Source organism: Camelina sativa, chromosome 18 (genome assembly GCF_030686135.1).
Source record: "Camelina sativa cultivar CO46 ecotype springtype chromosome 18, ASM3068613v1".
NCBI lineage: Eukaryota > Viridiplantae > Streptophyta > Magnoliopsida > Brassicales > Brassicaceae > Camelina > Camelina sativa.
Window position 1 is genome coordinate 13,527,680 of NC_141897.1, and position 114,547 is coordinate 13,642,226.

At 34.9% G+C, this 114,547-nt stretch overlaps 12 protein-coding genes, 2 long non-coding RNA genes, 1 other non-coding gene and 5 pseudogenes across 23 annotated transcripts; 15 read left to right on the forward strand and 5 right to left on the reverse strand.

Moving 5' to 3' along the window:
- Window positions 1-3,169: 3,169 nt before the first annotated feature.
- Window positions 3,170-7,953, reverse strand: LOC104760989 (nucleobase-ascorbate transporter 5). 2 transcript variants are annotated; one of them, XM_010484000.3, is made up of 14 exons: window positions 7,590-7,953; window positions 6,816-6,921; window positions 6,253-6,350; window positions 5,994-6,170; window positions 5,765-5,865; window positions 5,608-5,683; window positions 5,461-5,520; window positions 5,131-5,315; window positions 4,877-4,973; window positions 4,527-4,613; window positions 4,353-4,411; window positions 4,178-4,269; window positions 4,004-4,081; window positions 3,170-3,790 (listed from the first exon to the last, which is right to left on the reverse strand). In XM_010484000.3, exons 2-14 carry the CDS (start codon window positions 6,910-6,912, stop codon window positions 3,411-3,413), a joined length of 1,587 nt encoding a protein of 528 aa, XP_010482302.2. In that variant the 5' UTR covers window positions 6,913-6,921; window positions 7,590-7,953; the 3' UTR covers window positions 3,170-3,410. The 2 variants fall into 2 exon arrangements, with proteins under 2 accessions (XP_010482302.2, XP_019096081.1); XM_019240536.2 differs by having other exon boundaries at window positions 7,544-7,700.
- Window positions 7,954-8,756: 803 nt separating this feature from the next.
- On the reverse strand, window positions 8,757-11,411 carry LOC104760990 (serine/threonine-protein kinase 52). Its single transcript, XM_010484001.3, has 6 exons — window positions 10,786-11,411; window positions 10,044-10,165; window positions 9,751-9,947; window positions 9,503-9,677; window positions 9,291-9,425; window positions 8,757-9,202 (listed from the first exon to the last, which is right to left on the reverse strand). The coding sequence occupies exons 1-6, from the start codon at window positions 11,111-11,113 to the stop codon at window positions 8,996-8,998; spliced, it is 1,164 nt and encodes a 387-aa protein (XP_010482303.1). The 5' UTR covers window positions 11,114-11,411; the 3' UTR covers window positions 8,757-8,995.
- Window positions 11,412-15,203: 3,792 nt separating this feature from the next.
- LOC104760991 (transcription factor bHLH145 pseudogene) lies at window positions 15,204-17,205 on the forward strand (annotated as a pseudogene). Its single transcript, XR_015588168.1, has 3 exons — window positions 15,204-15,598; window positions 15,709-15,854; window positions 15,936-17,205. The product of XR_015588168.1 is annotated as a transcription factor bHLH145 pseudogene (transcript).
- A 601-nt stretch (window positions 17,206-17,806) lies between these two features.
- LOC104760992 (putative protein S-acyltransferase 9) lies at window positions 17,807-20,387 on the forward strand. Its single transcript, XM_010484004.3, has 5 exons — window positions 17,807-18,176; window positions 18,557-18,742; window positions 18,842-19,141; window positions 19,254-19,487; window positions 19,575-20,387. Exons 1-5 carry the CDS (start codon window positions 18,138-18,140, stop codon window positions 20,061-20,063), a joined length of 1,248 nt encoding a protein of 415 aa, XP_010482306.2. The 5' UTR covers window positions 17,807-18,137; the 3' UTR covers window positions 20,064-20,387.
- Window positions 20,388-21,129: 742 nt separating this feature from the next.
- Window positions 21,130-22,674, reverse strand: LOC147922879 (uncharacterized). Of its 2 annotated transcripts, none has more exons than XR_015588941.1 (6): window positions 22,641-22,674; window positions 22,519-22,536; window positions 22,298-22,385; window positions 21,981-22,091; window positions 21,638-21,708; window positions 21,130-21,540 (listed from the first exon to the last, which is right to left on the reverse strand). It is a non-coding gene; the product is annotated as an uncharacterized LOC147922879 (long non-coding RNA). The 2 variants fall into 2 exon arrangements; XR_015588942.1 differs by having other exon boundaries at window positions 21,981-22,082; window positions 22,641-22,673.
- A 3,462-nt stretch (window positions 22,675-26,136) lies between these two features.
- Window positions 26,137-27,453, forward strand: LOC147922880 (uncharacterized). The gene is made up of 2 exons (XM_087500254.1): window positions 26,137-26,409; window positions 26,881-27,453. The coding sequence occupies exons 1-2, from the start codon at window positions 26,224-26,226 to the stop codon at window positions 27,256-27,258; spliced, it is 564 nt and encodes a 187-aa protein (XP_087356380.1). The 5' UTR covers window positions 26,137-26,223; the 3' UTR covers window positions 27,259-27,453.
- A 1,246-nt stretch (window positions 27,454-28,699) lies between these two features.
- On the forward strand, window positions 28,700-29,813 carry LOC104760994 (uncharacterized). Its single transcript, XM_010484006.3, has 2 exons — window positions 28,700-29,087; window positions 29,211-29,813. Exons 1-2 carry the CDS (start codon window positions 28,908-28,910, stop codon window positions 29,559-29,561), a joined length of 531 nt encoding a protein of 176 aa, XP_010482308.1. The 5' UTR covers window positions 28,700-28,907; the 3' UTR covers window positions 29,562-29,813.
- A 971-nt stretch (window positions 29,814-30,784) lies between these two features.
- Window positions 30,785-31,862, forward strand: LOC104760993 (uncharacterized). The gene is made up of 2 exons (XM_010484005.2): window positions 30,785-31,000; window positions 31,298-31,862. Exons 1-2 carry the CDS (start codon window positions 30,818-30,820, stop codon window positions 31,634-31,636), a joined length of 522 nt encoding a protein of 173 aa, XP_010482307.1. The 5' UTR covers window positions 30,785-30,817; the 3' UTR covers window positions 31,637-31,862.
- Window positions 31,863-35,018: 3,156 nt separating this feature from the next.
- On the forward strand, window positions 35,019-35,974 carry LOC104760995 (uncharacterized). The gene is made up of 2 exons (XM_010484008.3): window positions 35,019-35,230; window positions 35,491-35,974. Exons 1-2 carry the CDS (start codon window positions 35,051-35,053, stop codon window positions 35,827-35,829), a joined length of 519 nt encoding a protein of 172 aa, XP_010482310.1. The 5' UTR covers window positions 35,019-35,050; the 3' UTR covers window positions 35,830-35,974.
- A 1,708-nt stretch (window positions 35,975-37,682) lies between these two features.
- Window positions 37,683-38,697, forward strand: LOC104760996 (uncharacterized; annotated as a pseudogene). The gene is made up of 2 exons (XR_015588246.1): window positions 37,683-37,931; window positions 38,303-38,697. The product of XR_015588246.1 is annotated as an uncharacterized LOC104760996 (transcript).
- Window positions 38,698-40,602: 1,905 nt separating this feature from the next.
- Window positions 40,603-41,468, forward strand: LOC147922881 (uncharacterized). Its single transcript, XR_015588454.1, has 2 exons — window positions 40,603-40,870; window positions 40,954-41,468. It is a non-coding gene; the product is annotated as an uncharacterized LOC147922881 (long non-coding RNA).
- Window positions 41,469-45,219: 3,751 nt separating this feature from the next.
- On the forward strand, window positions 45,220-46,223 carry LOC104763316 (uncharacterized). The gene is made up of 2 exons (XM_010486703.3): window positions 45,220-45,438; window positions 45,714-46,223. The coding sequence occupies exons 1-2, from the start codon at window positions 45,253-45,255 to the stop codon at window positions 46,062-46,064; spliced, it is 537 nt and encodes a 178-aa protein (XP_010485005.1). The 5' UTR covers window positions 45,220-45,252; the 3' UTR covers window positions 46,065-46,223.
- A 601-nt stretch (window positions 46,224-46,824) lies between these two features.
- LOC104760997 (ethylene-responsive transcription factor ERF110-like) lies at window positions 46,825-48,081 on the forward strand. 2 transcript variants are annotated; one of them, XM_010484009.2, is made up of 2 exons: window positions 46,825-47,338; window positions 47,466-48,081. In XM_010484009.2, the coding sequence occupies exons 1-2, from the start codon at window positions 47,167-47,169 to the stop codon at window positions 47,960-47,962; spliced, it is 669 nt and encodes a 222-aa protein (XP_010482311.1). In that variant the 5' UTR covers window positions 46,825-47,166; the 3' UTR covers window positions 47,963-48,081. The 2 variants fall into 2 exon arrangements, with proteins under 2 accessions (XP_010482311.1, XP_010482313.1); XM_010484011.2 differs by having other exon boundaries at window positions 46,926-47,338; window positions 47,469-48,081.
- Window positions 48,082-50,345: 2,264 nt separating this feature from the next.
- Window positions 50,346-52,014, forward strand: LOC104760998 (uncharacterized). The gene is made up of 3 exons (XM_010484012.3): window positions 50,346-50,876; window positions 51,324-51,448; window positions 51,538-52,014. Exons 1-3 carry the CDS (start codon window positions 50,612-50,614, stop codon window positions 51,625-51,627), a joined length of 480 nt encoding a protein of 159 aa, XP_010482314.2. The 5' UTR covers window positions 50,346-50,611; the 3' UTR covers window positions 51,628-52,014.
- Window positions 52,015-58,605: 6,591 nt separating this feature from the next.
- On the forward strand, window positions 58,606-60,239 carry LOC104761000 (uncharacterized protein At5g50100, chloroplastic). The gene is made up of 8 exons (XM_010484014.3): window positions 58,606-58,775; window positions 58,895-59,046; window positions 59,162-59,269; window positions 59,359-59,415; window positions 59,502-59,567; window positions 59,670-59,730; window positions 59,809-59,855; window positions 59,949-60,239. The coding sequence occupies exons 1-8, from the start codon at window positions 58,652-58,654 to the stop codon at window positions 59,985-59,987; spliced, it is 654 nt and encodes a 217-aa protein (XP_010482316.1). The 5' UTR covers window positions 58,606-58,651; the 3' UTR covers window positions 59,988-60,239.
- LOC104760999 (uncharacterized) lies at window positions 60,218-62,783 on the forward strand. 2 transcript variants are annotated; one of them, XM_010484013.3, is made up of 7 exons: window positions 60,218-60,619; window positions 60,833-61,025; window positions 61,106-61,215; window positions 61,716-61,794; window positions 61,872-61,939; window positions 62,052-62,118; window positions 62,579-62,783. In XM_010484013.3, exons 1-7 carry the CDS (start codon window positions 60,410-60,412, stop codon window positions 62,689-62,691), a joined length of 840 nt encoding a protein of 279 aa, XP_010482315.2. In that variant the 5' UTR covers window positions 60,218-60,409; the 3' UTR covers window positions 62,692-62,783. The 2 variants fall into 2 exon arrangements, 1 of the variants encoding a protein (XP_010482315.2); XR_015589096.1 differs by having other exon boundaries at window positions 60,257-60,619; window positions 61,711-61,794.
- A 1,263-nt stretch (window positions 62,784-64,046) lies between these two features.
- Window positions 64,047-65,606, reverse strand: LOC104761001 (protein JINGUBANG pseudogene; annotated as a pseudogene). The gene has a single exon (XR_015589097.1). The product of XR_015589097.1 is annotated as a protein JINGUBANG pseudogene (transcript).
- Window positions 65,607-74,306: 8,700 nt separating this feature from the next.
- Window positions 74,307-79,196, forward strand: LOC104775555 (short-chain dehydrogenase TIC 32 B, chloroplastic-like; annotated as a pseudogene). The gene is made up of 8 exons (XR_015589190.1): window positions 74,307-74,538; window positions 75,649-75,882; window positions 76,015-76,094; window positions 76,176-76,330; window positions 78,135-78,213; window positions 78,311-78,398; window positions 78,506-78,552; window positions 78,817-79,196. The product of XR_015589190.1 is annotated as a short-chain dehydrogenase TIC 32 B, chloroplastic-like (transcript).
- On the forward strand, window positions 76,583-77,453 carry LOC147922882 (uncharacterized; annotated as a pseudogene).
- An 11,242-nt stretch (window positions 79,197-90,438) lies between the features above and the next one.
- On the reverse strand, window positions 90,439-90,545 carry LOC147922883 (small nucleolar RNA R71). The gene has a single exon (XR_015589942.1). It is a non-coding gene; the product is annotated as a small nucleolar RNA R71 (small nucleolar RNA).
- Window positions 90,546-114,547: the final 24,002 nt, after the last annotated feature.

Sequence of the window (114,547 nt, forward strand, 5' to 3'; positions counted from 1 at the left end):
ACCGACAAATTTTTCTTTCAACGGTTTTTTCACCAAATTAGTTATATCAAACTAAAATTAGTTTTTATTTACTATCTCTATTTACTCTATTCTTTTAATTAATCAAATCATATTATGTTAATGTTTAAGAACTAATATTTTGTTTCAGTTTGTCTCTTTATTTATTTTTTTTATTTAAACAGAGACAATTTATTTTTGTTCGCTATTTATAATTATTGACCTTCGCACGGCTCTGACTGCGTATTGTTTTTTTTGTTTGTTTTTGCTATGTAACTATTTTTTTTGATAATTGTTGTTTGTAATTTGAATTCTGTTTTGTTCTTTATTTTGTTAATGTTTTTTAGAAAATATTTTAGAAAAAACAAAAATTTAAAGTTTAAAATTATATATTATGAAATTATTTTAATATAATAGAATAGTTTGAATACATAAACTGTTACTAAAAACACAACCATCAAAATGAAAACTTATAACAAAAAATATTATGTAGAATAGACGCAACTTTGCAAAACATATTATTTAAAGTATAATAAATCATTATGGTATTTTTATGAAGAACTATGGTAAAAAGTTATAATTAAAAAAATCATTATAACAAAGTGATCCGAGAATATTGAACTAATGGTTGTAATGAGTAAATGTAATTTTATTTTAAATAACTATAATTAAAAATCTAAAAAACACAACTTAATTTGGATTTTTAACGAAAAGTTATGAGACCAAATACACAACTTAATTTGGATTAGAAACCTAGTATAATAGCAATCCAAATAAAATCATTGAAAATCATTTTTTTTTGTCAGAAATAATAGGTAAATGTCACTCACTTGGCAAAAATAATATTCTGGAGGGTACGTATGTGTACGCGGGTTGGATCGCAAGACGAGAGGTCCTAAGCCTCTGATTGCTAGACTCCACTTCCCAACAACCAACCTAATGTATGTGTAAAAACACTAATGTATGTGTAATATAAAAACATTGAGTTATATTAAGTAATGAATTAATTGCCTAAACCAATCATCGCTATACTAAGGATAAAACAAGCTATTGAAAATGTAAACAATTTTGGGATTTGATTTAGTAGGTAATTCATTGAGAAAACTAAGAAAAGTACCACTTCATAAAACAATTCTTTTCTCTTATACCACATTTCAATACTCTTTCTCATTCTACCACATATTTGTTTCAAATAACTATAATACTCTCCAACTAAACTCACATGTATCTTTTAAAAACAGAAATAAATAAGAATATAAAATATATCTCTTTTTCTTCAATTTTATTTCTCTCTCTCACTCACACTCTCTCTCTTGTTTCTTTCTTTCTCTTTTGTTTTTTTTTAAATGTTTACAATCACTCTATTAAACAAAATCTAAGAAAAAAAAGAAATACTAGTTTTAAATTTTAACAAATCAACTAAGTAAAACGTTAGAAAAAGAAGAAACTCGGTTTGATGTGAATGAGTTGTTGTAGATCTTTTCTAATTAAATTTTTTTCCCTAAGTCTTTGGGTGTTGCTCCTGCTTTTAAATTCTAAGTGAAGAAGATGAGTATGAGAAAGAGAAAAAAAACTTTCTCTATTATATTTGTCTTCAGATTTTATATTCTATTAGATTCGATTGTGGACAAGTCGAAACTTATCTTTTGAATTATTTTTTTGTCCACAATATTATGTTTTTGGTCCACCGTATTTGTTGTCCACCGTTATAATGTTGTCCACCATTTGGAATCTTGTCCACGAAAATATATATATTGTCTACAATAACAATATTTTTCAACATTTAGCTTTTTGTTAATTAAATATATTACAAATGTATAATGATATTTTATAGACAACTTATGAGTAAAAGATATTATTTATTGGTCAACAACAATTTCTCTTAATTTGAAATGTTTCTTTTATAATTTGTCTACTACTCAACATGCTTACCAAATGGACAAGTTCCAGCTAATAGACATGATTTAATCACACGAATCTTGTCTATTATGGGTCTCACTTGTCTCTATAGTACAAATAATTAATGTTTATTTCTATTGTAAAAAATCAAATATATATTAAATGTCAATGTTGTCAGTAGCAGATGTATTGTCATTCTATGTGGATGATGTGTTAGAAAAAGACTATAATTAATTCTAAATTCTTATACATAAGTTCAAGGGTATTTTCGACTTTTCAATAGTCCTTGTGATATCACAGAAAATATGTTTTTCAATGTGGTAGAATTGAAAAATTGTTAAGAAAATGTGGTACTTTACGTTAAATTCCCTAATTCATTCTTCTCTAAACTCAGAATATTAATTCACAACATAATATAAATAGTTATATGAAAACAATTTGCAAGAACATATATATTTATATTTTATTAACATACTTCATTATTTCTATATACTACGTAGTAGGTACTATCCCACACCGCTTGATAAAAAATGTGTATTAATTGGACATTTAAAACTTCTATTTTATTTCATATTTTTGTGTTTTATTAAAGAGTGTTGTTAAATGCATTTTTTCCTGGTTTTTTTTAGTGTTCAGAAGAAGCTGAACGTGCAATTACTGCCAAGAAAAAAACATCTACACAATCAGAATTATTGAAATTTGCTTACGATTTGTTAAATTGTAATACGACAATATACAAATATTTTACTATTTTAAGAGTTCTACGTAGTTCTTAAGCAATTTTCTGTTTCAAGAAACTCAAGTTTTTTTTCTAAATTTTATATATGTTTTCTGTGTAAGAAAACTAATCTAAATTATATTTTGATAATACCAACTTGGTTAATATAGTTTGTATAGATTTAGGCTAATAACATATATCATATTAATCTTTTTTTCTGGAATAATATAATTTTTGTTGTTGATTCAGAAAAAAGATTGAAGTATTGTGTCAACGAAATTGTGGCATAGTTTGAAACGAGAATTTAATTTAGATGGTCTAAAAATAAAAATTATATCATCTTCACTTCAAATAATGCTCTAAAAAAATCAAGAATAGACTCCCCGTTACATAAATCACCAATAACCTTTGACTTCCTCCTATAACCAAAGATATTTCTTACCATTCCTATAACCAAAGATATTTCAACAAATGGTAAGAGCGACGGAACTAATCTAGCAGTCTAGCACTACAACTTTAGAAAGGAAATGTGTTAAATAATGAGAATAGAACTAATTATGGAAATCATTTGCACTAAAACTCAGCTTACATACTCGAGTTCTACATTTGGCAAAACGAGAATCATCTTTAATAATGCAAAACATCTAAACATAGAAAAAAACATTGAATGTTTCTACAACTTTATGTTTCTAGTCTCCCTCACCGAGTATGCACATAAACCTAGCTAGATAAGCTGTGTCTACCTAAGTGACACAAAACTAGCAAATAGCATTACATAGAGTTCGGAAGGAACTTTTCAGTCAGAAGGGAAGTATTTGTTGAGGTTGAAAGGAAGAGCATAAAACTCTTCGGTTCTCGGGTCGTTCTTGAAAGTCCAGAATCTGTCCCACCAGTGTTTACCTCTGTCTTTCCTGATCGAGCCATCTTTCTTGTGAAGCGTCGTGTCCAACAAGTAAGCAACACATCCTCCCACAAAGGCCTTGGACGAGAAGGGCACATTGACCATGTCGTTGAACCATCTTGCTCCAGTATGAACTGGACCATAACCTTTGATGGCTGTGTGCTCATTGAAATACTGTGGAATCGATAGGCCTAGGAAGATTGAGAAGCCCAAGATGAACAATGTTCTGAAGCTATTCAGGTTGCAGAATTGCAGCAAACTCAGTCCTCCAGCACCTAAACAACAGTATTTGTTATTAAACCAATCTGAACCGAAATGCTTAAACTGAAACCAAACAGAAATCGATTTTACTGTAACCAAACCAACTGTTTAATAAAACTTCAATCATCATTATATCTAAATCCGAAAACACTGGACCAAAACAAAACTGTAAACCAGATTTGCATACCCTACTATTTTGTTTACTTCTGCTAAGAGACTTTAATTACCTACATACGCAAAGAAGAGACAATACAAGGCAGCTACGATAGGAGAAGGTATTGATGCAAACACTGCCCCGAACTTCCCTGCATTAGATTTATATAAGAAGATCAATTAATGTGTTCTATTTCAGTTCATAATTGGTTTTTATGGAAGAGTATGGAAGAGACAGACAAGCTTACCAAGAACTGAGAAGAATATCATAAAGCCTGCAGATATTTGGACAACTCTCCGGCTACCAACTTTTGTAAGTGCTAGCAGACCCGCATTCTCCCTGCATTCATGTGAAAACAAACTCACCACACCGTTCAAAATCAACTCATGTCCTAGGTTTGGAAAAAGGATATGGGGTCTTACACAGAAACTGAAGACCCTATGCCAGTTCCGAAGAACCCTGAGATTAAAATTGCAACTCCCTAAACCAGAAATCAACATAGTTGAGGCACAACATTAGATAAATGAGCACTTGCTCGCCCTGAGAAAACTTAATTTATGATATTTGTAAATGAAGCTTATGAAGTGAGTTTTTACCTGCCAACCAACACCGCGGCTGATAACAGAAGGTGGCGGCATTGTGGCACTAGCAAATCTTGAGACAGCAATAAAAGCGCCTGTCGACTGTTTTTCATTGATTAGCAAATTAAAATAGTGAGATGAGATTAAAGCAAAGAGCAAGAAATATTGAAGAAATGAAGAAACGAGTCTCATTGGCTTTAAAACTCAACGAGTATGCAAGCTATGCAGTTTAAACATGGAAGAAACAGACTTTATATATACATAGATATTAATGCCTTAACCTACTGATCTAAGTTCCCTTATCTAGCACATCAGTAATATTTATGCAATCTAATTTACACACGGTGAAGATGAGTGAAACAAACCTCAACAAGAGCAACAAAAGAAGCCATCATCATGGCAAAGGCTTCACCAGCATCAAACGATGGTGCTCCCCACTGGAATGGCCACGGAACTCTTATCCTGCACAATGAGTAAACCCATAATGGTAACTGGTAAGCCACACTTGAGCATTACATTTGATTTTGTAATCACTGAGAACTCATTTTAAAAGATGACTTTCTTGCTAGATATAACTCAGCGAGACATAAAATGTCCAAACCATGTGCTGTAATCTTACCATGGAGCAGCACTTATGAGCCCAGAACGATCAGTCCGACAGCTTCTTTGAGTATTTGTCCCAACACCATTATAGGCACCACCGATTGTAAGAAAGAAAGCAAGAAGCCATACTATCGCCACAGAAAATATGACAGCAAACCGAGCAAAGACATGTTTTCCTCCCTTTATAATATGGGGCATGTACTGCAATACCAACAAAGAGTATGACCAGACAATAAGAAACATCAAACATTACTGGAAAAAACATATTGGATAAGTAACTTATGCAGTGGGAACAGAAGAGCTGGCAGCAAATTACTACCAGTTATGAATCTGTAGCTACAATTACCTGTGATATAAGTATAAGAATAATAAGCCCCGGAAGTCCAATCTCGATGCACTTAGCAACCTGGCCGAAATAACAAAGAATCAAGATTCCAATACTTTAAATATAATTTCGTTTTGGTCTTCCTATTTACAGAACAAGATGACTTACACCAGGAAAACCTAACTCGTACAGGCCATAACCAACTAATCCAACCAGAGGAGCAGCAGAGAGAGGACTTAAGAACCTGAAATAACAGAAACTCATTGACATATTCTTGACCACGCAATGGAACAAGAATTGAGTCTAATGTAGCTCAAAGACTGACCTTACAACAGTACGCCAAAGGCCACTGAAGCCAATAATTATTTGAAGAGTTGACGCAACTATTAGAGCACCTTGGGTTGCCCGAATGATCCTCTTAAATCGCTGATAAGGCATTAAAAATGGTATTATAAAGTAAACTAATGATCAAGGTAAAGAGAAGCTATTGATAATAACAGTATACCAAAGAGATAAAGCAGAAATGAATACGAAAATAAGTGTAAGTTACGAACTTCAACTGGATCTGCAACGTCGTTAAATCTCCCAGAAAGCATGATTGAGATTGTAACTGGGACAAATGTATACGATGCTCCAATCACAGCAGGTAGTCTAGTTCCAAACACTGTTTGGAGTAACGTGTTCAATCCAGCTACAAAGAGTATTGTCTGAATCAGCTTCGCCTTCTCTTCCTGCCAGAAATCATAAATTCAGCAGCAATAAAAGACTGAAAGGTATCATTTGAACAACTATTATACTAAGAAAGAGCCTTACATTTCCACCTCCCATTTGCGGAACAAGAGCAGATGGAATCAAAACTGTTGTTCCAAGCATCACTAGGTAGTGCTGAAACCCAAGCAGAACAGCCTCGGCTGAAAGTTAAAGCATAAACTCTAAGTCTCACATTTACTAGATAAGAAGCTCAAAACCTAATATTCAAACAAGAATTACTCAATTAAATACAATTAGTTCCTCAAACAGATCACTTCCTAATTTTAAAGAAGTGAGTCCAGAAGATGCTACATAGTAAACAAAGAAACGTTTTAAATAAAAAAAGCAAGGGTGGTTAAGTAACAGAGAATAATCCACCAAAACACCTAGGAGAAGATTCTTAAGGCAAAAAAGGAATAATCATTAAAGAGAAAAGTGAGAATCTAATCCTCACGTTGCAACAAAAAGGAAAAAAGTAATGATACCCAAATAAGAGCCACTTTCAGAAAAGGTAACAATCGAACAATCTAATCAGTCACAACAAGGTTCCAAAGGTAGGGATATGCTAAGAACAATAACTAGAAGTCAAACGTTTTAGGTATAGAAGCAAAGAAGAGACAACTAACGCCATGGAGGAGGACTTGTGATGCAGTAAGAGATATCCGGAAGCTGCTCTTTCGGCGGATGTGGCGCTGGATCACCACCCGATTTCGGCGCTGACATCTTCAACCTCTGCAACAAATAAAAACCAAAACTTTACAACCAAAAACTTCACAAAACGAGAAACTGATTGAAACCCAAATCACAGAAGATGCAAAAAGTTACGAAATTTGAAGCTCATAAGCAAAAAAATAAGAACCCACAGTTGCAACAAAAAGCTAAAGACTAAAACTTTACACCAAAGACTTCACAAACCGAGAAAGTGACTGAAACCTAAACCACAGAAGAAGCAAAAGTCACGAAATTTGAAGCTTAAGAAGCAGAAAACAAGAACCCAGTCGTCTTGAGCTAAACCCACAGTTGCAGCAAAAGATTAAAAATCAAAACTTTACACCAAAAACATCATAAACCGAGAAAGTGACTGAAACCCAAACTTCAAGAAGAAAAAGTCACGAAATTTGAGGCTCAACAAGCAAAAAAAAACAAGAAACCCAGGTAAAAGACATCGTTTTGAGCTAAACCCACAGATGCAACAAAAGATAAAGACCAAAACTTTACACCCAAAAACTACACTAACCCGAAAGGTGAATGAAACCCAAATCACAAAATAAGTAAAAGCTACGAAATTTTGAGCTCAAGAAGCTTATAAATGGTAGAAAAGGCGAAACATAGAACAAAACCCCAAGAAACAGACCTCACTTTTGAAGCTAAAACGAGTATATAGAGAGAGAAGAAGAAACCTTGTGAAGAAGAAGAAGCAGAGGAAACTTGGAGGAGTAAAAGTGTAAAACTAGAGGAAGAAGAAGAAAGGAGTGAAGAGACTCTTGAGGAGGAAGGAGCAGAGAGAGGACAGTTGTCTACGTTTGGTTATATCAGCGTTACTTGTGCACCGACTGACGTCACCACGAAAACAACCTCTTACCTGTCCTTACTCTTAATATTAATTTGATTAGTTACCCAACGCATTTCTTATTCATTTCAAAACTTTTGACAAAATGAATGAAGCCAATACTTGGGCTCATTTTTATTGGCAATGAATCAATGAATGATATACATGTTTCATTGTGGTGTCGCCAACTGCTATTATAACAGGTCTTCTAAATCACACCACATTTAATCAATCACTAGACTTCTAAAATAGTCTCAAGTCCCTACCTATATTAAATGTTATGGGACGTTTCTTGTCTTTAATCTAAATAGATCTACTTGTTGAGGGTTGAATATTTCATAGAAAAGGTGTCATTTTCTTTTGTTTGTAATTAGATTTACAGGGACTGCTATGAACATAAGAGAAGGTTTGTTTTTCTTCTCGTATTAACGTTTTAAGATAGTGACAAAACCACCAAGAGCACATTTCTAGAAAACACAACAATCTAGTGAAGAATTATCACTTGCGATTCTTCTTCAACTATCTAAGGATGGTTGGGAAGCATGGCTCCAAATAAGTCTACATATTTGGAACCAGCAAAGCGTACATACATGCCCCTCTTCTGCTCTATATACATTAATAATATGTATATATAATGAGTCTAACCAACTTATTTTTAATGGGTTTGAAAGGGAAGTTGTTTCCGACCTAATGGTCCTATGGGGGAATGAGATGTTTATCATTAAGGAAGTAGGAGCACAGTTGGACTTGTGTTTGAGATTGACTACGTGGATTCTAATCAAAATGACTAACGATGACCATGTGTGGTCGGCTTTTGAGACATACATTATACACCAAACCTCTAAAGGTTTATGTAACATTTTTATGACCATTTTAGTAGGAACTCATGTCTTTCTCTTCTTTGATGTATGTGCCACCATTTCAGACTGGATCATTGATTCTCGCACGAGGATGTTCCTTTGTCCAGTGTAGTTGAGTTGCCCGTTAAGACAAAAAAAAAACTATGTAAAATATATGATTAGTTGATAATGATATACTTGACCATTAATAATTAATACGAAACTCTCACAAATAGAGCAAAAGAAGAAATGTTGAAGAATATGGAAACCAAGTCATACTTTTTCTGTAAATTTTAGCAACCATTAAAAAGCCCTAACAAGCCTTTTCCATTTTTTCTTCTTCTGGATTTAGAAAAAGAAAAATAAGAAAAAACAAAGACACAAATCTTGAGTTTTGAATGTATCTTAGATTTGGTCTCTAAGGACCACGTTTCCTTCGGAAGCATAGGCAACCCTGCTGCTGGTCGTTAGGGATCATCCCTCCTCCCTTGGTTGTGTCAATACTCTCCAACATCGGTACAACCTCGTCCATCTCTGGTCTCTTGTCTGGATTTGCATCCCAACAACGTTTCATCACAGCTGCAAGTGCGCTCGGGCAACACCTCGGTATATCGGGTCTCAGGTTCTGCATTGATCATAACAACATATTTCATACAGATATGTGCTAATAGTTAAATGGTGAAATGATGAAATGGTTCCGCTTATAACTTTACCTGGCGGACGACGGCTGAAGTGACCTCAGAGAAAGTTAGGTCAGGGTAAGGCATGTCACAGCAATATATCTCCCATAAGCAGATCCCGAAACTGTATACATCGCATTTTCGATTATACGGGTTTCCATTGAGAACCTGCAAGCAAAGTTGATTAGTAATAAAAATGGGGTTTTGGTTTCCCAAACTTTGATGATGCATTGTGTCATTAGTACCTCAGGGGCCATGTAGCCAAGTGTACCAGTCTCTCCTGTCATGTCATTAGGGTTAGAAGCTTCAACTCTCGCAACTCCAAAATCCGCGATTTTGACAGTCCGAGTTTTATCTAACAACATGTTCTCAGTCTTTACATCTCGGTGAACAATCTTCTGCGAATGAAGATAACTCAACCTAAAAGCAACATAACAACAATAAGTGTAAAGACAAGCTTCTTCTTTTAAATGAGAAAGAGCATATAATGTACCCTCTAGCGAGATCAAGAGCGAGCTGAACGACAACTTTAAACGTTAGTTTTCTTCTTCTGTTCTTGATCAGGTAAGACTTTAAAGCACCACCTGGAAGATATTCAACAACAACACAACATATATTGTTTGGCATTGCTAATGGACCACTCTCTGTTTGCAACTGTAAGCCTGATGCACCCATTGTAGCTCCTATAAACTGCAAAATTTCATTCATTCATTGTTGACCCAAATCTTATTTTATTTCCCTCAATATCTCTAACAATGGTAAAATAAAATAAGTAAAATATGAAACCTTAGTAACATTAGGATGATCCAATTTATGCCAAACAGCAACCTCCTGAGCAAAATCTGATCTCAAAGACACAATCTCAGCTTCTGACCTGTGACCTTCTTCACCCCAATCAAGCAGCTTCACTGCTCAATTTTTCACCACAATCCACAATGATTAGCATAGTCTTTCACTTTTACAAATTCAATTACAGTAATAAGCTTTTTAATTTACTACTACCCATTCAAATTATTCTCTCATATATATCTTTTTTTTTGTCTTTAAAATTAAATGTGAAGAGAAAAAGAGATTGAGACAACAACAGCTGGAATCACATGAAAGATCCACAAAGCAAAGAATCATAAATTATCCAAGTAAGCCTTTCAACCAGCTCTGAAACACTATGATGACAAAACCCGTGTCGGCTTCACGGAGATCACAAGAAATTGCTTCTACCCACTAAAGAAAAAAACTAAAAACTAAAACAACACTCTTCATCTCTCAACAATTTCAATCATAAAAATCCAAACTTTTAAGTTTCATGGTAAAAAAAAAAAAAAAAAAGACACGAACATAGAACTACAACTGTTCGGATCCGACAATTGAAGTACAAATGTAGTAATAGAATCAGTCTGATCAACCGTAAGAATCTAGCAATCGAAGAATCTAATGCTAAAGTTGGAGACTTTACACTAAAAAAATTGATAGACAGTGAAAAGGTTAATTAAAGAGAAGCTAAAACGACGGGTAGGTGAAAGTGACTAACCGGCAACATCTTGACCATCGTAGATACCACGATGAACGGTACCAAATGTGCCACGTGCAAGAACAGTCTTGATGATGAGTTTAGTAGGATCGATCTCCCACTCAAGTCTCTGTTTCCTCTTCCCAACAAATCCACCGCCGTTAAGAGCAGCAACAGGGGAAGAAGAAGCGGAGCCACCACTTATGGCTACGGCGGTTGAGTCTTCTTCATCTCTCTTCTTGTTCTTCTCTAAAGTCAAAGCTCTGCTCAAGTGTCTCTCTAGTTGCTCGTCTAAGCTTTTCAGATCAATCTGATCTGCTCGAACAAACCCATCTTTGCCTTCCTTCATGTTTTCTTCTTGTTAAAAAAGATCCTTTGAATCTTTTTTTTTGTTGGTTCTTGTTTGTTCCGATTTCGTCTTTTCTCAGATATAATCAAACGCAGAGGAAAATAAAATTAAAGAAAAAAAAAAAAAAAAAAAAAAGGAAAGGGAAGAAGAGAAATAGAAGAGAAGAGAAGAAGACCGCATGTGATTGAGCACATGGTCTTGCCTCGACGCAAATGTATCTGTATTTACATTTATTTATTTCCTCTTTTATTTTCGTCAAATATAATAGTATTTTGTTGTGTATATCCAAATAAAATATAAAGAGAAAAAAATCTACTTATTATTAATTTAAAGTGTACCAAACCATTATTTGTTTGACTAGGATATTATTAAGTTTGAATGTTCAGCCCATTTCTATGAATGTTCGGCCCATCAAAGCTTTACATTGGTCATTTTGATTTCTAGTGGGATTCTTCGTTCATAACGAAGAAGAGATTTGTGTGTGTCGATTCTCTCTATATGTTGGTGCCATATGTACATCATTTGTGAAAGCAAACACAAACTATCTACATCGGTTTGAAATGTCGTAATATCTATATTATTTCTAATAATCGATATAGTAGCATCATTTAGTATATAATTGATGGATATATTTATATCGGTTTCTATAATCGACTCATTAATATATGTATAGACACTTTTAGAATCAGTTAGATAGATGATGGGTTACTCATTTTTATTGACACTTTTATAATTGATGGATATATTTATGACAGTTTATATATAATCGATGCATTAATTTGTATCGACACTTTAAGAATCAATTAGATAAGGTTACTCATTTGTATTGACACTTTGTTATTTGATGAAATTTTTTTATTCATTTCTATAATGAGTCATTTGTATCATTTGATAGCCTATGTAAATATAGAAATAAGTTATGTTATCCATGTAGTACACGATAGGAAGATCCATAAGCCTATCGTTCTTATCTTGATTTGATCAACATGAAGTTACCGGTAGTGGCATGTTTAAACGATTAGGCATGCTAGTAAAAACTCAGTTTGTGTTCCATGATGCTATGAAGTAGACCAAGTCCCGAAATCCACTATGTATTGTTCTATTTGAAGTAAAATGAAAAATGGATCCAACCATGTCTATATTTTCTTATTTTTGATACGTATAGAACCATATATATCTATAATTATACATATACGTAGAGGATACATTATAAAAAAGAATTGACTTGAGTACTGACTACTGAGGAATGGAATTTTAGAGTGGTGGTTAAGTGTATATATTGGTTGCTTTAAATTGCTTGAAGCGTGGATGATTTTGTTGGAGAATCCACGTACCAAATGGCTCCAATCCATTGTCTGTTGTCCCCACCAAAACCTTCACTATTCTTCTTGATCGTTCAATATTATATACGTATTCTCCTCTTCAAATAAAGCATCACATATATAACTCATGGTGCTCTTCTTCTTTTCTCATCTTTTATGTATTTTAGTATCTCATGTTCCTTGTTACCAAAACCATAACAAAATTAAAAGGTCCAAACAACACAAAAGGTCGAAGATATGGGTTATAATACATTTTATTTTTATTTTGCTTTTTAAGTTATATAATTTCAATTATTTTAATAATTGAACAGTACGTCTCCTCAACTACAACTCTAGAATCGTATACTTAATTATATAAACCCACTTAATTGCTTTATCTAGAAATTATAAAATTTCAGCTCAGCTCCCATGCGTGTCTTCCTTTACTTAGAAGGAAATTAAATTTAAATATATTCTAAAAACCATTACAAAAAAAAGGTCATGACTCATGCTTGAAGACTTGAAGTCATGTTATTGTTATGTAACATTTATTTTTTAATAGAGATTTGTGGATATAAGTATATACATGACCATGTAGCCTTTAGGTAGAAGATGGTGTAAGCACGACCGTGCTGGCTGACCATGAAACTAGATAGATGCCTAGCTAGATGGTGTATAAGTATAACTTGTACGCACTCAGTCCAACATGTGATTACATGATCTTGATATTAAGTCAGTTCTGTGTTTTCTAATATGTTTGTAATGTGTATGTGTTTTGACCTTAATTACTATACAAGTTAAAATACGTGCGTATGTGACTATGTGAGTATTTTTTTTAACCACGCAAAATAAGCAAAGATAAAAATGGTGGACCTGCGATATGATTGCTTAAAGACATATAGAAACGGTGGAGGGTTTGTTTTGGGCCCCTGCACACCATTAAAGTCAGTAAGGGATTAAGTGTATCTACTTTTAATTTTAATCCTAATTTATACTATACGGATTACTTATATTATCCTAATGGTTTCTGTATAATCTTATAATACAATAGCGTGGTCAATATTAAATGGCACTATGATTGTGGGCAACAGGATCTCACTTATCTGTACATTAGAGATTTGGTTCAGGTTACTAAATCATGGGTCGTCTACACCTATCAATGTAATTTAAGATTTATTTTCTTATCAAATAAAAACAAATTCGGGTATAATTATTACTAGCAAGTGCCAATTTTCTGACAAGAAGAACATGTCTTTCTTTTGAGGATTAATAAGTTTTAGCTAATTTTGACACCAACTTTTTATATGATAAATAATCTACCATGCATTATGTCATTGACTTAGCTTATAGTATGGCTAATACTGAATTCACATCTACCTATTTTTATCAAAATAAAAATATATTGTGAATTGGTAATATGTAAATACACATCGAGTTGATGATCTCAATAGTAAATTATTCAGTACTCCTAATACTCACATCATTACAAAATCCATCGTATTTTACTAAGTACAATAGCTATATTGATCCCCTTTGGTAGACTTTTGGAGATCCATATGAAAATAGACCAACCAAAACGTGAAGACAGAACATATTGTGAAACCCAAAGAAGATGGAAATGGAGGGTGCAAAAAGGCACTAAAAAAAGTGAAAGGACAAATGATTTGGGGGTTTGAACGGTCAAGCCATTGCAAACGAGTATTGAGGAACGAATGATTGGATCTTCCTCTTCTTTCACATTGGATACTGTCTTTCACCACCGTTTCTTTCTTACCGTGGACGGAACCAACAAAGCAACAAAGACAAAAGTGAGTCTATTATATAAATTCAAACATGCTTTGACCACAAATGGCTAGAAAACTCGTGCTTTGAATTCAAACGTTACATATGCTAGTTAATTAGTTAGTCTTCAAAATACAATAAATTGAACGATTAAAACATGCAATCCAGTGATTTGTATTAAAGATATCGTTGCGTCGTCACTTGAAAAAAAGAAAAAACATTTAGTGGAGTTATTGGTTTGAAATTTGAATAAAGTTTTAAAGATTTTAAATGTTATGTAGAATCTGTTGTTATTAGATCAATATTTTGTTAAATTTTGTTGAAGTTTAGTGTTATTAGTTTGTGATTTGTAAAAAGTCATTTAAAATCTTAACAAATCTGGTTATTGGATTCAGACTTTTATAAAGTCATCAAAAGTTTTGTGTTATTTAATTAAAACAAAAGAATCTTAGATTGTTAATGAATTAAATTATTATGTTATGAAAAATTCTTGGGTTCACCCCTAGGGGTGAACCACTCTTATTCATTACCACTTAATTAACCAATCAAAATACAACAAAATGCCATATCATATTATATTTATAAAATAAATCAAAATTAAAATAAAAAGACAAAACAAGTTAATTTGTTTAGAATTAATAATTTTAAAATTAATTGATATACAAAAATTATTTCCTTAATCAATAATTTGTTTTCTTAACAAAAAAGGGTGAATAGAAAGAGTTCACTCATAGGGGTGAGTGAACCCAAGAATTGTCTTTATGTTATTGGTTCATGATTTTTTCTTTACCTAATAAAGTCAGTATTACTAGAGATTGTTTGGATTACTTTACAAGACTTTAGAAAACTAATCAACAAAACTTTCTAGCAATCTTTAACAATTTTTCAGTTATTCACTTTTAATGATTTTGTAAAAAAAAGAAAAAACTGAAAAAGAATAAAAATTTACAAAGCTTATTGGATTTGGTAAACACTGTGGCATCACTACACCTACACTTTAAACCCACGCACGCACGCATCCGTGTTATTATGATCCAAGGTCAGATTCGTCATTTACTTTCTTTATTATATAATCTTCTTCGTCGCTCACTTCTCTTTCGCCATTACTGAGATCTTACAGACACAGATTTTTTTTGAGCAATGGGGTCTTCTGTCTTCTTCACATTGCCTTGCTTCATCCGCCAAATTATTTGAGTTTTTCGCTTGTCTATTTCCTTTCTTTGTGCTTTTGGATACTCTGTTTTTGGGAGACTAACTGAAGGAACCAGTTGGTGTGAAAGTAGTTATGGTTTGTCAATCAGCCGGACAGACAAGATTTCGGACACTCAAACACGAACACGGTATCGCAGGAAACATCGTAGTTAGAGTCATTGCATGCTTTCAACCTCTCCAAGATTGCCAGGTTTCTTTCTTGAATGAGTTTCTTGTTTTAGTTAACTATTACAAACAGTCTTTGAATGTAATACACAAATTCTTTTTATTGATTCTGTTTTGGCTTTGGTGTTGTCGCAGGCTGAATATTTTCGTCAGTTGTTGAAGCCCGTCACGTAGAGTAGCTTCTATCTATTTTTGGTAGATTGTTATTCTAAGCCTTAGTGTCTTCTCTATCCGTGTTGTGTTCTCGAGTGAAGGGGAAATAAGCGTATTCGTTTTAATTGGTAAGTTGAAGACTTGGCACACATAATCTTTAAGTTTCTTTCTTTTGGCTTGAGTTAATGTCCTCTGTTTTTTTTGGACAGTTGATTTGTTTAGTGTTGGATGGGACAAGAACGTGGTTTGTGGTTTCCTACTCAGCGTTTGAGTTCATTGTCTTCCATAGCTTTGTCTCAACTTGGGAAGCAAGACTTGAACTTAATATCTAATACCTGCGGCGACACCACCGACATGTTTTCTACTCGCGGATCCTATTTTGACGGGTTCTATGGTTGGGTTAATGGGTCATCTCACCTGCAGCAGCAGTTCTTGCCTCTTCAAAATCAATGTATGATGAAGCAGATGCCTCTTAAATTAGATGGTGTTATACCTAAAGCTGAGGGTCAATGTAGTCAGAAGAGGTTCCTAGTGTTTGATCAGTCAGGGGGCCAAACAACTCTGCTGCTAACTTCCGATATCCGGAAATCTTTTGAGGCCCTGAAACAACCTGCCTGTCCTGATATGAAGGAAGAACTCAAAATAACCAACAAAGATTTGTTTGTTTGTCAAGGAATGCAAGGAAACAGCGAACCGGATTTGAAGGAGGACACGGAAGAACTAAATGCATTGCTTTATTCCGAAGACGAGAGTGACTATTGTTCTGAAGAAGATGAGGTTACAAGCCCAAGTACTGTAGTATCATCTGCCCATAGGGACCAAGAAGAAACATTCAATGTTGAAAGCTATGGACAAACATTCCAAGCTAAAAAGAGGAAGATGCTCAAGAGCTCAGCGCCTTTTCTTGAAACCTCGAGTGAGAAAACGCTTGACAATGAATCGAGCTGCGGTAGTTGTGACAACAAAGGGATTAGCTTTCTGAAACGTTCCAAGCCGTCTATCAAGAAGATAGGAGAAGAGAAGATATTTGAGACGGTAAGCCTTTTGCGCAGTATAGTCCCCGGGGAGGAAATGGTAGACCCGATCTTAGTCATCGATAGAGCCATTGATTTTCTCAAGTCATTGAAGATGGAAGCCGAGAATCGAGGACATGAGACTCTTTGTTTGCAGGATATATAAGAAAACAGCAAGTGGGCAAGTAGTCTTTGTTTATCTAAACAAAGTAGTAGACATATTGAATAAGTGGTACTCTTGTCAAGGTACAAAGGGATCAGCTTGCTGCTCGTTGGAAGATAAACCAAACACTGTCGTGGTGTTGCAAGAACGAAAATTGAATATTGTGTTGATGATTAAGCTTGGATTCTCGTTTAGTTGTTTGTTGTATTATGTAATATTAATTGCTTCTTCTCTTTTCTATAGTATTTTGTTGATATGGATTTATTATTGTTCAATGAATGAGAGTGGTGGAGAGTCTAGAAAGTTTATACTCTATCCGTTTTAATATAGTTGTCGTTCCATGCCTAATTTTTAGTTTTAGTCAAGTTTTCGTTTTTGTTTCGGAAGAGTTGTCGTTTCTAGACTAAAATATTTTGTGTATTTTAGTACACCAATCCGTAAAAAACTATATAATCATATTTATATTTATGTAAATTCTAACCCCTCTTATAACATGATTCACAAGAATTTAATTTTTTTTTAACAATTTAAAATTATTTCGAATATTTAAAATTTGGATTTTTTTTTTAAATTAATTAAAGTATGTTTTTTGGATACTAGTTTAAAGTATGATTATATTACAAATAATAACATAAATTTTTGAAATTTATTTAAATGATAAGAGTTTAATTATGTAAATCTACAAAAGGTTATTTTGCAAAATGTAGTTTCGAATTAACAAGAGAGGATGTTGAGTAACCATTTTCATTGTTTACAAATTACAAATTAATCTGGTTTTCCACCTAGCCAAACCAGACCAAACACCGGTTCAACGCGAATTCGGCGGCGATTCTTGGTCCGGAGCGGTCTGACTAAACTGGTGCGGATCAGTTTAATAAAAACATGGGGGGGGGGGGATAAAGACAATTTTAAGTTAAGTTAAAACAATACTAATGTAATGACGACGTAATTAAAAAAAAAAAGAATTAGAGAAAGGGAACAAAACCGTAATGTTCGTCTTGGGAGACACAACAATCATCCAGAAACACGAAACGCCTTTTGTTTGTCTGTGTGTGAGAGAAAGAGAGATAGAGAGAGAAGAGATCACACCACACACAGAAAACTACACACACATAACGTTCTGCTGCAAATTAGGTTTTGGTTCCCTCTAATTCCGAAATGAAATGAATCGGCGCAGCAGGATCCTCCAATTCGTGTAGCGAGGAGTCTCTTCTGATCCCGTTCGCTGATTTCTCATGGCCAGACGGGTCTTCGAAGCCTGGAAGGGAAGCAATGTAAGGTTCTTCTTGATTTTACTCTTTTTTTTTTTTTTTTTCTTTCAAGAAATCTATTTAGGTTTTTTCTTAAAGGCCACATTTTTACGAGTTCACTAAGGCATGCTAAGTTTTCTCAATTAGATTACGTTAGAGAGCTTATGAGAGATCCTGGTGGCTTTAATGTTTTGATTGCGTTTTCTTTAATGTTTTGGTAGCATAATAATGTAACTCATTTGCTATATCATTGCCTCTAGTGAGATTTAATGTCTTATTTCGTTAGATTCTCTTTGGTTTTAATTATGGCTAATGTTATCCCACATTTTTACGACATTGATGATTGATAAGCTTTCTCTTCTCAATGATCAACCTACATTATCCATTTATTTCTCTTTTTGCAGAAGTTTTTATTTGGTGGGAGATTGATATTTGGGCCAGATGTTTGGTCTCTTCCTTTTACCATACTGCTCATTGTTACTCCAGTTTGTTTTTTCTCTGTATTTGTTGCAACACATCTTCGCCAAGAGCTCTTACCAAACAACGCTGGACATGCCTTCTTAGTGGCAGGAGTTCTCCTTACTGTCTTTGTAAGTCTTCCTCCAATGCCCATTTGATATTTGATTACTTGGGCTGGTTTAGTGTTCTTCCTTCATTTATGCTATAAATCATATAACTGTTTTTGATAGGTACTGATCCTTCTCTTCATCACTTCTGCGCGGGATCCTGGAATCGTTCCAAGAAATATGCATCCGCCAGAGGAAGAGTTATGCTATGATACAACTATATCAAGTGATGGAAGACAAACACCCACTGTTCAAATTCCTAGGACCAAGGAAGTCATGGTTTATGGTGTTCCTGTTAGAGTTAAATATTGCGATACCTGCATGCTTTACCGGCCTCCTCGTTGCTCTCATTGTTCCATTTGCAACAACTGCGTTGAGCGTTTTGATCATCATTGCCCTTGGGTTGGCCAATGCATTGGAGTGGTAAGCTTATTCAAAATCATATTAAACTAGGAACATATGCAGAGTTCATTACTTTTTATATTGTGTAGGATACATATTTACATTTTTTTGTGTGTGTGTGTTTTGTGGGCAGAGAAACTATAGGTACTTCTTCATGTTTGTTTCCTCTGCAACTCTTCTCTGCATCTATCTTTTTTCGATGTCTGCTTTATACGTCAAAGTTATGATGGATAACCATCAAGGCACTGTGTGGAGGGCAATGAGAGAATCACCCTGGGCGGTATTGCTGATGATATATTGCTTTATATCTCTGTGGTTTGTTGGAGGGCTTACTGGATTTCACTTGTACCTCATTACCACAAACCAGGTTAGTTTTGTTCTGCTCCGAGTATTCATTCATTTAGTAATAAGTTGTGTCTCATCTGATATACCTTCACATTGCAATTTTTAACAGACGACCTATGAGAATTTCCGGTACAGATCAGACAATAGAATAAATGTTTATAACCGTGGCTGTTCAAACAACTTTTTTGAGATATTTTGCTCAAAAGGTAAACCGTCGAGGAATGACTTCAGAGCGTTCATCAAAGAAGAATCTCCTAGGAATATTACATTGGCTACCACATGGGAACGAGCAGAAGAAGCAGATGTAGGGAATAGGGAGGAACGGCGTCAGAAGGTGGAAGATGAGCTAGACATCGATGAAGATATTATGAACTTACAGCAACGTTCTAATGTAGAAGATGGAAGTGATTCGGGGCATCAGAAAATCGATATTGACATTATGAGAGTCGAGTCTAGTGAGAGAGCACCGACGATTCGACCAGAAGCTAGGCATGGTAATTGGGGAACAAGAAGCAGCAACGCACAGGAAGATATAGTTGATGTGTCTTCTTCAGTCAGGGAAAGTAGAAGCTATGCAGCTGCAGAGGAGGGACGGTAAAGTGGTGTGGACTATGGTAGTAAAAAGTAAACAGGGTAATTCTTTTGAAGCTTTCTTACTCTTTCTTACTAAGTTTTATTGTTTTCATTATTTTATTGGTTTGGTTTGATTTGGGAGTTGTGGACAACACACTATGGTGGGGGTATCTGTGAATAAGCTTAGTGTAAGTTTGGGTAGAGGTCAAAATTAATGTTTTGCAGTGATGCTTTCTAATGACTTTTTAGGTTACTCTTATCTGTTGCCTTCAAATAGACAGAACTTGACATTCTTCATTTCAAAAATCTCTCTCTTTCTCTCTTAATAACATCACTCTTTTCGAACCAATTTGGCCTTTGGCATGTTTTATGAAAGATTCTCAAAAATGCTAATTACAAAATTCTGATCCCTTTCTTGATCTCTGTGTTCGAATCATGAAAATAAGAGCTGGAGAGATGATCGTATAAAATTAGTGTTATTGATAACAAGACTTGTGCTTATGATTGTGGTACAACCAAAACCCATCATTGGCGTTGGCGGTTGTAAGGTTAGAAGACTCCATGAACCTTAATTTTACTCCGATTTGGGGGAAATCGTCTGATTTGCCTAACGGATTGAAAATCTGGGTTTCATTGATTTGGATTTAACCGGCTTTAAATCCAAATTTAATCAAAACAAACCGGTTTTCTGATAACGATAACTAGAAAACCGTTTGTTCGCTCGCTTCTTTACATATTAATCTGTTTTTTTTTTCATGTTTTCCGCTTCTTGACCATTTTGTTTGCAATCTTGCTCTGCTCAATTGCAAAAGTTCTTTGCCTCTTTCACTTCTCAGTTGAGGTTTCTAGGGTTTCGTTAACTGCTTTTGGAGAGGTCGAAGAACCCAAGCTTCGTCGTGACACGATGATCTCCAATTGCTGATGATATATTGCTTCTAGTATATTGTTGAATCGATTCTGTTGGAATTCACACTTTGATTAATATCTAAATTAGTAAGAAAGGTGAAGAAGAGTAAGAAAGAAGTCACACAGCTTGAGAAGGAACGAAGGAAGAGTCAAGATCGAGAAGATGAAGAAGAAGACGTATGTTGTTTTTGTGTGTTTAACTGAGAAAGGCTTTGTGCCATTAATTATGTTTAGGCCCATAATTGTTGATGGGTTCGTTAAGACAAAACTATAGGTTAAGTCTAAGAGTATATATATGTGATGTATGGTGTACAAATGAATCTTATCCAAGAGAGATTAAGCTAAGACAAAAGTTCTAAAGTGGCTAAACCTAATAGTTGAACATGGTATCAGAGCTCGGTCAATCCTAGTGACGTGAACTTGCATAAAGTTAACGGAGAGAATGTCGAGATCAATGAACGACGTGAGAAGATAGTGCAAGATCTGTAAGAAGAGCAACCACAATGAAGGTGAGTGCTACTTTTTACAAAGTTATGAATCTCAGTTCTCTAGTAAGCAATTCAGATCACGGGAAGGTTGTTTTGCTTGTGGAAGTCCTGAACACATTTTAAAAGAATGTCAGAAAAGGCAATCACAACAACATTTAGAAGGGGAAACTAGTTTGTTTAATACAGCACATGTAGTGGAACATACTGATAATGATGAAATCTGGTTAGTCGACAGTGGTGCCACCAACCACATGACTAAGGAGGAAAGGTTTTTTACTACAATAGACAGATCGTTTAAAGTTCCTATCAGGGTTGGAAATGGGGACAAAATAATGACTGCGGGGAAGGGAAACATCGAAGTATCAACTAAGAAGGGAAGTAGGGTCATCAAGGATGTGTTTCTAGTGCCAGGGATATACAAAAATTTATTGAGTATACCTTAGATGGTAAGAAATGGATATCGAGTATTCTTTGTGGGAAACAAATGTATAATACACAATCGAAGTGGAGACAAGATTGCTGAAGTGGAGATGGTGAGGAACGCTTACTTGTTACAAATGCAAGTGGTTGAAGAAAGTGCAAGAATGGCCAAGGTGGAGAACCTATCAGAATTATGGCAAAAGAGGCTTGGACATTCATGCTTTCATAACCTGCAGAACCTACAAACAAGTCAGATGGTGAAAGGACTTCCCAAGTTCAAAGTAAATCATGATGTCTGTGAAGCTTGTGTAAAGGGAAAACAATGTAGAGAAGAATTTCCAAGGGCCTCAGAAACCAAAAGTAAAGACATTCTTGAATTAATTCATACTGATGTCTGTGGACCCATGCAAACACCATCATGCAGTGGGAATGTGTATATTCTTACCTTCACCGATGACTACTCGCATATGTTGTGGGTGTACTTTCTGAGAATAAAGTCAGACACTTTTGCCACATTCAAGAAATTCAAAAACCTGGTTGAAACACAAACAGGAAAAAAGATTAAGAGAATTAGGTCAGACACAGGAGGTGAGTTTAAGTCTGAACAGTTTTCAAGGTTTTTGGAGGAAAACAGAATAAAAAGACAATTTACAGTAGCATACTCACCTCAGCAAAATGGAGTTGCTGAACGTTGGAATAGAACATTGTTAGACATGGCAAGAAGCATGTTAAAAGACAAGAGAATGCCAGACAAATTTTGGGCTGAAGCAATATATACTGCTACCTACCTTCAAAATAGGCTCCCCACCAAAGCTCTCAATCAAAGGACACCCCTTGAGGTCTGGAGTGGTCACAAGCCGTCAGTTGCTCATCTAAAAGTGTTTGGGAGCATATGTCACATCTGGATTCCTGCAGCAAGAAGAAAGAAATTGGATGATAGGTCTGAAAAAGCAGTCTTCATGGGCTATAGCAGTGTAAGCAAAGGCTATATAGTCAATGTTCTAAGCACAAATAAGATAGAGGTATCAAGAGATGTTGTCTTTGAAGAAAGTAAAAGATGGAACTGGGAGACCCAAGAAGAGGTTAAAAACCAAACTGGTTTCTCACCAAGTAACATTAGTTCACCGCTGAAGACCAGTGATGAAACACAAGCGAAAAATGAGACAAGACTAGAACCTAGAGATGGTAGACAACTGATTAGTCCCATACCTTTTAGTTGAATGAAAATGCGTCAGGTGCTAGTAGCTCATCTAGAGTTGTTCACAAAGTCAGAATACTAAGTGACATATACAATGATGAAGAAAGAGAAGATGGTGAAGGAAACAGAGTAGAAGGAGCTTGTTATCTCACTTGGGAGGAACCTACAACATTTGAGGAAGCTGTCAATAGCAAGGAATGGAGAGTGGCGATGGATGATGAAATCTTCATCATAAACAAAAATGAGACGTGGGAACTTGTGGAGCTACCTACAAACAAAAAGGTGATCTCAGTTAAATGGATATATAAAGTAAAAACTGATGAGCTTGGTCAGGTTCAAAAGTTAAAAGCTAGATTAGTGGCTAGGGGATTTACTCAAACTCATGGAGAGGATTATGGAGAAACCTTTGCTCCAGTTTCCAGACATGATACAATTCGCACCCTCATCGCCTTAGCTGCACAAAACAAGTGGAATTTACATCAGATGGATGTTAAATCAGCCTTTCTAAATGGAGAAATTACTGAAGAAGTGTATGTTGAGCAACCACCATGCTTTGAAATAGAGGGAGCAGAAAACAAAGTTTACAAACTAAAGAGGGCATTGTACGGCCTAAAACAAGCCCCAAGGGCATGGTACAACAAAATTGACTCATACTTCATGTCACAAGGATGCAAGAGAAGTGACTGTGATGCAGCGTTATATACACAAGAAAGTGAAGGTGGAGTCATAGTGATCAGTCTATATGTGGATGATCTCATTATTACAGGGAATAATGAAGACATGATAAAGAAGTTTAAAGAAAATCTAAAGAGAACCTTTGAGATGACTGACTTGGGAAAACTCAAATATTTTCTTGGGTTTGAAATCACTTACACAGAAGGAGGAGTTTTTCTGAGTCAAAGGAAGTATGCACAGCAATTATTGGAAAAATTTGGAATGGAAAATAGCAAGTCTGTGAACACACCAATCATGCCACAAGATAAGAAAGTTGAAGAAGTAGCTGACCTTGAGGATCCGAGACAGTATAGAAGTATGATTGCTGGACTTTACCTTACAGCGACTAGACCAGATCTTGCTTTCGCTGCATCCTATTTGTCCAGGAGTTTAGCGAGGCCAAAAGATATTAAGCTACAAGAAGCAAAGAGGGTACTTAGATATGTAAAAGGAACCATAGACTACGGTCTACACTTCTATGAAACATGTCAAGTAGAGTTGATGGGATTCTCTGATTCAGATTGGGCAGGCTGTAAAGAAGACATGCGAAGCACAACAGGACTGTGTTTCAATCTAGGGAGTGCGAGGTTCACCTGGCAAACTCAAAAACAAGATACCATTGCTCAATCCACGACAGAAGCAGAGTATATGGCGTTAAGCTCTGCAAAAAATCACGCAGTGTGGCTGAAGCGCCTTTTAGGGGAGTTGAAAGTTGACTCTAAGAAGAGTGTTCCGATTTATTGTGACAACACATCAGCGATCGCCATTGGAAAAAACCATGTTCAACATAGAAGAACCAAACACATTCAGATCCGTTATCATGTTGTTCGTGAAGCAGAAAAAGAAGGTGTGATTACCTTGAGATATTGCAGTGGAGAGGAGCAAATTGCTGACATTCTCACGAAACCGTTGGGAGCAAAGCGTTTCGAAGAACTCCGATTCAAACTGGGCGTGATACAAAACCCAAATCAGATCAGAAGAGACTCCACTCAAACGTCACACGCAGGAATATACCAAGATGCAAGAAACCAAGACAAATCAATGGAGAAAGGAGCAAAACAAAGAGGAGAATTTTTTGAATCTGGTGGGAGAGTGAGTCATGTTGACTTGCAAGATAAGAAAAGGAATGAGGCGATGAGGGAGAAGAGAAATATACCATTGAGTTATGCTGATGTTGTGAAGAAAGGTTCTCAACTTGAGAAGCAAATCGATGGCACAAATCACAGGAAGATGAATGGCAAATCCCTAACTTCGAATTTGGATATTAATCAAAAGATGTGAGAGGGAGTGTTGGAATTCACACTTTGATTAATATCTAAATTAGTAAGAAAGGTGAAGAAGAGTAAGAAAGAAGAGAAAGAAGTCACACAGCTTGACAAGGAACGAAGAAAGAGTCAAGATCGAGAAGATGAAGAAGAAGACGTGTGTTGTTTTTGTGTGTTTAATTGAGAAAGGCTTTGGGCCATTAATTATGTTAGGCCTATAATTGTTGATGGGTTCATTAAGACAAAACTATAAATTAAGTCTAAACTAAACTAAGAGTATATATATGTGATGTATGGTGTACAATGAATCTTATCCAAGAGAGATTAAGCTAAGACAAAAGTTCTAAAGTGGCTAAACCTAATAGTTGAACAGATTCTTCAGGTGGAGCGTCTCCCTCTTCTCGTACCGTTGATGCTCTGTTTCTGGGAAGGTGCCTTGTTTGTCTTCTTCTGCTGAGTGCGCTTCATTGTTAGTTAGGCCTGTATCATTATTTGAGTCCAGCAACACATTTGAGTCTAATGAATATTTGTTTCTTACACCTGCAAAACCACGAAAGCAATGAAATCTACGAGAAGGCTTTGAAGATTCTAGAGACATACCGGGGTGTATAGGATAATGAGAAGACACAACAAAATCCAAGGTGATGGATCTGGTTTTTTTCTTTGGCGACATTTTGGTCTCTAGTACATCACTGGTTCCGTCGATTTAAAGGAACAGAGTCGATAGAAGAGCTTTGGCTCACTCTCTTCTCTAATAAAACCCTAAGCTGAGAGATTGATTTTTACTAGGACATTTCGAACAATTTAGTTTTAATTTTTCAAAATTTTGAATGTCTTGCAGTGATGATTTCTAATGACTTGTAGGTTACTCTTACTTATTTGCCTTAAATTAGACGGAACCACAGTTTTTCATTCTAAATAAAGAAAGACGACAAGACTCAATTTGTTAAGTCTCTTGACCAAAGTTTTCGAAACCATCCACACCGACCTATTTATAGAGATCGTCCAAAGTGAAACCAAAATAAAGCTAAAAATTGAGTAAAAATTGACACATCCTTAAAATAGACGACAATGTTATTATATATATGACACAAAAGTGATAAAATCACAACCCAACAAAAGCTAAAACCAAAAATCTGATTCCCAATACTTAGAGGTCGAGAGAAATAAAACCTTTTTCCGGTGACTGACGAAATGGCTTCTTATTCCGGTTGTTTATTCGTCGTTACTTTGGTAGTTCATTCACAATTTCTCTTAGCCCCAGCTTCAGCCTTGCTCAACAGAGAATACATCGATGCAAATTGCGAACGAGTCAAAAACAAATCATTCTGCATCCAAACATTAACCACCTATCCTCCTGCTTCTTCTGCCACCGGCCTGGTACTAACCATCTAACCTTTTTCTAATAAAACTCAAACACTTTCTATAAGGTTTTGATGGTTTATTTGCTTATGCGTCTATGGTAACGCCATTTCAAAGAAATTACACGAAACTTCCATTAGAAAAAATGTGAAGAACCAAATCCAAACTTTTAAGTTATCATTATTAGATCATATAAAATTTATTTTATAACAATATAAAATCTATCTCTTGTTTATTCATTTCAACTCTTTTAAATTCAATCCCCTTGAACATCTTTTAAAATATCATTATTTGTTCATAGCAATTAGCAAACTCAATGAAGAAATTGTGTTAACACTTTACAATATCCTTTAAAACAAAAACAAAACAAAAAATATATATATATATATATATATATATATATTGATACAACTTTTGTTTTAAATAAATTTTCTAGGTGTTCAAAAATCTCACTACAACTAACAATTACTTATGTTTTTAAAATTATAGTTGCCACTGGCGGAGGCCGTAATCGGTCTTGCAATAACCCATTGCGAGAAGACAGCTGTTTTCGCAGCTGAGGCGGCCAAAATGGATGCTACGTTAAAGACGCAGTTCAACGAGTCCCACGACGCGTATGTTGGTATTTTGGCGTCTCTAAAGAGTGCAAAACTAGAACTCACTGATTCACCAGACACAGCCAACTACGACGTCATGGTTTCTGGCGATGAAATAACGCGTGTGAAGGGTTTGGTCGAAAAAAACACCGACCCGTCTTCAAAGACGCTCATGGAGATGACATTGCAGATGGAGAAGCTTCTTGATCTCGCTGCTGGAGCCACCGATGCTGTTGACGATGACGATGAGAACTTACATCGTCGTACTTGAAGTTTGAACTAAGTTACGTTGGGTTTTTATTTTTCGGTTTTTTTGATTGACTTTTGTTAAAAAATTAAAGCATGCACGGAATCAAAGGACGTATGAAAACTATTATGTCCCTGATAATTGAATCTTAGGATAATCTCAAACTGATGTGATAATGTCTAAGCAATTAAATTTATACATGCAAGCGTTAATACCGTAGTTGGCCTATTTTTATACATGCATTCGTTTCCTTTTTGCGTATTTCGTACGTATAGCGCTTTACAATGTTTATTATTTGTGTCCTATTTTTTTTTTTTTTTTTTTTTATGTGTCCTCATTTTATTTCGTTGCCTTCAAATTCAATGATTAATCGAGGATACATTATAGATAAAAATGTTTTATCAATACATAAATGATCTACCAACACTATTAAAATTAGATTATATAGCCACGGGAAATTATTACGAATGTACTTGTAGCAAAATATAGCCACATTCTGATACTAATTAGTGACAAATATTGAGTTAAGGTAAATTGCAGCTAAATTGCAACTAAACATAAGTATATAGTGACGGCAAGAGACGATTGAGTATTGTTGGAAATTTGTAACAGATTTAGTGGGGGAAATTGTTGTAGCAAGTTCAACACAACATTACTCGTCACTAATTTGTAGCCAACGAATGTGTAACCACTACAAAAAAATTGTAATAAATTTGCTAGGTGTACGTGTAGCAAACATAACCACAAAATGATCAACATTACTTGTCACTAATTTTTTTACTAATGATGCAAGTCATTTAAAACAGTATAAAAACATATATAACTACAGGATATAGCTAAACCAATATCATTTAAACAGAGGGTAATATACATATCATACATATAACTATATAAGAACGTTGCCAAGTTATTTTTTTCTATATTATATTATATATATACAAAAGGCAAAATGTTCTTTATTATATATAGTAAAATATCAAAATATAATATTGTAGGCAGGAGATAAAGTTGAAACGATAAAATTTTTAGCTAAATAAAATAGAAAAATAAAGTAACTATTAAAAAACAGAACACTAATTTTTGGTTGATAAAATAAACTTTCTAAGCAATTAATAATGATGAACTCTAAGAAAATGATGAACTCATGAAAATAATTGAGGGGGTTGCACACAAAACCGTTTGGGGAAATAAATACGTTTAGGCCAGAATTTTGTCAAAATTTACTGTAACTTTCTCTATAGAACAATTTGCATGCATCCATAGTTATAAAAATAAACTAATAAAGTGGCCAGTGTTTTTTTATGTCATGTGTAGTGTTTGTCAATAATTCTTTTCAAAAAGGGTATAATCGTCCATCTCCACCTTACATATGCCATTGATCTAATATTAGGTCATTTTATGGTCATGCACCAAATTCTCCGAAAAAGGAGATAATAATAAGAAGATTAACCAATTATTGTGATCCATCTGTATTTTGAAGTTCTATATAGAGAATGAAAGAAAACCAGAAAGTCTAAGAGAAAGTGAATGTGAACTAAATCTTAAACATTGACCAATCTTGAAGCAAATGGGCAAAAGGTGTAATGTATCTATTATGCGTGCAAGTATTATATAAACCAGACAACAATTGTTGATACATTAGTCATTACCACAATCTAGATATTAACGAAGGGATGGCTTCTTCTTCTTCCTACTGTTTTGGCCTCCGTTCTCTTGCAGTTGTGTTATCATTTCTTTTAGTCTCTGCTTCGGCCACAAAATACATCGACGCCATATGCCGACGTACCACCAACAAAGCCTTTTGCGTCAAAACGTTGAACGCATATCCTCCGGCGGCTTCTGCCACCAGCACGGTACGTACTATTATATCATTTTTAAAACCAATAGATAGAGATATATCTATCACTTGTTAAAATTTTGTAATTGCAAGTATGTCCATGGCTCATTCTCAATCAGTATATTATTCCAATCTGTAGTTCCAAGCGGCTGAGGCCACGCTCAGCCTCACCATGTCTTATGCCCGTAAGTCTGCGAGTTTCGCCGGTAAAGCGGCAAAGGAAAATCCAAAATTGAAGAAGCAGTTTGCGGCGAGTCAAGATGCCTTTGCGACCATTATCACGTCTCTCAAGAGCGCTGCCTTGGGACTCAAGGAATCGCCAGATACTGCAAACTATGACGTCATGGTTTGTACCGACAGTACAGGGATAGTGAAGAATTTGGTAGGTAAAAATACAGACAAGGCATCCAAGACTATCATGATGATGACATTGCGGATGGAGAAGCTTCTTGCTATTGCCGTTGGAGCCACAGTAGCTGTTGGCGGGTGAAGACCCCCATAAATTTACTTGGTATTTTTCGAAGTAAAACTTATAATAAAATTATTAAAATGTGCTTGTATTTTTAGAAGTAAAACTTATAAAAATAGTTAAAATGTGCTTATTGACCCCCATAATTTTTGTTTTCCCGAAATAGATTTCAGTCATTTGAGAAAAAATTATCTCTGTAAACATAATGGCTACCTCCGCCACTACATACGGTCGTCCGATTTGGAAAATTGGTTTACTTGTCGAAAACTGAAATGAAAAGAGATGTTCTTTATATACTAAAAAAGCACGTTAATTTGTCAAATTATATGAAAAACTAACCTCCCATAAGAGGAAATTAAACACTAAATATAGTTTTTTTTAATAACAAAAACAGGTTAAGCTATATATATAGTTGATTGTTTTAAGTTTGTGTAGCTTGTTTGTTCGACGAAAATATAAAGAAAAAAACGTGAATTTATAATGTTACATCTAGAGGTGCCAGTATAGGTTTGAGTTCCCGAGTCCCGACTTTTGAGATAGGAAAAATGAAATAGAATAACAATCAATGTGCTCTTTAATTTTTATTGGTAGAATATTATTCTGCTTTCTTTCAGAAACATTTTGTGACTTTGGTATAACAAATACAATTAATTTTACATGTTTATGGTAGTGAATTATAAATGAGAAATAGAATAAAAAATGTATATCTAGAAACATCATAGCATTCTATTATTACATTATTTGTATGATACATTATATTTGATGCTTAGAATTTTATGAGTCGGTCAAATAATGTCAATTTTTAATGTTCGAATCATAATACATTCAACATCTCTTTTTTAAAATTTTATGGTTATCTACAAATTTCTCAAAAAAAAAAGTTAATGATAAAAACAAAATTGCATTTTTTTTTAAAGATAGAAAGTAAGTAAGTGGAAACCTTGGCCAAATCAAAATTTTAAAGAAAGAAAGTAAGTAAGGGGGTAGTATATCTCATATCTATGTAAAGAATTAATTTACAAATCAAAATTATAACCAACTAATGAATAGTACATTTAATAATAAGATTGACCAGAGATTGTTTTAAATTATTTTAGTTTTTATACAGGGAATGATATCTATAAATTTGGAAACTATATCAATTTATTGACCAATTTTGATACAGATTGGTAAGACATTACTTATCTTATATGTCTCCAAAGTAGACTAAGTAGTATATAACCATAACCACAATTCCACGTATGATACAATACCAAAATCTGAATTTTAAAGAAGGGATGATGGCTTCTTCCTCATTCTTTTTTAGCTTCGTGTCTCTGGCTGTCATGTTACCGTGTCTCTTACTCTCTGTTTCGGCCACAAGTTACATTGACACCATATGCAATAAAGCCAAGGGGGACAAAGCCTTCTGCGTCAAAACCTTGAGTGCATACCCTCCCGCAGCCTCAGCCACCAGCACAGTACTAATATATATATATTTTTTTTCAATATTACCAATATATAACTTTGTTACTTACCAAAGGTTCTAGTTTTCGGTCCCTTACATTTTCCTAAAAAAAACTGTTGCTATACATTTTTTCTTATTTATCAAATAAAGTTGGGAACTTATGGTTTTAGTTTGAATATATACATGGTTTTTTCATACAAGTGTATTGAAAATCCTAAAGGTTTTTTCACAGTATTGTTATTGCAAGTACTATGTTTATGTCTCATAACTCAATCATAGACACCTATTTATTTATTATTTTGATGTGTAGTTCCAAGCGGCTGTGGCCACGCTTAGCTTAGGAGCGTCTTATGCCGATAAGTCTGCGGCTTTCGCGGGAACAGCGGCAAAAGTGAATCCGAAGCTGAAAGAGTGTCAAGATGCCTTTGTGCTCATCAGCAGGTCTTGCAAGAGCGCTTCCTCGGAACTCAAGGAAGATCCACAGACTGCTAACTATGACGTCATGCTTTGTTACGACAGCATAACGACGGTGAAGAATTTGGTCGGGAAAAATACAGACAAGGCTTCAAAGACTATCATTTCGATGACAATGATGATGGAGAAATTTCTTGCCCTTGCCGTTGGAGCCACCGAAGCTGTTGGAGGGTAAAGACGACGATGAGAACATTTACCATCGGCTGATCAATACATTTCTTCTTTTGATGGAATGTATTTTTTTTTTTTATCAGAAGAAAAGAAAGAAAAATGAAAACTATGTGTTGAAAAATGAAAACTATTTTAATATATGTATTATTGGAATTTGGTATAAAAACAAATATTACATTTTTTTTTGGTATGAAAAAAGTATTATGTGTTTGTTGGGAAAACGAGCTATTTCCCTCTAAAAACTACGATATCTAGGTAGATAGAGCCCGAACTATAACCCCGATCTATATGTCCCTGAAAAGAAAGTTTGAAATTTATTTCTCCCCAAATCAAAAGTTTGAAATCAAAATCTCCATATATCTGGGTTACATTGGTTTAAGCTTTAACCCCGGAACCAAACCATCCAAACCGATAATAACCCAAATAAACAAAAATAAACTATTTTTCTGGGTTTTAAAAACAAAATTGAAATCAAAGGGGTTTTTAGCCTGATTTTATTTCAAGAACTTTGACGACATTGATCTGCTGTAGCTTCCTCGAAGCAGCACCATCAGCAGCAGCCGGATCAGAAATGTAGTCAAGCTTATTCTTCTTCATCTTTGTCTTCCTCCGTTGCGGATCCCGACGATGCCGCGGCAGCAGAATTTGTAGGTGATGATCCGCTTGCTGCTTCTAATGGACAGGTGATTGTTGGTGTTGAGAGCAATTTTCGTGTGGTGTTACTGTCGCAGATCAATGTGTTTGAGAGTATTCATATTGTGTTTGAGAGTATTCATATTGTGAATCAAGCTGTTAGTGTTATTGTTACTGCTTGTTGTGGGGTTGAAGTGCTCCGGAGAAGCTTGGACGGAAGTATGCGGAGGTTTACATGCCGCTTGATATTGTTTTGTGTGGTGTTAGTAATATCAGACAGAGGACAAATAACTAAACAGAGGATTCAAACGAAGAAGATGATATCTTTCACCTTCACTTCTTTCTTCAGCTCCTTCACAACGGCTTCATACGGCGCCACCGCTTCTCAGTATTTTTTTTACCGGAGTCGCTGAATCAGATATGAGAAGTTACCTTGTTCACCATTTTCCTTACTCCAAAAAAGTCAAATACCAAAACTTTTGAAGTATAAACAACTCAAACTTCCGAAACAAATGGACAAAAGCTTTACCTGCGGGATGGTGGTGGGTTAATAGATCAAAATCTGGGTTTTAATTGAGATTATGTTGCTTTGCCAAAAAAAAAAGATTGGGATTGTATTCTAAATCTGGGTTTTAATTGGGTTTGTGCTTTAACCAGATCAAAATCTGGTTTTTTCTGGTTTATAATGGTTAATAATCGGTTAAATAAATTTCAAACCGATGGAACTCATGGAAGTGGGTAGATAGATATTGAACTATTAATCTAAGGAGATTTTGATTTCAAACTTTTGATTTGGGGAGAAATAAATTTCAAATTTTGTTTTCAGGGACATATAGATCGGGGTTATAGTTCCGGCTCTATCTAGCTAGATATCGTAGTTCTTAGGGGGAAATAGCTCGTTTTCCCATGTTTGCTCAAGCTACTCTTTTTGTTTGTCAAATTTGCCTAATTTAATTATCGTTCTCCTTGTTGAAAACTGACAATAAAGAGATGTCAGAAACGTGTTTGATTCCAGAAACGTCCTCCTCTTCATCGCCTTGATTCCACGATCACACTTTGCATTTACCTGCATCACAAACAACAATTGAGATGCATGAGTATTATCACAAATACTCAGTGATGCAATTCTCTCATCTACTGAAATATACATACAAGCAATAAGATCTCCACATGCATCAAACAAAAATCATAAATCATACCAGAAAAAGGAAACACATTCAGCCGCCTGCTGAAGGATAATGTCGACCGACACCCTCCAAGAAAACTCCAATAATCTCTCAAAACTCTCAAGAACTTCTCTGGAACTTTTGAGAATCGATAAAAGGCTAAAGAAGGCGACAAATAGGTTTTTCCCCCATAAAACGTCGACTTCTTCTTTAAATATCTTGGTTTAGAGATTCCACTTATACCAAACCAAACCAAATCGACGATATAAGACAAACCAGTCGAACCTGAAATTGTTGGTGTCGGTCGACACCTACCTCAAAACCAACAAATCTGTTCGCGGATATTACATTTCTTTACATTAAAAACAAAACTTTTATTATGACTTATTTCTTATTTTGGCATGTTTCCTTTTCTCAATCTTAAATAATATCAATTTTATTATTAGATTTTAATAAAATTTAAATCTTTATAATTTTAATCATGTTAACTCTACAGTTAACTTATTCAACTAACTAGCTATATCATCAAAAAGATTTCTACATTTATTGGGTTGATTTCATGTTCGGCCCTTTGACGATTCATATACTATTTATACATTACATATAGCAATTCATCTATTTTGATAAAAAAAATTATTTTTATGAGCTTTTTGTAGTATACGTATATATATATATATATGTGTATTAAAAAAACAACTTCAGGTGGAAAAAATAATATTTATTACAAATGAGATTAAGTTACTAAATGTTAGTGGGATATGATTTTAGTGGAGCTCACTAATTCAATTGCCTACTCAATTAATGAAAGTAAATATTATATGATTTTTAAATGTGCAATAACTGATGTTTATAAAAAATAAACTATTCTATTTCTCATCCAAGATATGATTTTCATTATAATTTAGTCTATTAATATAAAGTAGTAAATTTAATAAAATAGTAATTTAGACTTTTATATCAATTATGAATTACTAAATTACAGTAGAACCTCTATATATTAATACTTGCTATAAATTAATAATTTTTTCTAGTCCCGAGTTTGGCCGGTGTAAAAAATAATACAATTCGATAAAATAATTAGATAATTTTTTTTTTGAAATCCTTTGTAAAAATTTGTGATAGTAAAATTTATTATAAATTAGTCAGATATCTTTTTAACTTTATATAATGAAAGAAAAATCAAATGAAATGTAGGAAAATGTGTGAAGAAAATTTATCAATTATGAGATAGTAAATTGATGATATTTTTGGTAACAAAACTTATATAGAAATTTAATTTAAAAATACATGTCAAAATCAAAGTCAAAGTTTTTCTAACTTTTCCTATCATTGCGACATCTGGCACTCTTTTGTTGCACATGTCCTCACTTATTTCCATTTTATTTTTATATAAGATAAATAATAAATTAATAATAAGATTGACAAAAGACTGCTCTATTTAGTTTATGTAAATTGTACAGAGAATGGAATCTCGAATTTGGAAACTAAATCAAATACATTGACCAATTTTGATACAGATTGGTAAGTCGTTAAGTATCTTTTATGCCTGCAAAGTAGTATATAACCATAATCACAATTGATGAACAATACAATATCAAAATCTAAATTTCAAAGAGGGGATGATGGCTTCTTCCTCATTAATCTTCGGTGTCGTGTCTTTGGCGGTTCTGTTACCATTTTTCTCACTCTCTGCTTCGGGAAGTTACATTGACCCCATATGCAGTAATAGCAGGGGGGACAAAGCCTTCTGCGTCAAAACTTTGAGTGCATACCCTCCGGCAGCCTCTGCCAACAGCACGGTATTAATGTTTATTTTTCGAAATTACTAATATATAACTTTGTTACTTACCGAAGGTTTTCTTACATATATACAAATCTTTTGTTATACATTTTTACTTATTTATCAAATAAAGTTTGGAAGTTATGGTTTTACTTTGAATAGATAAAGTGTATTGAAAATCGTAAAGGTTTTTTTCACAGCATTGTTATTGCAAGTAATATGTTCATGTCTCATAACTCAATCATAGAAACATAATTTATTTATTGTTTCGATATGTAGTTCCAAGCAGCTGTGGCCACGCTTCGCCTAGTAATGTCTTATGCCAATAAGTCTGCGGATTTCGCGGGAACAGCGGCAAAGGAGAATCCGAAGTTGAAGGAGTGTCAAGATGCCTTTGTGGACATCACCAGGAATCTCATGGGCGCTACCGCAGAACTCACGGAAGATCCAGAGAGTGCCAACTATGACGCCATGATTTGTTACGACAACACAAAACTTGTGGAGGAGTTGGTCGGGAAAAATAAAGACAAGGCTTCAAAGACTATCATAGCGATGACAGCAATGATGAGCAAACTTGTTGACCTCGCCGTTGGAGCCACCATAGCTATTGGCGGGTAGAGACAACGATGAGAACAGATACCGTCGGCTGATCAATCAAAACATTTCTTCTTTCGATGGAACGTATCCATGTGTTGAAAAATAGCAACTATTTTAATATATGGTATAATTGAAGAATGGTATTAAAAACAGATATTACATGCTTTCTCGAGCGACTCTTTTGTTCGATAGATTTGCCTAATTTGAATTATCTTTTTCTGCTTTCTGAAAACTGACAAAAAAGAGATGTCACAGAAAAAAAAAACAAAAAAAACAGAGGTTATAAACAAGTCTAATTTTTATGTTTGTTTGACAAAACAATTGTTTCAAATCATCTTAAATCCTCTTGTAGACCTTGAAGCAAGAAAGAAAGAAAGGAAGGTACATTCACAATTTCAAGTGATAAATTTGATCGGTAAAAACCAAGACATGGCTTCCAAGACTCTCATAGAGATGACAGTGCAAATGAACAAGCTCCTTCGTCTCGGTGTTGCAGCCACAGAAGTTCTTGGCGGGTGAAGAAGAAGATGAGCACATATACCATTGGGCATGTCTTTATATATGATTGAAAACTGTTTTAATGTATACTATATAAGTGCATAAGGTTGAAAACTATTTTAATATATGATATAAATAATTTCAAAAGGTTCATCCGAGTTGCGTCACGAGGTTGCATACCTCGATCCCACATTAAAAGGATAGATATATGGCAGTTCGAAAGTAGGAGGAGTAAGATGTATCATTATTGTTGTTTGTACCAAAATGAAAATTACCCAACAAACATATGCAAAGAAATTATTTTTGAAAGAGAGAGTACCATAGGATCATAGTCACTTTGGAATACGTATGTACTTATCAGTTGTTGACCTTTACAGAATTATACTTATTTTGTTTTATTTGTGTGAACAATTTCTGGAGTACGTATATGTCACATGAAAGCTGATATCTTCATTGGAAACAAGTGATTAAACCTTAGGTTGCTGTCAAGCTGATGGCAGTACTGTGGCCTGTGGGGATGAGGTAGCAAGAGTAATATTCTTGTTAAGCAAGGAAGCTTGAAGATCTCCTTGAAGACATATATTATATAACCAGCAAGATTATAGGGGATCCTTATGGAAAAATGCCACTTTAACTAAACTAAGACAAGTTCTGTAATATTAAACACCGTGAAATCCATACACAACAAATCCGATCATTACTCATACTGTGCGTGCGATTTAAGAGATTTGGAGAACATTTTTCTGGAGCTAGCGGGACACGAAATTGTGATAAATCTAATAGTATAAGGTAACTATCAAAATTGTTGAAAACATATTGATAAAGAGGGGCTGCTAATGCGATAAATAAATCTCGTGGGTCGACACACCAAATTTGACATGAACAAGGCATTTGAATCTGAACAAGGCATATCTATAGAATGATTAGTTTGAATCTAATTTCGAAAGGCAAAACAAGTAAAGAAAACTAAAGTAAAATGTACGTACGTGCCAAACATACACAAAAGCCATCACGAAAGCCATTTCCGTTTTTCATCAAAGATCCAAAAGTTGCTAATTTGGCACTAAGAAACTATTTGTCCTATTATATATTTAGGCAGTTAAAAAATGAATAATTCTTTTAATAGCTTTTTGATTATGGACAAGAATACTATTCAATTTTACATTTAAAACTAGATATATATTAAAAGAATTCTTGACCAAAAAAGTACAAGTAAATAAATCTAGTCAACAAGGTGTATACTAAATCAAAAATCAGGAAAGTGTAATAATCTCAACAGACTAGTCAGATTTTTTTTATAGTAAAGCTGGGCAACAGAGTCATGAGTAATATGTACGTGTATATATACTTAAAAGGTATAAACCATAATCACAACATCAAAAAGAAGAGAATCCAAAAGTTGAATCTTCACGATGAGTTTGAGAGAAATGGCTTATTCCTCTCATTGTTTATTCGTCGTTTCAGTGGTACTTCTGTTACAATTTCTTGTAGCCCCTGCTTCGGCCTTGCCCTTAAACTCCACACAATACATCGACAAATTATGTCAGATGTCATCTATTGACGACAAAATCTTCTGCTTGCAAACGTTGACTACCTATCCTGGTGCCCTTTATGCCGAAGACTCGGTAATAGTATTATATCTAACCCTAAATTAGTTTTCAGTTTTATATTTTTAATCACACGTTAACATGTAAGAGTTTTTATTTGAATTTTTGAAAATATTTTTCATAAAAAAAAGAGTTTTAACAATCGTGGATTTTCAAAAATACAAATATCACATAAATAATAGAATAGTACTCAAACAACAAATGTTGGAACTTGGTAACATTAAAAAAAAAAACATATTTTTATCAAGTGCAACTATGTTTTTGAGAACCACATTCATAATGCAAAAATTTTAGAAATAATATTTACGTACATAGTACGTAATTTCAAACATTTATCTTCTTTTCTTTTTTGGTATGAAGTTTAAAAACATTTATCATCTAATCTACAGGTTACACTTGCAGAAATCGTGATCAGCGGCCTTCTCATACCCCAAGTCGAGAAGACAATGCGTTTTGTACTAATCACAGCAAAAACGGAACCGAGTTTTAAGACACAGTTCCAGTAGTGCCATGAGACCTATAGAACTATTGTATACTCTCTCGAGAATGCCTTTGGAGAACTCAGGCTCTTTCCACGTACCGCAACCTATGATGTTATGACTTGTACCGACCAAATTACCCAAGTGATGAATCTGATCGGGAAAAACCAAGAAGTGGTTTCAAAGACTCTCATTTATATGACAATGCAAATGAAGAAGCTCCTTCCTCTCGGCGTTGCAGCCACACAAGCTCTTGGCGGGTGAAGACAAAGATGAGAACATATACCATTGAGCTTGTCTTAATATATGATTAAAAACTATATATTTTAATACATACTATATAATATGATTGCAGGCTAAAGGTTGAAAAGTATTTTCATATATGATATCATTTTTTCAAAAGTTCATATTTGCAAGTGACATAAAAGTTATTATTAACTGAGAAGTGTCTCTACCAAAAAGAGATATCTTGGATTTAAAAAGCAAAATTCAAAGGAAGTAATATCAAAAAGAAGAATTCTATTGGATATAGTGACTTCCGGAGCCGGTTTTTATTCCATTCCGATATAAATAATGCATCTCCATCCCAAAGAGGAATTGAACTCAGGACACAAGGGAACCAACCCCTTTGTAGTACCACTAGGTCACCACCTACTGTATTCACTACAAGAAAACAGTCGATTTGCGATGGAAGAATCCATCGCAATTCCCTCGCAAATCGACAGTCGCAAGGGATTTGCGAGACACAACTATTCCTCGCAAATCGCTTCTCGCAAATAAGCTGACATCGCAATTCCCTCGCAAATTTTGCGAGGGATATTTTCCCTCGCAAATCTAACGCAATGTGCGAGGGATATATTCCTCGCAAATCCCACGCACATTGCGAGAGACGGTTGTACTCGCAATTGTCAAGCAAATTGCGAGGACTTTTTTCCATCGCAATGTTCGATCCGTCGCAAATTTTGCGACTACTTTGCGACGTCCATCTGCCTAGTATTGTTGGTATTCGCTAATTTTGTAGCAATTCTTCATTTTTAATTTTTTTTTCTTTTACCATTTTTATGTTTGATTTTTTTTTTGTGAATAATGTTTTAGATGTTAAAAAAGAATAATAATAAGAAGAACAGAATTGAAAATTCAAAATAGAATAAAACATAAATATTACAAAACAAAAGTCATGTTTAAGTGGGATATCAGAACAAAGTGAGAAGAGTTCTTAAAAGGATTGAGAGAGAGAGGTCACGTTTCTGGTCCCAGTTTGGCTACCAGCTGCTCCCGTTTCACCTGTGTTGCCCTCTGGGTTGGTGCCTTCCTGGTTGGTGCCTTCTGGGTTGCTCCCTTGTTGGTTGGTCGGGTATCGAAACTTGGCAGCAAACTCAGGATCCTTTTCCGCGAGATAGTCAAAGTATGCATCATAGCTATGCATTCTTTGACTACTTTCATGGATTTGACTCGCCTGGGTTTGGATTTGAGTCGCCTGGGTTTGAATGCATTCCTCAGCGGCGGCAAGCTTCTGAGCCAAGATAACCGGATCATTAGCTGGAAACAGAGGTTGCGGACAGCTAGTGGTAGAGGACGCTTCAAACTGCAGAGAACCAACCCCAAAAATTCTGTTTTTTCTTCTTCGGAGCAACCTAAAAACAAAACAACAAACGACAAGTTACAAACATACAAAAGAAAACAATGGATCACATACTAAACAATTGCAAGTTATCACAAACTAAACAATCCCAAGTTATCACAAACTAAACAAGGAAGTTATCACAAACTAAACAATCGCATGTTATCACATACAAAACAATCCTAAGTTATCACATACAAAACAATCGTAAGTTATCATATACAAAACAATAGTAAGTTATTCTAAATATTTAGTAAAATTTTAAATATATTTAGTTTGATATTTTCAGTTTATTTTATGTGTTAAGATAAGTTTGGTTTTTGGTTTTAGAATAATCATAATATAGATTATGGTGTTACCAAAACAATTCGTGACCAAAAAAAACTACAAGTAAATAAACCTAGTCAACAAAGTTTTTACTAAAACCAAAAATAAGGAAAATATATTACTCTCATTAATCAGATTTTTGCATACAATGAAAATGAAAGAAAATAAAATTCTAGTCAATTAAAAAAATAAAAATAAAGATGGCAACAAAACTATAAGTATGTGTATATACATACTTGAAATTATAATCACAACATCAAAAAGTAAATCCAAAACTTGAATCTTTACAGAGGCCGTTGAGAGAAATAAAACTCCCTGGGAGAGAGAAAGAAATGGCTTCTTCCTCTCATTGTTTCTTCGTCGTTTCAGCGGCACTTTTGTTACAATTTCTCGTAGCCCCCGCTTCGGCCTTGCCCTTAAACTCTACACAATACATCGACAAATTATGCCAGATGTCATCTATTGACGACAAACCCTTCTGCTGGCAAACGTTGACTGGTTTTCGTTGGGCGATGTATGCCGGAAGCTCGGTAATATCTAACCCATAATGCAAACATATATTTTCTTAGTTATTTGGTATGAAGTTTCAAACAAATTATCTATTAATCTACAGGTCACACTTGCAGAAGTCGTGATCAGCGGCCTTCTCGTACCCCATGTCCAGAAGACAATGCGTTTTGCACTACTCACAGCATAAAAGGACCCGAGTTTAAAGACACAGTTCGAGACGTGCCGTGATACCTATAGAACTATGGGATACTCTCTCGGAAAAGCCTTTCAAGAACTCAGAGTCTCTCCAAGTACCGCAAACCATGATGTTATGACTTGTACCGACCAAATCACCCAAGTGATGAATTTGATCGGTAAAAACAAAGACGTGTCTTCGAAGACTCTCATTGACATGACAATGCAAATGAAGAAGCTCCTTCCTCTTGGTGTTGCAGCCACACAAGCAATCGGCGGGTGAAGACGAACGCGAAGATGAGAACATGCATGTACCATTCGGCTTGTCTTAATAAAATATATAGTTTACATAATATAATTGCAAAAGGTTGAAAGTATTTAATATATGATATAATTTCCAAAAGCTCATTTTTGCAAATGACTTAAATATATCATTATTAACTGAGAAGCGTTTCTACCAAAATGAGATCCCTCGGATTAAAAAAAAAAAGATCACAGGAAATTCATCATGAAGAAGAATTCTATTGGATACAGTATAATTGTATAAATAATATCTTGGCTGAAAATACAATATTAAACTTTAATGTTTAGTTCTTTTGTTCTTTTCAGAAAATGGTTGTCTATTAATGCATTAGAAAATAAAATACAAAAACACTTTTTTTTTTGTCGGCAATACAAAAACACTATATGGCATTTTTCAAAGAAAAACACAGTAATATTTAAAACCTAATCTGAATTATCCATCCCATTACAAAGAAGACATAGATGAAAGAAGCCCATAGTTGGGAATTGGAGGTGATGCGAATCAGTACCAACTGATTTTTCCGAAAACATGCAGACAACGTTACAATAGAATCAGAAGAAAGTACGTAAAAGCAAAACATTTAGAACCTTGCAAGCGGTATTTATTAAAGAATGAAAAGCGAATTTATATATAATAAGAATAATAAAACATTAAACAATAGGTCAATTTAAAAAATATAATGAACCACATAAAATGACTTAAGTAGCTTTCGTGCTAATGCTACTTTAACTTTTCAAAGCATGATTTTAAAAAAATCAAAGACCAAAATTATAAAACATAAAATTAGTTCTTCAAAATTCTTTGATAAGAAAACTTTTGAAAATGATGGTATCTTTTTATTTATTTATTTGTTATATCAAATACTGAAACTGGAAGCGCAAGCTTAAAAACGGAACTATAAACTTCCAAAACAGATTTATTGAAATGTCACAGAAATAAAATTCCAAAAGCTTTTGAAAGCTTCCGATTCCAAAGCGTGAAGCTGAGCTCCAAAATTAAGCTTCCAAACTATTGCTCATTTTGCTCGAAGAAAGTTTAGGCCTCTAAGGTTTCCCTTATGTAGAAGAGGTTTAGTGTTATGGTCTCTAGTGGTCGTAGCGAACCACATACCATATGAAGAAAATGTAATATTTAGTTAAATGTTAAATCAATTCAGAATTTTCTTTTTTATATTGTTAAATCGTGGGAGTTCCGGAGCCGGTCGTCTTTAGTATATTCTGATTTAATTAATGCTTCTACGTCCCATAGAGAAATTAAATTCGAGACACACAATGGAACCAACCCCATTGTACTACAACTTGGTCACCACTCCTTTGATATTTTTTTCTATATATTTAGTTTGGTACTTTTAGAAATAATAGAAATTGTCTTGCAAATAGTATGGGAGAAAATTCTGTCTTTGTAATGTACACGAAGACGAGTTTCACTTTGCTTTGGAACTAATTAAATGATAACATTTCGAAAAGAGAAAAAGGAGAAAGAAGCGATTCCTATATATACTATTACTATAGCTAGGTAGAAAAATTTGCATGTTACAATACTACCACGATACTAGAAAGTAGCCCACACGATGCATGGTTTATATATACAATATTAACTTGAAATATAAAATAAAAATTTTGTTCAATTATATATGAAATGTATAATATATGTAATTGTTAATATATGTTTTAAAAAATAATATTCATAATACTACGGTTCAACTACAATTTCTAATTTATATATGTTATATAGTGTTTCATAGAAGGATCATGAAAAAAAAAAGTTAAAGTATATATTACTAAATATTTTTGATTACAATATATTGTTGAAATTATTTAAACAGTATGTTGCTATAGTGATAAGACCATTACTTATAGTAAAGTCAACTATATATGATATTTTTGTAAAATAGTTAAGATAAATTATATTTTTTATATTTTTTCTTTTTTGGAAAATAAAAATCTGAAAGTAGTCTAGAAAGAAAAATGTAAGTTCTTACTTAATTATTTTGATAGATAATTTTATGTTGTCCTATATATTAATTTTATTATCATCATCTAAAAGTAATAGTTAACAAAAAAATAGTTTTATATATGATAAATCAATTTTAAAATAATTTATTAAAACGATATCACAAAACAAATATCTTATACTATAAGTTTAACCAGTTTTTATAAAAAATCATGAAAAGAAAAGTGTGTGAAATTTAATATATATTTTTCATTTTCTATATATTGTCTCTATTTCTAATCATTTTTATATAAATAGTATAATTAACAATAAATTAAATTTTGAAATTATTGTTTTCTGGTTTATCATAGGGTGATAAAGCAATTATGTTATGATGCCATTATGTTTTTTTTTAGTATATATGTTTTAAAGACAATCAAACTGTAACTAATAAATTACTATTAAATACAAATTTGAGTCGTGTCTTTAATACACTATATATATGATTATTGAATATAATGTGAGTTTTTTATATATTAGAAACTCTTTTATATTTTTAAATTAGTCTATCATAAATTAATTTGGTTTCAGTTTTTACTTTGAAATGTATGAAACTATTTTATAGTAACTGGACAATTAGTTACAACAAAGTTAATTAATTTTTTATGTTCGTAAAATAATTAAGATAATTTAATTTATTTATAGTTTGTTTTTTTTTGGAAAAAAAACTGATAAGTATTTTAAGAAAAAATTTGTAAGACCTTACCTCGATAGATAAATTATGTTGTCTTATATATTAATTTTATTTTCATATATAAAAGTAATAGTTAACATCAAATAATTTTATAATATTATAAGTCAATTTTAAAATAATTTATTGAAACAATATCACAAAACAAATATCTTATACTCTAAGTCTAACTAATATTTTTTTATAAAATTGATGAAGATAAAAGTGTGTCAAATTTAATATAAATATGTTTTTCTTCTATAAATTGTCTCTATTTCTAATCATTTTAAAATAAATAGTGTCATTAACAATAAATTAATTTTGAAACTATATTTTCTGTTATTTCATGGGGGAGATAATACAATTATGTTATGATACCATTTTTTTAGTAAATATGTTTTAAAGACAGTCAAACTGTAACTGATAGAATACTATTAAAAACAAATTTGAGTTGTGTCTTTAATACATTATATATAATTATTGAATATAATGTGATATATATATATATATTAGAAAATCTTCAATATTTTTAAATTAGTTTATCATAAATTAATTTGGTTTCAGGTTTTACTTTAAAAGTATGAAATCATTTTCTATTTTTATTGGGTTTCTATTTGTTTATATTTTTAGTTGGGTTGATCAATATTTTTTTTTAGTTATTATGGTGTATGATTTCATTATGAAATATTTTAGATGCTAAGACTAAAAAATGGAATGAATATATTTTTGTAACAATGTTGAAAAAAAATCTAAAAGGAAACTAGATAACAATTATCTTTCTTTAACAAACTATACACCACATAAGATACAAATAAAATAAAGTCAAATAAAAAAATAGAATGTTAAATTTAAAATTAATGAGAATGACATGTGTCACAAAAATAAAGTGTCAAATGTGACATATGTGACATTGTTAGACAAAGTTAAAAAAAAATCTCCACTTGTTATATAAGATTTGGTGTAACATATGGTATCGTCTTTACAAGATATCCTCAATATTAATTGCCCACATATCCTGATCCACTATATATTTTAGTTTCTATGTAAGAGAAAGTAAATCAAGAATTTACAGAGCAAGTAAATCGAACATTAATAACATGTAATAAATTATTTTAGTACTTACCAATTGTGAAGCAGATGAATAAGGCAATAATGGTAGGTAGGGTTTATCTTATATTCGTTCAAGATATATATAAATTACCCCATAGCCACGATTCACGAACAAAACAAAGGTTAAACAAAAATCTGAATACTTAAGAGAGATGGCTTCTTCTTCCTATTGTTTTGCCTTCGTTTCTGTAGCACTTCTGTTACAACTTGTCTTAGGCTCTGCTTTGGCCTCAAATTCCACAAAATACATCGACGACATATGCGAGCATGTCAGCAACAAAACCTTCTGCGTTGAAACTTTGAAAGCCTATCCTCCGGCGGTTTCTGCCACCGGCAAGGTACTAATATCTAGTACACAACTATATATTTTAATTACTTTCACCATTGCATTAGTTTTCTTCTAAATTTCAAAAGTTAAAGAAAAAATTTAATATCATATTTTCGAAGTTTAAGTTTTTAATTTGGTCTTTGTCATATATGTTGGAAACAAATTTAGTATTGTACTAGCTGTCATTAAATCTATGTTTTTTTTTTGTATGATTTCGATTATGTTCACGTCGCATTCTTAATAATAGACACTTATTTAACTTTTTTTTTTCTTTCTAATCTGTAGTTTGAACTAGCTAAGGCCGTGCTCCGCCTCGGCACATCCTACGCCCTAAAATCAGCTAGTTTCATTGAAAATGCGGCAAAGTATAACCCGAACCTGAAGAAGCAGTTCAAGGCGTGTCAAGATGCCTACTTGAGCGTTGTAAATTCTCTCAAGATCGTTTCCTCGGAACTCAAGGAATCGCCGGAAACTGCAAACTATGATGTCATGGTTTGTACCGACAGCACGAGCATGGTGAAGGATTTGGTCGGGAATAATACACATGTGGCAGCCAAGAAAGTCATGGCGATGACATTCAAGATGGAGAACCTTCTTGCCATTGCCGTTGGAGCCACCGAAGCTATTGGTGGGTGAAGACGACGATGAGAACACATACCGTCGTTTAATTTTCCATATTTAGTTTACTTTTGTTTGAGATTGTTTTATTGGTTAATTTTTTTCTGGAAGATTGGAATGCAATATTTATTTTTCTTTACATGATCAATACATTTCCTTTTTCTTTCCAAAGAAAAATATATGGATATGCAACTTTATTAATTTATTATCTAATTACAGCATGCACTATCTAGTTTAAATCAATATGTTTCCCAAAAAATATTGTATGTCATCGTTTTCTGTTTTTCTTTTATTATTTGTTACCTTGTCGAAAAGAAAAAGAGATGTCAGTATCTTTATAAAATAACGTGAATTTGTCTAGCTAGTATAAGCAATTATTTGCAACCCCGGAGAAGATGTTTTCTTGAATTAGTTAATATTTTGAAACAATGGGAATAACTTCTATTAGAATGGATTTAAATATTCTTCTTATAATTAAAAATATTTTGTTAATAACATGCATTATACGGTATAAGCAGAAAAGTAAAGTAGTAACATTGACACTATCACAAACCATTAATGAATAATGATGCTATATCATATTTATAAATTTACAGCTTTAATCTTAAAATTTAAAATATTACTTTTTTTTTATTACAACTCTTCTGTTACCAAAACCCAACAAATATAATTTTAAACCAAGGGGAGTAAATCTAGAAAAATCCGTGGTAGAAAATAATGAGAGGGGAATATGTCAAGAACTCCTCTTGAAAAGCTCTATACTCTAGTCTTGGGCAATGGAGTCCTTAAGGAGGAGGCCCAAATAATTTCTCTACCCATTAGCTTCTCACCCAAATAATCACACAAATTATATAACTTACGTATTAACAAAATTAATTTAATGTGTAATTTTATGACATAGTTTTGTGGTTTGTGCGAAAGGTATTTCCATATATAAATGAGCTAAGCCTCCAAAGAGTGACCATATTCGGAAAAATAATAGTAGTGTTATTTGTCGCTCCTCAAGGTGGCAAACCAAGGAGAACAAGAAGAGTCCAGGGCCACTGAGCCTGTGGTTGATGACGTCTACAATTTTGAAGATGACCCTGTGGTTGATAGGTTCAATAGGTTTGGCACGGAGATGTCTGCCATGGTCTCTGCCTTGACACAGGTTGTTTCTGGTCGCTCTCAGACTGAGGCTGAAAGGGCACAATCTTCTTCCTCTTCGGCTGGAGATAAGAGAGGATGGCTCAGAATCGATTCTTCTCTTCCCTCATCATTCGCTCCGGTAGACTCTTCACTTGGTCCGATCGGTGAGTCTACGTGTTATATTTTCATGAACCGTTCTTAACATCTCAAATACAATTTTTATTTGGTTAGATGTTTCTCTTTGACGTTTGTCAACTTGAAAGCATAAAAAACAATCGCTCTTCTGTACAGAAGAATTCACAAGCAAGGCATTACCAGACGAAATAGGGGGAAAAAGAAGGAGATACAGGGGAGTAAGGCAGAGACCATGGGGAAAATGGGCGGCTGAGATACGCGATCCACATAAAGCCGCTAGGGTATGGCTCGGGACGTTTGATACAGCGGAGGCCGCTGCTAGAGCCTATGACGAGGCTGCACTCAGGTTCCGTGGAAGTAAAGCAAAGCTTAATTTCCCCGAGGATGTAAGGCTTCTTCTTCCTCCTCCTCCTCCTCCTCCTCCTCCTCCTCTTCCCTTACCTGCTGACACGGTGGCGAATAAAGAAGAAGAGGATCTTATGAATTATTGGAGTTATTCAAATTTGTTGCAAAGTTCAGGTCAACGGTCTTTTTATGGGCATGGACAAGAAGATAGTAGCAACATATTAGAACATTCACCGATGAAACAACCTCTGCCTCCTTCAAGTTCTCGTCAAAGTTCCTCTGATTTTTCTGGACCTTCCTCTACCTAATACATTTTTATGTTGTAATAAAAATTATTAATAACGGACTAAAAAAAATTTAAATACATAGCTACAATGTTAAGTGCGAAACAATATATATATATATTTTACTCTGTTATTTCACCTAATCTCTCTATCTTTCTTAATCATCAAAAATATTAGTTCCTACGTAATAGTTTAGTATCTCAGTACTTACGTCAATCGGTCAATGCTCTCCAGATGTCATCCCGGAATTTCTCAAATCTATTTTATATTGGTTCAATCACTTAAAATATGTCCTCTACACGATTAGCATCGAAACGGTTCTGTATTGTGACCCGAATAGTATTTGTCGGAAAGAAAAATAAAACAACTTGAAAAACAAGCAGAGTTAGGCCAGTGACAAAAGTTAGGCAAGATGCAGCATAGGAGTAAGCAATAGGTTAGCTCCATGTCACGTACATGATCCATTTTAAGCTATATTGACAAACTCCTTTCCATGATTCTTGTCTTGGACCATAATTCATTTAATTTTACGACTTTTAAAAAAAAATTGTATTCATGATTCATATGAATGTCAAAGAGAAGTTAGAAAGGTTAGGTCGTCGAGAAGACGTAACTCAACTTATGCACTTTCTAGTTTTAAATCAATACCTTTATAACTGATATCTTGAGAATATTTATTTATTTTATTGTTTTTTGGTTAAATTCTTGAGAATGTTTTTAGCAGAAAACTATAAATCATGGAGGCAAGATAGAATCACATATATAGAGTAAAGCCATGCATGAGCATGCAACTTAATCTACCGATGACTTACCCAAAAGTTTTAGCAGCAAATTATGCTCCTTGGTTGGTTTTTTCTTCTAAAGGACGCATCATTCTTTTTATTATTCTGAGTCTGGCTTATAACAGAGACACCTACACAACTTTTTTTTTTTTTTGGAATCCCAAATCTTGCATCAGACAACATAATCTGTTATCTTCTCAGATTTGCTTATTTTAGATTTATATTTGTTTCCTAGAAGTATATTTTAGCACAAAAATAAAATAAAAGAGATCGCATAATCGATGCATATATATAGGAGCTTCTGATTGTAAATTAAAATGACACAAAAATAAATTCTAGTGAGGTAAAACAAAAGAGGGTAAGCAATTGGAGAGCATAAAACAACAAACTTGACATAATACAAAACAATTTACTTAGTCACATGAAACAAGTGTGGACTATTCGAGCCTGATTTAAAATGTACGTCCGTCACTAATTTTTTTGTGAGAAAATATAGACTGATCAACCAAAAATTTCTAGAAGTGTGGATGGTTATAAGTCACGGCAAACGAGATCTTGATGGCCGAGGGGTGAATCTAGTAATCATCAATATTTCTCTCCTTCTATTCTTTAGTCATTCTAATAATAACTTTAGTTGTATGCCTCGTTACCACACTGCTTTCAAAACTATATGACCAAAGTGAAAAAAAAAAAAAAAAGAGTGGTGAAAGGATCAACACTTTCTCATTCGCGGTAAGAGAACAAAAAGAAAAAGAAGTGACAGAAACACACTCACTCATAGAAAATGAGGGACATAGGAGTATAGGATAACCATTTAGTATTTGTCGTGGTCCTCGGGGACTGTTGAGAAGGGTTGGGTCCCATATCAGCTTGACGTGCCGTTATTCTCTTCTCTTTGTTAGCATGCAATGATCAGACTTATAAGATAGACAATGCATGTAACTTTATGAAAATCATAAACGGAAAATATTTAAAAAATTGTATTCGAGAAGTTAGAAAATCAAACATACACATATTTCTATATTAAAAACTCTTTTACGCAAGTTTGACAAGCTTAGTGAAGGTTACAAAAGATAGGCAAGTAAAGGAAATATATAAGGGTTATATATATTCGTATTTACAGAAAATGCAATAGCATTTTTATTATAAACTACCAAAAATCTATGTATAATTTATATGAAAATAGGATGAAATTTTTTAATAAAAGTCTAGTATAATAATTGTTTTTTTTCAGAGATCTTTTACTGTCGAAACTATAATTGGTTTTGTTATTTTCAATTTCATATTTCTTAGTACTATATCGAGTAATATCATAATTAAGTATTCAGATGTCATTTCATTAATTTCTCCCATTAACTATTTACTATGTATCAAAACTTAGGATTTGTTCTTTTTGAGGATATTGGTTGAAATTTAGTATATTTCAATAACGATCATATTCAACCTCATAACGAAATTTCAGTTTATCTTTCTTACATTTTAAAATTTGTTTGAACCTAAAAAATAACGTAATATAATTAGGACAGCTAACTCTTGGACATACATAACTTATAATTAACATTACGATTAAAGGGTAAGACAAGTAAATTTGTTATATATCATTGAAAACAATATTTAGAGTGATTGTCGTAAACCGAAATACTCATTTGGCCTGCGGTGACAGTAATTATTTTGACTCCACCGTCAAAGACAAAGACCGCACTCATTCTCTCTCGTGGTCGAGTCAAAACACATTTAAAGACTGTTACTACCTTTCACGCTCTTCTTGTGTGTTTGCTTCGGTTACAGATTCTTCATTCCAATCTTTTTCCAAATCTCCATTAATTCCTTCACTTCAAGATAAAAAGAATCATTTCTGCTTTCTCTACAAACTAAACAAAACAAGAAAGAGATGGGAAACTGTCAAGCAGTGGATACAGCTAGAATCGTGATACAACACCCAAATGGGAAAGAAGAGAAGTTATTTTGTCCAGTTTCAGCTAGTTATGTGATGAAGATGAACCCTGGCCACTGTGTTTCTCTTCTCATTTCTACCACTGCTCTCTCCGCCACATCTACTGGTCATGGAGGCCCTCTTAGGCTGACGAGGATCAAGCTCCTTCGTCCAACGGATACGCTTGTTCTTGGCCACGTCTATAGACTCATCACTACCAAAGGTATATATAACAGATTAGGACTATAATTAAGATGCCTATTTCATATTAAATTTGTATTTCCTAATTTGAAAAGAACTATTTGCTTTTGTCCGTTTCATTTATTTTTGTTGTTGATAAATTGATATAAATTAAATACGTTACTCACTTGCTCTTCTAATTCTAGGATATGAAGGAGGAGCTTAGAGCTTTAGAGAATATACAGTTTCTAGTCTCTCGAAAGTGTCTCAAATTAGTTGTATTAAATATTACATCAAACAAATATTCATGCCTATTTTTTTTTTTTTTTTTGTAGAATACATACACATAACAAAGAAATGAAATTTAATAATTTTGATGTCATCATAAGAACAGTATGAAATTTGAATGTTGTGCTGCCTCACTCTTTGTTTCATTTTTTGGATGGGGTCTAATCTACAAGTTTTGAAACTTCTTTTTGGGTGAAATCAGAGGTTATGAAGGGTTTAATGGCAAGGAAGGGTTCGAAGTTGAAGAAAGAAAGTAAGGGATCAGAAGATAAGCAAGAGATGGTTGAAGCAATAAACTCTAGTACGAAGCTTGACAATGAAGATCAGGTAAAGTGTGATTACTAAGATCAAAACTAGCCAAAGGACTAATTTAGTAAATGATTTTAAATGAGATGAAACAATGTCTATGGCTACAGATCATGAAGAAGCAAGAGAAAGAAAGGTCAAGAATCTCAAGATCATGGCAGCCCTCTTTGCAAAGCATATCAGAAGGAGGCTCAAGCTGAGAAAATTCTAAAACTATTGGAACATTGACGAGAAGCTTCGGAGCTTGAGGATCTAGTTTGGAAAATAGGAAAGCATGTGAGAGGCAAACGACAAAAGCTGGTCCATTGGAGTGTGTGATATCAAAGTTACAAAAATTGAAAGCAATCATTCAGTTTTTTTGACTGGAAGACTCATGAGTTCTCTGAGTAGAATAATACATAGATATTGTCAAAAGTTAAGCGTTACAAACGTAACCGAAAGCATATCAAGCGTGCTTGAGCTGATCATTAGATAATTGATCATCTCTACTAAATCATCTACTATTCATATATTTGAGACAAACTTGATGTAAATGTTAGATTCTATTTACAAGTGGTTTGAAAAAAATTTAACCGGTAAAAACAAAATTTACAGTCAATTTATATTAGAGATAATTTGGTGAAGAAGATGTTTATCTTAGGGACGAAATATCATAGATTGTCAAATGCTCAAAGCCCATCTACAAAGTGAAATCTATGAAGCTTAACACAAAGAATATTCTAAATCTTTGTATTGTATCTTGTACAAGTATTTCCGTTATATATTACTATATTGGAGTTGATTTAGGAAAGTTTACCTTTTATTGGTGTTAGTATGCTAATGTTATCAATATGCGATGACCTCATATTAAACATAACTTAAAGAAATATTATATTCTATATTATTTGACAATTTTGGAGCATAGATTAATCTAGCTAACAAATAAAATATACGTTTACATAGTACTTAAAACTCTAATATTTGACTTAAGAAGGGAACCTCCAATTATATTAAGAAACATTCGTTGTCAATTGGTCCTTCATGTCTAAGTTAATGATGTTTATCAGTTGATTATCAATGTTTAAGTTTTGAATTTTTATTTGATGTTTTATGAGTTGATTATCTATAACCTATGTTGTATAAGTATTATACATGTTGGGTGTGATACGCGGTAAGAGATTTAAAATAATTGATTTGACCATCTATATCACTAAAGTCAATTTATCTTTTTGGTCAAAGTTTCGGAGAGAATTCCAAGATTAAGCGTGCTTATGCTGGATTAGTTTCAGAATGGATGACTTTCCGAGAAGTGATTTTCGGAACCATGCTAGTGAGGACAAAACACAGGAAAAAATCATGTGATGATTTGTAAAGACAGTAAACAAGTTTAAAACCTCCCGAACGTAGCAAATCAACCGTCGAATATGGATGTACCTGTAACGCCCCCGAACCGTCCTATGGCCTGACAAACCGCGGACCGGCTCGAGAATGCTACCATGAGGATAACCGCACGTGATCCGTCAGAGGTTCCACCAACAAATCTGGTCCCTCAATCAGTTCACCAAGGTTTCTTTCTCTATCTTTCTGAGTTCTTTTTGAATCCTTTCGTCGAGTTTTTCTTGTCCGGCCCGTACCCCTTGGTGCGGGTAACTACATTCTTTCCCCCTTAAAAGAATTCGTCCTCGAATTCTAATGTCTTGCTCATCACTTCCCGTGGTGATAGCACTTCTTGTCATCGGTGTCTTCCTTTTACTCTCTCGGTTACCACCGCTGACCTATTCCCCATCACAATGTTCTATGATTCTTTGAATTATTTTCCCTTCCTTGGGTCTTTGACAATACTTTTGGGTTGCCGCCAAGCCTCATTGTTTTCTCGTCGTGAGTCGTATTTTTGTCAACTTCCCGACTTAACATCCATTCCACCATTTATTTATTTTTCTTACCGTCCGCTAGCGTCATTCGTAAAGCTTCTTCATCTCCATCTTACGTTTGGTGTTGTAATCCTTCTGGAGTACTATTGTCTCTACCACGTGATACCATGATTACTTCTTTGTTCTCCTCGTCTTTAGTTTACCATAATCACTTTAACTACTTTGTGTAACCTTGCATTATGTAGTCTTGGTTCCCTTGGACCCCCTTGTCCTTCTAACGTCCGCCATACCATCTCACCTTTCCCATTTTTCTTGGCTGGCACGCCATAGAACTTGAACCCCTTCGGTTTGTTTTGATTCCACATCTTTACTCAACAATTTGTTCCCTCCGGTTCATTCGTCTCTTGTCTCCTTGTTTTATAACCTCCGAATTTTCTTTAGTCGGCTACACACATAGTCCGAAGTTCTTTTTACTCAGTCAAAATTCTTTCCACTGGTTCGAATTCTCCACACTTAGTCGGAGTTCCCATTACTTGGCCAAAACTCCTCCATTCTCCCTCTTAGAGTTGGTTTAATGGAACCTCACTGGTTCTTGCCACTTTGCATAAAACTTATTTTATTTTCTTCGCCTCATTATTTTCTTGCATCCTCTTTCTTCACTTAGTCGATTTTTTTGATTCGACTTATTTTGCCACTTCTTGGTTTCTTTGCACCCTCTCATATTTGCTTAGGTCCGCCTTTACTTTCTCTGGCTTGTCTTCGCAATTCTCAACACAGTCTCATCAAATTCCCTCTTTCCCAATCTGATTGTCCTTCCTGGACCAATCGTTTCGACATGTCCTTGAATTTGGCCTTAGCAGTTTTCACACCATTCTCTCTTGTTCGACTTTGACTGACTCGATTGTCCCTCCTGGATCAATCTCGTGCTGTCTTCATCTTATCAGATCGCGCTTTTTTGATGTTTAGGTGAATCCTCAATCAATCATGCCAACTCAAAAACAAGGTAAAACTCATGGTTAGTTATGCATTCTATATGCAATTTAAACTACCATACAAGCATTCACACCCAAATGATTAGCAAGCAATCACACACAAGGATTAACAAGCAATCACACACAAAAGGATTAGCAATCAATCACACACAACACAACAACACCACAACATGGCTAAAGACTTAGCACAACTTTCCCTTAATATCTTATACCAAAAAAAAAATAAGGGTTCATCCTGCTTGCTATCCGAATTCAATATCTAGTTTTCAAGACCTAGATAGAATATTACAAAACCAAAATCAAGTTCCAACCTTTCCCCGAAAAGGTTTACACATAACCCTACACATATATGGCTAACAAGCGCATAGGGTTCTCTCAGGAACTTACACATCCTACAGTTACACTCACATCGTTCATGCGGCTGGTCGGTACTTGGTTTAGTGGGAGGGATAACAGAGGTCGAGGCCGCAGGCACTGGAGTTCCACCGTCACTTGGTCCACTCTCATCCGGTCTCGCGGTTCTGGTCGGACACTCCTGTCCTTGATGTCCGAACGCGCGACACTCCAAACACACTACCATATCCTCCGACCTTGGAGTGTATAGGTTTGCTCTCCAACAATGGACGGTTCTATGGCATGTCTCCCCACACGCCACATAGTAGGCCGTGTTCCTCAAATAAACTCGGGAAGGGTATGTCACACACTTCCTAGCCTGAGCTCGAGTTCGTGGCATCCCTCTCAAAGGCCGCATCTCAATGTGCCTCATGGGTCTTACTCCCTCGTCCATGTACCTTGAATGTTTCTCGCTACCTTGTCCAGGTTCCAACCGGATAGGTTCCCTTTTCAGCCTTCCATCCTCGGCCATCTCCTCAATCATCTCCATCATCGGATCCCTTGGTACTCGGTATGTTATCTCCACCTGGTCTCTACTTGGTTTGTTTTCGGTCCTGTTCAAATGGCCATCACTTGGTTCACTCTCGGCGGTCCCCACTTGGTCAGCCCTTGGTTCACTACCGGTTACCCTCGTACCGCCATCCTCCATTACAGTCTCAGCCACTGGCACCTGTTTGTTCTCTGGTTCAGTCTCGGCCACTTGCACACGTTCGTCCCCCGGTTCAGTTTCGGCCATACGTTCACGACCATCTTCCGGTTCGGTCTCGACCACCCTTAAACGGCTCGACAATGCCTCATTGTTCAACTGAAATTCGAGCAGCATTGGATCCCATCGGCCTTTACTCCTAGTCTCTTCTCTTCGGTTCTCAATCACTCGCAACTCCATACTTTTATCTGGTCCGTCTCAGACTTGACTCGACGTCGGCCTTAGGTCATGTACCGGTTCCTCGCGAACTGGTCTCTGTACTGATATTAGGTCGGCTTCCGATTCTGATCAAGACACTCCCTCGACCGATTCTTCACTAGGTGCCACCCTTGGTCTCCTCTTTACTTCATTTGTAAGGGTCGGTATCCCCTCTTCATCGCTTGACAAGACTTCCAGGACTTCCAAATATTCCTCCTGGTCAATATCACTCAAACTAGGGACCCCATCACAGTCGGCTTCCTCAGCTCTTACATTGGTCTCACCTTCGTCATTGGTCTCAACACTAACATTGGTCTCGACTCCAACATTGTTCTCATCACTTGCCTCTTCCATTATCTCCAATAACATATCCAGGACTCGGTTCCTGGTCTCTTCCCATTCCTCTACCGGTACCTCATCTGGTACTGTCATAGTCATACCACGTCCATCCAAAGTGATCTGGATCTGGCTCGGCACTTCAAACTCCCTTGAAGTTGACTGATCATCCCAACCATTCTCCCCATTCTTATCCTCCTCCAAACACTCAGAAGGATCAGACGCAATAGATTGGTCTACCTCCTCAAAACCATCCAGCAACCCATCAAGACACCAATTATCTGGGTCTATGGTCGCATGTGTACTCTCTGACTCAGTCGAAAGATACCCATTACAGTGACTTGGCTCCTCCTGCCATAGACCTTGTCCTCCTAAACCATTCCCACCATTCACGCTACCTAAAGACATCTGCACCACAACAAGGAAGCTACTAGTTAAGTCTAAGGTTCACTTAAAACCAAACAAGCAACAACCGGTTTTTAAGATGCTGTTTGCGACACATTTACTCGATAAAACCGATTGAAAAGCCCAAATGTCCATGAGCATCAAGCCCACTCTGATACCACCGTTGTAACGCCCCCGAACCGTCCTACGGTCGGACAAACCGCAGACCGGCTCGAGAAAGATACCATGATGACAACCGCATGTGATCTGTCCGAGGTTACACCAACAAATCTGGTCCCTCAGTCAGTTCACCAAGGTTTTTCTTTCTCTATCTTTCTGAGTTCTTTCCGAGTCCTTTCATCAAGTTTTTCTTGTCCGGCCCGTACCATTTGGTGCGGGTCACTACAGTACCCATGGGCTAGGAGTGGATGTAGGGTCCTTTTAGGAAGGTGAGTCCATGGACCGGGAGTGTACATGGAGTCCACTAAGAGAGTAGACGGTTGGAGCATTTCAGTTTGATATCAGAGCCAAACTCAGACAGTGTGGAGTCGAGTGGGCTCACATCATCAGGGGTAACGGTGCAATTATCGTTTCGGACAATGATCCTGAGAGAACTCCAGAGTTAAGCGTACTTATTCTTGAGTATTTCAGGTTGAGTGACCTTTCAGGAAGTGATATCGATTGTCGGAACTGTGCGAGGGAGGACAAAACACAAGGAAATATCTTGTTGTCATTTTTATTGACGTTAAATATGACATATAATCTCATTTAATTGTAAAATTTTAAACCTTAAATCTTTATTTATAAATTCAAATTGCCATATAATATTATTTAACTATAAAATCTAAACACTAAATCCTTATTTATAAACTCAAACCGATATATAACTTTGTAAAATCAAAATCCAATGATTGGTTATTTTTTTTATATGGATATTATTAATATTTTGTCTTATTTAATTTTATTAGTTAGCCAATTCTAATTGACCAAAAGAAAGAGGTGAATTTAAAGGTTTACCAGTGAGCCCAAATATTTTTCTTTTTTAATATATTATATAAAAACTTATAAATTACAATAAAGTAATTAAGAGATCGGAGTGATGATGATCAATATGAAGATGTGTATATGATTTGATTGTGATTGATACAAAATACCAATAACTTATTCAAACTTGTTTATGACAACTATCCAAGCAAACATATGAAGTGAGTGAGGGTGTTAAAGAAGAGTGAATGATAACAGCTAGTATAGGTCGACTTTTACCTTTGATTTGCAATACATTCAAAGCTTGTATTTAGACTTATATTGCACAACTTAAATATACATAATTTACTTTACTAAGCAAACATAAAGCAAATAATAAGCAAACAATTAGCAAAAAAAAAAAAGTGATGTAAAAGAGAAGACAACAAATAAAAACATAAGGGGTTTCAACCCTTCCCCGTGGAATAGATGCCTGTATCGGTAAACCAATAACCTCGTGTTTCCTTAGAGGTATTATCCATAAGGAACTACAAGATTACGATGGTTAAAGTGCAAACCTCAACTTTAAATTCTTCATGACATTTCTCTCCTCTCTCTTTCCCCATCCTTATCATTGCAATCTTACTCCATTTTGTAGTTTTCCTTTGTACATTAATCCTCATTTATAAACTCAAATTAAGTTATAACATCGTTTAATTTGTAAAATCTAGATGATATACAGTTTTTAATAAATCCAACCCGACATTTAATTTTGTAAAATCAAAATTTGTAATATGTTATTAGTTTCTTATATGAATAGTATTAAATTTTAATTTTATTTGTTTTTGCTAGCTTTTATTAGGTGATAAAGTTTAATTGAATAAAATAAGAGAGGGTAAATAAAATGATTCACCACTAGGGATGAATCCAAGTATTTTCCAACAATTAAAATTATCATAAATGTTATTGGGCTTATGATTAATATAGTTTTCAAATAAATAAACATAGAAAAAAAAGTGAAGTAAACTTAATGGGGTCGCCATTTCTTAATGCAAAAGTCACCATCAAACCAGCTATGAAATTAGTACAAAAAAACATGAAAACATCGCAGCTAATAAATTTTTAAAAAACTTGAATTAGCTTAAAAATATATTAAATCCCTCATAAATCATAATATTCCTAGCTCGTTCCTCATGAGCGACCGACCTTGACCCGTACACGGACACGCTCGATGCAACCATTCTCCACGGTTGTCCCAAACGGGCATACAAATAAAAAATTAAAGGAGACAATAATGCCACGTGCACCGCTCCGCACCGTAAAACTTAACGCCTCCGGTATAAATTACCACAACATAACAAAAAAAAAAAAAGCAAAATCAAATTCCATTGAAGAAAAAAAAATGGCAACGAGAGGAGCTGCTGTTGCTGCTGCATCTACAATATGGAAGCACCGAAGAAACCCTTCTCTTCGATCATTATCAAACCATTTCAGTCCCAGTTTCAATCCTAGAATCATCCCTACAGGTACATATTATTACATGCACTGTCCTAAGATAGATTAACATATATATTGGATTCTTTCAGATACAGAACAATTTACATTGATCACGGAATTTTTTTTTTTTTTTTTTTTTAACTTGTAGGGTTTAAATATCAAGTTAGGGCGATACAAGGAGGAGCAAGTACTGATCCTGTTATTACAACACCATTGAAGAACAGAGATGATCTCTCAAAACCTCAGAATTGGAAAATCAAAATGCTTTACGATGGTGATTGTCCTCTCTGTATGCGTGAGGTCTCTAATAATATATATATATATGACTATGTTTCTTGTTTATGCTGTTATATTCATTCATTTGAAGAGTTTCTTGAAACTGAATTATTTTCTTGTTTATTTTGACAAATTTAAGGTGAATATGCTTCTGGAAAGGAATGAAAAATATGGTACTATTAAGTTTGTGGACATAAGTTCCAGCGATTATTCACCGGAAGATAACCAAGGGCTTGATTACAAAACAGTAAAATTGTTGATATTTTAATATGGTTCAATTTGTTTCATTCTCTGTTTTGGTGTTGAGATTTCGGATTTGATCAAGATCTTTATTAGGTAATGGGGCAAATCCATGCCATTCAGTCTGATGGTAATGTGGTTAAGGGTGTGGAGGTAAGCTTATTGCATCATTGTTAAGTTAAGTCTAATCCATTTCCATTGTTTCTGACTGTATTTACAATTTGGTTTAACGTTTTCAGGCATTTAGGAGACTGTATGAAGAGGTTGGGCTTGGATGGGTTTACTCTATCACCAAATATGAACCAGTAAGCTTCTCTCTCTCTTGCAATATTGAATCCAAGAGAATCTTTCTCGCTCTGTTTGTGTCTTGTTTTGTGTTAATGGGATAACGCGTGATTTACTCGCAGATAGGGAAGTTAGCTGATGCTGTGTATGATGTTTGGGCTAAATATCGTCTTCAGGTCACAGGTATATACAACGACTTGCAAAATGTTTAAACTTTTTGTTAAGCTTATTTGATTATTTATGCGTCGAATTGTTGATTAGGGAGGCCATCTTTAGAAGCTATTCTTGAAGCAAGAAAGAAAGATAAGGTAGTGTACAAAGTAAAACATTCAATTCTATCAATTTCCAACTGCAATCTCTTACTCGGAGAAACCGGTCGACGATGTAACTTGTGTTTGCAGGTTGAGACATGTGGTGAAAGCAAGGCGTGCAAGATGTGAATTCTCTTCACATTGATACTCATTGAATTGTTTACAAACACCAAAACCAGTTTGGAGTTTCATAGTATTCTTCTTTACCTTACCAGCTTTATCTTTATGTGAGTGTGAGCGTTTGTATGTATTTGATACAAAGCCCCTTATATATGAACATTTCACAGCAAATTTGAAACTGTAGAGTCTTCTATTCGGTATTGTTTTCTTGTAAAGGTTAGCCAAGTTTTTTTACTAATGTTATAAAAATACATTTTAGAATATAAGGTTGTAGTATTTATTCCCCCAGAACCACATAATAATGTCTTATACCTAAAGAATTATGTTCATTTTTTTTTGTATAATTAACCAAATCTTATCAACTGGATAAATTAAAACATTACACAACTCCATCATTCCCGCAAATTTGTGGAAAAACCAAAAACAAAAAAATGCAGAGCGTCTCACATGTTTTCTCTCTGGGGCATTTAATCAAACACCTTCCATGCACCAAATCGCACACTTTTCTTCGGAGGAGGTTTCACTCCAACGCCTTCACTAATGTCGCCGCCAGCACAACAACATCATGTTTCAAAAGCCTCAGTCCTAGCCAACAAGACCAAATCCATCTCTACGTCGACACCCTTCTCCAATGGAACCAGGTCTATCTCTACCTCTCTCTCTCTCTCTTGACCTTTTTGCTGAATTAACTTGTTGGGATCTTTGGAATCATTCTCGAGCATTACTTGTCTGCAAAAGATTCGTGCTTTTCTATCAAATTGAAAGCTTTTAAGCTTATTGCCCACCAAGTGTTCGTTGTAAGTCCTTATGTCAATGGTGCTCTGTGGGTTTGAATTGGCATTGTGAATGTGCAGAAGATGAATCTTACAGCAACTAAAGAAGCTGAAGAAGTAATGGAGAGACATATCGAAGATTCTCTTGCGATATTGCCTCCTATAAAGACGTCTTACAACTTGCATTCCAATGACTTGTTTGATCAAATCAATTTAATTGATGTTGGAAGCGGGGCTGGTCTTCCTGGGTTGGTTCTAGCTATTGCTCGTCCAGGTGCTCCTCATTAGCTTCAGATATGTTTATGCTTGTTATGGTGTTCCAGATTAGTAATAAGCTAAGTTCTTGTATTTCAGATTGGCGAGTTACTCTACTGGAGTCTATAAATAAGCGCTGTGTTTTCTTGGAGCACGTTGTGGATGTCACCGGGCTTACAAATGTGAAAATTGTAAGGGGCAGAGCAGAGGTATAGTTTTATCCTCTTCCAATTTTTGGATGAGTTTCTGTAATAGTTGGTTCACTAGTTTAGTTGGCTACTCCTACTCTTGGATTCGCTAGTATCTATGGTATCTCAACTTAGATGCAGTTTCTGACGTTCTGGAGTAACTCTGTTTTTTGTATGTTTAGCTGACAACTTAACTTAATCCTCTACATGCAAGAAACAGCTGAGAGACTTTCCTGAGATGATAATTTGTTAATGGTTCAATCAAATCCTTGGATTAGACTGTAAAATTGGAGTATATTTGATGTTGATCTGTTAATGAATGTTATTTTCTCGAACTACACTTTTATATAAAGCTTCTGTTGGAAATTATGATTCATGATTGAGAAAAACACTTCTCGTAATCCGGGACTGCTAAATAAATCTCACTCCCTAGCTGTGCTCCTATTTGTGTAATTCTTTTGTGACATAATCGCCAGTAAGGTGACTCTGAATTATATTGTCCTACTTTTGTTATAGAACAGAGTTGTGGGCACGATGTTATGTATAGAGAGAAGTTTGATTTGGCTATTGCAAGAGCTGTTGCGGAGATGAGAGTTTTAGGTATTTTTGTTACAAGTTCAAGCATGGTAGTGCTAGTGGTCAGAGTGAATCTAAGTTGTTTGTTATGATTTTTTCAGCTGAATACTGTCTTCCTCTGGTTCGGGTTGGTGGATTGTTTGTAGCTGCTAAGGGTCATGACCCTATGGTAGGAGTTCTCATTTGTGACATATTGTTTTCGATTTATGTTTTTGAAGCCGTTATGTTTTCTGCATCCGTTCTTTTAACCTAAATGTTTCATGGTTTTGTCAAAAAAACAGGAGGAAGTTCAAAATGCAGAAAATGCAGTTCGTATGTTGGGTGGTTCCATATTACAAATTAGTCCAGGTATGTTTTCTTTTGGCTTATATATATGTTAACAAGTTTAGCTGAAGACACTTACATGTCTGGCATTATATCATAGGAGGGAATAAATACGTTATTGTACTTTATTGAAAGTGAACGTTATAACAATGCTACAGAAGAGGATGACCCTTGTTATCTTGGTTACTCCTGATGCATCTCTTGCTAAGCTGGGAAATGTTTGGTTTCATATAATTATATGCTAGAATAAAACTTTTATTAATAATATAAGCCTACGAAATTCGGGGAAAATAGAAAGCTGTGATATTTGGATGAATTAGTAGACATAAGGTAGAAAAGTGTGGTAAGAGTTTGGAACTACCAGGAAACCTGCAGCGCAATTATGGATAAAATGATTTACATTTCTTGTTTATAGTTTTCGATAATCGGACTTGTCAAATATGCTTGCTTGGAATAAATTTTGCTGTGTCACAATGCGCTGCAGTGGATTCACATAGCCCATACGGACAGAGGACAACGGTTGTTTGTCGTAAAGATCACTCCACCCCAAAAAAATATCCACGTGAAGCAGGTACTCCGTCTAAATTACCATTGTAAATTGTACTCAATCATTTTCCTTTAACCTTGATTTGTAAAAAATTAAAAGCAACATTTATATCACTTCTCTTGGAGTTCGTTTTCTGCTGCCAGCTTAATATCTGTCTAGCTTATTTGTTTCGAAGAGTTAATGTAGTAGACCTCACCTCTGAATGAATTAGCTTTTCTTTTTCTAGAATTAGTATTGATTCTTCTTCTTTCTTTTCTTATACGATAATGCCATTTGTTGAGAATCTTTAGTGATGAAATGGGTGCTCAAACTAAAGTTGATAGGTGACCAAACTTGAATGTCATGTAAGAGCATAGAGTCAACATTGTACCCATTTTTTTTTGCATCTTCATTCTTTGGTTAGCCTAAAGAATTGTAGTTGGCATGCAGTCATTTTATTTCGTTCTGAATTTGAGCCGTTGAAAAAGTGTACACAGCAAACAATTCTCGTCTCTTTTTGGTGAGTGCGCTGCTTGTTAACATTGGTGTTGATGTGTTTCATTTTTAGTGGTAATCTGGGAAATGGTAATGTTGAAAATGACTTGGATACCTAACTTATCCATCATGTCTTAGTTATTCAAATTAGGTCAAAATTTAGAGAATATTAAAAAGAAAACAGAATGTTGTAAGTTGTAACCAAAGGAGAGTAGGATCCAGTCATATTTGTGGATGACATCATACATTGTAGCCATGTGCTTTCTTCTTTTTTATTCCTTTCCTGCTCTTCAGTGTTGTTCCCCAATTATTTACTCCATTTGTCTATCGTGTGTTTCATAAACCTTTTTTTTTTTTTTGTCTTTTTAGTGGATAGTGTCACGTATTTAAAATCTTAGTATCCGATACTAAAATCAAATTTCGTACCCATATCTACTGTCACACATCACGTGTACTTCAGTCTTACGGTCGTTATTTTGGTCTTTGGATGCTATCGTTGTCTACGGTCATATATATGTTTGTTGTAGTCATGTGGACCAACTAGAGCCATTTATATCCGTTAGTAATGTCCATTAACATATATTACCTGAAAAAAGAATAAAAGCAAAAAAGCTTGAGTTCTCTACTTTGTAGTAGTAGCCTGGTATGGGGTTAAATGATCCACAAGGAACGAATAAGGGGAATAATATATATGTAAACCCTGCTTTTGTCTAAAGCAAATCCTATAAAGAGATGCTTTTTCTCTTAATTATTCTTTAATATACTTTTTGATAGAAATAATACAAGATTAGACAAACTACTTGTCCTACTTTGCATATATTTTATATGCTATTTGCTCCAATATAATATCCTGACTTCTTTAACAAAGATATTTACCTACTTGGTTTTGATAGATTCTGATTGTCCGTAATTGTATTTGTCAAAACATGTATTAATAAGAACGCAGGACTCGTTGTCAAATCAAATATTATAGTGTGATACAAGTCCTCTTCTTATCCAACTAGCATAGTACAACATCACACATTACACACTTGTTCACCTATTATCCCTAAAGATAAACTCACACAAAAACCCGTCAACTTATCAATATAGGAAAAAGAAACAAACCAAAATTGAATGATAAAGTAACTCTTTTATGAGGTTGGCACAAAAATCTGCCAAACCTTAACTTGAGAGTCAAGTCCTCCACTATAAATATGATAAGAAGTCTCTGATGGTTTACTGGAGTCACGAATTGCTCCGGTCAAGCACTTAACCGGTCCTCTGTGTCCCTCTAACACAGCCAAGCACGAATAATCCGTCGCAGAACATTTCCATAGCCTCACCGTCTTATCTGCAGACCCACTACAAAGTATGTCCGAAACAACCGTGAGGCATAGAACAGCCTCTGTGTGACCTCTTAGCATTCCAGCAACGCCATTGTTTCCACCTTCGTCTCTTTCCCAAACCAATATTGATCCATCGGATCCACCCGAATGTAAAAGAGAGCCATTGTTACCGCTTAGTGCCAATGCGTTTATACCCGAATTATGCTCCAACAATGTTGCTACCAAAGAATGTTTCTTCTTTTTCTTCTTCTCATTCTCCTCATAGACGTTCTTCCTCCACACTTTGATTCTCTGGTCAGAAGATCCTGTGTATATATCTCCGTTTTCGGATAATGCCACCGCATTGATTGCATCATCGTGGGCGTTAGTGAAAGACTCTAGGCATTTAAAATCGGTGGTTCGCCAGATTTTAAGTGTCCGGTCCCATGAAACAGAATAGAGTAGCGTTCCATCTCTTGATAAGGCTAAACCCGAAACGGCGTCTACATGGTGAACCCATGAAGCTTTCTTGTGCCTCCTTATTTCAACTTGGTTCTTTGGCATCAAACACTTTACGAAACGGTCGCTCATAGTTGGCATCGTCGCTAAATGCATGTACTTTTTACCACCCACGTCTTCTTCTTCAACGACGTCGTTTATCTTCCACACACGTATTTTTTTATCTTGGTGTGCTGTGAAGAGTTTATCAACCAAGATTACCAAAGATTTCACTGCTCCTCCACCCCCTCTTTCTCCTGTTATTACATCACCCGTGCTTGATGCTTCCGCTAACGTTTCTAACGTCTTTGCATTCCACAATCTGACAACTCCGTCGTTGGAGCCTGTGTAAAGTCTCTTTCCTGTAAGGGTTAGAGATGAAATGTAGGATGATGTATGACATGCAAGAGTGGCAATACATCGATGAAGTGGTAGAGAAGAAGATAATTGATAATCTTCATGAGAAAAAACTTCTTCTTCTTCTTCTTCGGATTCGTGGCGTCGTATCATTATTGCTTGTGAAGGAAGATGGAGCCAATGAGCAAAACTTGGAGGTGTAATATAAAGAAAAAAAGGATTGGTGAATAGAAAGGATGAAGTTTGAGGGAAAAGTAGTCGTGGAAACAACGATTGGCTCCCAAGACTAGGACTATTCTAATATATTTTCAGTTTGGACCCTTTACATTATAAGCAAATCTGACCGAAAACGAAAAGAATATATAATGTGATGGGATGATGAGTAGGATGCAATATATAGTTTAAAATGTTATATTTTATTGACACAATCTTGTTCGGTAGATTTCTCTGTCACAGAAGTGGAGAAAAAGGTTAAAGGATGGCCCTAGATTAGTATTTTACTACATTTGCTTAACTTCGGATTTGTGTTTCATGTGTTGAATTTTTACACAATTTGGATGTGTTTGATTCTACAATTTTTCCACCGTCATGGAAACTGAAATTAGCCACAAACTGGTAGCCGAAAAGACTAAGTACCTTTGTGGCCAATCGGAGACTAAATAATCATATATGTTCATCTTGTGGTAAGTACGTGGTTAACTTTTGAAATATTCAACTTGGCCACAAAAATATTTATGACTATCCTTCGCAATGTTGAATGATTTTATCAAATTAATAAAAAAAATAAAAAAAAAATAATGATTATTTAGTGAAAAGGAAGATGAATAAAAAAAATTACTAATGAAAAAAAAAACTTTTATTATAACTAACAACATCATCATCAAATTCCTCATCCTCATCATTTTTATCTTCACAATATTATATTGTAATACACCAAAATTTAGATAAAATAATAGGTGTATGTAGAGAGGCTTATTAGCTTTAAAATAACTGATTTTATTAAATTAATATTTCATCAAATTATATTTATTTTTTCATATCATGAGAAAAATCCTATAGTTAAATGTGTTTTAAGATCGATCAGTTTAAGTATGAACGACTTGTTGGCAACAAATAATTTACAGTATTATGCTAAGTGCGGACCAAACAACAAAAGAAACATTGTGGTGATATGCATGCTCTTTTTTTTTTTTTTTTTTTTGTGTGTGGGAAAAGTGGTGATATGCATGCTTAGTCATCAACTTTGCCGAGTTTCTAGGATTAATAGCACAGCGTGATGTAGCGCATCTCGACTCTTTCATATCTTTTATTTATTTTGTGGGCTGCGCTCGCTGTCAAATAAAGGTGGATCTCACGGCATGGGAACCCTCTAGTTAAGAGCGGCATGAAAGGCCACATACAACGGGAGTGTGATGTTAACTCACATTATCGGGGTATAACGATTTTAGTTCACACCAATGACATTGTGTTTTCTGTGAGTTGTACGTAGGTGATTACTGATTGTAATACTCATATTATTGAAAGGCAGGTGATTTATGTAGAGAAAATTATGTTAAGATAACTAATATGATTACCCATAAGATAACTCCGTATATTTAAGTCATTTTCTTGTTGATACGATATCATAATAGGTTACCGTACGTGTAAGCTATAACAAAAGTAAAGGATGCGCCAAGTTATTTTTTATTAAGTGCGACATGGTCACAGACAATGACTTGCGGTAATTTCCACCGTAAACAAGCTGGTCATATAGATCAGATCAATTCGGTGGGTCTAATTAAGTATACTTTTATAAATAATACAGAGTTAAGGGTAGGTTAATGATGATATAAATATATAATGTTTATTATGATATGCGACACAAGGTGATGGACTTTTTTTTATAGACTGATTGAATTATAAGTATCAATATATGTTAAAACACACAAAAAGTAATCCAACATAAGAAGAAGCAAAGCATTAGTGTTTATCATCTCTCCATGTGCTCTCGCATATATAATCTGATTTTAACAGATTGGTTTGAGACTACAAATCATATTATTTTCTTCGCAGGCCGTGTAGAAGGTGAACAACTTGGTCTTCTTCCCATGTGTACATATAGATTAGCTAAGTCCGCAACCTGCTTTAGGAACACATCCAAATTTTCATCTAAGCTTTTGTGGTCCTCTATTTTGAAGTTCTTGTTAGATAGGGACACAGTCTTGTTTTCTTTCGTATGCATGCAAGTGCAATTGGTTCAAAACCCTGCTAAGTACTTGATCCTCAAGACTCATGCCAACATATTTTTTTTTTGTAAAAGCATGCTCAACATATTTGAAGGGTGTAGTCTAAAGATCAGAAGGTTAATGTGGAATTAACCAAGTGTTCGAAACATTCCGAAAGAAACAAAGGGTTTCTGGAAGCTGGTTCAGCTTGAGAACCATTGGTTTAATTGAGTCCGGTTTAGGCTCAATCATTCACTGGTACGTTGACACGTTCCGATCTCTCACTGGTCACACGCTTGCACGTGTGAAGGTTTGTTAGACGACTTATGAGTGTCTAAGCTCTTCTTCTTTTTTGTGTCGATTCAGTTGTAGAGAGAAGTGACAAGTTGTAGAAAGAGAGAGATCTGAGCGATTGTAACAAACGTGTGTAAGCTCAAGTTTAGGGCATTCTCAATGGAGGTTGCTCTCGAGGTTGCTAATGTAAATATGTTTATTAAAAAATAATAAAAAGAAAAGAAAGAAGAGAAAAAAAGGAGTACCGTTTTTTGTTAGAGAACTTTGAAAAACGTTTCTCAACAGGTGTTATTTATTTAGTGGCACAGATATTAAAAAATAAATAAATAATAAAAAAAGTGTAATAAAAATATATATTTTTAGGTTTTTGAGAAATGTTTACCATTCCTCTATTGTAGATGGTCTTAGAGCTGAAGTATAGTGAATTCCGGTGTATTATCGTCGGGCGAGACGTAGAGCTTCACATCGAACCCTGAACTCGTTAAATCTGTTTGTGTTGTTTCGTTTCCATTCTCTTCTTTCTTGTTTCTGATTTTCTTCTAGTTGATTAGAGTTCGTTGTTATATTAGGGTTCACGATATTTTTAAACCTCTTGTCCTAGTATCTCTAGTTGACACAAAATATTGTGTTTTGAAAAAAATAAAAAAAAATAAAAAATAAATAAATCTTTTCCAGCAAAATTTATTACTTCATATATGCATGAGTTGATTCCACTCTTTAATTGACGTCCTTGTGTTTCCTCTAAATATATTCCAGCTTAACCAATCTCTTTCAGAACACGATGCTACAAGAATGAACACAAACGACTTGTAACGCCCTGACCGCCACCTCTTAGTTGGCCCCATGTCTAATCCTAGTCCATGGGCTCACCTTTCTTAATTGACCTCACGTCCTCTCACTAGATCTGTGAGCCCATCCATATCCGACAGTCGGTTTTCTACGTCCGGGAGGTTTTAAATACTTGTTACTGTCCCTACAAATCACCACATGATCTTTCCCTGTGTTTTGTCCTCACTCGCACAGTTCCGACAGTCACTTCACGGAAGGTCACCCATCCTGAGACTACTCCAGCTCAAGCACGCTTAACACTGGAGTTCTCTCAAGACCCTTGACTGAAAAGATAAGTGCACTTTGGTAACATAGGTGGCCAAATCAATTCTTTCAAACCTCTCCGCAAGTCCCTGAAACCGGAGTGTCACAATTAACCCCCACTAACAGATCGCAGGACGTTGCGCACCAAGACCGTCACCCCCGACGGTGTGAGCCCACTCGACTCCACACTTGTCTAGGTCCGGCTCTGATACCACTTGTAACGCCCCGACCGCCACCTCTTAGTGGGCCCCATGTCTAATCCCAGTTCATGGGCCCACCTTCCTTAATGGGCCTCATGTCCTCTCACTAGGCCCGTGAGCTCATCTATATCTAACGGTCGGTTTGCTACGTTCGAGAGGCTTTAAAGACTTGTTACCATCCCTACAAATCATAACATGATATTTCCATGTGTTTTGTTCTCACTCGCACAGTTCTGACAATCACTTCCCGGAAGGTCACCCATCCTGGGACTACTCCAGCATAAGAACGCTTAACTATGAAGTTTTTTCAAAACTCTTGACCGAAAAGATAAGTGTATTTTGATAACATAAGTGACCAAATTAATTCTTTTAAACCTCTCTGCAAGTCCCTGTCACCGGGGTGTCACACGACTCCTCTCAACGGAAACAGTCGCAGTCTCGCGCACAGCCACAAAACAAAAGATCCTTCATAGTAAACTCAACTAAAATATTTTACCCATTTATATGTAGTTGTTCTTAATTACCTTTTTCTTTTATACTTTGGACGCTAGAACTTTGGTAAGAATTGACATGGGCCAGCTTTAACAATATCTGAAGCCCATTCTTTTAGAGCTCAATTAACTGCAAAACAATTCTTCTAAACCGAGATTGAATATGGATAAAAATTCTAAGAACCACAGTTTTCACACCGGTGCTAAAATTTAAGTTTTGATCTCAGTTAAATTATTTTAATGTTGGTGAACTCTAGATATAAATCATTTATAATGTGAAAACAAAACTACAAAGAGAAGTTCTAACCATATAGGTCATACAAAGGTAGAAAACATATTGGAAAGAAATATGAGAGAGGATGAGATTGTAAAAGTGGGGGAAACACGAGAGGAGAAAATGTTTAGTAGAAGTAAGAAACATTGTGATGAAAGTGTGCAAACAAGATGGGGAACAAAGAATTAATGGGACCCTTTTTTACATCTTTTGCCGAGATTAAAGCATTTTGATCGTTGATGAGTCAACTTCACTGTCTCCTTTCTTTCTTTTTATTCATCAAGTAATTTTGAAATTCCAAACTCGTAATTTACACGAAAAGTAACATTTCCGCAAAACATCTCGCAAATAATCACGTCAGTAATTTACATATCACTTTCGTGATTAGCTTGTTACCAATGTCCCACAAGTTAATTAGGAATAATTAAGATATGTCTAAGACTCTAACTAGTTTAAGACTCTAACTAGTTTACACACAATGAATGATCGTGTCTAATAGTAATGTACGTTTTTGTTTTAATTTTTATTTTGAGTTCTTGATACTACATTTTTTTTCCTTAAAGACAGCCAACTTGTTTTGGTTTTTAATATCTAGGAATACTAATATTGGTATGTGTAGTTAGTTACTTACTACTCCGTTCGGATATTTACAAGTAATAGCGTTGAAAATTGGCCGTGCGGAAGACAAAAAAAATAAACTTTAATTATGGCAAAAAAGGTTCTCAAATGGGTGGTTCGATTAAAAGAAAAAAAGAAGCCAAACGTTGAGGTTGATTCAATGGTGCAAAGATGAGTGGTTCTGTTTGTTAAAATGGAAGAACGCACGAGTCTCATCATGCTTTTTTCCTTCGTCTTCTTTCGTTTTGTCTTCTTATTGAGACATTCCTCCAATATCTTCAAGATCGCTATGAGTAACATATATGTTCCCCTTTTTCCTCGATTTCACGTGTGGATTACTTCACATTTTCTCCACTACCTTTGTAAGCTGGCTCGTTGATACTAGCTAATTTCTCAAAATTCTCGTTATTTTATCTCATTTAAACGTTTTGAAGTTAGTTCTCAATCAAAAAAGCATACACACATATGGATTTATCATGATGTGATATAGTGATCCCATTAGCCTCAGAGATCCAAAGTCACCGAAAGTTGTTTCTTTTTCTTAATTGGTAAATTGAAGAGATGTTTGTGCAATGGTGGTAACTGGTAAGAAATGTGACCCACATGTTTTAAATTATTAAGTTAGTTGTGTATATTCGCACTGTTTGGATGATTTAAATTCAAAATTGTAATGGAAGACTGTAAATATAAATTTTAGAATATATGCATTAGAGGAGATGACCATATATAGTCACTTATTTAGAAAACGATGGATGACAAGATTGTAAATAAGTTGGATTATTTAGTTCTTATGTTTTTTTCTTTTTCGTTTTCTTTTTCTTTTTTATTAAAAAGTTAGAACTATTACGATTTTCTCACGAATCATATGCTTTTCTTTTCCAACAAACAAGTCTCTTCGAATGGTCATTTAGCAAACTAATCAAAATTTTATTTTAGTATTACATATCATCTCTATATTTTCAGAAAATGTTTCATTGACCATTCCATGTTGCCAGAGGAAAGAGGGTAAATAAGATCTTACCACTTTTATGTTGGTCGCTCCGTAGCACGCGTGGTAGGGCCTTTGATAACCTGGCATACAACGGTATATCATTACCAGAAGGGAATGCTTGTAGCTTCTAAAGTAGTCCAGAACTTGATCGACCAGACCAATTCTTCCACCCAAACCTATGATATTGCGCCATTTACTTATGCTTGTTTTAATGTAGCAAATTAAGTAACTAACACCAAAAGAGAGATTATGAGAGATAATAATAATATTAAAAAGGTCAAAAATTTTACATCATTTTCTATATATCTAATTATTTATTAGATCATAACTTACCATAATTTTTTTGTAGAAAATACAAATATACAACACTCTTTAAACTTCTACTTCGACAATCATATGGTGGATTGGATAATCACTCCCTTCACTCTTTTAGAATCCGCGGAACACTCTTACAGCAACCACCGAAATTCAGCTTTGTCCACAATTGATCGATTGATGTTATGATATTTAGGGGAAGTTTGGATCGGTTTCTAGCTTGTAGATGCTTAAAACCTATGAGAGATCTTCACCTTGAAGATGGGAGGCTTGTTACTCATTACGTACTGAGCTGATAGGGATAGTATTAGGCGAATTCTAAAGCTGGCTCATACTCGTATAGATTCGCTGTCGTTTGTTGATTAAACTTTGTCTTTTCCTCGAAGAACACTTAAATGACTGAAAACCTATACATAGAACGTCCTAAGACACCTAAATACGCAAATACACATAATGATGCAACAAGGAAACAAAGCCGAAGTAAGACGAGACTCTAAAATCAAGACTTGTAAGAACTGAAGTATAGTTTAACTATAACTAAACAAAATACTCTTGACGTACGCACCATGTAGGATTACAAAAATCAAATCCAAATTAAACTGAAGTTCTAATGATTTGTGACATATTCCAAAAGATTTGAGACTTTAGAAATTTGACAATCTATATTTAAAGTGTAGATACTAAATGTTTAAATTTATTTTTTGCTTTTGTAGGTAAATTAAGACCTTAAGTTAATTAGCAAGTGAAGAACTAATATATTGTGTCTAGTACATTTATCTTACTGATTTGTGTATAATCAAATCATCGATGTATCAAATTTATTTTCATGTAACTTATATTATATATCATAATCTAGATAAGGATCATGATGAGTATTTAAATTAAAGAATACGAGTTGATCCGTTCATTATTAATGGAATATTATTACCAGTATAATTACTGGTGACAAAAAACTATCATATGGCATAAATATCTCTATGTGTATTATTTATTTTTGAACGAAGAGACAAAGTAAAAAAAAAAAAAATGAACGAGACAACTGACAAGTAATAATGAAGAGAAAAGACAAAATTGGCGGGTGATCGTTGTCAAAGAATGCATGCGTGTGGAGGAAGCTGGTCCAATGTTCCCCACCGGAAAAGTAATTCTCTCCGTCTATAAGACTATAACCACTATCTTGTATTTACACTCATCTTCCATTTTCCTTTACTTTCATAATATATCTTAAACCAAAAAGCAATCAAATTAGCAACCCCAGACTTTACGAAAAAAATCATTCTTCCACAACTATTAATCAACAAACTTAATTCACAGATGAACTTAAGTATGTATCCTAGTCACTTGTTTATTGCATGATTGATATTGGTATTTTTTAGGAAAAAACTTGATTACATGCTTACTCAGATTGAAAAGAAAACAGTATCCCAAAAGCTTTAAGTGACTAGAAATAGAAATGACACCAGATGGTTAATCATAAGTGGAATATAACAGGTAGGGCTACGCGTAAATCTCTCTAGGATTTGGAATCCACTATCTATTATATTTTACACTAAAATTACCAAACAAATTAAAACCTAAGCCTTAGAAAAAACACTCACCAACAAACCAATTTCATTCATTTGAAAATGACCTTTTTCTATCTGCTTGGATGCCTCAAAAAAAAAAAAGCAACATAAAAAAACTCTGCATCACAGTGAGTAAACATTATATCATGTAAGATTCAATTCCCATATTTATTTCAACTTTATTTCACTATTTCAATATTTTAAATATTATTCTAATATATATCATGCTAAATTGATATTTAGTAAGTAAATTTTTTGTTGATAATACAAAACGACACATTTTGTAAAACAAAACTATGATCTTAAAATAATATTTTTTGTGAAATGGAGAGAGTATCAGGTAAAAAGTTTAATACTCCCTCTGTTATATTATAATTCAAGGTTTTCAGACATATTAAAAGAATAATTAAATTATATGTTTTACTCTTCATCAATATATTATACAAAAAATTTCATTGGTTAATGCATTAAAATAATAGATTAAAAAAATTCAAAATTTTACCAAATAGTTACATTAAAATTACTAAATGACATCGACTATATATTTTGAAATTAATTTAAGTGTAAAATAACATTTAATATAAAATAGAGAGAGTATTCTGTATATGTAATACTAATTAAATACGTTAATAAAATTAAAATTTACATACTGTTGACTTTAATTAACAAGTTAACGAATTTCAAAAGTAATGTGTCAAAAGAAAATCAAGATTTTAAAATTCAAAAACATCCACGAGACAAAGCTTTTTCATATAAACAATATATATTTTTTAAATATCTAATTCTTTTGTTTTTATCAGTAGATGCAAATTCTGTGAAAGTAAAAGGTTGGTGATCAAAAGTAAAAGAAACTTGGGCGAGTACTCGTGTGAGGTGTTACTATCGAGCAATCAAGTAATTACTTATTTTAATTCCAATTTTTTTTTTTTTCTTTTTGAAAAATGACAACAAACAAATAAAAGTATATGTGTATATATACATACGTGTGTGCATGGACCTCCTCTATATGAGTGATCAAAATTGTGTTGGAGTGATCAGCCACAAATTCTTCTCATTCGATTCTCTCTCTTTCTTTCCTCACTCTCAAATGAAGGGAACTCTAAAATACTTAGCAGGAATCGCAGGACCAAATGGGTTTGGCTCAAGATCTACAGCTGAACATGTTACACAACATAGCGCCTTGTTTCCTCGTTCACATCTCACTGCCATAATCACGGGTTTGTCTCCCCTTCATCACTTAAAATATCATTTACTATTTCAGTCTTTATAATAGTTTTTATAGAGTAGATATTCGTGTGTCTTTCCAATCTTATGTCCGCATTCGTGTCCATCTCCTAACTACACAAGGAAGGTTTCAAATTAAAGGTCCTAAATAAAATAAAAGAATAGATTCAAATATGGTAAAACCCAATAGTTGCGAACTTACGAGACCAAAGTACATCGTTGATAATTCCAAAAAGCTTTATTTTTACACAAGGAAGAAAAAGTACGATAATAAACTCCTCAAACCTAATGTTTTGAATCTTTATTTATATCAACAGCTTCTGATACTCACCTACTAGAGAGCATATATCTTATGTATAATAGTTCACTTATTGTCATTACTAGTCATTATTACTATTTTCATAACAAACAAAGTATAATTTTCCAAATAAGAAACTTGTTATAAATTGTGTCTTATACCACAACTTGTAAAATAAATTTTCCTGGGAAAGACACGATCATATTAAATTATTATGATATGAGATATGTGTTTTGTGTATGCCGGCGACAATATATGATTTTTGTCTCCATTGAATTGAAACATTAGGTATGGTTGGTTACAGCATATTGCCTTTATACAATTAATTGATTAACCTTTTGACTTTAACCTTTGAAACATGTCTCATCGTTGCAAAACATTACTTTATGTAATTTTCTTTAGCGATCAGCCTGCCCAAAACGTACTTTATGCCATCTTTATGTCCCCTAATTTGTCGGTTGAAACTTTATACAATGAGGGTCAATGAATAAGTTTTAAAGTAGTCTCTCTTTACTCTTTCTTTTTTTGTTGGAAAGAAAAACAAAAAGGCTAGTATTAGAGACATGAAAGGTAGATAAACTAATTATGCTATACATACCAAATTACAATCTGAATTTGATGAGTATTATTTTTACTTGTGATAAGTTGCATATGTTAGAATGATATATGTGACAATTCAGGACCGTCCATTTAGAAACTAATTGATAAGATGTGAAATTGTTCATGTACTTCATTTTTTTTTTTTTTGAACAAACGTTCATGTACTTCATATATACTAAAGTTTCATCATAATGATATGCAACAGGAGGAACGTCTGGGATCGGTGCGGAAACCGCGAGAGTATTAGCAAAAAGAGGGGTGAGAGTAGTGATGGCAGTAAGAGATATGAAGAAAGCAGAAATGGTGAAGGAGAGAATAGTGAGAGAGAATCCAGAAGCTGACATTAGATTATTTGTGATTGATCTCAGCTCTCTCTCTCTTCCGTTGCCAGATTCTGCTCACAGTTTCTTTCCCAAGATCTTCCCCTCAACATTCTCATGTACGTAAAAAGATTCACTCTACTCGCTACTGCATGCACCCATGCACGTACCAATATATATTTATATACACAACACAATGATATATTAATATTTCCAATCTTCATCTAAAACTTTAAAATGAAATTTTGCAGAAACAACGCAGGAGTTTTCTCTCCAAATCTTGAATTTTCCGAAGAAAAGATTGAGCTAACGTTTGCTACAAACTTTTTAGGTAATCTTGTGAATCATGTGACACATGAATATATTTACGTGGAGTGAGAAAAATTTAATGATGGTTAGTATAACTTTTCAGGACATTACTTATTAACTGAGATGCTGATAAAGAAAAATGATAGATACGGCAGAGAAGAGTGGAATTGAAGGACGAATCATTAACCTTTCCTCTGTGATTCACAATTGGGTCAAGCCTGATTGTTTCTCCTTCCCTAAATTACTCCATCCTATAAGGTAATTTACATTCATATTCCCTATTTTTACGATAAAACTAAACTATCTAAAAAATATGTTTATGATTAGATATATGTTGTGGAATGTGGTTAAATAGTTTTTGTTGAGTAATCGTAGGTATAACGGAGTTTTCTCTCTCAAAGTAATTTCCTGCGACAACCCTAATCCGCCGCATCTTGTCTCTCCGGTGTTCGGTTACGACCGACACCGTGAGAGGGCTCTAGGATACTTGTTCCGAATCCACCCCTGCACTTGAAGACGCCGGTGAATTGTTTCGGCTCTGTTTCTCGTGGCGAGTGTTGAAGGTCCGCCGTGCGCGACGGCCGTTTTCGGTGGCTAAAATCTCATGTCTTTGCCTCCATTGCTTGTAGACGGCGGTGGATGAAGGTGGAGGCTCCGATTTCCGGTCCTTGCGTCTCGCATCTCAATCGGCAGAGCAAGCTGTGTTTGTAGATCTGTTTTCAGGTCGCCTTCTTCCTGGTGTTTCTGGCGGTCGAGTGTGCTATCCTTGGCTATGTCGTGGTGTAGCGTGTACTCTTTGCTCGGAATCATTTTTTCCAAGATCTATCTTGGTCTAACCGCTGCGTTTTGGCTCGTGTCTGCCGGAGGTAAGGGTTTCTATGTGTCGGTTTGTTTGCTTTGAGGACAGCTTACTGCCACACGCTTGAAGCTTCTGTCCACTCCGTTCGTGTCGAATTCGTGTGTTGGAGTTTGATTCGGGAGGCTTTCTTTGGCTCTGTGGTTGATTCGATGCCTTGGTTGGTGTTGTTCGTCGACTCTTTTGAGCTTCTGATGCCTCGGCCTCTCATTTCTGGTCCTCCTTCACATAGGTTTTCAGAGCATGGCTACTATTTGGTTGCTTTTACCTCATCTTTTTCGTGAGTCTTGACTTAGGAGAATGATGTCTCTGTTGGCATCTTCTGCTTGAGGACAGTAGCAGGATTATTAGGAGCTTGCTTTCTCCTTGCTGGTTAAGCTTCCTCATCGAATCAGTTGGTCTTTTGCTCCTTTGTGTAGCTGCCGTGGTGTTTGATAAGTAGAGGAATTAGTTATCGGTGATAGCTTGCTTTTCTCTCCTTTTGAGAACTCCGTAGGTATACCAATTTATTTGGTTTGGTTCAAGGCATGTTTATGTTGTGGCTTCCTATTGTTATTGCCTTTGTTTGAAGATTGCTTTGCTTTGCGTACTCGCCTCTTCTTGCGACTTGTTTGTGTTATAGAGAAGCTAGTAGGGCCATCGGCTTCTGGTGTAGTATTGAATGGTATTATTTTGCTCTGAGCTGCTGACTTCGAGGATGAACTTGGTTAGAGGGAGCTTGCACCTTTTGCTTTTTTGGTGTGTGAGGTTCCGTTCTGAGAAAGCTCATGGATTGAAACGAAAAATCAATCTCACATAACGCAGGGGGAGTTTGTGATCGATGATTTGGAGTTTTACCGTTGACGGCTTGGTCTCGGGCCTCCTGCGAAAGGTTTCTATAGCTAGTTATTAGTCATATCGAGGTGTCTTACAATCTGCATCAGCCCTTCTCCTTTTGCAACTCATTCGGGAAGGACAATATAAACATCATCGCTTCATCTTGTTCCCAAAGCTTCTTGGCTTGGTTGAGTAGATGGACCGAAAACTTGGTTTAATTACCGTATTATGCTTTCATGTTTTTAAACTTTTTTTGCCATGAAACCATATGTATAGGTTTCAATTCTTTGGATTGTAACCTAAACTTTTTTCATTTTCAATGAAATATTTACAATTTAGCAAAAAAAAAAAAAAAAAAAAAAAAAAAAAAAAAAAAAAAAAAAATCGTAGGTATAACGGGACAAGGGCTTATGCTCAGTCAAAGATGGCCACAATTTTACATGCCAAAGCGTTGAGCAAGCAATTAAAGGTACATTTGAAAATACTAATATTACATCACTCTTATTTTTTTAACCTTTTCACTGTAATAATAACTAGAAATTTTTACAACTAAAACGTGGTTACAGGACAGGAATGCAAACGTGACGATAAATGCAGTCCATCCAGGGATCGTTAAAACCGGAATTATCAGAGCACACAAGGGTCTTTTGACAGGTTAATAGAACTTTTAACTATGCATATATATAGAAGTGCAAAAGGAATCTCATATGTAAAACTTTTATTAAAAAATCTAAACAATATGATGTGGTGTGTGCATGCAGATTCTCTGTTTTTGATAGCTTCGAAGCTGCTAAAATCTATAAGCCAGGTAGGTGTTAACATATATGCTTTTCTTTTTGTCTAAATAGTACAGTTATAGCCCAACAAGCTAACTCTCTTTTTCTGACACAAGATTCCTTTTTTAATATAATTTTTGTCTTTTGTATACCAATAAAAGTTTTGTCATCATCAATATTCATGCATACACTCATATTTGTATTATTGACAATAGTACATATACATATATACATGGCACTAACTGAAATAAAATACACCTTTGAATAAATATACTACTAACTCTTGAATTTTTTAGGGCGCAGCGACAACATGTTATGTGGCATTGAGCAACGAAGCCAAAGGGTCAAGTGGAAAGTATTTTGCAGACTGCAATGAGACTAATTGCTCGGATTTGGCGAATGATGAGTCTGTGGCTTTCAAGCTCTGCACCCAAAGCCGTGCTTTAATCCATGTTTACTTGCATGAATCTCAAATACATTCATTTCCTAATTTATGTCCCCTGTAAATCGTCTTAATAACTCCTAGTTTTTTTTTTTTTTTTTTTTTTTTTTTTTTTGTGTGCTAAAGACCATTTATTATTGTATTTTTGTAAAGCAGCCTTTTATTAACAAGACCGATCTCGTTTTGTGTTCGAGAAACATATATATACGTAAATAAACTATGATTTCTATTAAGTCTAATCTTGGCCAATTAATACAGCTTATATGTCGTTTCTTTACCCGTGGATCGTTAGAGCATTTGCAGTGAGGAGAGATTCTCACCGTCTCCCAAATATATTATTTTAATATCAATTATTTAGTTTAGTTATTTATTTAAAATTAAAAAGAAAAATAAAAGTTTAAACCAATCATATATTGTCATATGTACAATTAATTTTTTATGGAATTCTTAAAAGTTCTCATTTGAGAATAGATTCTTAGTTATTATTTCTACTTTTTAATCTTTTTATCTTTTTTTTATTGGTGATGACTTTTTTGAGAACCAACTACTGCACATGCCCTTAGATATACCGTTTGCCGGTATCCATCACCACCGAATCTACTTAAACGAATTTTCCATGCCATTTAACTACTTAACGCTACCAATGGTCATTTCGTCTATAATTAATCGTATACTAGTTTTAAGAGTTTTTATTATTATATATAATAAATGATAAAATATCTAATTTTTATGTTTATATAGAAGTTTTACCAAGACATTTACCAAAATGTTTGACGGCTCAATTGGTTGAAGATATGTTGAGAATTGCTGATGTGATGGGTTTGATTCCCTAATTTATGGCAGCCAACTTTTTTTAACTCAATTTTTACAGATTTCATCATATTTTCTTTTGGATACGACATAGAAATAGTAAATCTCTACTTAACATCATATTTAAGTGAAAAATCAAAGTTTTTTTTTTTATTTTTTAGCTGATTTTTTTTTCCGATTTGGGTATAATCGCGGCGGCTCCTTACTGCCTAGCGATTACACGGCATGGAATCAGTCAAATCGGCCGATTTTTTGATCAGGGTCTTGGCTATTTCATATATACGACCATACATATCCAATCATTAATAATTCCCCTTTCCTTTTAAAATGTATTTTTCTTTTCCTTGTTTATACTATATAAAATTAAGCTAAAGCCACATTGATGTATACACCCTTACATATATAGATCTCACATAAAAGCTTACATCCATGTGGATATTACATTATATCATTGATATATAATACATACATACATACATATTATAGTTGTTATGAAATATTTTGAAAAGATTAGGTTAAGAAATTGTATAGAAAAGAAGAAGTAGATTACGTTTTTGTATGCGTTTTAAATATTTTGTATATGAAAGATATTTCTTTTAGATAAATAAATACACTTAAATTATTATCCCAAATTGAAATAATATTGAAGCTGAGATGAAACTCAAGTTGACTTGATAGTAAAATACAGTACCATTTATGAGTCAAAAGTGTAATGTGATTGATTTAGATTTTAGAGATGAATAAAGAGACAAAAACTCAATAAATGGTAGGAATATGAGTAGCTAGTCTATGTGTGTGGGATGTTTGAGAAATATATTTATGATACTTTTGTTTACATTATCGACATGTACATAGTAACATACAATCAAATTAGATTTACGAGAATACTATAAATTGTAACGCCCGCAAACTAGAAATATTGTTTGGGGTGGGTGTCGAGTGACACTAAAGGGTGTCAAGCGATACTAAAGGGTGTTGGTCGACAACAACAATTTTAGTGTGGCAATTTATGTTTTAAATCGCTGGTTTAGTTTGATTTGGGTTAGGGAAACCCTGAGACTCGAGTATATAAGGGATTCTCGATGTCCTTGTTAGGGGGTTGGCTGTCTTGTCGTTCGAAGGAAGATAGAATTGAGGAGAGATGTGCTTTGGCCTCTTTGGGAGAAAGAGAGAAGGGGATTATTTGACGATGGACAGAAAAAGGAAGGAGGTATTTGTGTGAAGGAGAAGAGGGGATCGAGCAGTGGGCTTGAGGGAAGCTTCTCCTCCGTCGTGCATCAAGGATGCTGGAGGAAGAGACCTTATGTTTGGAGAATAAGAGGAGGAGAATGGAGATCCATCTTCTTATGTGTCAGGGGAAGAATGAGATCTTGGCTGGTGGATTGGGAAAGACAAGGAGGCTCTTTCATATGGCTGTTATCGAAGCAAGTCGTGTTGTTTGATGTTTAATCGATTAGGGAATTGATAGTTGTTAAGGATTAGGGTTTTGTCGCGAAAGGGAGGATATGTTTGTAATTTCTGGGTTGGTGTCGTTCGACACCAACACTTACGTACAGACAGCGCGGACTGGTCCAGGATGGCTACTTCGGAGCAACGTTTGGGGATGAAACGGAGTACGATTTGGCTAAAATTTAGTGGGGAGCTTCGTGGTGCTACAGGCTCCATATCCAACGGTGGATTTGTGGAATGAACGGTTAGTTTGTGTTTTAAAACGGAAGTTAATATGGATGTTTTCCATGGTTGTGTTGTGGCAATGTTGGGGTGTCGAGCGAAACAAAAGTGGTGTCGATCAGCACCAGCATGTTCTTGTGGGTTTGGGTAATAGAAAAACGACTGGAATGAGGACTTGTGTAGGAAGGATCGACGGAGGTGATTCCATAGGTGTTGGTATCGACTGACACCAGAAGAGTCTCGATCGACACCATGTGTGTTGGTTCGTAAGTGGTGTGATGAGTGACGATCGACACCAGATGGAGGTGCAGATCGACACTTGAGGAGTTGATAGTGAATTGGAGTATTCGTGGGGAAGTGTTGTCTGTGGCTAGACGGAATCCAATATTCTAGCCCTCCTCTCTTGTTACTCGGTCGCTAGGGATGGTTGGTTGTGCAACTCAGTAACTAGATGAGGTGGGGTTTGGTGTATTTGTAAGAGTTTTTGTAAGGTACAATTTCTACGCTGGTTGTTTCGTCGGAATTATGGGGTCCGATAAAATCGTTTCCCGTAGATCCTATGTGAGGATTGGAAATCCGGGTGCGGTCGTCACACGTATATATGGACGAAAAAACATTAATATTTCTTCTTTTAAAAGTGGGAAAATAAGTTGACTTTTACTAACATATTAAATCTTTAACAACAATTCATTATGATGTGGAAAACGCATATGAATGGTTGTAGTCAAAATCTAAAGATGTTTTTTCTTTTGTTAATTAGTGAGTTGAGAACACTTATGTTTATTTAAGTTGTTCGAATAATAAGAAAAACTGTATTTTTTTCGATTTTTGTTTTTGTATTGTACACTATATACGACAATGTGTTAAAACAAAATTGGCAAGTGATTAATATGCTTGAAATTTTATGTTTTAGTAATAAAATATAGAAGCTTTTAGACTATTAAATTAGTACTACTTTGATTAAGAACCAATTTTCATAACATAAAAGAAGACAATGAAGATAGTTATTGTAGGAGGGTTATTTATAGCCCTGGGAGTTCGGTTTATTCGGTTGGTTCGATTCGGTTATTTTGATTTTTTGGTTTTTTCAATTATTAAAATGTATACCGAATTGAACCGAAATTAAAAACGGTTCGGATCAGTTCGATTCTCGGGTTATTAGGTTTTTGGGTATAAAAACCGAAAAACCCGATTTTCATTGTTAAGTCAAAAATAAATGGGCAAACTAAAATCAAAACCCGTTACTTAATATAGAAAATAAATATCTGTAATAAAACAAAAATAAAATAAAAGCCCGGTCCACATCAATGCACTCCTTATGTTGCCCTAGCCGCTAGCCGCAAGCTGCAAGCCACAAGATATATAGTTTGTTCTGTGAACGGCGATCGGAGAAGAAGGAAAATAATTGGAGAAGGACATATGAGAAGAAAAGAAGAAGATCAGAGAAGAAGAATAATAAGGAGAGGAAGTAGAAGATGGAGAAGATTGGAGAAGAGAAAAGAGTATGAATAATAAAAATAATAAGAGAATAAAAGAAGAATAATAAGGAGCAGAAGACTATGCCCTCGTCACCGTTGAGCCGGAGCCATTGTTCGTGAGAAGTGAAGAGTTGTTCGTGAAACTCTTTTCTTGTATAATAAAGAGTTCTCAGAGAATCTCACCAGAATTGTTGTCTTCTCTCTATCGAATATATGTCTCGTTCGTGAAAAAACAAAAAAAAAAAAGACGCAGAAGTGAAGTCACTAGTCAATCATCAATGTATTAAGGTTTAGACTTTAGATTTAGTTTGGTTAACCGTTCGGTTCGACTGAACCGAACCGAAATAACCGAGAATCGATTTTAATTTTAGAAACTGCCGATCGGTTCTGTCCTAATAACCGAACCCAAACCGAACACTCAAAATTTCGGTTCGGCTCGGTTCGGTTTTTTATCTCAGGGCTAGTTATTTAGCACCAGCCAATTAATTCGGAGTAAACTAACACATACCGGATTAGATTGGGTGGATGAGAAGCTCGGCCCATTGAGCCTTTAGGTTAAGGGGATCTTGGAGTAAGTGTTCTCGAATAATTGACCAAACTGGGCCGTCAACTTGAAAAGTAAGGGAAGATATGAGCTAAATACACATAAGATATTCGCTAGTTAAAGAGAGATGAAATGTTTCTTAACGGAATAAGGAAACTCTACATATCGGAAGTTAGATTTCCCGTGTATAAATAGAAGAAAGAGACTCTTAGAAGATAACTCTTTTTTTTGGCACTCAATAACTCTAGATTCGGCAACTACTAAAAAATCCTAACTTCTTCTTTACGAAAATTAGCAATTCTTGTATACAAACTGTTAGATCTAATCCTTGAATCAATAAAGATCTTATTTAACTTATTGAGCTTGTGTTAACCGTTCGGTTTACAGTCCGTGCGGATTACCCTTGCAAAATTACAATGTGATATGTCTTATGATGTTTTAATCTTAAGTTCAAGTTCGTTATGATCCAGTTTAGCTACTACTGTTTCATTGTTTGATGTAAATTTAAACATGATATAATATTAATATCTTTATTTGAATTGATTTCACATAATTGTGTTTACTTTTTTGTTATGTAGTTATGCTTTGGTCTTGTTGTTAAAAAGAAATTTCAAAACATTTGTACGATATATCGTATATCTGTTATTGCGTTTGGTGCGTCTTAATTTAAAAACATGGATATACATATTAAGCTTGTAATTGTATTCATCCGTCCCTATTTTAAAGTCAAAATTTTAATGTTTTATAATTTTGAATAAATAGAAAATATAAATAAAATTATCAAATAAGATTTAGAGAAATACTGGTGAATAGCACTAATCTAATAAGTTTTTATTCCAAAATTAGCACTCATTCTCAAATATTCTGAGTTTAGCACAAATTAATATGAATAAATAATTTTAACTTTATGAAAAATAGAGAATATATCTTCATCTCTCTAGTTGTCGCCAAAGATCACCTTTTCCACTGTTCCTTGTCGTCGGATTCCCCATTTATACAATCTCCATGGATCTAAAATCTTGATGGCTGCTTATGCCATTTACTTTCTGAATCTCTCTGGCGATGTACTCATTAATAACACATACCGAGATAACGTCGGGTGAGAAAAGCTTCTCTTTTTCATCACTTTCGATCTGTTAAATTTCTGAATTCGTTTCATTTCCAGCTGAGTGTGTGTGTGTTTGTGTGGGTTAGGGTTCTTTTTTTTGTGGATTCGTGGTGGGTGAGGAAGGTTCAGTGTTTTGCATGGGTAATGAATTATCGGGAGATGATTGTGACAGTACTTTTAAGTTCGAGGATGATGACGAGACTATTGATATTGTAACGATTTATCGGATTCCAGATGAGAAACATGATTTTGTTGAGGTAGCTTTGAGAATTTCCAAATTTACATAATTTGTTTGCAATTGTTTGAATGAGCGTGGCTTTGATTAGCGGCGTTCTAGATTAGAATTTGGAATCGAGGATGTGTATGTGTATAAAACATTGATTTTAATCCTCCTGCTTAAGATATATAGATTTGTTTATTGTATGTGTGATTCAGAAATCTGTTGCTATACTCACGACTAACGACACTTAAGTTTTGGATTGTTTTGTTAATTTATTATTATTGAACCTTGAGAGTTACTACTTTTAGGTGGCTAGCGAAGATAATTCATGACTGATATATCATGGTTTTTAGGTGTTTTTAGCCATAATATAAGTCTTATTTATAAAGTCTTTTTGTTATTTTTAGAGTCTTTTGAGTATTTATAGGATTTAGCATGGATGGGAGCATAATGAAGCTAAATAGGAGGATTTTGAGCACATTCAAGCATTGAGGCTGAGCTATGAAGTTGGGAGACAAGTTCAGAGACTTGCATCGGTCGATGCAAGTGATGGTGTCGATCGATGCATCATCCAGCAGAAGAATTGGAAGTTTTCCCACAAGTTTTGAAGATTTACAAAGCTGCCCCAAAGTCTTCAATATTTGCATCATTAGTCCCTGAATGTTTTTAGGAATATAAATAGGATTTTTATGGTCATTGTTTAGACCTAAGCTTTATTTTTCCTGTAACCTTTTGAGAGAAAAATCCCTGAGAGATTTTAGAGAGTTTTTGGAGAGAAGAATCAAGACTCCTTCCAAAGAGATTCAGAACTCCTTTTCTACTTCTTTTAATCTCTTAATGCAATTTATCCAGAATATGATTTGTGTTTAATTGATTATGTCTGAGTAGATCTGCTTGTTAGGTTTAGGGTTTCTCATTTGGGATTTCATGGATTGTTAGATTGATTAATTGTTTCAGTCAAAACCAAAAAGTTTGAGTCAAATTTTTCAAAATTTTCTTTTTGTCTTTGGGAATTATGATCTTGATTAATGATTTCTCTTATTTGGCTAACACTCTAATGATTATTTGTTAATGCTTGATCTCAGAACTGAAGCTTAGAAAGACTATGAACCTTATCAACAATCCCGAAAGCCCTTATTCAATGGATATTTGATTGATCTAAAGTTGTCTCAACTTTTATCAGGATTTTAACCTGACTTAATCTCTTACTTTGGGGTTGGAAATCAGTGGACTAAACTTCTTCTTCGGGCCATACAAGACTGTGCAATTTTTCAAAGTATGTCTCCCCTCTCTTTTCCCTTCAGTACTTTAAAAAGAAAGATAGAATAAAAGATGAGATGATTTTGATCAGTTTAAAGAGGTAGGTAAATTACATGTGACCTCATTATTCTACTCTTGAGTCAAATGATCACACAAAGCTTGGAAGCGAGGGGTAGGTAAATTACCGATGACTCCGATATTCGCTTACACCTTTGCTTAAAAAAAAAGAAATTTTTTTTTTTGGGAGAAATCAACTCCTTTGAAGTGAGAAAAGGGAGAGGAAAGGAGATGTATGAAGAATGTCTTGGCTTGAAGAGAGTCCATATGCCACTGATCGATACACCAAAGTAAGAACTCACCTGTACTTGCTTTAATTTATGTAATGAGACGACAATGGAGATTTCAGAGATTCTAAAGGATTATGGGATTTGAGTAAGGAATGTTGATGCTTATCATGGTTAAGTATGAGAAGTAAGTTCTTGAGTCAAGTAAATGAAGAGTGCGAATAAGAATCATCATGCAGTTGAGTGAGTTCCCAGTTTTCAAACCTCTTTCACAGGTCTAAGCTTATGTTTTGCTTGAGGGCAAGCAAATGCTAAGTCTAGGGGAGTTGATATATCATGGTTTTTGTGGTTTTTAACCATGATATAAGGAGTCTTTTAGAGTCTTTTGATTTGTTTTCTAGGTTGTTTTTGTGTCATTACAGGTTTTCTAGGATTTTGGCACAGATAGAGCGAAATGGAGCAATTTGGACATTTTGGAGCATTTAATCCGGAGGAAACGAACTTGGAATCGATGAAGAGTGTTTGTGTCGATCGACACCACCTTGTTGTCGGTCGACACCTTGTTTTGTCTGCGAGAAAAGCCAAGTTTTGGAAGTTTTACAAATTCAGCCAAAGTTTTCCATATTTGCAACATAAGGACGTGTTTTAGGACATATTTATAGTGTTTTTGGGTTTTGTAAACCCTTAAGTTATTTTCTAACAAGTTTTACTTTCTGCAACCCTGTGAGATTTTGAGAGCTTTAGGGATAGGAGATCTGAACTGCTTTGAGAGAAGAATTCATAAACTCCCTCTTTTTCTCTTTTAATTTCAATTGCTTATTTTTCAGAATTATGTTTTGTTCTTCATTGAATATGTCTGAGTAGTTTGCTTTTTAGGTTCAGGGTTTTTTACAGGGATTTTATGATTTACTAGATCTGTTTATTTAGGATTCATTATCTTTCTAGATCTTCATCATAGGTTGTTCTTCATATTAATTCTTGATTGATCACCTAGAATTAATACCTTAGGAAAATAAATTGATATGAGAATATAATTGATTTTCCTGATTAAAACTTTTGATGAGCAAAATTACTTTTTGCAAAGAGATTTGATTTAGTAATTTTGTGAACTTATTTAAACCTGTTTTTAAAGCTGATTTTTAACTTAGAATTTTGCAAAGAGATTTGGATTTTCTGGTTTTAAATTTAGATAATATTTGCAGTGAGAACTGATTTATTTTACAGAAGAGTTTAGAGTTCTAGATCTGATTTTTAATTGCTTAAATCCTAATTAATTTATTGATTTGATATTCCATAATTTCTTGAAAAATTCCCTAGACCTAGCTTTTTAATCCCTTGAATTTATAACAGTTTTATTTTAATATTTTGCATTGCTTTTCTTATTTAAATCAACTTGTTTAGCGTAATCATAAAACTCTATAATTTATTGTGTAGTCTAGAGTCCTTGTGGAATTCGACCCCTAAGTATTACAGTGACCTCTTAATTTGAGAGAGTAGCTCTAGGGTTTAATTTCACACAAAGCTTGGAAGCGAGGGGTAAGTAAATTACCGATGACCCCATTATTCGCCTCAACTTTGAGAAAAAAAGAAGAAGATAAAAAAATAATAATAATAATAAAATAAAGCAAATCTCTAAGGAAGATTAAATAGAATAAGTCTGGGGGAGAGAAAGAGTACCACATGTGTTAAAGATATTGGCTTGCTTGTTATGGTATTGTACGGGAATGAGTCTAGAAGGTTTTTGACATTGATCAAATTGATGAGACCCACCGATGAAGGCTTAATGGAGGAAGTAGTGGAATTTGGTTTGAATTTGGGATGCTATGAATGTCAACGGAGAAGTACATGGTGGTTCGATTTGGATTTATCTGCTAAGCATATGGATTATGGTTTGGATGATCATGGCATTACTTTAAAAAGAAAATGAGTTCCTGCGTTTTCAAAGCTCTTTCACAGGTCTAAGTTTATGTTTTGCTTGAGGGCAAGCAAAGGCTAAGTCTGAGGGAGTTGATATATCATGGTTTTTAAGTGTTTTTAGCCACGATATAAGTCTTATTTATAGAGTCTTTTTGGTATTTTTAGAGTCTTTTGAGTCTTTATAGGATTTAGCATGGATGAGAGCATAATGAAGCTAAATAGGAGGATTTTGAGCACATTCAAGCATTGAGGCTGAGCTATGAAGTTGGGAGACAAGTTCAGAGACTTGCATCGGTCGATGCAAGTGATGGTGTCGATCGATACATCATCCAGCAGAAGAATTGGAAGTTTTCCCACAAGTTTTGAAGATTTACAAGCTGCCCCAAAGTCTTCCATATTTGCATTATTAGTCCGTGAACGTTTTTAGGAATATATATATATGATTTTTATGGTTATTGTTTAGACATAAGCTTTATTTTTCCTGCAACCTTTTGAGAGAAAAAATTCCTGAGAGATTTTAGAGAGTTTTTGGAGAGAAGAATCAAGACTCCTTCCAAAGAAGATTCATAACTCTTTTTCTACTTCTTTTAATCTCTTAATGCAATTTATTCAGAATATGATTTGTGTTTCATTGATTATGTCTGAGTAGATCTGCTTGTTAGGTTTAGGGTTTCTCATTTGGGATTTCATGGATTGTTAGATTGATTAATTGTTTGGATTCATTTTCTTTCTTGTTCTTCACCATAGGTTGTTCTTCATATTAATCCTTGATTGGCCATCTAGAATTAATAACTTAGGATTATTGATTGATATGAGAATATAATTGATTTTCCTAACAAAAACCTTTGGTGAGAAAAATACCTATTTACAAAGAGATTTGATTTAGGGATTTTGTGAACTTATCTAAACTTGATTTTATTGCTGGTTTTTAACTTAAATTTTGCAAGAGATTTGGATTTTCGGGTTTTAAAACTTAGATAATATTTGCAGTGAGAACTGATTTATTTTACAATTATGTTTAGAGTTCAAGAACGGTGCTTAATTATTGAATCCTGCTTGTTTAATTAATTGATCTGATTTTCCATGATTTCCTGAGAATTTCCCTAGGCCTAGCGTTTAATCTTTCTGAATTTACAACTCTTTTATTTTCTGTTTTTGTATTGCTATTTAAATTACAATTTTGGTTTAGCATAATAAAAAGATTATTAAATCTATTGTGTGATCTAGAGTCCTTGTGGATACGATCCCTAAGTACTACAATTGATCTCTTAATTTGAGAGAGTAGCTCAGGGTTAAATTTGAGCATATCAAATTTTGGCGCCGTTGCCAGGGACTCTTTGATCTACCATTAGATTTAAGTTTTTAATTTCGTCTAAACTTTTTATTTATTTATTACTTACACGTTTTTGTTTTTCTTCTCTTTGTTGTTTCAGGTGTATGCCTCCTAGACCTCACACAAGGAGCGACAAGGCTGATCCTACTGTGAATCTTTCAAACCAAGAGTTGGGAAAACTTGAGCGTGAGAACAGAAAAGCAGCCAAATCCTTGAAGATTATTAACACAATCATTCTGGATCGTGATGAGGATGGTGCTTTGAGAGATCAAGAGGGCCACTTGCACAATGAGCAGAGCCAAAAGCTTGATGTAGAGGGCAATGTGATTGCTGAACCAGTTGTCAATGAACAAGCTGTTGTCAACCAGCAAGCTGTTGCCGATGAGGAGGTTAACCTTGGTATCGATCGACACCACCTTGGTATCGATCGACACCCGCCTCCAGCAGACGTACGTGGAGCTGCCAACCACGCTAACAACCCGGTTCGAAGACAGGAGCAAAACCGGGATCTGATCAGGACTATTGCAGACTTCAACAGTGCTGATTTGATGTATGAAAACCACTCTGCAATTGAGCTGAAGCCTGCATACTTCTAGCTAGTTGGACAAAGACCCTTCTCTAACCTGCCAAATGAGAAGGCTCTGGACCATATTGAGCACTTTGAAGACTTGGTGACTAGTATCAAAGCCAATAGAGTGACTGAAGACTACATCTACTGCAAGCTTTTCCCATATTCACTTGCAGGAGAAGCATCCCAATGGTTGAAACAGTTGCCAGCTGGATCTTTGACATCTTGGCAACAAATCAAAGTGGTTTTTCTCAACTACTTCTATGATGATGCAATGTCAGATGAGCTAAGAGTCAAGCTGTCCTCCTTCAAACAGAGACCAGATGAGGCTTTCAAGGCAGCTTGGGTGAGATTCAAGGCCTATCAGAGGGACTGTCCACACCATGGTTTTTCAAGGGTGCAGCTGTTGAGCATCTTTTTCACAGGAATTGACTAGGAATATCAGCTAGCTTTGGATGCTGCAAGCCATGGAAACTTCAAGACAAGATTTCCAGAAGATGTTGAAGCTTTGATTGAGAATTTGGCTTCCAGCAATAGCACTAAGAGAGCAGATACTGAAAGGAAGAGATTGCATGGAGGATTTGATTCAAACTAGCTAGCTTCTGTTAATGCTAAGCTTGATTTAGTTCATAATCTCCTGGTCGGTAAGAAATCAGTTCACTTTGCTGCTGAAGTTGAATCATTTGAGCCACAACCTGAGTCTGGGAATGAAGAAGCAGATGTCAACTTTGTATATGGGAATCAGGGTCAGAGATTCGGTAATCAGCAAAGCAACAAACCTTACAGTGGGAACTTTTCAGGGTACACTCCTAACCCAAATTACCAGAAGCAGCAACAAAACAATGGCTATACAAGAACCTATGGGAACTCATCTTATCAGTCTCCTCCTCCTAAGACTTCTTCTGAGAGTAGAATAGAGGTCATGCTTGATCAGCTTCTTCAGGGACAAGAGAATATGACAGTGACATTCAATGGAAAAATCGACAATGTCTACACTGAGCTGAATGGGAAGATAGATGCATTAAACAATCATGTCAAGAAGCTAGAGAATCAAGTTATTCAAACAGCTGGATCCGTCAAGAGGGAAGAGGGATTTCTTCCTCGAAGAACTGAATCAAACCCCAAGCATGCTTGCAATGCCATATCAGTGAGAGATGACGATGCTGGTACAATTGTTTCTGCAGAACAGGGAGAAAAATCGACCAAATTCTCGGATTCAGATGATGGTGTCGATTGACACCACCTGGGTGTCGGTCGACACCCTTCTCAGACAGAGTCGGAAAACACAAAATCTCAGGTTCCAGCAGTTGTTGAGTGTGTATACCAACCGAAGATTCATTTTCCTAAGCCAAGAAGATCCAAGCAGGAGATTGAAGATGCTAGATTCAAGGCTATGATGGATAAGGTGATGTTAGAGATGCATTTGATTGATGCAGTAAAGCTTTCACCACCACTTAAGCGGTATGTGAAAAGAATTGTATCAAATGGTTTGAGCCCTGAAGAAGGAGCACTGCTTACCAATGATGTAAGTGCGATTCTGTTGAACCTACCTGTTCAGAGGAAGAAGGAGAGAAAGCAGGAAGTGGTTGTCTCTAAGGAAGTGAGTGCAGTAATTCAGTGTAGGACTGCTGAGAAGTTACCATATCCTGGAAGCTTTGTACTTGATTGCTCTATCTCTACAGAACGGTTTGCTCACTCACTTTGTGATCTAGGCTTTAGTATCAACTTAATGCCACATTCTGTAGCTGTGAAACTTGGGATGACAGAATTCAAACCAACTAAGATATCTCTTATCTCAGCTGATAGATCCCAGATGATTCTTGAAGGTGTCTTAGAGGATATTCCAATTAAGATTGGAGATTTCATAATTCCCACTGACTTTGTGGTGTTAAAGTATGACAAAGAGCCTAGAGATCCTCTCATCTTAGGAAGATCTTTCTTGGCTACAGCTGGTGTCATCATTGATGTGCAGAAGGGAAACATAGCACTGAATGTGGAAGGCTTAAGTTTGAACTTTGAGATGGATAAGCTGAGAAGACCTTCTACTATTGATGGGCAAACATTTTCTGTTGAGAAAATTGCTGAGATAAGCTGCAAAGTTTCTGCTACACGAGCAACAGGCTCAATGTCGACCGACACCCTATCAGCATCGGTCGACACCCCTCCACAACCGAGCCCACACTTAATCAGAACTGAGAGCTCGCAAGACATCGTCTATGCTTTAAATCATAAAGTTGTTCCTAAACAGAAACCTCCCCATTCCACACTTTAGAGTCCTCAGGTAAGGTCAAGGTTTGCATCTTCTTCACCCAAACCCTCTCCTATCATCAATAAGAACTTCAAAGGTACAAAAATTGTTTCGCAGTTAACCAAGCCACGAGATAATCGTAGAGCGCTTGTTTCTTCTGTTGATGATTTTGCAGGCTATAAAAGAAGTAAACCCGGCCCTAAATCCTGCCCTGGTCCTGTTCCTCACATCTGTGGCAGACCTCATGCACCTAAAGCTTATACACCATCTTGGATGATGAGACATTCCTCTAGGCAGCATTCATTGCCACTTTCCGATCCACCGGACGCCTGAGCTTTAAAACAGTCAAGCTAATGACTGAAAACAAGCGCTTAGTGGGAGGCAAGCCGCTCATAGGTTTTTCTTTTCCACTTTGAGTCATTTTTATTTTTGCTTTGAGTCAGTTTGAATTTGTATTGAATTATGAACTATCTATCTATCATGCTGCTTTTAACTTGTGTTTCAGTGTTTCTTAATAGAATAATCATCCAAGGATTGACCCGACAACTCAACAACACAACTAAGTGCAACTAACAAGGAGTTTCGGCCAAAAACACCATTCATGATGAGTGTCGATCGACGCTAAAATGGTGTCGGTCGACACCGCTGGGTAACCCGAGAATCAGTTCATCTTTTCATTAAAATTTCTATACATTTTTGTTTCTTTTAGCTTTCCTCTTACTTGATAACACTGGGGACAGTGTTGTTTAAGTCTGGGGGAGGTTGTCTACTAACTACGTTTTCATTTTTGAGTTTCAGTTGTGTCAGTCAAAACCAAAAAGTTTGAGTCAAATTTTTCAAAATTTTCTTTTTGTCTTTGGGAATTATGATCTTGATTAATGATTTCTCTTATTTGGCTAACACTCTAATGATTATTTGTTAATGCTTGATCTCAGAACTGAAGCTTAGAAAGACTATGAACCTTATCAACAATCCCGAAAGCCCTTATTCAATGGATATTTGATTGATCTAAAGTTATCTCAACTTTTATCAGGATTTTAACCTGACTTAATCTCTTACTTTGGGGTTGGAAATCAGTGGACTAAACTTCTTCTTCGGATCATACAAGACTGTGCAATTTTTCAAAGTATGTCTCCCCTCTCTTTTCCCTTCAGTACTTTAAAAAGAAAGATAGAATAAAAGATGAGATGATTTTGATCAGTTTAAAGAGGTAGGTAAATTACATGTGACCTCATTATTCTACTCTTGAGTCAAATGATTACACAAAGCTTGGAAGCGAGGGGTAGGTAAATTACCGATGACCCCGATATTCGCTTACACCTTTGCTTAAAAAAAAAGAATTTTTTTTTTGGGAGAAATCAACTCCTTTGAAGTGAGAAAAGGGAGAGGAAAGGAGATGTATGAAGAATGTCTTGGCTTGAAGAGAGTCCATATGCCACTGATCGATACACCAAGGTAAGAACTCACCTGTACTTGCTTTAATTTATGTAATGAGATGACAATGGAGATTTCAGAGATTCTAAAGGATTGTGGGATTTGAGTAAGGAATGTTGATGCTTATCATGGTTAAGTATGAGAAGTAAGTTCTTGAGTCAAGTAAATGAAGAGTGCGAATAAGAATCATCATGCAGTTGAGTGAGTTCCCAGTTTTCAAACCTCTTTCACAGGTCTAAGCTTATGTTTTGCTTGAGGGCAAGCAAATGCTAAGTCTGGGGGAGTTGATATATCATGGTTTTTGTGGTTTTTAACCATGATATAAGGAGTCTTTTAGAGTCTTTTGATTTGTTTTCTAGGTTGTTTTTGTGTCATTACAGGTTTTCTAGGATTTTGGCACAGATAGAGCGAAATGGAGTAATTTGGACATTTTGGAGCATTTAATCCGGAGGAAACGAACTTGGAATCGATGAAGAGTGTTTGTGTCGATCGACACCACCTTGGTGTCGGTCGACACCCTGTTTTGTCTGCGAGAAAAGCCAAGTTTTGGAAGTTTTACAAATTCAGCCAAAGTTTTCCATATTTGCAACATAAGGACGTATGTTAGGACATATTTATAGTGTTTTTGGGTTTTGTAAACCCTTAAGTTATTTACTAACAAGTTTTACTTTCTGCAATCCTGTGAGATTTTGAGAGCTTTAGGGATAAGAGATCTGAACTGCTTTGAGAGAAGAATTCATAAACTCCCTCTTTTTCTCTTTTAATTTCAATTGCTTATTATTCAGAATTATGTTTTGTTCTTCATTGAATATGTCTGAGTAGTTTGCTTTTTAGGTTCAGGGTTTTTTACAGGGATTTTATGATTTATTAGATCTGTTTATTTAGGATTCATTATCTTTCTAGATCTACATCATAGGTTGTTCTTCATATTAATTCTTGATTGATCACCTAGAATTAATACCTTAGGAAAATAAATTGATATGAGAATATAATTGATTTTCCTGATTAAAACTTTTGATGAGCAAAATTACTTTTTGCAAAGAGATTTGATTTAGTAATTTTGTGAACTTATTTAAACCTGTTTTTAAAGCTGATTTTTAACTTAAGAATTTTGCAAAGAGATTTGGATTTTCTGGTTTTAAATTTAGATAATATTTGCAGTGAGAACTGATTTATTTTACAGAAGAGTTTAGAGTTCTAGATCTGATTTTTAATTGCTTAAATCCTAATTAATTTATTGATTTGATATTCCATAATTTCTTGAGAAATTCCCTAGACCTAGCTTTTTAATCCCTTGAATTTACAACAGTTTTATTTTAATATTTTGCATTGCTTTTCTTATTTAAATCAACTTGTTTAGCGTAATCATAAAACTCTATAATTTATTGTGTAGTCTAGAGTCCTTGTGGAATTCGACCCCTAAGTATTACAGTGACCTCTTAATTTGAGAGAGTAGCTCTAGGGTTTAATTTCACACAAAGCTTGGAAGCGAGGGGTAAGTAAATTACCGATGACCCCATTATTCGCCTCAACTTTGAGAAAAAAAGAAGAAGATAAAAAAAATAATAATAATAAAAAAATAAAGCAAATCTCTAAGTAAGATTAAATAGAATAAGTCTGGGGGAGAGAAAGAGTACCACATGTGCTAAAGATATTGGCTTGCTTGTTATGGTATTGTACGGGAATGAGTCTAGAAGGTTCTTGACATTGATCAAATTGATGAGACCCACCGATGAAGGCTTAATGGAGGAAGTAGTGGAATTTGGTTTGAATTTGGGATGCTATGAATGTCAACGGAGAAGTACATGGTGGTTCGATTTGGATTTATCTGCTAAGCATATGGATTATGGTTTGGATGATCATGGCATTACTTTAAAAAGAAAATGAGTTCCTGCGTTTTCAAAGCTCTTTCACAGGTCTAAGTTTATGTTTTGCTTGAGGGCAAGCAAAGGCTAAGTCTGAGGGAGTTGATATATCATGGTTTTTAAGTGTTTTTAGCCACGATATAAGTCTTATTTATAGAGTCTTTTTGGTATTTTTAGAGTCTTTTGAGTCTTTATAGGATTTAGCATGGATGAGAGCATAATGAAGCTAAATAGGAGGATTTTGAGCACATTCAAGCATTGAGGCTGAGCTATGAAGTTGGGAGACAAGTTCAGAGACTTGCATCGGTCGATGCAAGTAATGGTGTCGATCGATACATCATCCAGCAGAAGAATTGGAAGTTTTCCCACAAGTTTTGAAGATTTACAAGCTGCCCCAAAGTCTTCCATATTTGCATTATTAGTCCCTGAACGTTTTTAGGAATATATATATATGATTTTTATGGTTATTGTTTAGACTTAAGCTTTATTTTTCCTGCAACCTTTTGAGAGAAAAAATCCCTGAGAGATTTTAGAGAGTTTTTGGAGAGAAGAATCAAGACTCCTTCCAAAGAAGATTCATAACTCCTTTTCTACTTCTTTTAATCTCTTAATGCAATTTATTCAGAATATGATTTGTGTTTCATTGATTATGTCTGAGTAGATCTGCTTGTTAGGTTTAGGGTTTCTCATTTGGGATTTCATGGATTGTTAGATTGATTAATTGTTTGGATTCATTTTCTTTCTTGTTCTTCACCATAGGTTGTTCTTCATATTAATCCTTGATTGGCCATCTAGAATTAATAACTTAGGATTATTGATTGATATGAGAATATAATTGATTTTCCTAACAAAAACCTTTGGTGAGCAAAATACCTATTTACAAAGAGATTTGATTTAGGGATTTTGTGAACTTATCTAAACTTGATTTTATTGCTGGTTTTTAACTTAAATTTTGCAAGAGATTTGGATTTTCGGGTTTTAAAACTTAGATAATATTTGCAGTGAGAACTGATTTATTTTACAATTGTGTTTAGAGTTCAAGAATGGTGCTTAATTATTGAATCCTGCTTGTTTAATTAATTGATCTGATTTTCCATGATTTCCTGAGAATTTCCCTAGGTCTAGCGTTTAATCTTTCTGAATTTACAACTCTTTTATTTTCTGTTTTTGTATTGCTATTTAAATTACAATTTTGGGTTAGCATAATTAAAAGATTATTAAATCTATTGTGTGATCTAGAGTCCTTGTGAATACGATCCCTAAGTACTACAATTGATCTCTTAATTTGAGAGAGTAGCTCAGGGTTAAATTTGAGCATATCAATCACCACCTAGTTCATCTTTAAGCTATGTGTTGTATCTGTCCATGACAGAAGATGCAAGTATGGTTTGGATATCTTGAAGGAGTGTCTTAACATTTCATAAGACTATGTTCCTTTATCGAGTTTTACTTTATTTTTCGTTTAGACATGTATGATGCTTGTGAACCTTTTTAGATTATTTTGGTACTTTTATGATGTTTAGCAGTGTCGCATGTTTTTATTAACACTTTGCTTTAACTATTATTGAACTTCACAAAGGAATATATGAAATTAAGGAAGGAGTCTGTGAATATTTAGGAAAGATTTCTTGAATTTTATGATAATTTGAGTTTCTTAACATTAGGATGTGCAGAGAAATGAAACAATTTCTCCTCACTAATGGGATAATCTTCTAATATTTGATACATTGAAGCAAAACACACATAAAAGAGATTTAGAAACACATTTATTTTAATTGAGTAAGAATTCATATATATTCAGGAATGAATATTTGATTTCATGATGGTATTCATAAAAATAATAGTTGAAATATTTACATCTTTAAACTGTTCATGTAAGTCTCACAATGGTTGAAAACAATTAAATGCCTAAAATTTGACACACCAAAGCAAAACACACAAATAAAAGATTTAGAAACACATTTACTTAAATTTATGAAAATTCAATAATATTCAGGAATGAATCCTTGAAATTGAGGATGGTGTTCATAAAAATAAGAGTTGAAAGATTTACATCTTTTAGGTGTTCATGCATAAGTCTTATAATGGTTTTGAAAATAACTCAATGCATAAATTTAATCATACTGGAGTAATCTGTGAGTCGGATGCTCCGTCGTGGAAAATGTGGTTCATCATCAACTTAATATGAAACACGTTAAAGATAGCACAAATTTCTCCAGCCAACACTAAGACAAAAGATACTACTATCTTATAAAGAAATTTCAAAGATATCACAAACATAATACTGGTTATTTAAGATTTTTTTTTTTTTTTTTTTTTTTGAACACACTGGTTATTTAAGATTAAACCACACAAATACTTCATAAAATCAGTTTAAGAAGATCTTCCTAATATTTACGTATCTCTTCCTAAATTTTCAACAATGCTTCATAAATTGAACTCATGGCTCATACCAACACCAATAATCGAAATCAAACACTTCGGAAATTGTTTCTATGAAATCTACGCATGCAATTAGCAACATATCTCGATGGAAAGGAGACAAAAAAATTTGAGGTGAACAACAAATGAATCAAAATCATAAGAAATTTCAGGAAGCAAAAAAAAAAAAAAAATCAATTATATTAACAAAACTGTATTGACTTAAGCCTATTCTAGTACAATCCCCGGAATCACCATTGGATCCAACAAAACCATTTGTTCTCTAATTTCCTGAACAATATCAATAATATATAAAGCATCTCTCTAATTCTCGACACAAACTTTTAACTACACAAAGAATAGCTTAGAACACATATTCAGATTATTATGACAAGTTCAAGCATTTCATATAAGTATCAAAAGTAGCATAAACCTGGGACTAGATAAATAAATAAAAGTTGCAATAGCAATCCAAAAATGAATTGAGTCGTTGTTGTTCTCTAAAACATAAAACATAAGAAGAAGAAACTAAAACCATAAATAGAAAAAGTAGAAGAAACAAACAAAATATTTCCTGTTCAATTCTCAGGAACTTCAACTTCACCATCTTGAATTTCTTGTTGAATATCCTTTGAATAGTACACCCAGCAAAAACAGAAGCCTCCAAGGTCTCCTCTCATTGTATCGCTGATGGTTCTGCACCTTTAACCTCTCTCTAATTCGACACATCTCTCTCACATACCACCACAACAAAGCTCTCAATTTCAGCTCTCACGGTGTTACACGCCTCCAATGTCCACCGCACGCCGCAGGCCGACGTTGTATATATCATAATTCCATTCTCTCTGCCATCAAACAATCTCACAGATTCCTCTGCTAATTTCTAATCTAGTGATTTCAAAATCTCGTAATCGCTCATCGAATCTCTAAGGTTGGCTTTGGAATCAACGGAGAGGGAGGTGTGAGAGAGAACACAGTGATATTGTGCAATATCACGATTTTTTTTATATAATATATTATATCTTAAAAATATATAAATTTGTGCTAAATTTGGAATATTTAAGAGTTTTTGCTAATTTTGGAAGAAACACTTAAATTTGTGCTATTTTTGAGAATCTCCCTAAGATTTACGTCAAAAATGTATATTTACTTGTAATCATTTATGTAACTAAAAATTATATTTTATAATCAATTAACTAAATATTGTAATCAATTATTTATATTTATTTTACATGATAAAAAAGCCAATATATTAAAAATTAAAAAATATATATATCAAAATATAAATAACCATAATTTTAGATTTACTTTATAATTCTTTAAATTAATTCTTTAAATTTTGTATTTGAAATGAAAATTCTACATAAGTAAAACAGTTTCTAGAGCTTTGAGAGAGAGAAAGCATTTTTAGGGTTTTTCCGGCAAGGACTTGCTTTCTCAGCGGCATTTGTTTGGCTCATCTTCCGGCATCGCTTGCTCTCTCAGAAGTGTTGGCTGGTTGAGCTTCCGACATCGACTAGCTACGTTTAGCAGTTGTGGTTGGCTTATCTCTCGAGAGCAAGAGACTCACTTTCTTGTCTCTTCGGCCTTTAGGTTCGGCTAATCTTTGCTGCTTATTATCTTTTTTGTTATGTTTCTTTTTTATATTTTGTCTAAAGTTCAACATAAAATCTCATATGGCGATAATATATGGGGCAGTTGATTTCAAAGTATTAAGGCTTGTGCTCTGCCGGAGGAATATTGAGCTTCAAATTAAAATTCTAAGTTAGAAGAAATCTCAAGATCTAACGAATCAATCAAGACTTGGAAGTTCAGAACAGCGTAAGAAGATCTGAATTCGATAAAAAAATATGATTTTATGGTATCGTAGAGAAGATTCTACAAAAAAAGAACTGAATGGTTTATCCTCAGTAGGAATCAGAGGACATCAGTTGCTGTTTTGAGAATCATTAATTTTTTATATGATTACCATACAATTCTGTCTTGTTTCCTTATTGCCAGCAAATTATGCAAACCGGCGGTAACCAAGATGGTGATGACAAGCTGGAATCATGTCGATGAAATTAGATGATAAAATAGTCATCTATGCGGCATGCTTCCACATTTAGAGGCGTGTCATCGTGCATTTTAGTTATCTGAGCTTAAGGGTTTTCCTTATTGGACTTAGCTTTTATTTTAAAGTCCAGTTGAAAATAATGGCCCATGTTTGGCTTGGTATACTCATAAGTCATAACCAAGCATTGTATCTCCTAGATATTGGTTGGGAAAACCTACTATATTCAAAGACTCAAGGAGTCTTAGGCTTTCGTGATCTCTCCAAATTTAATGGCACCCTTCTTGCAAAACAAGCAAGGTGTATTATTCGACATCCTAACAAATTTAAATGCAAAACTGAGACGTTACCAATCTTACGGATGGTCATCAATTTTAACTGGTCTTGAAATAATTAAAAAGGGTACTTGATATCAAGTTGGTGACAGGGAGTCCATAAATATCAACATAGCTGACTTGGTTCCATGCCATCCCGCACGACCTTTGAATTTTGTTTCCCCAAACCCAGATACAAACATGAGTACTTTAATATCCAACACTGGCTCATACCACTAGTGGAATAACTCCATGCTAACAAATATAATGTAAGAGCTGAATGGCATAATATTATTGATGAGTAGAGTAGATACTATATATACAAGAGTGTACAAGCTAACTATAGGAAGTTAATATCCTACAGAGTAAATGAGAGATTGACAAGAATAAGTGAGTAGCGTAATCAAAGGGATTATATGATTTGATTCTTCTGTAATACGCCCCCTCAAGATGGAGGGAGACTTCGAACTCCAATCTTGTGACGCCCGTTGAAAACTTGTTCTCGACGAAGGCTTAGTGAGAGTATCAGCTAGTTGATCTTGTGTCGAGACATGGGAGACATGAAGTATGCCCGCCTGAATTTGTTGACAAATAAAGTGATAGTCCAAAGAAAGATTTTTCATTCAGGAGTGAAAAACTGGGTTTGCACAGAGGTATGTGGCACCTATATTGTCACAGAAGATTACAGGAGCAGTAGGCAATCAGACACCAAGTTCGGTGAGAAGAGAACATAGCCACCGAATCTCGGAGGCGGTGTTTGCAACGGCGCGGTATTCAGCTTCAGTGGAGGATCGAGTGACACCGCGTTGCTTCTTCGAGGACCATGAGACAGGGTTGCGACCCAATTAGACAACATAGGAATTGGTAGAGACAAAATCATTGATATCACCAGCCCAATCAGCATCTGAGTATGCTTGAAGAGAAACTGTAGAGTTTAAATGAAAGAAAATACCATGAGTTAGAGTCTCTGCGAGATACCTTAACACTCATTTCGCTGCTTGCCAGTGCTCAACAGTTGGACGATGCATAAACTGTGACAGACGGTTGACCACATATGCTATATCCGGTCTAGTGAAAGATAGGTATTGCAGACTCCCAATGATAGAACGATACGGTTTGGCATCATCAAGAGGAGTTCCTCCATGTAGAGTGAGTTTCGGAGAGACAAGGAGGGGTGTAGCAACAGGATCATCAGACATGTTGTGTGTAGCGAGTAGATCAACAATATATTTCCGTTGCATAAGATGTAAACCAGCTTTAGTGCGTGTGGCTTCGATACCCAGAAAATAGCTCAGATCAGTTGGATCTTTAATCGAGAAATGAGTGGCAAATGATTGAAGCACTTGCTCAACAAGCTTGGGGTCATTACCTGTGACCAGAATATCGTCCCCATTAACCAGAACATAAGTAAATGTTTGGCTGTGCATCGAATAAACAAAGAAGTATCCGCAAGAGAGTTGGTAAAACCTGTTTGAAGAAGATGATGTTTGAGAGAAAGATACCAGGCACGGGGAGCTTGTTTGAGACCATAGATTGGTTTTTTCAGGCGGCAAACATAGTCAGGACGATCTTTGTCAATAAATCCTTGTGGTTGAGCCATATACACCTCTTCAGTTGACTCTCCTTGTAGAAACGCATTGTTAACATCCAATTGCTTAATAGGCCAATAGTGGGCAACTACAACTTCAAGAACCAACCGTATCGTTGTAGATTTAATTACCGGACTAAAAGTCTCTGCATAATCAACTCCATATTTCTGATGAAACCCCTTTGCAACCAATCGCGACTTGTACTGATTCAATTGACCGTTTGGTTGATACTTTGTGGTAAAGACCCATCGACATCCAATGACATTTTGTGTGGTATTGGGAGGAACTAAATCCCAAGTTTGATGAAGACGTTAAGCATTATATTCCACAGACATCGATCGACGCCACTTCTTATCCTTCAAAGCATGTGTTGCAGTCGACAGTTCTCGAGATTGTCTCAGACCTGAAACATGTAGATTCAATTTTCGTTTTGGTTTTGTGATGTTATTTTTGGCTCTTCTTTGCATTTTGTGGATATTAGCAGGTGGTTCACGAGGTGGAGATTGTCGTGGTTGGTGTGGAGTGGTTATTCGGGTGGTTGCAGACGACGAGTCTGAGGAATCTGGGTTTACGGAGGTGGAGGAAATTAGTTGGGTCTGATTCGTGGGTGTCGAATCATTAGGGGTATGAGCAGTGGGCTCATTGGAAGATTGGGCTTGTTGGGCCGGAGATTGAGGCCCATGTGTATTTGGAGCTGTGGGCTTAGATATCAGAGAAGAGAAAGAAGAATGCGAAGAGGAAGAAGGCAATACCTGGGACGACAAAGGAGGCGGCAGAGCAAGGTGAAGACCGGTTCCAAGAATTCCACTTGACGGCGATACGGAGAGAGGAACCACCGTGGGTAACGAATTAGAGACCAGAGAGATGTCGACATCTTCAACAGACGGTGAAACACCAGCAGGAGCAAAAGGAAATTGAGTCTCATCAAAGCGAACATGTTGAGACGTATAAATACGACCAGTGGGGATGTGCAGGCAATAATACGCGCTCTGCGTTAGTGAGTAACCGAGAAAGGCACACGATTTGGAGCGACTGTCAAGTTTATGTTGAGCATACGGTTGAAGCCACGAAAAGGAAAGGCATCCAAAAATCTCCAGGTTATCATAACTTGGATGGGTTTAAAAAAGCTTATAGAACGGTGACTGGTTGGAGAGAACCGGCGTCGGCAACAGATTAATCAGATACACTATAGTGCTAAACGCATAAGGCCAAAACTCCTTTGGAACAGATGTCGTCGATAAGAGGGTAAGAGCAGTTTCAACAACATGACGGTGCTTTAGCTCAGAGATGCCATTGTGTTCAGGTGTATGTGGAGGAGACGTCAAATGGGAGATACCATGGAGAGCAAGATAGTCTCGAAGAGCCAAGTACTCAACGCCATTATCAGAAAACAGGGTACCCAACTTTTGCTGAAACCGGTTTTCAACCAAAGGTTTGTAGGCAGTGAAAATAGCTTTGACATCAGATTTTCTTTTCATTGGATCCAGCCATGTATAACGTGTATAATGATCGACAAGTAGTAGATAATACTTGTAGTTATCGTGTGAGTAGATTGGTGACGTCCAAACATCAGAGTAAACATATTGGAGAGGATGAGTAGAGACAATAGTGTTATGAGAAAACAGTAGTTTGTGGCTTTTATTAAGAAGACAGTCGGAGCATGAAAACAACTTAGAAGAGGAACTCCAAACTGGAATAGTAAACTTAGAAAACAGAGTGTTTAAAACGGAGGTAGATGGATGACCAAGTCGTGAATGCCACACAGGAAGTGAAGCTTTTGAAAGAGTATAAGTGGAGAGAGCCTGGACTTGTGACGGAGAGACTGGCCAAACATAGAGATCATTACTGGTCTTGTCGTGAAGAAGTGGAATTCCCGTTGCCAGATCCTTCACCTGAAAGAAAGCAGGGAAGAATTCAATGGAGACTCGGTTAGTGTTGCATATGCGATAAACAGAGATAAGATTTCGATGAATATCAAGGACACATAAAATTTTATGTAATTTGAGGTCACAAGTTTGAGAGGGAAGAAGACTTGAACCAATATGAGAGATGTGTATAGGAGATCCACTGGCAACAACAACATCATCACCACCAGTGTACGGCTCATGGAGAGACATAGAGTTGAGATCAGACGTCATATGGTGAGTGGCACCACTGTCAAGAATCCACTGGTTTGGATCATAGGACGAGCCAAGAGCAAGGTTAGCTCGGGGCTGCCATGGTCGAAAAGGGCTAGACTGGTAGGGTGAATGCGTCAGAGAGCGAGTGCGAAATTGGGGGCACCATCGAGCACTATGACCGTGTGTGTTGCAGATTTGACACCGTCCTAAGTAAGGCCTGTGTCCACGATGCTCATCGGAACAAACCAGTCTGAATATTGATAGTTGGAGGAGGTTCCGTATGAGTTATTGTTATTGTTGTAGTGTTTCTTACCATTGTTGTAATGGCCACCACGATGAGAAGCATTGTTGCGTTGAGTGGCAAGATTAGCAGAAACAGGAAACGTTGAGGAAGCAGCTTTAGAGAGAATCTTTGCCTCTTGATTGAGAAGACGTTCGTGAATGTATGTTAATGTGGGTGGTACATCACGTCCTTCAATTTGATCAGCAACAGGGCGATATTCATCAGGAAGTCCTTCAAGATTATAGTCAACCTGTTCTTCATGGGCAACCGGCTTGCCAAGGGTAGCAAGAGTGTCAAACTAAGTTGTGAAACCTTGAATAAGCTCATCAATTGTCTTGCTGCCTTTCGTCCAATGCTTGAGTTGATCACGTAATGGTTTGATATGTCCCCAGCTGGGCTTGGCGTAGGTGGCTGCGAGAGTAGTCCAGATCTGAGCAGCAGTAGTGGTACGAGAGAGGATATGTTGAACAGTAAGAGACATCGATCCAAGCAAAGCACTATAAATGAGATTGTCTTGTCGTTGCCATGTAACGAAGTCAGGATTTGGAGTTGTGACATTGTTGTTGGTGACTTGAGGAGATGGAGCCACCGTTGATCCATCAAGATGACCAAGAAGGCCATGACCATCAACAAGAGCATGAACTTGGAGTTTCCACATGAGATAATTTGTTGGTGTGAGCTTGGTGACATTAGTCATAATGAGATGGAGAAGAGTTTGATTGTTTGTGATGATGGTGTTGACAGTGGGATTATTTGGAAGAGCAGCCATGATGGCAAGGAAAAACGGATGAATAAAGAAAAAATTTAGGTTATGGATCGTAATGCTCTGATACCATGTAAGAGCTGAATGTCATAATATTATTGATGAGTAGAGTAGATACAATATATACAAGAGTGTACAAGCTAACTATAGGAAGTCAATATTCTACAGAGTAAATGAGAGATTGACAAGAATAAGTGAATAGCGTAATCAAAGGGATTATATGATTTGATTCTTCTGTAATATATAACCCCTGAAGATCTTACAGTCCTAAAATAAATTTATCTCCCACAATAGGTCACTATGGATCATCTAATTTGGCATTACAGTAAGCCTGGGAATACACTTTTTGTTCAGGATATTGGTTTCTCAACTCATGATCCAACACAACTTGACCTTGGATCTTTTCCTCCCCATGGTTCTATCTCTGTGAAAACAGATATATGGAAATTACCAATAATCCCAATAATTAAACATTTTCTATGGTGTGTTTTATCTATAGCCTTGAGTACTAGAGTTATGTATTTAAACCCACTTTGCCAACTTTGTGGTTGGTCGGAGAAAATAATCAATCACTGTTTATTTCTATGCCCATTTTTTGTTTTGATGTGGCGTCTTCCAAGTATACCTCTGACAATCTTTCAGCTTTCATCGGAAGATATCGAAGAAAATATTTCACATATTTTAACACTTCAACGTATCAATGGAGTCTCTATTGAACACAAGTTACTACCTTCTTGGCTTCTATGACAAATTTGGCGAGAAAGAAATAATCTTGTTTTTAATAATACCAGAATCAATCATTCACGAGTTGCTATGCAACTGAAAGTCGATGTAAAGAAGTGGTTAGAGGTCAATGCGAACCATCAATCTTGTGCTGGCGAGAATGACATCCGCACAACTAGTTCGTCCACTTGGTTATGCCCTCTTTTACTATATTTAAAATATAATTTTGATGCAAGTTTTGATGTTAATACAAATCTAACATTTGGTGGTTGGGTCATACAAGATCCTGAAGGTACTGCAAAGGCTTGGGGTTCGTCCAATCTTAACATCACAAGATCACCTTTGGAGGCAGAAGCGCTGGCCCTACTTTCGGTAATGCAACAAGTGTGGATTCGAAGAAAATTACTTAATTTTAATTAATAATTTAAATATGATGGGCTGAATCGAGAGGCTAGGCCTGTTCGTGTGAGACGGCCAAATCCACGCTATAAGGATTAGTTGGCTTAAGTCAATTTCATAGTTTTGGTTTTGTTCCTTTTATTTTCAGTTTGATTTTGGAAGTTTTATATATTTTAACATTTATTGTTCTTAGGTGTTTTTCTATATATTTTGGAAGAGAACCAAAGATATAATAAGATTGGATTATTGAGAATTCTTGTGTTGATTGTTCTTTAAGCTTCTGATTGGAACCTTATCAATTGGTATCAAAGCTTGTATCTTGCTTGAATCGGACCACTGTGGTATCAAGCATGAGCAACAAAGAAAGGATTGAGGATCTGGAACCCAACTTTGTTGAACTAAAGGAGGAAGTGCAGCAGATGAGCCAAGGGTTTGTTGGCAAGTTTGAGGCGATGGAGGCTGCAATTACCAAGCTGACGGAGGTGTTGACGACTAGTCATGACGGAGATGGTAGCACCACACGACCAACCATGAGGAGTGGTGGGCGTGACCAACAACTCCAAGCTATTAATCGCGGAGATGAACCCGTTCGCCGGAGGGAGGGTCGTGAAATTAGAATTTCCACGTTTCAACGGAGGTGATCCAACAACTTGGTTAAGCAAAGTCAAACAATATTTTAACTACAACAACACTCCAGGGGAGCAGAAGGTCGGGTTTGCTTCATATCATCTAGAAGATGAGGCTAATGAAATGTGGCAAGCAACAGCTAAGGCGTTACGTGAGGATGCGGTCACCGTAAATTGGCAAGTTTTTGAGCAGGAACTATGGGTACGTTTTGGACTTGCTGAAGGGGAAGATTTTGATGAAGCCTTGTCAAAAATACAACAAACGGAAGCTCTACATGAGTATCAAAGAGAGTTTGAGCGACTGCAGAATAAGGTCGAAGGGTGGACACAGAAGGCATTGATTGGAACGTATGTGGGTGGACTTGACCCTACTATCGCAGATAGCGTGAGAATGTTTAGGCCTAAGACGCTAAAAGAAGTCTTAAACTTGGCAAGAATGAAGGATGAACAGCTTCAACGCCAACAAAGGAAGACAAGTTACAAAAGGCCGATGCAAAATCATTCACACCAATGACAACTAACCAAACAAGCCAGTATAAGGAGCCTGAACCATCATTAAAGGAGGCTGTTTCGCAAACTCCAAGATGGTTGAGTTGGGATGAGCTTAAAAGGAAGAGGAGTTTGGGATTGTGTTTTAGTTGTGATGAGAAATTCATACCGGGACACAAGTGCAAGCAACCTCAGTTATTCATCATGGAGGGTGAGAACGATGAGGAAGAGGAGGGTGATCGAGAGGAAACAAGAGAAGAGACACCTGAAATCTCTGTTTATGCGCTAACAGGATGGAGCGCACCACAAACTATTCAACTTGGAACAATGATTGGAAGACGTTCTTTGACGGCACTAGTTGATAGTGGGTCTACGCACAATTTTGTGAGTGAAAAAGCTGCTCGTGACTTGAAGCTTAAGGTGACGCCCATAAACCCTTTTACGGTGAAGGTTGCCGATGGAAATTCATTACAATGTCATGGGAAGTTTGAGGGGGTGAATGTATTGGTAGGAGAGGTCAAATTCACAATGACGTTGTATGCACTACCTTTGGCAGGGCTGGATGTTGTGTTGGGAGTGCAATGGCTAGGAAGTTTAGGTCCCATTGTGTGTGATTGGAAGGCACAAACCATAGAGTTCACGTGGGAAGGTGGAAAACATAAACTTGTGGGATTCCAGCCACACTTGCAAGTCGCAGAGCTGCAAGAGGTGGAGAAGGAAGCTCGTCAAAGGCAAGCTATGTTTGCAATCCAAGTTAGCCAAGAAACAGAGATGTCATTGGCCATTTCTGACGATATACGACCGTTGCTACAAGAATATGATGACCTGTTCCAAACACCAAAAAAGTTACCTCCACCTAGATCGATTGAACACCATATTCCACTAAGAGAAGGAACATATCCGGTAAATGTATGACCATATAGGTATGCTCATTTTCAAAAGGACGAAATTGAAAGGCAAGTCAATGAGATGTTAAAAGTAGGGATCATTTGTACAAGCTCGAGCCCTTTCTCGTCACCAGTTTTGCAAGTGAAAAAGAAAGATGGTACATGGAGGTTTTATACCGATTATAGAGCGTTGAACTCCATAACGATTAAGGATCGGTTTCCAATTCCTACGGTAGATGATATGTTGGATGAGCTACACGGAGCCGTTTATTTTACTAAGTTGGAATTAACCGCAGGATACCATTAACTGAGAATGCATCATGAGGATATTGCAAAGACAGCTTTTCGAACGCATAATGGGCATTATGAGTATTTGGAAATGTCGTTCGGATTGTGTAACGCACCTTCTATGTTTCAGGCTCTTATGAACGACATTTTCCGTCCAATTCTACGACAATTCGTCCTTGTCTTCTTTGATGACATTCTCGTTGATAGTTCAAGTTGGGAGGAGCATCTTGGTCATCTTGAGAAGGTTTTCTCGATATTACGACAACATCAACTAGTAGTTAAGCTTAAAAAGTGTGTGTTTGTCAGATCGAATTAGAGTATTTGGGACACATAATTTCAGGACAAGGCGTCAAGGTAGACCAAACCAAGATCCAAGCAATGACAGATTGGCCGGTTCCTACAACGGTCACTGAACTCCGTGGATTTCTAGGATTAACAGGGTATTACCGCAAATTTGTCAAAGATTATGGGGTTATTGCGAGACCATTAACAAACCTACTGCGTAAGGGGGTATTATATGGAGTGTAGAGGCGAAAACGGCTTTCAACGCCTTGAAGACAGCCCTTACGTCCACACCAACATTAGCATTGCCTGACTTCAACCAATATTTTGTCATTCAAACAGATGCCTCGGGAGATGGAATTGGAGCAGTGTTGTCACAAGATGAGCGTCCAATTGCCTATATGAGTAGATCATTAGGAGTTACAAAAAGGTCATGGTCGACATATGCCTGAGAGATGCTCGCAATTGTAATTGCGGTTCGTACGTGGAGACTTTATTTGTTAGGGAGACGGTTTCTCATTCAGATGGATCAAAGTAGTTTGCGCTATCTTCTGGAACAACGCATCTTAACGCCAAAACAACAAAAGTGGATGGGGAAACTAGTGGGTTATGACTATGAGATCACTACAAACCAGGCCGCACCAACACAGCAGCGGATGCCTTGTCCCGTTTCGTCGGAATTCCAATCCTTAATGCAGTTTTTGTCCAACACACCACGCTATGGGATGATATACGTGCAGAGTATAAAGAGAACATATATATGCAACGGATTGGTAAATTGGCAACTTCGAATCCCGGAAATCCATACTCATGGAGAAACAACCTAGTGAGTTACAAGAATTGGGTGGTAATACTACCATCTTCTCCCATGATTACACAACTTTTAAAAGAACACCATGATACGCCCGTAGGTGGTCATTCTGGAGTTCTTCGGACTTATAGGCGGTTGGCAAGACAATTTTACTGGCCATCCATGCATCGAATAATTAAGGAGTATGTTGCTGGGTGTGATGTATGTCAGCGAGCCGTTGCCAATACCGAACCGGATTTGGGAGGATGTATCGATGGACTTTATCGAGGGGTTACCGCGATCGGATGGAAACACCACTATTATGGTGGTTGTGGATTGGTTATCAAAGTCAGCACACTTATTGCCCTTATCGCATCCATACACGGCAAAGATGGTGGCTAATAAATTTGTGGATAACATTGTGAAACTACATGGAATGCCACAATCGATAGTAAGTGATCGTGACCCTATTTTTGTGAGTTTGTTTTGGCGAGAATTTTGGAAATTGGCAGGAACTCAACTACGTATGTCTTCGGCCTATCATGGTTAGATGGAAGTTGTTAATCGATGCATCGAACAGTTTCTGTGATGTTTTGTACAAAACTGACCAAAGCAATGGAGTTCGCTGTTGCCATGAGATGAATTTTGGTATAACACAACCTATCACTCCTCTACGGGAATGACTCCGTTTCAAGCCTTGTACGGGAGAGAGCCACCAGCGATTCCATCATACGAAATGGGATCTTCCACCCTTGCTGAGGTTGATGAACAACTAGCAAACCGAGATGAGTTGTTAGATGAGCTTAAAAACAATCTCTAGTGTGCTAACAACATGGCAAAACAATTATTTGATGCAAAATGGAGAGATATTAATCTAGAGTGCGGTAGTTTGGTGTATCTTCGACTCCAACCCTATCGACAACGTTCTGTGTTACGGCACTTCGCAGAAGTTAGCTCACAAATACTTTGGCCCGTTTCAGGTAGAATCTAAAGTCGGGGAGGTCGCGTATCGCCTTGCCTTACCACAAGGGTCTCGTATTCATCCGGTGTTCCATGTCTCGTTGTTAAAACCACACAACGCCAACTACTGGTGAACTTCCGCCGTTAAGAGAGAATGGGTACTTGCATTTACAACCTGAGATAGCGATTCGGAGGAGACAAGTCTCAGCTGGTAATAAGACACGGTATGAGTTGCTGATCAAATGGAAAGGACTTACTGATGAAAATGCTACATGGGAAGATGAGAAGCAGATCACAGAAAGTTTTCCAGAGTTTGTTATGAACCTTGAGGACAAGGTTGTTGTTCGAGAGAGGGGTATAGATGGGCTGAATCGAGAGGCTAGGCCTGTTTTTGTGAGACGGCCAAATCCACGCTATAAGGATTAGTCGGCTTAAGTCAATTTCATAGTTTTGGTTTTATTTCTTTTATTTCAGTTTGATTTTGGAAATTTTATATATTTTAACATTTATCGTTCTTAGGTGTTTTTCTATTTATTTTGGAAGAGAACCAAAGAGATAATAAGATTGGATTATTGAGAATTTTTGTGTTGATTGTTCTTTAAGATTCTGATTGGGACCTTATCAAAATAATGAATTATATGACGCGTCTATTGCTGCTGGAAGTTATGAGTTTCACGGTTTATGGAAGTTTTTTTATTTATGTAAAGCATTGTAATAATCAAGTTGTTCAAATGTGTAGGATTCTTGTTTTTACGCTGACAGTTTCAATCCTCCAAATTGGATGATAAACAATTTGTATTCTGATTTACCAAGTTAATATAATTTCATTTTATCGAAATAATAATAATAATAATCTATATAATAATAAAAATCTGAATAAATGCGACCAACAATTGTGTTTTTTCAATCGTACCTTTTGGATATTTTCTGAAAAGTCAAGGGATATTTATGAATAGTTACAACTGTTCACTGTAAAGTTGTGTTGATTGGAACATTCGTATCTTTTGAAATCTATATATATTTGTCTGTTTGAACTGTTTTCATTTTTTTGCCATGACACAAAATCAACTAAAATTTTAATCTCAACGGTTTATACATTTTTCTAAATTATTTTTCTAGCATTCATTCTTTTAAAAGTCAAGAAATTCCCCTAATTCTTGATTTAACAAAAGTTTTTTGGAATGATGAATATAATTTACATCTTTTAGTTAATTTTAAATATAAAAGTTTAATGAAAATACCTAGAGTGTTTTTCCAAGAGTTAGATGAATTATATAGTGAGTTTTTGGATTTGACTTTTCAATATGGTAACAATCCGAATAAATGCCACCAAAGGTTGTGTTTTTCAATCGTACCTTTTGGATAATCTTCCAAAAAATCTCTAGAAATTGTAAATTATGTGTTTAACAAAAAGTTGTGACTGTTCATTGTAACGGTTTTTTTGTAAAGTTGCAACTGCTCATTGTAGAGTTGTGTCTATTCGAATATTCATATCTTTTGAAATATATATATATTTGTCTGTTTGAACTGTTTTTTTTTTTTGCCATGACACAAAATAATATAAAATTTTAATCTCAACGGTTTTTACAGATCTCTAGATTATTCTCTAGCATTCATTCTTTAAAAGTAAGAAATTCCTCCAATTCTTGATTTAACAAAAGATTTTTGGAATGATGAATCTAATTTACAACTTTTAGTTAATTTTATATAAAAAAAAATTAATGAAAATACCTATATATAATAGCAATCCGAATAAATGCCACCAAAGTTGTGTTTTTTCAATCGTATTTTTTGGATAATTTTCCAAAAAAATCTATAGAAATTTTAAATTGTGTGTTTTACACAAAGTTGCGATTATTCATTGTAACGGTTTTTTTGTAAAGTTGCAATTGTTCATTGTAGAGTTGTGTCTATTCGAATATTCGTATCTTTTAAAATCTATATATATTTGTCTGTTTGAACTGTTTTCATTTTTTTGCCATGACACCAAATAATATAAAATTTCAATCTCAACGGTTTTTACATCTCTCTAAATTATTCTCTAACATTCATTCTTTAAAAGTAAAGAGATTCCTCCAATTCTTGATTTAACAAAAGATTTCTGGAATGATGAATCTAATTTACAACTTTTAGTTAATTTTATACCTAGAGTCTTTTTCGAAGAGTTAAATGGATTATATAATAAGCTTTTGGATTTGACTTTTGAATATGGTAATAAAGATGTCTTCTATTTAAAAGCAGTTTATATGAGTTTGTAGCTATAATCAAGAGCACACACAACAGTTGCAATTTTTCGTAGTACCTTTTCGTAAAAAATGTTATAATTTGTTTTTTTTTAAATTCAAACGGTTGTATTTATTCATTGTAGCGTTGTGTTTTTTCACTATATTTTATTTATATTTTTTCATCACAACTTTTCGTTTTAATAGGTGTGTCTATTTAAATAGTCATGCTTTTTGAACCCTCTTTATATTTGTCGCTTCATCACTAACTAACAACTTCGTTGAAACAAATTTTCTATTTTATGTTGAGTCTAGATAATTAACTATAGTCTATAATCTAATTAAAATTTTAGAAATGATTATAGCAATAGAGAAATTGTATACAACTTAATATTGAATTTACAGTTTTGTCTATTTATCTTAACTTTCCGTTAAAAAAAATATTTTAATATTTAAAAATAATAATAACAATCTGAATAAATAAGAACAACAGTTGAGACTTTTCGTAGTACTTTGTGTAAAAAAATTGGTTTTATTTGTTCTTTTTTAAAAACTCAAACAGTTTTATTTGTTCATTTTAGAGTTGTGTCTTTTCACTATATTTTATTCATATTTTTTCATCACAACTTTTCGTTCTAATAGGTGTGTCTATTTAAATAGTCATATATTTTGAACTCTCTATATATTTGTCTCTTCATCAATAACTAACAAATCATTGTTGTTGAAACAAAATTTTCATTTTATGTTAAATCTAAATAATTTGAATATTAATATCTAATATTCAATATTATTCTATAATCTAACTAAAATTTTAGAAATGATTACAATAATAAAGAAATTTAATAAAACTTAATATAGAATTTACAATTGTGTCTATTTATCATCACTTTTCGTTAAAAACTATTTTAATATTTAAATTTTATTTTATTTTGTTCTTAAGAGTTTTGTATTTCAATTTTAATTTTCCATTGATACTATTTCACTCATTATTAAATATATTTTTAATTATAGTCATTTAATAGAAAACTACATTACTCATTATAACCATTAGTTCAATATTTTCTGTAAGGATCACTTCGTCATAATGATTTTTTTTTAATTGTAGCTCTTTACCATAATTCTTCATAAAAATATCTTATATTTATAATACTTTAAACAATATGTTTTACAAAGTTGCGTTTATTCTACATAATATTTTTTTGTTATAAGTTTTCATTTTGATGATTGTGTTTTTAGTAACAATATGTTTATATATTCAAACTATTCTATTACATTCAAATAATTTCATAATGTATATTTTTAAATTTTAAATTTAAATTATTTTTTTCTTCTAAAATACTTTTCCCGCGACATCGCGAGGGGTCTGAGTCCTAGTAGTAGTAATAATAATAATAATAATAATAATAATAATAATAATAATAATAATAATAATAATAATAATAATAATAATAATAATAATAATAATAATAATAATAATAATAATAATAATAATAATAATAATAATAATGATACACCAGTGAAAAGAAAAATGAAAATTCTGCGCTAATAATAAATTAAACATTTTAGAGATTTAAATTATAATTTTATAAAATAATATTATACAATGATAGATTTATATTTGATTTTCACCAAAATA

Coding starts and splice junctions, on each gene's coding strand:
- LOC104760993 (XM_010484005.2), top strand. CDS start 30,818: ATGATGGCTTCTTCCTCATTCTTTTTTAGCTTCGTGTCTCTGGCTGTC. Junction 31,001..31,297: donor CAGCCTCAGCCACCAGCACA/GTACTAATATAT, acceptor TTTGATGTGTAG/TTCCAAGCGGCTGTGGCCAC.
- LOC104760989 (XM_010484000.3), bottom strand. CDS start 6,912: ATGTCAGCGCCGAAATCGGGTGGTGATCCAGCGCCACATCCGCCGAAA. Junction 5,684..5,764: donor CTTTGGCGTACTGTTGTAAG/GTCAGTCTTTGA, acceptor CTGTTATTTCAG/GTTCTTAAGTCCTCTCTCTG. Junction 4,270..4,352: donor ATAGGGTCTTCAGTTTCTGT/GTAAGACCCCAT, acceptor ACATGAATGCAG/GGAGAATGCGGGTCTGCTAG.
- LOC104760998 (XM_010484012.3), top strand. CDS start 50,612: ATGGGAAACTGTCAAGCAGTGGATACAGCTAGAATCGTGATACAACAC. Junction 50,877..51,323: donor TAGACTCATCACTACCAAAG/GTATATATAACA, acceptor GGGTGAAATCAG/AGGTTATGAAGGGTTTAATG. Junction 51,449..51,537: donor AGCTTGACAATGAAGATCAG/GTAAAGTGTGAT, acceptor CTATGGCTACAG/ATCATGAAGAAGCAAGAGAA.
- LOC104760997 (XM_010484009.2), top strand. CDS start 47,167: ATGTCTGCCATGGTCTCTGCCTTGACACAGGTTGTTTCTGGTCGCTCT. Junction 47,339..47,465: donor CTCTTCACTTGGTCCGATCG/GTGAGTCTACGT, acceptor TCTTCTGTACAG/AAGAATTCACAAGCAAGGCA.
- LOC104760990 (XM_010484001.3), bottom strand. CDS start 11,113: ATGAAGGAAGGCAAAGATGGGTTTGTTCGAGCAGATCAGATTGATCTG. Junction 10,166..10,785: donor CGATGGTCAAGATGTTGCCG/GTTAGTCACTTT, acceptor AAAATTGAGCAG/TGAAGCTGCTTGATTGGGGT. Junction 9,203..9,290: donor CTTCAGCCGTCGTCCGCCAG/GTAAAGTTATAA, acceptor TGATCAATGCAG/AACCTGAGACCCGATATACC.
- LOC104760995 (XM_010484008.3), top strand. CDS start 35,051: ATGATGGCTTCTTCCTCATTAATCTTCGGTGTCGTGTCTTTGGCGGTT. Junction 35,231..35,490: donor CAGCCTCTGCCAACAGCACG/GTATTAATGTTT, acceptor TTCGATATGTAG/TTCCAAGCAGCTGTGGCCAC.
- LOC104760994 (XM_010484006.3), top strand. CDS start 28,908: ATGGCTTCTTCTTCTTCCTACTGTTTTGGCCTCCGTTCTCTTGCAGTT. Junction 29,088..29,210: donor CGGCTTCTGCCACCAGCACG/GTACGTACTATT, acceptor TCCAATCTGTAG/TTCCAAGCGGCTGAGGCCAC.
- LOC104760992 (XM_010484004.3), top strand. CDS start 18,138: ATGGCCAGACGGGTCTTCGAAGCCTGGAAGGGAAGCAAT. Junction 18,177..18,556: donor AAGCCTGGAAGGGAAGCAAT/GTAAGGTTCTTC, acceptor CTCTTTTTGCAG/AAGTTTTTATTTGGTGGGAG. Junction 18,743..18,841: donor GAGTTCTCCTTACTGTCTTT/GTAAGTCTTCCT, acceptor TGTTTTTGATAG/GTACTGATCCTTCTCTTCAT.
- LOC147922880 (XM_087500254.1), top strand. CDS start 26,224: ATGGCTTCTTATTCCGGTTGTTTATTCGTCGTTACTTTGGTAGTTCAT. Junction 26,410..26,880: donor CTTCTTCTGCCACCGGCCTG/GTACTAACCATC, acceptor TTAAAATTATAG/TTGCCACTGGCGGAGGCCGT.
- LOC104763316 (XM_010486703.3), top strand. CDS start 45,253: ATGGCTTCTTCTTCCTATTGTTTTGCCTTCGTTTCTGTAGCACTTCTG. Junction 45,439..45,713: donor CGGTTTCTGCCACCGGCAAG/GTACTAATATCT, acceptor TCTAATCTGTAG/TTTGAACTAGCTAAGGCCGT.
- LOC104761000 (XM_010484014.3), top strand. CDS start 58,652: ATGGCAACGAGAGGAGCTGCTGTTGCTGCTGCATCTACAATATGGAAG. Junction 58,776..58,894: donor TCCTAGAATCATCCCTACAG/GTACATATTATT, acceptor TTTAACTTGTAG/GGTTTAAATATCAAGTTAGG. Junction 59,731..59,808: donor ATATCGTCTTCAGGTCACAG/GTATATACAACG, acceptor ATTGTTGATTAG/GGAGGCCATCTTTAGAAGCT.
- LOC104760999 (XM_010484013.3), top strand. CDS start 60,410: ATGCAGAGCGTCTCACATGTTTTCTCTCTGGGGCATTTAATCAAACAC. Junction 61,026..61,105: donor TCTAGCTATTGCTCGTCCAG/GTGCTCCTCATT, acceptor CTTGTATTTCAG/ATTGGCGAGTTACTCTACTG. Junction 62,119..62,578: donor CATATTACAAATTAGTCCAG/GTATGTTTTCTT, acceptor AATGCGCTGCAG/TGGATTCACATAGCCCATAC.